Raw genomic sequence first — 144,179 nt, forward strand, 5'->3', positions numbered from 1 at the left:
AGAAGCAGGCTCCCAGCGGAGGAGCCTGATGTGGGGCTCGATTTCAGAATGCTGGGATCACGCCCTGAGCCAAAGGCAGACGCTTAACAGCTGAGCCACCCAGGCGCCCCTGAATATATAAAATTTTTTAAATGTACAAAACTGTACAGAGTAAACTAAGTTTCCCACCCCACTGCCATTAATTCTTCTTTCTAGAGAAATTTTTACCATCAATTAATCTACAGTATCTCTGTAAGTGTGTGTGTACGTTTCTTGATTAATCTCAATGGTATTCAACTCCACTTGTTTTTACACAACTTACTATCACTTAAAAATATATCTTTGAGATTGTCTCATATCAAGATCACATAGATATACTTTATTTTCTTAATGACCGTGTATTCTTTAATTGTAATAACGTATCATAATTTATCTACTTAGTTCCATATTGGTGGACATTCAGAGTTTTACAATATTTTGTGATTATAAACTATGCTGCAAAGAATATTCTTGTACATATGTATATATGTACGTATATACACATACATTAAAACATTAAATGATTTTTAAACTGAAACTCACCAAGTAAGAGATAAGCATTGATCAGTAGCACTGATTATATCCATACCTTTATATTAAAGATGTATTTGATGAGTTATACACATATCATTGATATCTTTTACAGGTACCCAATTTTAGTGGTTGTATTAGAAGATAACCCTGAAGACTGATGATATTTAAATTATACTCTGCTACTTTTTCCTTTGAAAAATTCAAAAGACAAGCCAATTGGAAGTTAAACAACAATTTCTATTTCATTAAATTTTTATAAAAAATACATGTGATTTAACATAAATTGCTGATAGAATATGTTTTAACATTATGTCTTTGCATGGGAAGTGCAATTACTACAGAAAATAATATTTTTCTTGACATATTGATTTAACACTGTATTCTCCCACGCCCCCTTTTTTTCACTTGACACTACACATAGTTTATTTTAGATTATGTGATAACAATTCCTGAATAGTTTACATATTCTGCATTCGGAAATCTTTAAAATGTTATCTTTCAGTGTTCCTAATCAAGGCTCAAAAATGTGAGCGATCCTTTCTTGATTAAGGTTATTCTTCAGTGTGAATCTGACTTAACACAGGCATGGTTAAGTGTAATTAGATTTAGTTACCAAGGAGAATGTGTAAAAACAAACAAATAAATGAACAGAAATACATTTAGCACTTCAAATATGAAATGGCTGTCCTGCAAATGTTGGTAGTTTGTCACCTGTTCTTCATGCACACAGGTTATAGTATCAAAGTGCATAAAGAATTTCCATCAGCTATCTTAGTGATATAGAGACCCTTGTCTTTTGGAAGACATTTTCCTGTACTGCCTTAAATGCAGTTAATTAGTTACTTATAATTTTGAAAAAATAGGAAATACATTACAAATATTATTGTACTATTATACAAATAATTCAACATTTGCATGGCAATTTTATGTGTCTTCTGTAAAGTGTGACTTTTCCTTTAAGTTTTATATTTATTCCTAACCCTTCAACCGCTTTATTCTTAAGTCTCTAGTTGAAAGCTACCACTAAGGGAGGTAATCGCATGGATTTAGGAATTAATCTTAATTTTATTAAAGATAATGACCATAATAATAACTCGATATTTATTACATATGATTACATATGCACTGTGCACCAGTGCTAAGTGGTTTTATGAATGACCATTGGTCAAACACAACACCACAAAAGATATGGTAAGATAATTCCCCCAATTTTTCACTGAGGGAACGTTGAGCTATCAGAATTAGGTAATTTAAAAAAGATCTTGCCATTAATAAATGGCAGAGCCAGGCTTAAGCTCCGGTCTGTCTAGAGACTTGAATGGTTATAAATAGAAGAAACGTATCAGGAGTATAATAGAGCTTTTGTTTACAACAAATTATGAGAATGTGAGCACAGAAGGACACAGAGAGGTTCAACAGCATTAGTCATGGTTTCATTCTTAAGCTACAAGGGGTTCTTGTTATTTAAGATGCAAAATATGACAGTATTTTGCATAAAAATTTCTCAGTCTAGAATAAGATTGCACACTAAATTAGATATGTAATTATATTTAATGATTTTTAACTATTTCTAATTCTTCATTAAAGAAAATTAGAATAAAATATACAGATGCTTTCCGTCTAGCATGAGTGAGGAATAAGAGTGTATGAAATGTGATCCCACCATTTTGTTCCCACTCTGTTGACCCAGAACTTTTTTTTTTTTAGATTTTATTCATTTATTTGAGAAAGAGAGCGAGAGAGCACAAGGAGGGGAAGCAGCAGAAGGAGAGGGAGAAGCAGACTCCCCACTGAGCAAGGAGCCCCATATGGGGCCCAATCCCAGGACTCTGGGATCATGACATGAGCCGAAGGCAGACGCTTAACTGACTGAACCACCCAGGTGCCCCGACCCAGGACCTTTTAAGTCTCAGTTTATTAGGGAATATTTTGACCAAATTATACCAATATTAATGGATTTTTACTGAAAGGTGTTTTCTGATATTAATGAATTAAGCAAATGTAATTCTATGATCAATATTATGAATAGGGCAGTTTAAGTACACTTGTCAAGAGGAACAGTTATTTTCTGACACTTTTGCAATAAAGATTTACTTAAGTTTGTGAATTTTTGTTTATTTTGAATCTTGCTAACTATAGTTCCTGTGGTTTTGTTTCTTTTCAGTTCTTTGTATCATATATTCCAAAAATGAAGTTGATAGGACAATAGTCTGATAAGGAAACAAACCACAAAGAAGTCATGTTGAAGACATGTGCTGTTGGTAAGAATTGATTCTTGTACCAATTTTAGGCAACAAAAATTTTACCAGATAATTTTAGAAACTGTAAGTTTTAGTCCCTGTCGATTGTTTCTACAAAGTTAATTTTTACTGTGTCAGTTAGTGTAACTTCTGAATGGTATTGAAATTTTCTCATGTATGTCAAATTTTAACTGTGTGCAGTGCTAACTACTCTTTATTTTATTCTAGGTTGATGTTCGTATGTAGTTATATGGCTTATGAACTGAATAAAAGATTCATGATTTATATTTTATTTCTTAGCTGATTTACAAAATTTTGAGCAAATTATCTCACTATTTCAGTATTGAACTGTGATTCAAGATGGATAGATATTATCACTGTGATAGTTTTTGATATGTCTCTGACCATTTTGAATTCTGTACTTGACATGTCCATGCTATTTCCTTTTCAAGTAGGCAGAGCGGCAGGCAGAGGGAGAGGGGGAAGCAGGCTCCCCACCGAGCAAGGAATCTGAGGGGGGACTTGATCCCAGGACCCGGGGATCATGACCTGAACCGAAGGCAGACACTTAACCAACTGAGCCACCCAGGTGCCCCACCCATGCTATTTTCAAAATGAAAAGCGAATGATGAGATTAAAATGCCTTCCTAGTAAACAATGTCTTTATGACCAAATTAGTGTAGGTAGAGAGGCAAAGTCAAAGCCTGGCTTTACTAGAAAAAAATGCATGTCAAAGGGTTCAAAGGGACTCACCTTAGTCTGAATGGTGCTAGTATTGGTCATTTTACTTTCTTCCTTTTCATAATCTGCTTTCTATATTTCTGTAATAAACATGTATTAACTTTTTCAAATGAGGAAGAGAAATGAAGCAAAAAGCAGACCATCAAGCAGAGACAAATGATAGATGGGCTTAGAGAAGCTTCCTGGGTGTTGTAGAAATGGCAGTCGATACATCACAGTTTCAGAGGCAGATTCACATTCTGAAGGAATCGGTAGCACACAAAATCCCCAAATTAGACCATTCTGCAGGCTGCGAGCCCAGTCAAGGAGGCCATCAGGATATTGCAGGTGAGGAATGATGACTCCTGGAACTGAACGGGCGTGGGGATGGGGAAAAGTTAGCAGACCAATGAACAGTAGAACTGTTTAAAGACTTAACCCAGCAGAAATAGGAAGTAGGAAATGTCCAAATGGCATGGGTTTCAGCCTGAAGCTCTCAGTTGTCTTTCAATGTCAAAAATAAACAAATAAAAATAAACAAAAAGTAAAAAGAAAGAAATGGTCATGCATTAAAAATTCTGTGGCAAAAATTCTTAGTGTCTCTAGATAATTGATTTTGTACTGGAACAATCAAATTTCTCTAGAGAAAAGTTTTCCAAAATGCTAGGGTGCGCGGGAGGTGTGAATTGAATTACAATTTCATATTTATCACTCTAAACTATATTCTTAGAAGGGTGTGATTTATTTAAAAAGTTACCTAAGGATCAGTAAGAGAAGTGTTGCAGAAAAAGTGCTGACTCTGGAACAAGAAACCCTGGGTTCCATCCTGGTCCTATTCACTGACTACTTGTGTGGCCGGGAAATGTTGGACCATGATTCTGCTGTAGATCGCAAAAATGAAGGAGGGCAAATGGTTTCAGATTGACTTTTAGTTTTAAATTTCTGTGTCTCCTCCCTTCTTCACATTTTGGTAAATGTGCCGAAATCAAAAACTTTAGAGCAAATTATATACTCAGCAATAAACAAAAGATGAAATAATATAAACTAACATTTATTTAGCAACTACTCATTATGTGCTAGTTTTCTACATGTCTCAGGCTGTGTGGGGTGCTGTAACAAAATGCCGTACATAGGATGGTTTAACCCCCGGGTATTTATTTCTCACAGTTCTGGAGGCTGGGAAGTCCAAGGTCAGGGTGCCAGCATGGCAGGGGTCTGGACGAAGACCCTATTCCTGGCTTGTAGACGGTAGTCTTTTCTCTGTGTCCTCATGTGGTGGGGAGAGAGTGAGAGTGAGAGAGAGAGAGAGAGAGAGAGAGGGAGACAACACCCTGCTTTCATGATGTCATCTAAACCTAATTATCTCTCAAAGGCCTCACCTCCAGATACCATCACATTGGGGGTTAGGGCTTTAACATATAAATTTGGGGAGGATGCAAACATTCGGTCCACTACACTTGTGCTGTACATGTGTTAATTGATTAATTCTCATATCAAACCAATGAGACTAAGAACTGTTAATATCTTCCTTTTAGAAGATGAGGAAATTGAGATACAGAAATGTGTAGTAATTCGCCCTTGGTCACCCAGCTAGGAAAATGTATACTCAGAAATGCAAATTCTAAAGCTCACATTCTTACCCACACTGTGCTGTACAGTGTGATTGATTACATGTTGTAGCTACTCAGAAAAAGAAGTTAGATCTGTATCTTTCACATTAGGGTGGTCTGTAATATACTGTTTTACCCACTTTCACACTTGGCTAATTTCAGGGACTGGAATGTTCCTAGGTGTTGAGTATGCCGTGACAATCAAATCTAATCCTTATCCTAAGCTTTGTGCTTTTCTGAGATTCCCAGATAAATTCTTAACAATAAAATTTTCCAAAAGTAATATATATTCTATTAGAACATTAAGCTCAAAATGATGAATATCACCTCTAATGCCACCACCTGGGGGGGGAAAAACACACCGTAATTGTGTGTTAAAAAATAAAGAAAATGAAATCCTAGTAGCTAAAAAGCATTTAATCTCTTTATATTTTAGGACATATCAACAAACATTTTTTATTTTAAATTTATTTAGCAAATATCTGTTGTTTCTTGCTGCATCCATTGTTTATTTTAGTGATGGCTCTAACTGCTCTAACTTGCAGCTGCATGAGAGTCTGTAGGAGGAAAACCTCTTGTTACAACTAACATTTTATTAGTTTCATTGCATTCTTTGTCTCTGTGTCTCTCTGTCTCTGTGTCTCTCTCTCTCCCTCTCTCTCTCTCTTTTGCAAAGAACAATTTTTAATTTTATTTTATTAATTCCAAATCATTCAGTCTGACAACTCAATTTTCCTCTAAGGAAAACGTTGAAATTACATACTTTTATCCACTAATTTCTGGAAAATGTTCAGAAATATCTTATGATATAATTATAAAATGCTCTTCCAAGAAACATTATAACCAATAATGGAATCTGGAGCACTAGGATAAGAACTGAATGACTCTCTGAGCAATGCATAAAATCAACAGTTAAACTCATAAAAAAAGCAACTTAGCTCCAGATGCTTGAGTCTAGGCTCTCCATCTTTAAACCTGACTAGAGTATACAGGCATTAAGCAAAATAAGAAAGTTTTCAAAAAATAATGAAGGTAAAACCTTAGCAAAAGAAATCATATTAAATACGATGAAAGAACTAAACATTTTATATTAATATTCAGTAATGTAAATTCAGTTTTAGTATCCATATCTGGTAAAACTACAAGGGTATGTACACACGGATGAAAGGTAAGTCTGTAAATGTGAAATATGCTTGAAACCATGCTGGTAGTAGGCTCGTTAGTTTAGAGGCGGGACTATAAACATAATTGCTGCTGGGGCTTGCAGATACGATGAGCAAATGAATTAGCTCCAGTGTAAGAAAAAATGTAAAGTTTATATGCCTATCCTTTGTTTTCTTACTTTTTATAAAGACATGAAGAATTATGATTTTAAGATAAAACTCCAGTGTCTTGAACCATTCAAATAAAGTAACATAAACATCTGTGACTCAACACATGATTTATAAAATGTGACATTATCCAATTTGCCTCAAATGTTTTTCAAAGAAAAAAGCAAAAATAAATGTTGAAAGAATGAAAATTCCCTCTGTAACCTTCCCAGATCAAACCTGGCATTGTTCTAAGACTTTACATATATTACATATATTAATTGATCTAATGCTATACATTTTTTATGAAGTAGCTTCACTCATTGTCCTCACTTTACAAATAAGGAATCAAAAGTTTATGATAATTAGATAAGAAGGATTTGAACCTAGGCTATCTGACTACAAGTGTCCTTGTGCGCATAGCTCTCTGGGGCGAGCAGCCCAAATCTACCAGAGATTGTCCACACACTCCCACATCCCAAGTATGAGATTTCATGATTTCCCACATCCTTGTTCACAGCTGGTATTTTCAGACGTTTCAATTTTTGCAAATTTGATTATAGTGTATTATTGCATTTCCCTAAATCCCGGTAAAGTTGAATATCTTTTCATATGTGTATTAGCTGTATAATGTTTCCCTAGATTTTTCATTATCACATTTTAATGGGCTATATTAAGGTATAGCTTAAAAGCAATGAAAGTGTGTAGTTTCAACAAATTATGAAATAGTTTGTCTGTTTAATCTCAGTGAAGCTCATTTTCTATCAATCTCTCACTTTCTTGGACCCAGGCAAATACTAACCTGTTTTCTGTCACTCTCAATTAGATTTTTCTTTTCTAGAATTTCATGTAAATGAAATCACACAATGCCCAGTCTCTTCATCTGTCTTCCTTCACTCAGCATATTTCCGACTTTTATTCATGGTGTTATGTATGTTAGTACTTTGTTCCATTTATTTTGTAAATAATGCTCTAGTGAATAAATATATCACAAACTATCCCTCACTTGTTGATGGACATTTGGGTTGTTTCTCTCTCTTTTTATTATTACCAATAACGTTTCTATAAATATCATGTACAAATCTTCACATGGACATGTTTTCATTTCTTTTCGGCAAATACCTGGGAGGGGAATTGCTAGATCACATGGTGAGTCCATATCCTTCAATATTTCTAATTTTAGCTGCTTTGGTGGGTGCATAGGGGTTGGTATTTGTTGTGGTTTGATTTTTTTTAAGAAGATTAAATTTTTTTTTTTTTTATTTAGAGCATGCACCAGAAGGGGAGAGGCAGAGGGAGAGAATCTCAAGCAGACTCCCTGCTGAGTGCATAGTCCGACACGGGGCTGAATCTCAACCCTGAGATCATGACCTGTGCGGAAATCAAGAGTCGCACACTTAACTGAGGAGCCGCTCAGCTGCCCCTGTTGTGGTTTTAATATGCATTTCCCTTAATGATGTTGAGCATCATCTCAACTTCGAGAGACCACCGTGCTCCACTTAGCAGCACGCTTGCTGAAACATTAGGGTACTGCACCTAGACGGAAAGCTGGGATGATCACGGACTCACCTCGTGTTTCCCTGTTCTCTGTGATCATGGTCTTTCTCGTCTTTTAATGTCTGACTATTGTGGATTTTTGTGTCATTCCAGTTTTTTAATTGTTTGCAATGAGAAAGTACATTCGATCTTAGTTATTCCATTATAGCCAGAAGCTATTGTTCTCTTACAAAATAAATTTTAAAAATATTATTTTTAAACAATTAGGAGTTAATTGAACTTAGTTTTGCTAATGAAAGGAAATTTAATTAAACTACATAGAGTTTAGTAATTTCTGTTTTTTCATTATTTATATTGTTTACTTTCCTTCTGGATTCTGGATTACATTGATTAATAACTACTTTAGTAAAGTTAATTTGGTAGTAAACGCCCACATTCTTTATAAGTCTGAACATTGTCTTTATTTTTTCTCTCACTTTAAAATGATAATTTAGGTGCACACTAAATTCTAGTTTGTCAGTATCGTTTTTTCTAGCATTTTGAAGATAATAGTAGTTCCCTTTCTTCTCATGTTTTTTTCTTCTGGTATCTTATCTGTCTTATCTTTTTCTTAGGTTTTAATCATTTTGTTAGCCTCAACGTTCAGTAGACTGAAAGCAGAGAGTGGAATGGTAGCTTTTTATAATATATATTATAACATATAGTTCAACAACAAAAAAAGATAGAGAGGAGAGACTAAGAAGGGAAGAAAAGGAGAGGTTTACTGCCAGGTTGATCAATGAGATTCTTTTAAATTTGAAGAGTTCATTTGGTTGGCAACAGTGCGCTGAAACTGCCCTTACAATCATTCCCTTAATATAAAGTAAGTTTCAGTTGTGAGAATAGATCATTTTTTCCCCCTTTGAGGTCAACCTGTTACAGACGGAACAGCATGGCACTGTGTTTATACTGAAATGGGTTTTTGAGCTGCGCGGGAGCAGAGGGGGTAATACATGGCATGATTACATTTAATTTATATTTCAATTCTGACTCTCTTGAGCCCTGGCTCTGCTTTCTCATTTTCCTCTTTTTGTGACAGTGGTGCATAGGGTGGATGACTATAGATTTTCATCAGTAATTCCCAAATCCGTACTGGAATCAGCATGCTACAGCAACTTTCTCTCATGTTTTCCTTTTGTTTTGTTTTGGAACTTTGGTGATTTTCTTTTTCCCTTGCTCATCTCTCTTTGTTCCAGAAACATAAAATTAATGGCAATTTGGGCTGCCAGTCTACTAACTTAACAAGTAAAATTATTTAATTAATTAATGTCAGATTATATCAAAACATTAACATCTGTATCTTCCAATTAATTGCGGTCAAATTCTGTGCGCAGAGTCAATTGTTTCTGTTTTCTCAGAAATGGGCAGGGGCGCCTGGGTGGCTCAGACAGTTAAGCATCCAGCTCTGGATTTCTGTTCAGGTCATGACATCAGGGTTGTGAGATCCAGCCCTGTGTTGGGCTCTGTGCCAGGAGTGGAGCCCGCCTAAGGCTCCCTCTCCCTCTGCTCCCCCCCCTCCAAGCCTCCTCACCCTCTGCGTGCCCAAGCACTCTCTCTCTGTCTCTCTCAAAGAAGAAAAAAAAAAAGGAAAGGAAAGAGAAAAAGAAACGGGTAAAGAACATTGCTGTGTTTGTTATAGTTATGGAAGAGAGAGAAGCTGAAATTTGAGCATTTTAAAAACCACCATTAACAAAGCTAAATTTTTAGAATACTTATCACAATTATTCTTTTTTTTTAGAGGAAATACATGCTTGTTTTATTTTTAATTTTTAATTTTTTTTTGTGCAAGGAGGTAACATTTTATTTTTTATTTTTAGTCAGAATTGTTAGTTTTATTGATCTTATTTTTTTTTGTTCTTTTTTTTTTTATCACAATTATTTTTACATGTCTTCTTACCAGGGTTTTCTACTGTCTTGCATTTAAAGCAATGCCTGTAGTTTTGGAACACTGTTTTTTCCTACGTGTTCCTTTTTCTTCTCAGATGAAGATTCTCATTCAAATGGAATGATTATATTCTTCCTACGAACAAGTGTGCACTTATAATTAGGCAACGAACTATAAAATTGTGGGATTAGAAATAATTATTGTAAATGATGTGAAAAATGGAGAACAAGTCGGGAAAAGTGTAGATATTGTGATGCATAGAATGTATACAAATGCCACAATTTATAAGCGTCTCCTAAGCCAGCGGATTCTGTGTTTAAGTCATATCAGTAGATATTCGCTGAGCTCCCGCTTTGTTCGGGAAATATGCTAGCTGCTATGATGCATGTAGTATCGCTTGTCCTTTTCATTCTATGGGATTAATGTCTCTTGAACCAATTTTCTTCTCTCTGTACCTCCTACTTTTCCTTTGTACAAATTTCCACCCATCCTCATATACCTCTATGCCTGCAGCCCTCAGGATGTTTCCCCCAAATCCATTCTTCCCTATGTGTTTCCTTGAATCCAGGCCTGCTTATATCATTCTCCTGTATTAACTCTTCAGCGTCACTCCATTGTCTTCAGTTTAGCGCTCACCTTTCCCATCATGGTATCGCAGGCGTCTCTTGAGTTTGTTGCCTTTTGTTCCTTTTATTCTAGCTCCTTTTGCCAGCACAGCCCCCCTCAACATGCATATTTGTTTTGGAAGTAAACCACTCTCCCATTTCACAGTGTTCTGTTAGAACTGCCAACTACGGTATCTCTTTAAGGAGTAAGTAGCTGACCCAAGCTAGACCAATCACAATCTTCCAAGAATTGAATCCACATTTTGCCCCAAAGCACGCAAGGTAGTTGGAGTAGGTTAATGCAGTGAATGTGCCTTAAAGAACATGCCATGAATTCCTGCTACTGAGTTTCCTGGGAATCTCCTAATTCCTGTATTTCTTGGGATCTGGCTACATAGCTTCTCCAATAACTATGTGATTTAACCAGGTCAGTAAGTTCCCTTATTTTCTAAAAAGTTATCCACAGTTGGTTTGGCTGCTTTCAAGAACATTTATTAACAGACCCCTCATGGACCTTCAACCCCATCTCTTGCATTGCTCCACCTTACATCTGAGACTTCACTGAATTCTCTGTCCTTCATTAATTCACCAGCCTGTTTTTCCCATTGTTCTCACAAACTGCCCTAGTTGTTTTCCATCTGCATCTAGATATTTTCTCCCCATATCCCCCCTTTTTTGTGGAAACTCTATTCCTCTTATCTGTATTTCTCTAATTCCTACATATCCTCTAGAATTCAACCTGCATTTTCTCCAGGAACACTTCTTTTATATTCCAGATGCTTCTACTATATGCTCCTATAACCCATCTACCACACTTTTCAGTTGTTGCTTATCTGCTGTGAGAGATGGAGTTCTGTAAGTGGAGAGTCTGTGTCTATCTTCTTCATATTTTATTCATGGTGCCTAGGTCAGTGCCTAGTCCATAAAAACAAAGTAGCAAATATGTGCTGAATAATGAGTGAATGAATGAGCATTAGAAAAACTTATTTAACTCTGTAAGACATTGTATAATCATGCTTCCCATTCAATATAATCAAGGTCCAGGCAATGAGTTTTCTGGCTACTAAAAAAAAGAAAAAGAGATCCAGATTGAGAGAGAGAGAGAAAGAGAGAGAGAGAGATATCTGTGCTAGGTCAGGTTACCAGGGAAGGATGCAGGAAGGACATGGGGAAAACATTTTGGCCCTAGCATTGCAACCTTTGCATTCGAGATGGTGCTTGTGAAATCAGCTTTTTGTAAGGTAGCATTTCAGCACCATGTAGATATATTGACAAGTTTTATCTCACATGTCAGTCTGGTTTTTAGTAGGATAATGAGGCCTCATCCAGCCTTACTTGGGATGAATGAGTATGGTGAGCGATTAGCAATATCTGCCTTGGAAAAGGAATGGGAAAGTTTGAACAGGACTGATAGGTATTGTCCATTCATATGCTGGCATAATCTATTATCCTCTAGTTGCCTTTTGAATTAAATTGTTCCAGGAATTTCCCAGGGAGATGTAGAAAATGTTAGTTTGAGAAATCTATTGAGGGTTCATATAAAATTATAGAAACTTAAAATTAAGATGTCTCAAACGTATCTATTCACATTACAGATTTGGAAGTCAATGGCTAGAGAGAAGAGGGCTTGCCCATTAATGCCCATGAACTGATTAGCAAGAAACTTATTTTTTCTATTTTCTGGTTTGGAGTTTTCAGGTTACATAATTGAATTTAACGGTTTGTTATCAAAGACTCTGAGTTAATAAAAGCCACTTATTAGTTGTGATGACTTCCCCCATTTACTTTAGTCCCTCTTTTTTTAAATAAGAAAGACATAGTTAACAATTGGATCATACTATACTATATGCAGTTAATAGCCAGTACTTGTCACATGGTAAGAAATTAAGTGCTATTAGATATTTCTAATATCACATTTTAGTTCAAACATAACATTCAAACGTCTCAACTTTCAAATGCCTTCATGAAACTTTGTGTCAGTTTTCAAGGCTTGATACAATTAACTGTGTAAGGGAGTAGGGTGCCATGTCTTAAAGGGCTATCCACTCCATTGTGACTTCTTTATATGACCTTTGCCTTTTCCTCTACTTCATACAGTACAGGGCTGAAGACAGTCTAGAAAATTGTGGGATGTAGCTCATGGAAGAAAGTGGAGAGAATTGGGGAACAGAGAGAAGTCTAGAGAAGGAGGAAACACAGAAGAGAAACTAAGGTATCACAAGGTTTTCTCTAATTCCATCTCTTTTGCAATCTGGTGTTCTGTTTTCAAGGTTAAGTTTTCCTTTGCTCGATATAAATTTTACAAGTTGTTACATTTTATTTACACAAGGAGAGGTGATGACAGCAGCAGGCATGGCTTTGGAACTCTGCCCAACACTCTTAACTCAAAGATATTATCATTAATAAAATAACGAGTGATAAGCGGAGCTAGCAAATACAGTCTTCATTATATGCTAGGCACTGAGCTAATGGCTTATTCACATTATCTCAGTTAATCACATAACTCTATGAGAAGAATTGTCCTATCTTATGGATAAGGAAAATGTGGTTTGCTCAAAGTCACAAAAGTAACAACCAAGTACAAAAACACAAAACATCAGTGTTTCTAAAGTCCATGCCTTTAGGTGTTCTAGCAAACTAAATGCACTCACCTCTCTCCACTTTCTCTTTGCGATTTTCACTCAGGAGGTGACAGCCTCCACCACCCCCACTCGCATCAGTGTGAACAAAAGGCAGATCCTTGGGAAACTCTCCAGCCCCATCTGTCTTGGTTGGGTGGGCTCCAGGTGGACTGTTTGGTGGGGGCCCCTCTGAACTCTGTGCGGCCTCTGCACCTGCTGTTGCCTCAGCTTGGAAGAACTTCCTGAATCTTGTTAGCTCATCACCTCTAAATCTTGGAAACCTTATCTAACCTCCGAAGCATGAATCAAGCAAGCTCTTCAACCCCCCAGCTCCAGTGGCTACTCATTCGACTGCAGCGGGTCCAAGGCTTTTTGTACTTACCCTCATCTCATTATGCACGATATGGTATTGAAACCATTGGTGAAATTTCTACTTTCCTCAAATAGATAATGAGATGAGAACAGGAAATCAATTTCACTCACCCGTCTATGCTTAGTGCCCAGCACAGCAAATGGAACCGAATAGATGCTCCAAAAAGAGTATTAGATGATTGAATAACTAATATAATATGTATTAATTATTAATATAATATATTAATATATTATAATCCCTGAAAAATCTATGTGCTAGGCATTGCACTTTGTTTTTCGTTGCATTACCTCATTCAATTTTTCTAGTCAATCTGGCAGCTAAATCATATTATTCTCACTTTAAATCAGGAAAACAAGACCTAGAGAGGATATGGGATTGATCCTTGTTCACACAGATAGCACCAGAGGAAATTTGAATTTGCTCTTTCTAAAGTAATATCTATACTCATAAGCACTGCACTTTATTAGACCCCTTCTAATATAGGAATGGAAATAAATCGACCATCAAGACACATGATTTTAGAACATGGTCTTACAATGCAAGCTTCCATTATTGCTCCCCTATTTAAAAATAAAAAAGCTTAAACAGCCTGTTTTCTCATTGTTCTCACAATACACCTCAGATGTTCCTGAACTGGCACCTTTGTCCTGTGGTCTCCCTCTTGTGATGCTGCCTACTTTTGGTCTGTTTATACAGACACTATCCATTTGGGGTGGCTGACATCACATTCCTCCCTGATTTTCTGAACTCCAGCTGATGTACTCGTCTCTGGGCTTGCAATGCATTTGTTCATTTCTTGTGGTTTTAGTGAAGTTCTGCTGAGGCCAGGAGCCAATTAGAGTCAATCAGGGCTGAGGCTGTGAGTAATTCAACAGCACAGTAGCTTTGCCTTCTGGGTAATGCTGACCCTCCACCGTGGCTCACTTGGCCAGTGAGTCTCAGGATCCAGGGACAGACAGAGTCTGAGGCTGTGAACACCGGGCAAGTGACATGGAGCCTGGGTTACTAGTGAAGAGAATAAGGAGAATAAGGAAAGGAAAACCTGCCATTCAATGGGAGGAAGTAAAACTTCGAAAACAATCTAAAACAAAAGCCCTACCATAGAGGTTGGAGAGTACTTTGGAGTGGTTGAGATATATCCTATAAGACAAATATTCCAGGGATGTTACCTTTTGGTCCAGGGAAATGACCAAACACATGCAGGAGATAATCCTCTCCAGGGCAGGGAAAGGTTAAAATCACATATCTTATCTGTCATAGCTATAGAAATCTTTGACCTTGTGGTTATCTGTGCCCTTTTCTGCTTCTGATAAACAAGCTTTATTTGCTGTTATAGTTTTGTTTTTCCTTAGGTTTACATTTATTTTTTATTCTTATGGATAAAAAAAAAGAGGATATTTGACCTCTCCTTAAAAGCAGGTCCTCTTTGCTCCTGAGGATATTTGTATCAAATGAAGAAGAGCCAAATGGAACAGGTGGGAAGGAAATATTCAGCATTTCTCCTGTGTTATACGAGGGTGTCCTGATCTCCAGGCCACCTGCATCCTCCAGCAGTCCTGATGAAAGAGCACAGGGCCTGGCAGTCTGTGGAAGTTTTGCTCCCTGGTGCTGTCTGGACTGCCGTGGGCTGCTACCAGCCTTATGGTCTCCAGACAATCTGTCATTTCTGCTTTGTCCCAATAACCTTTGGCAACAACAAAAGCAAACAGGTACCTGAAAGCCAAGGATGCCAATATAGTGAATTTGCCCTTTCCTTACTTTAAAAAATGCAGGTGTCATTGGCACCGCAAGAAACCATTAGCTGTTGAAAAATTTCATTTAGAATCAAGATCACCTGTGGGGTTGTTATAATTCTAGACCAAAAAACCTTGTGGCCACCATCGTTGTTATGAATTTTACCCTCTTTTTTAAAAATATTTTATTTATTTATTTGACAGAGACAGCCAGCGAGAGAGGGAACACAAGCAGGGGGAGTGGGAGAGGAAGAAGCAGGCTCTTAGCAGAGGAGCCTGACATGGGGCTCGATCCCAGAACGCTGGGATCATGCCCTGAGCCAAAGGTAGATGCTTAACGACTGTGCCACCCAGGCGCCCCATAATTTTACTCTCTTTTTAGCAGGTTCTGCAAATAGGAGGAAATATGTGAGGAGATAATAACTATGTATGTATACTCCTGTGTGTGTGTCTGTTTGTATCTTTTTTTTCTATTTATTTATATACCTATTGAGAGAGAGAGAGATGCAAAGAGATACACACATTACATAATATACACATACATATATACATAGTTATTATTTTCCCAAATATAAGAAAGAGAGGAGGAGTTAAATACCTAGATGTATGAAGAAGATACTGCATCATAGACCCTGATGGCTCAGTTTCCATTGAGATGTGCAATGTTATAGACTAGGGGCCTCCAAATGCCTACAAAGTTGAGAATGATCATATCAAAGAATGAGGCCAGGCAGGTGTGCTGTGTGGTGGCGAGAGCATACAAGAGGGTGGTGGAATTATGAAGAACTGGAAGTCCCATGCCTGATCTGGAAGGGGCAGCAGACACTCACCATTAGTTCATTGTTGCCTTGCAGGATGCAGCCTTATTGTTGGCAGATTTTCATATCTCAATAAAACTGGAAAAAATGTACATGCAAAATTTTTTAAATTCTTAAAAATAATTGTGGATGTCTAATTCTCCCATCCCAACGTCACCCTCATCTATTACTCATTATTCAACTGGCCCTTTCTCATTTACTATTGGCAGTCTTTTTTTTACATGTCTAAGTTTACAACACATTCCAACCTGTACCTACTATTTTTCATATTTCCATTCTTTCCATACATTACCTGATCAATAAAAAATGAATAAAACTCAAATATCAGTACATACCCAAGCAGAACACATACTGTTTAAATCTGTAAATAATTTAAAGACCTAATAATCTCTTGGCTGGGTTTTTTAGCTGCTCTTCCCTTCGGGAGAAATCTGCTTTCTTTTCTTTTCTTTTTGTCTTTTTTTTTCTTTCCCTAAAATCTATGTGGTATGTAATAATGATTTTTTTTCCTAAAGCAATTTTTATCTATTTTCAAATCAACTCTACATGTTCTCTCCCCCTCCGACGGCTCTCTTATGAAAACAGGTGCGGGGTATAATATTGGTATTGTTGAAAGGACCTGAATTTTTAAATCAGACAAAGAGGCCTGACTAGCATTTGATTAACTGCAATAGCTTCACAAAAACTTAAAATTAACTCCAGCCTCTTATTTACAGTCTGTAACACCTGCTAAGATCTGGTCCCCACATACCTGGCCACCATCTCCTACAACTCCTACCCACAACACTTCAGCACGTGTACTTTCTTGATCCTCTAGAATTTTCACCAGCTTATCCCAGCTGGCGTAGATTACCAGTCTCTGGCTTTTCCTTGTCATACATGTCTCAGAACATGCATTGACTTCCCACAGAGATCAACCATAGGCATTATCTATACTGGTTTATGTTCTTCATTGTACTTACTATCTTAATGATTTCACTTTTTAAAAAATTTTTAAAAATTTTTCATTATTTGAGAGAGAGAGCAAAGACTGAGAGAAACAGAGAGAGAGCATGAGTGTGTGTGTGTGGGGGAGGTAGAGGGAGGGGGAGAAGCAGACTCCTGCTGAGCAGGGAGCCTGACGTGTGGCTCAAACCCAGGACACAGGGATCATGACCTGAGCTGAAGGCAGACACAACTGAGCCACCCAGTTGCCCTAATGATTTAACTTTTAAAAGCTACTTTATTGAGATGTGATTGATATACAAAAAACTGTACCTATTTAATATATACAACTTGATGAGTTTGGGGATAAGTATATACCTGTTAAATCATCACCACACTCAATGCCTAAGCAATTTCATTATTTTGTGTGTAAATATCCAGGTAAGGTTTTCATTGTAAAGGAGAGAGGAAGGTTGTTGTGAGTTACATAAAACTTAACTATTTGCAAGCCTGTTTCAAATGCTTACAGAGATCATCCTCTTTTCTAAAAGAAAAAAAAAATCATTATTTTTTTTCTTTGCTATCCTGCCCTCTGCTCTGGTAAACTGACTTCTCACAAGGAAAATTTCACCGTAGTTTGTACTGAGGAGTGTAATATTTATATTCTTACAAGTACAGTTTGAGTAATTATTTTCTTGCTAAGGGCATCGCTAGCATTGTAACTCTTACTTTTGACAGAATGTATAAAGGAATCATAAACCTCTATATGACTTGACAAGGAAGTTTAGTTCCAATAAATAATCCCATAATAGCCTGGCAGGCTTTAGGAGATAAGACCTGTGTTTTGACTAGAAACCCTTCTATGTGCTTTCAATAGGTAAGAGAATTTAGTTAATATCCTAATACCATCTATTAGAAAATACTGCTTATTGAGACATCATATTCTTTTTTAAGCCATCAAAATAATTTCCAGATATCCATGATTGCTAAATATAATTTGGGCCACTATTTGCATATGAATTTTGTTGTAATTATATGAAATTTGCTGACACTTACAATAGAAAGATCTTCTCTAGCTTCTTCTCCCTAAACCAATGCCTGCAATAAACGTTTAGTCATCTTAAGTGACATTGATACTACAATTTGTTTAGATAGGAACGTGCAAATAGGGCATCTTGGAAACAGCATTGACTCGGGAGTTCCAATCACATTTCAGACACCACCTCTACCATAAGCTGTGTGGACTGGGTAGCTCATGTCTCTGTGCTTTAGTGACCTCATCTATGAAATGAGGCTATTGTCCAGAAAGTAGCTTTCAAGTTTCATGTCCTGCATTTTCATTCTTAAAGTAACTGGATCTAATTCCTGGTATTTAAAAATAACCCATTCAGGTTTATTTATAATACTTTGGGTTTTTTTTTTTTCCTTCATCTTTTTCTTACAAGTTAATGTAACTTCTGTATGTTGGCATTTTTATTCAGCACCATCCATAACAGAGGACTTCTGTAAATGAAGGCTTTTTGGATGATGACTAAAATGATAAAAATGAGGAGGAGGATGAGTATGTTAGTTTGGTCAAAAGATACTATCTTCCTCCCAGTGAGACACAGGTTTACAGAGGAAACAATGCTTTTATTTCTGTTCACCTTTGTTAGGCTTTTAAATTTATTGTAAATAACACTTGCATGCTTTGGGATTTATGAGAATTCATCATTTGGTTTCAAATGTTGGCATATGGAAGAGATACTATATACCATTAAATGGATTATTATACCATTATATATTATTGTGATAAAATCTTAGAAATAGACCATGGTTTATAGTCAACAGTTGTCAATACTTCAAGACTCAGAATCCTTGGGTAATAGATAATTGGTAAATTTCTTAAATTGGAAGCTTTAACTCTTCCTTGTTTTTTCTTTTTTTTTTAAGATTTTATTTATTTATTTGACAGAGAGAGAGAGACAGCCAGCAAGAGAGGGAAAACAAGCAGGGGGAGTGGGAGAGGAAGAAACAGGCTTTCCGCAGAGGAGCCTGATGCGGGGCTCGATCCCAGAACTCCGGGATCACGCTCTGAGCCGAAGGCAGACCCTTAACGACTGAGCCACCCAGGCGCCCCTAACTCTTCCTTCTTTTGATATAAGGAAGGTCTCTATCTGTTCGCTATCTAGATCACTGACACATGATGAGAAACTTAATGACAAATCTGTTTAAAACAGAGAAAACACCCCTTCCTCCAGGTCTAGGAAAATCCGTCTATGTTTCTACATTAGTTTCCTAGGGCAACTGTAACTAATTTCCACAAACTTAATGGCTTAAAACAACAGAAATTTGTTTTCTCAAAGTTTTGGAGGCCAAAAGTAAGAGATTAAGGTGTCAGCAGAACCACATTCCCTCTGAGGGCTTTAGGGAGAGACTTCTTTGTCTCTTCAAGCTTCGGTGGCGTGGAGAGTTCCCAGTGGCTGATCACGCTGTTGTCTGCCTCTGTCTTCATGTGGCTTTCTCTTCTGTATGTGCTCTATCTCCTATCTGTGACAAAGCCCCCTGCCCATACTTTTCTTATAATGACTTAAAAAGACTTGTCACTGAATCTAGGACCAGATAATCTAGAATGACCTCATCTTGAAATCTTTAACTTAATTATGTCTGCAAAGACCCTTTTTCCAAATAAGGTCATATTCACAGCTTCCAGAGTTTAGGATGTAGACGTATCTTTTTGGAGGTCATCATTCAACCCATTACATTTCCCCTTATATATGTTCATACAAAATCCTCTTTATTGGTCCTGGGATTGAGCCCCACATCAGGCTCCCTGCTCAGTGGGGAGTCTGCCTCTCCCTCTCCTTCTCCCCCCACCCCACCACTCATGCTTGCTCTCTCTCACTCTCTCTCAAATAAGTAAATGAAATCTTTTAAAAAAATCCTCTTTATTCTATTATTCTGCATACCATGTATGTGTTCCCCTAGGAACACTAATGTCTAACACAGTTCCTGTCACATACCGACTCATAACACATATCTGCTTAATGTATTTCCCTGAATACCCATAGACTTCAACATCTTGATTGGATTAAACATTCTTTTGGTATCATTTCAGTTAAATATTTCTCTTCTCTGTAAGGTATAATAACTAAAGAGTAAGATAGTAAAATAGAAAGTACGATACAGAAGAACAAATTTATATTTTTATTTCTTATGAGAGCTCAAGAAATGTGTATTATAATCTTAAATCTACCATTAGCAGGGAGCTTATCCATTATGGCTTCCATATTTTTTTTTAATTTATAAAATAAAGGAATTAATTTAGATTACCTTATAAGTACGTTTAAACTCATAAAAAGTGACTTACCTCTGATCCTGTTCCTAATCTTGGTTTGACATTTTATAGCTACAAAACAATTGGTGAGTTCTGTAATATTTCTAAGCCTCCATTTTCTCATCTGTAAAATGTTAATTGTCATCAGTGTATCACAGAGATATGAGAATTAAATGAAATAGTATATGAAAATAATATAGTATAATCTCTGAACTAAGAAAGCAATACATTATTGGGAACAACTAATCAGTGATTATTATTCCTGTTATATCATACAATGACTTATTTTCCTATGGGAGTTTTGTTCAGGATCGCCAGAATACACAGATGTGATTGAACATCAAGATTTAACTTTACCCTGGGGCACTGGCCAAAACTGGTTGAAAAGAAAAAGTCTCTTTTCTTTGGGCCACATGGCACTTTAGTCTTACCTTTGAATAATCCCTTACTCAAGAAAATTGTTTTTGAATGAAAAATGTTCCTGAGAGTACTTCTTCACTGGGTACTACTTAAGGCTTGAATATAAAAAACAGTTTTGGTATATTATTTCTGTTTCTTCTATTTTTGCAGTGGCCATGAAGGGAAGAAGCAGAACTTAATGTGGACAGCTGACTTCCAAATATGTGGATTCAGTTTCCACATGTCAACTCATCAACCCCCAATGCTAATCTGTGCAGAAATAGGACTGCTGAAGAACAGAGAATCACCAATATTATTGTAAAGCCAAATGTAAATGTTTAACCTTTTAGTACCTGAATAACTTTGCTAAAGAGAAGTGCTCAACAGTATTTTGAAGAGACTCTTTATTGCCCCCTCACCCTAAGCGAATTGTGCTGCTGGAAATTCTAATTCTACTCAACAGTGTCGTTTCATAACCTTCAATGTGGGGAATATCTAGGCAGTGTTTCCTTATCTGTGCACATTGGCCACCCTCTAAAACTAGAGCATTCTAAGCATAGATTGTAATTCATCTTTCAAGATCATATACATTTATAATAATTATAATATCCATAGACAGTTTCCTGCTCTTACATCAGTTGAAAACTGCAGCTCGTGGGCAAGTGGAGAGATCTGCAAACAGCAGGAGTGAGTGTTACTGAATGACCTACAGAAAGCTGTACTAGAATGTAGAGAGATAGAGTCTCATTCGTAATGTCTGAAATCGAGTTTTCCCTTTAAAGGACAAAGCAGTTTAATTTTCAAAAATATGCCCTTCAACAGACAAGTGGCTAAAGAAGATGTGGTTCATTTATACAATGGAATATTACTCAACCAGCAGAAAGGATGAATACTCACCATTTGCATCGACATGGATGGAACTGGAAGGAATTATGCTAAGTGAAATAAATCAAGCAGAGAAAGACAATTATCAGATGGTTTCACTCATATATGGAACATAAGGAATAGCATGGAGGACATTAGGAGAAGGAAGGGAAAACAGAAGGGGGGAATCAGAGGGGAGATGAATCATGAGAGACTATGGTTTCCAGGAAACAAACAGGGTTTCAGAGGGGAGGGGGGTGGGGGGATGAGTTAGACCGGTGATGGGTATTAAGGAGGGCACGTATTGCAATGAGCACTGGGTGTTATATGCAAATAATGAATCATGGAACAGTACACCAAAAACTAATGAAGTACTGTATGGTGACTAACATAACAAAAAAAATTTTTTTGAATTTTATTATGTCAGAAAAAAACCCTCTGTTTCAACAGGCTCATTGGATTTTATTTTTTCATTTTACTTGTACTCACTTTTCCATTTTTGGGTGGAATTTATTATATTACGAGTTTTACACTGAATAGGACAAAATCTCTAAGATTTATTTCAATAAAATTTTGAATTCCTTGTCATTTATGGTAAAATGTATATACTTTCCCTATTAAAGCCATGCTTTGTTGTTTAAATCCTCACTCTTCCCTCCTTCTCACTCCGAGGTATTGTTACCTTAGTTTCTGAAATAAAACCAATGAACCCATAAACATAGGCTGTGGGTAATGTGGATACCACATACAAATAATAAAATAATAGTTCAAATTTGCTTTTGAGACCCTCTAGTGACTATATCACCTCCGCTATTCTTTTTTTCTTTTTTTAAAGAATTTACTCATTTGAGAGAGAGAGAGAGAGCATGAGTAGAGGGGAGGGTCAGAGGGAAAGGGAGAAGTATATGCCCCACCAAACACAGGGAGCCCGACTCAGGGCTTGACATGGGGCTCAACCCCAGAACCCCAGGATCATGACCTAGCTAAAAGCTTAGCTGATTGAGTCACCCAGGTGCCCCTTACTTCAGCAATTCTTATTTCCAGGTCTAGATTTTCCCTTTAGATTTACTTTTTTAATGATTTCTATCTCTTTACTGATATTCTCAATTTAATGTATCATTGTCATAATACTTTTATTACTTGACATAGCTTTTTGCTTCTTCAGACACCCTGATTATACTGCTTTGAAGTCAGCCCACTCTGGATGCCTTATTTTCCTCATCTTTCTGTTAAATTTCCATTTCTGGTTCTCTTGGTCTTTTGTTTGCTCTAACTGGCATCCTAACTTCTAGTAACCTTCAGAATTAGTTTTCCTATTCATTTGCTTATAAGATTGCTACTGTTTCTAACAGTATCCATGGGTATGGAACTTCTGCATGCTTTGCCCTAAATTAAGGACCTCTTCAGGTGGGAAGGTGTTTATTAACACAGCCTGTCCTTCACTGGCAGCATTATTGCAAAAATGTAGGTAAAGAGCTCATGAGTGTAATTCCAGGTTCAAACATGGCATATAAACATTCTTACAAAAGTTTCAGTCCTGTTTTGCTTTTGTTTTGAATAAATATTCCTTTGTTGTGTGGTTTTGTTTCATTTCTAGAGTCCTGAATTATTGTTTTAGAAAACCTGTCAAATTTTATTTTGTCCTGGGAAAGTAGATTTGCTCAGGTCTTTACTTTGCCATTCTAGCAATGTTCACATTAATTATTGTTATTATTCCTGTTTCCTGCATAAATAAGGCTCAGCGGGAACTGCCCAAAGGGCCACGCCAATTAAAGTGAGATCTCTGACTTCAGTGGCTTTTTATGCTATGATGGAGATGGATACCAAAGTGCCCCTTATGAGCCACCCCTATTCATCTCTAGCTTATTTCAGATGACCTTTCCTTTTGATATGAAATGACTATTTGTGTTGTTTGTAATATTTCACAAGATATTAATTTTTCAAACAAACACAGACCATTAGTCAAGGAAATCCAGTGTAAGTTGTTTTTTTTTTTTTAAAGATGAGTTTTGAAAGTATCAGCTTTATAGTGAAGGCAATATTACTTACACAGTGTTTTAGGCAAACCAACAAACCTATATAAATTTCTTTTATAACTACATTACTTATGGTAAGAATCAAAGAAAGTAATATCCATAATTATACTTTGATGGACAATTAATGAAGAAATCACACTTTCCATAATAAAATGTGCTACATGTTACAGTTAGAGAAATACAGGTAAATTACCAATCCAAACCGAAAAGAACCTTAATATTTTACAGCCCCGTGCAGATATTGACTTCTCTTTAGACCACAAATGTTTTGTTGAAAAATAACGTGACTTTAGAAAATATAGGTAATCAGCATCCTTTCAAATACAGTTTTAAAGTTTGCTTACTACATTAATAAGGAGGAACATCTTCCCTTTCTCTCTGAAGTAATTCTTGCACCAAACATAGTAGAGCTGCTCAATTAGTGATTATTAATGTATGCATCTGTATCAATTTTCTGAAAAACAGAGATCACTAATCTATTGAATTACCCGAATTCAACTGGCTCATATATTTGACAAATACAGTAGTTTCAAAATTGGAGTTAAAAAGAATTTCGGTATTAAGTGTAAGTATTTGTAACATTGGGATATCTGTAGCACCACAGCCCCTTTCTCCACATGGCACAAAATAGCTGGGGCTGAGGCTAAGGAGACTGGGCACGTGGCCTGTTTCTCACAGGCCCGAGTGCTTGCTCTAGGGTCATATTTGGTCTACTTCACACACGTATATTAGTTCCCTGGCAATAGATGTTGTCTGAGTTAAGTGTTAATATGTTACTATCATCATTCAATGAAAGGCCTGTCCCTCATCATCATCAGCCATCCCCAACAACAGAGTGTCTGATAAATATTGAGCCATCTTTTAAAAACTCATACAACTGCCCAAGTAGTAAAAGCCCTATACCTTGCACACTTATTGGTAGATGTACATCTTGTTTAAAGTGTTGGACCTTTACGTTCCCTTGGATTCTCTATGAATTACAAAGTTTCCACGGTCATCCTGTCATCTTCACTTCTGTCATCTCAGTACCTACCACACTAGCTGAAGGATTCAAAGAGGTCTCACGTGTTAGATGGTGATTAGATGGCTCACAATGTGAAGGGCTGGCCTTAGAACCCCAGGCCACTGACAAATGGACCGCTTCGATTCTTCTTCCAGTTCGAGTTCTAGCTTGGGCATGATTAGTTCCTGCAGATACAGCTACGTAACTTATGAAGAGTGCCAAGTTAGCCCTGCTATTTGTCTCTTAGCATCCCCTACCTTTCTCACGGTATTTGTATTATTATCTGTGCTTGATTCTCTGTCTTCCTCTCCTATCATAATTGCAATTTCCTTAAGGAAAAAAGCCATGAAATATTTACGTCTACATCCCTATCATGGAGTACAATACTTAACACAGGATAGAGACTCGGCAAATGTTAGCAGAATTTAGCTTAATTAACATTTGGAGTTTATTTGACTGAAATGTGACTATAGCGTCGAGTCAGATGCTTCTTCTTGTTGGTCACCAGAGTTGAAGAGATTTTAGAAAACTCCAACAGAAGGTCTTAACAAACAGGTATAATGAAATTCAAACAGATGGTCAGCAATTATGCCAAGTCCGTTCTGATTCTGATTCCTTAGCTAATTATTATGGTGAGCCCCAACATGGATCTGTTTTGATAGCCAAAATCACCATTGTTCACTACATTCATTTTTGTGAGAGCCAAGAAATCAGTGAATGTGGTGGATTCAGCTAGTTTACACGAGCAGTTTTATTTGGATTGAATAAGCAATTTGGTTGGAGGATTTTGAAATTATTAATTTTGCTAAATCCTGAATCATTTTTCTTTTTGATAGATTATTTGTAGAGACAGAATTTATTTTGTTTTTGCTTGGCTGCCATCTAACACAGAAAGATTTTGCCTCACATAGTCTTGTCTGTAGAAACCCGGTACAGTTTTGTGCCTGTCACTGAAATCATTTTTCTATTGTCTTTCAAGTAATTATAAGTATTTTGTACTTTAATCTGACTTCATGGTCACAGAAACATTGAGGAATGGAATAGCCCCAGGGGAGCTTTTCAATATGACAATGCTTCAACTCCTCCCTCAAAACAATTAAACCAGAGTCTGTGCCCAGATCAGAAAACAGATTTGCTGTATCGACAAGAGATACTCTACTATCATTTCAGCATTTGATTCTGTTCTATTTATGTCCTACAAATTTTGAGTTGAAGTGCTACTGGTTGCACCAGATACCGGGTGATTGATAATTCCTCTTTTTAAAGTGATTCATTTAAAATCATAGTTTAGGGTCATACTATTGACACATCTTCAACAATCTTCTCTGTACCCTAGGTTCTTGCCAGCAGTTGGCACTTTAAGGTGCTCCCACGTGAAAATGTTTAAAACAGGTCGGTGGTAGGTCCCACTGATAATATGAAAAGAGAGTCAAGCATTCCATTTGGTTATTGAATAATGTTAGCTTTATTATTATAATAGAATACAGTATGACATAAAATTAAGAGCTTTTGCTAAACTCTGTGAAGCAATACATGCATCTGCCATAAACAACCTCAATTCATGTTAGGTTTTATTGCCACTTCACTGCACTAAGGTGCAATAAACATTCAGTGTCATCTTTTAAAAAATGTTCCTGGGAGTAAACAGGAACTGTCCTCTATAAGAGTGTATCTTTATTTTCAAGGAAGACTTAACTAGTATTACATGGTTTAGCAAAGCACTGTAGAAAAGCTACATAGAATAATTTGTCTTTGATAAATTGTGCAATCAATTTATACAATAGAATACCATCCACACATACTAACAAACTAAGAAATGATAGAAATGCAATCATTGCATAGCAGAAAGCAGACTAGTAAGAAATATTCACATCTAATGAGCAAAATACAGACCAAATGTTAGCCATGAGGAGTCTGGAAGATAAAATGCTCTTAATAAACACATTGGGTTAACGCCGAAAAATAACAGATATAAACAGCAACACAGAGGTTAGAGCCATAATTCATTTTATTTTCTATACATGATATCTACACATGACACCAGAGGATGAAACGTCCTTGGTTCAGTCTTCATTGGCCTAGCTCACTGAATTTAGGCAGGACCAAATCAAACAATAAAGCACATTGAAACAGCAAACCAGAGTTTGTTTAGGAAAACACAAACTGTGTTTTTTCCTACATCATTGGATAGCAGCTTTTTGAAAGAAACATTGCTCAAAACTTGGGTACGGATCCCAAAGGACTTATTTGGCAATTATGCTGATAGGTTTATGTCGTAGTACTCTAAATGTGGTTAGACTATGACCTGTGGATTCTGGATGCTAATTTTAAACATCTCTGAAATTCTATCAGACAAAAGGAGACTTCAAAAATACCTTCTGCATAAATATTCATCTCTAAAACATCTGGGAAGTAATGAAACAGACCAGAATTTTTTATAGGGAGTATTAATGGACCTCTTGTAGTTAAAGCCCTTACATAGTATACTTACAAATATATTGCTACAGTATAAATGAAATGTAATAATGTTACTCAATAAAAGCTATTTCCTGTACATTCTTTCATGTGTTTTTATATTTAATGCTACATATGGTACAACACTTATTGAGATAGTTGGTTCAGCAATTATAGCAATAATATACAGTTGATTTTCTAGCTCCAACTAATGCTTTTCCATTTTCTTTCTATTTTACAAGAGCCTCCAATAGGGAAATGCGGCATGACTTGAGCAGAGAGCAACTGATTTACTACTGTACACCAGACGATAGTTTGAAATTATAAGCTTTCTCTACAGAAGCGGACTTCATACCCATCTATTTTAAATTCCATCTGATTCCCATGGGCTGTTCTGCTTTTAATGCGGGCTCTAAAGGTATCTCCATAGCACTTTACAACATTCTAACAGCTAAGAGCGGTGAGTCCTACACAATATTATAAGAACACAACTTTAAAAAAGTAAAAAATGTACAATCTCATGCTGTATATTTACATACATAATTTATATATTCTATATTTGTTTACTAGTCATAAATTTCAATCTAAAGCTTTTAATGTACTGTTATATAAAATAATACATTCAACAATTCTAGAGCTTGCAAAATATGTTTGCCCCTCTAAAAACATCTTTTCGTAATGAGAATCAAGTGATTATTGGAACCATGTGCTATCTGGATACAGACAGGGTGGCAAGGGGAGTATTTTTAAATTGTTTTATTTAAGTCTTATTATTTTTTTTAATTTTTAGTTTTTATTGAGTGTATGTCTCTGTTAAAATGATTCCTTATTGAGTCTAGTGATAAAAGCTCATATGATGGTGAAGTAACCTATTTAAAGCATTTCTCTCTTTTGGATTAAATGTGCTTAACGGTAAGGAGCTCCACATTTGCCTGTGCAATTTCCATGAATTTTAAAATAGCCTTTAACAACAGAATAATGCAATAGTTATTTTTAAATGGAGAAAAAAATGGGGATCTTTAGCTTTGGAAACAAAGTGTTAAGCTACACATCAGTTTAAAAAACAAAACAAAATGTAAAGCACACTGCAGTCTGTGCAATAAAGACATAGATTTTTAAAATTCCTTTCATTAAACATTTATAATTTATTCCTTGAAACACCTCCACATAAAAATATTTTTGACATATACAGTATCTTTTTTTTTAAGAATATTTGGAAATATATATCTACAAATGACCTGGAGTTATAGAGTGAAGTTTTATTTTCCTTCTACTTTTCCTCATAGCCTGTACCTACTCGCCCACCTTTCCTCTCTCTTTCATTCTGTCTCCTTCTGTCGTGATTTTCCTTTCTTTCTTCCTCTCTCAGAATCCTGTCTCTCAGCTGTATGCTCTGCTTTGCTCTGGACTGCTGGACAGGGGTCTGTTGTTCTTGTATGAATTATGGAAATAAGGAAACCTTCAAATTCTTTAAGACAGAGGCAATGAAGCAGGTGGGAATCACTGCGTTGAGAACAGAAAGCAATTCCCAGGGCAGAGGACTGAACAACAGAATGTGAATGAAAGGACCTATTGATGTGGGGTGGGGGCTTTTAGCTGAGGCTCTCTGTTTAAATATGTAGCCCAATAGACCAAGTTAAAGATTCCAAATAGCAGTGGGAAAGCTATTCTTGACAGTCGGTCAATTTTGCTGACACTGTTAAAGGTTTTCTTGGGTTCTGGTGGTTTTGTTTCCGGCTTGACTTCTTTTGGTTCTATGGTTGCGCTTTTAGCAATCGTGGCTAAGCCGGGGTCACCCCTGGCCAAATTAGGGGTGTAGCTGGTTGCTGTTGGAGCGTAAGTGTTGTTTTTCTTAATGAGAGGATCCTTCACTTTCTTTGGCTGTAGAAGGGAAGAGTAAAAGCATTTTGTTCAGTAGACTGTGGGAAGGAAGTCTGTAAGTTGCTGAGCAAAGTGACCTTTACTTTGGAACCCAAACTTATGCTTTGTTTAAAATGTGAGAAATGTAACATATGACTGTATTATTAAGACAAATGAAAAATGCAGACACAAATGCCCAGTTATAAAATCGACAAGTTTGGGCATCTACTGTACAGCACAGGGTTTACAGCAAATAATACATATCCTAGACTTGAATGTTGCTGAGACTAGGTTTTAAATGTTCTCACCACAAAGGAAGAAATGGTAACTAAGTGACAGGATGGAGATGGTAACTGATGCTACGGTAGTAATGGCTTCGCAACATATAAATGTATCATATGAACCACACTGTATACCTCAAACTTACACAAGGTCATGTGTCACACATCTCAATAAAGCTGAAAAAAAAAAATACCCAGTATTTTCCAGGCTTTCCCGTCAGGAGGTCGAGTGATGTGATGCCAGTTTAGGAGTTTATCCTCAAGAAGCTTTGTAGCCTCAGCCTTTACCCTCTGGAGACATATTACCGCCTCATGAAGAAGCCTGGACTAGAAAACTGGGCGACCAGAGATCATGGGCTGTGAGAGGCCCAGACAGTATCAGGCCCCAGCCGAGTGAGAGGCCATTGTGGATGCTCTCCCTCTGGTGGAGCCTCTAGTGTACTGCAACCATGTTACGGAGCCCACAGCCTCCTCCTACCAAAGGAAGTACCACCAGGTTGTTCCCAACCCCAAACGCTTGGTGATTACTTTAGGGCACTAAGTTTTGGAGTGGTTTATTTTGCAGAAGTTAAGTTAAGTGCCGAGCCAGCTATTATTTGTTCCTTCTCCCCATGTTACAAGTGGGAAAATGATAAACCAGAGTTATTCAGGGTATTCTGAAGTCACAATGTCAGCTGCTTGTCCGTGTTATCTGTGCAATGAGTCACAACTGCAGCATTTATTGGGGTTTCTGTCATATAGGAATTTCTAAAAACTGCAGTGGATCATTGTTTACAGCTATGTGGTCTGACAGAGTTGCCATGAGCCACTTGAGACTATCGAGCTCCTGAAATGTGGCTAGTGTGTAAGTATAAAATAGGTATAGGATTCTGAAGACCTGCTATAAAGGAAAGAAAAAGAATGCAATATATCTCCTTAATAGTGTTTTTTATTGTTTACACATTGTGAATACAATATTTTTGATATACTGGTTAAAGCATATTATTAAGTCACTAATTCTACACCTGAAACTAATATCATACTGTACGTTAACTAACTAGAAATTAAATAAAAACTCGAGAAAGAAAAAAAATTTAGTTTTTCTGGTTTGTATTTTTTAAATAAGGCTATTAGAAAATTTTAAATTACATATATGGCTCACATTTGTGGCTTACATGTTTCTGTTGGACAGCACTAGCCTAGAAGAGTTCTCATTCTTTTGTGCACACTAAATCGCTAGTTAAAAATTTTTTAAGGGCAAATATCTAGGGCACAATCTCATGTTTTGAATCAGAATTCCTCAGGAGCAGAGTCTGGTTACTGATACTGCAGAAGGGTATACAGAGAATACTGATGAGCAGCTAAACTTGACCAACCAGACTCAATGCTTTCTGAATAATTTGTATTCTTATTTATTGAATCAGAATAAAACATTACTAACAGAAGACCTGCTGTTTTTTTACAAGGCACATTAGTCAGGAATTTTAACAGGTTAATTTTTTTATTACCCAGCCCTGTGACCTATCTGCTACTTTTCCCCCCCTCTCTGCATCCTTAAGAATTACATTAGGACAACAACAAAAAGCCCAGAATTTTTTCTTTCTAGTATTACATAGTTAAAAGTAAGGCCGCTTACTCCAAGTGTGCTCCTATTTTATAATGAAGACAGATTTGGTTAAGCTTTATGAAGAGTGACAGAAATTTCCATAATTATGTGTACAAAAATAAAGCAAGTAAAAGTGATTCTCTCTTTCAATGTCAAAATGACTATAGGGTCAAAATAGATATGGTTTAGTAGGTTACACAGGGAAACACTAATACCATATGATTTCACTTATATGTGGAATCTAAAAAACAGAACAAATGAATAAACAAACACAAAGCAGAAACAGACCCATAATTATGGAGAACAAACTGTTGGTTGTCAGAGGGGAGGGCATGGGGGTGGCTAGGCAAAATGGATGAAGGGGAGTGGGAAATACAGGCTTCTAGTTATGGAACGAGTACATCATGGAAAGAAAAGGCACAGCATCAGAAATATAGGCAATGGTATTGTAACAGCGTTGTATGGTGACCATTGGTAGCTACACTTGTGGTGAGCATAGCATTAATGTATAGAGCTGCGGAATCACTAGGTTGTACACCTGAAACTAGGTAACATTTTGTATCATCTATACTGGAATAAAAAAAATAGACGTGGTCTATTTCAACCCAGTTAAACAGTCAAACTGAACTTGTATTAGTCCATTTCTTAAAAAATAAGAGTTCTAACATTGCAGAATACATTAAAAAGCATGCATGTCCTTTAGATAAAATGTGTATGTACTCTATTGTGGAAGAGAGGCAATGGGTTCCAATCTAATCAAAACTTGTTGAGTGACAGATACCCTGTTGGAAAAACTGAAACAAATAATCTGCAGCAGGAAAAATTCTTGGAGAAGAGTTTATATTATTGACAGGTTTGATTTCTCCCAGGGCCAAATTATTATAATACTCTACTACTAAAGTTTCTCAAGTTAAGTGCTTTTATTTGTAACATCATGTTGAATAAAATATTGAGAAATATCTGGTTTATCAGGAAAGAATGCTTAATAATCTTTTCTAATTTTTGAGAAAGTTGAGCTCCTCTGTATTCTTTAAGAAATTGGTATTTCTTTAAGCAATTCACCCTATGAAAATGGATCTTAAGTAGGCTCCTGAATGCTCACTTGATAATGTGATGACTTACAGAAACTTTCTTTTTATTTTCAAGTTACACCATGTTAGAGATTGAAAATTTAACTCTCCTGAAAACACTCACCTGGTCATAGAAAACATATTTTATTCATCCTCTCTGAATGTCAAAATGAGACCTGGATCACACTGTGCTCACACTCCCTGTAATAAGCAAATCAAACCGGCAAAGCCCTGGGGCAGACTTTTACAGAGGTAAAGATAATTTACAGAAAATATTATCTTTCTCATTAGGATGACAGATACAGACAGATTATTGATAAATATATATGTATATTTATAGATAAGACACAACTCTACCTACATCCGTATTTGTGTACTGAATAACACGGACTGTAGATTGATAGAGATCAGAGTATTTTTTTTGAGACACAGCACTTGAAAAACGAATACAGGGTCAGACAGATAAACATAAACTGAACTGTGAGCTCAACCAATGCCTCAACCCAAATTCTATGTTTTCCAGACAAATTCATCTCACAGGTCACTAACGACTGACACTTAGGAGACAGAATCAGAAAGACACTGGTCTCTTGCAACAAAGAAAGCATTCAGAGAGAAAAGCCATTTTTCCCAATGTTGGCATATCACTTTTCAGTTGTGTATCACCCACGTTTGCATATCATTAATTCTAAAGCACTTGAGCAGACTCTTTCAGTGATTCTAAGATGTGCCTTTAAAAATGTTCACATCTATGAATCTGGGCTACGTCTTATATGTGGTAGTGTCTTACGATGAACTATTTTCCATGTTTGGCTCTCTCTCCTTTGGGCTGCCCTTCTGTTCTAGGACAAATGGAGACCATCCATGGCTAAAGGAAGTATCTGACAATCACTCTGTCCTCACACTTTTACTCCTCTCTCCAACTGGTAAATGCAATCCCTTTGTTTTGTTCCTTCTCTCTACTGAACCTGAGCCAAGGTCCTTGGTTTGCAGATTCAGAGAATTCTTTTTCTTTTTATACTTGGCAAGCATGTTTCAAGGCAAGTGAATTTTGAGGGCCTGGTTCAGGTTCCGTTGGCTGCCAAAGTGGATTCTACACAGACCTTCTTTTGCTTGTGCTTGTGTAGGAGATCATCAGGGTATTCAGCTGATTCGTCTGTGCCTGAGGGGTAAATCTAAAAGAGCTTTTACTTGGCAGCATCTTTGCTTTCCCATTTATGCATATATTAATGGTTCATCTTATAATCAGTAACAGTTTAAATTAGTTTAAATATGGGAGATGTTTCCAGCACAGAGGATTCTCTTTTCTAGTATATCTGTACAGCTATGAGGAAAACACCATTAAGTTAATTTCTTTACTACAGACCCTTCCAGATTCTTGAATATCCTGTGACTCTGTGATATAGTACACGTATTGTGTATTCAAGCGTATTCAACCACAGAACTTTATTCTTAGGGACTATCTCATGATACTAGTACTCTGAGGGATAGAATTTTGGGGAAAAGCTGCTACAGAGTGATTCCTCCCAGATTATTTCTAGACGTCTTAGAATCTCTGTGTCTCTGACTTTGACCTTTTTTCCACCATTCCAAGGTTTGCTTGCATTTTGACATATTTTTCCTTCAAGCCAAAGAAGTAGAAATATCCTCGCCACATGTGCTTTAAAATACACTTGAAAACAGGTTCTAATTTAGAAAAACAGTAATGAGCTTGACTTGATAATTTTCTACAATGAAGAATTTTTCTGTGATTTGTGTATGATCCTTAAAGTTAACCTCTAATTTGGAAAGGAAATATATTTCCTGTCCTTTACTTCACTGAAAATTGGAGATAATACATTTTGTAAACTAAATTTAGTTGAGGCATTAGAATTAATAATATTTATGACCAAAGTGATTAGGCTCAGAAAACAACCAAAAGACTATGATTTTCAAGTTCAAATTATAATGGCATAAATTTATTTGCTCCTAATGTCAAGTCAAAACTGTTCTCAAATCAATAGAGACCACGGAAGGTATATTTGAGTAGAAATGTCTGCCTTTGTCCGTCCTTTATCTCCTTCACTCTACTCTGCACATCGGCCCACTTAACCAACCTCTCTCTTTAGCACTACCAAAATTACCACAGCAGACAGTTACTTACGATATAAGAAACAGAGAATCCTCATTACCCTGTCTCTGCATTCTTCATCCATTCCCCAAAGTCCAAACATGCCATCTCACAGGTTTAATAAGACATACAGTGACAGATCACAGGGCATATTAAAGTACTCACCTTTTCTGGAACCACACTTTTGCCATCCCATGCATAACCTCTCTTGGTGAAATAATTGACTGTGGCAAACTCGATCAGAGCTGAGAACACAAAGGCATAGCACACTGCAATGAACCAATCCATAGCAGTGGCGTAAGCCACCTTAGGGAGGGAATTTCTGGCACTGATACTCAAAGTTGTCATGGTGAGCACAGTTGTTACTCCTGTAAAGAAAGAAATGAAATGAACCTGTAGGTTCATACTACAAAATTTGATCACTGGAGGTCAGCCTACTTGTGCAAAGGGAAACCAGCGGGACCATAGATACAGTGTGTTTTTCAGTTCATCCCATTTGAGTTTGGGATGGATGAGTTTTAATTTAACCCCAGTGTAGTTGGTAGTTCACGGTATGGCAGTATTGAGGGGGATCTCCTGGAAGGATAAACTGCTCTGCTATTGAGAAGTTGTTAATAAGATAGTGAATTCCTTTAAATGGGTGCTTGAACAAGGTGTCCTGGGCAGGAAAGGAAGTAATACTGTCTCATTGTCCCCAACTCTTTGAAACAGAAAGCACTGATCTTCATTGTCTCTTATCCACAAGAAATTGCTGGACCCTCCATTTCATATTCTATCTGCATATCCTAAATGTAGAAACCAAGAAGCCAACAGCTTCTTGTTATTCAATCATTGCTAGATAATTGAATTATTTTAGGATAATATTTTTTTACATTACTTTTAATTAATTATTTTAGGATAATATTTTATTACAAATTCTTCTGCTTTTTTACTATCTTTCCCCTCAATTCTGATCCAGCTCCTCTTTTGAAGAAAGTCCTGGAATGTGTTGCATGTCACTTGCTTGAGGGCAAACAGCACAGAAATGGCAAAACAAAAATTTGAGCACAAGGTCACCTGATTCAGATGTCTACAATCTTTCCTTTTTTCTGTTAATGCTGCCCCATCTGCCCTATTCTGCACATCCATCCCTAATGATTAAAGTTACCAATATTCAAAGCGGTTTTCAAGTCAGTTGTTCTCAGCTTATTTAGATAATTAGTATATGTAATGCAGTATGATAGAATACTGTAAGAGACCTTTTAAGCCATTTGAAAATGCATTAAAAATTCACAATAACCCAGCAGGCTGCATGGTATGGAAAAACTTTTCACCTCTTCCCGTGACTAGTCCCAAACTCACCACTTATTAGCTCAATGGTCTCATAGGCAAATTCACTTCTAGGGACCTCAGTCTCCATATCTGTAAGAGGGGTGATTTAGATTTCATTCTCTCCACTATCTATCATTGCTGATATTCTAAGAGAAATTTCTGCACAGTTATTCACCAGATTATTTGAGGATTAAACATAACAATATGTAAAACATTTTAAAGATGATAAATTATTGCTGTGGAAGATATTTTCATCTGATGTGTCTAAAACTCATATCTATGGTTACCCCTTTTGATTAATTTTTAGAGAATCAGCAGTATCACACAGCTGGTAGGTGGTTAATTCTTCACAGCTGCTTTAAACTATCCAATATTTCCTAGTTTTCCATGAATTTTAAGGTAAATGATCTTTACAACTATGTTAGGAAGTGATAAGATTAAGAAGAAACACAGAAACTTTTATTAAATCGTATTTTTGATACACGGCCACAGGTATAGGGAATAGACTTACTTTAAACTTTGGAGGTGTTACAGAAAGTTCTGGGGCATTATCTGTATTATATAACCAATAAATGGTTTAAGAAATAATGGCTAGTAAACAGCTCTTAAATTTACATATCAGTATTGAGCAAAGAGCAAGGTAATTAAATGTCGGTATTTGAGGAACAGAACACCCCAGTTTCAAATCCCGGCTCTTTCATTGCTGAATGACCTTGGGAAAATTGCCTCACAATTCTGAACTTTTTTTTTTTTATTTTTTTTTGCAAATTAATTTTAATAAGTCTAACTCAGAGAACTATTATGAATACTAAATAAACTACTGTAATAAAGTGTTTAGCATTGAGCCTGATACCCAAGAACAGTGAATGGCTATTATTATTGACAACTTCAGTCTCTGTTAATAAATCTCTGCTGCAGTGAATTCCATTTTTTTTTTTTTTCAAATTTTGGTTCACGTAGGCAACTGTCAGAAGTAATTTGGGAATGTGTGTTCTTAAACTAAATGTATCCATAAATTAAGTTAAGAAGGGCATAAAAAGAGGTGCGTGCGTGCGTGCGTGGTCTTATAATTCCCGCTCCAGGGACAGGGTAAAGAACAAAAAATGTGTTGAGCATCTATTGAGTTCCAAGAACTCAACCTGATAATTTACATATTTTACTTTATTCTTCTCAATCTTTTAAAGAGCACTATTTTATTTTAATTGTTCTCTCATTTAAAAGGTAACTGAATCTTAGAAAAATGAAGATTGAACCTAAAACTTGGATCTTTCTGGCAGCAAAATCACACAACCACATTGCCTCTAAATGACAGAAAGCATGGACCAGCAAGAAGATGATGTTTGAAGACATAAAACAGGCTTCAACTTTGTTGCATTCTGGATGCCCCATAATAAACTGTTACAAAGTATAACTTCCTCTTTTTTTCTTTTTTCATTTGTGTATTTTTTTCTTTAAATATCTGTGACCCTCCCAGGCAACTCACCCAGCACAGAGGAATGTGCTGAGTTGAGACTAAAAACAATAGAAACATGTGTTCTAAGTAAATGTTAAAAGGCTAAAGGTCTTGGGAAATTGTATTTGTGATTGTACTGAACTTAAAACATCAGAAATATATAACTTGATACACGGAAATACTTGCCACAGTTGAGTTTACAGATATGTAGTTATGTTTACCAAAAGGGCATGAGTTGGCTGAGATATCAGATTGTTGAAAATGTTAAGAGCGAGGTTTTTGACTTACAAACATTCCAAAATGTTTTAGAGAATTTCCAAAAAGGAAAGGTATGATTTATTAGGGTAATAAGGGGGAAGAATGAGCATTTAAAAAAATATTTTTCACTATAGTGCTATTGTTCATGCTACAAATATAAACATAAAACATAAAATATGTTCTCTATTCTATTTTTCTCAATTTCCAGTGAATAAAGGGCTCAAACTGAATATACACATAGAAATAAGCATATTGATAAGAGTTCAATCTTCAATTCTAGTAAGTGGCTTCAACAGTAGTTAATATTAACAAACGATAATAAAAAAAAGTTTGAAATGAACTACTCTTGTGGTCTGCAGCTGGAATCATTCTGGATCTTAATACACCTGTGTTTCTAGGCTACTGTTAGTGCAAAGATTTGGTGGTTTCCAACCTGGAAGCACTTTGCTAAGTTCAGAAGAAAAGACTCTTTTCTGGGCATTTGTCCTGCTTTTTTCCTGAAATAACTGATTTTCCATACCTTCCTTGCCTATTCTTAAAGAATGATACCACAGGGATCTCTGAACATGAATAAACCTTAGTTTAGATTATAAACTTCTTAAGGCTTTTTATTCTGTGGTAAAGAGTCTTAGACATAGCATGTGCCTAGTTGATATTTACATGCATCTATTTACATACATTAAAACAACTTGCTATTTAAAGAAAGAGTTTTTTAAAATCACACCATAATGAGAATGGTAATTCTTTGAATCTTTCTATTGTGCTAACTTCAGATTTTAATGTATAAGTATTTTTTCATTCCATTTGTGGCATCACCAGTATGATATAACTTGCCCTCCAGAGCCCTGTCCGCATATTTTGATTGGCACTTACCAAAGACAGTCCTCGCTGGTACAGACTCTCTGTTGAGCCAGAAGGAGACTTGGGAGAGAATGACTGTCATTATGCATGGCAGGTATGTCTGAATAACAAAATAGCCAATCTTTCTCTTCAGGTGGAAATGAGTGGTCATAACAACATATTCTCCTAGAAGGTGAAACAGACAGTGAGGTGAGCAATTTGACCTTGAAAAGAAGTTATCTCTGGATTTTTCCATCAGCAGCAAGAAACTAGTCTTAAAACATATCCTGTCTCCAAGTGATATCAGGTTCCTGAAGAGAAAATGTTTATCCAGGAAAGAACAGAGACAATGTAAAAACACCAAAATGGGTTTGAGGATGAGCCTGAGGTGCCAGAGATCTCATGGATATTGCTATGTCCTTATCCTGGGATATCACACATTTGAGAGACATAGCTGAACATCTATTTACAGACTGGCTTTAATGACCATGAAGGCAATGTGTGAGATCCTGATGACACATACTAATGGATTAGAACAGACCAAATCCCCAGTTTACCACTTCGGAAGACACTCAGGCTGTCTAATGAAGGAGCTTTGGTGTCCAAGTTAGGGGAATTCCAGTTCTAATGCCAACACATCCTCTCAGCAGCTCTGCGACCCTGGGTAAGTCATTTAGCTTAGCCTGATCTTTGGAATGAGGAGAGTGGGATAGAATTCAGGGTTTCTCAAATTTTATTTGGAGGAATACCTTCACCAGAATCACCAGGGAAGGTTTTAGAAACATTCAGTTCTTCAGGTACCACCGAGATACACAGACCATTCTTTAAGGGAGGCCAAGGAAAATCCACTTCAATACAGCTTTTGAACTGTTGTAATTTCTAGCCTGGGCTAGGAAACAGTGGACTAGCTGGGCACACTTCATGGTCTTTGTATACATCAAAGTCTGATTTCATTTAAAGATCCAAAGCGATTGACACGCAACCCAAATTACAGGAGTTTTTTTTTAATTGATGTTATATTTTCTCAATTATAAATCCTAGAAAATTTTAGCTTTATCCATTCTGAATATATACTTAGATATCTGTGGGTGGGTAGGAGAGAAATAGGTGTGTTCTTACTAAGAAAACATCACTTTCTTTGGTATTCACATTGCTCCAAATTTCTCCTTCCCTTCAACTCCAAATTTTGCCCGACACAACCTGTGATTTATGTCTCAGCCCATGGCCATCTAGCTCCAGCCCCTATAATGTGGCTAAAACTGTTCATGATCTCTTAATATTCCAATCTTCATCTTTCTGCAAAGTAATTGTAGAGGTTCCTGGTGTAGGTCTGCTTTCAGCCTTCTTCCCCCAACCCGGCTTTTTTTTTTTTTTTTTTTTTTTGTCTCTAACCAGGAATTTCCTTTCTCACCCCTGCTCCTAGCATCATTGGTATCTAGAGGGCAGCCAAATCTACAGCTCCAAGTGACACTGCTTTCAAAATCAACCTGTATTCCCAAATACCTACTGGACATCTCAGAGATATGATTTTTCATTATCACCACCTATGTTCAAAAACTGACATTAGTGAACCTTTCCCATAAAAAAATATAATGACCAGAGTATAGCTGTGCTGCTTTTCCACTTAAAGTCCATCTCTAAATTCATGGTACTCTCTCTCATCTGTCTGCTCGCTCAGGCTACAGTCCTGGAATCAAATCTTGGATGTTAAATAGGGCTTCTGAGGGAGAGAGAAAGGAATGAGTTGATTACCACAATTTTAATTTCTCCTGTGCAGTATCTCTCAGTCTATCTCTTATATCATGGTCACTGCTCTTATCTACTTTGTAGATCTATTAACTGCCTTGTTTATCTCCAGTCACTTCCTCACTCATTTTCCCTAAATTTTGATCTCAGAGTAATCTTTTTAAAGCATACATAAAATCTTAAAATACCTTAATGGATTCCCATTATCTACAGTAAGGTGTCTCAGCCTCAGCACTACTGACATTTCAGACCAGATACTTGTTTGTTGTGGGGGCGGTCCCATATGTTTTTGGATATTTCACTTGACCTCTACCCACTAGATGCCAATAGCAAACACTCTGCCCTTCCCCAGTGTACTAATCAACAGCGTCTCCAGTGTTACCTACTGACAAGCAAACTCTGTTACCTGGATTTAAGATTCTCCATGTCGTAGCTCTAATATGCATTTCAGTATCATTTCTCATGTCTTACCACACATTTTCACATCTCAGTATCTTGACCTACAAAACTCTCTACTTGACATCTATTATTGTTGAATATTTTGTTCATCTATAGGTTGGGCTCAGTCCATAGCAGACTAGGAAGAAATGTACTATAGAGCAAAGTTTATTAGCTTGGGTTCAAAACTTAGATATGCTATTTTCTTTCTGGATAGCCTTGGGTAACTCGCTTATAGTCTCTGATCCTCAGTTTCCTAATCTATAAAAAAGCGAGAAGTATATTGTGGGGAGAATAAAGAATAAGGGCTCTAATTAAGATCATGCTATGTAAGAGTTTTAAAATAAATTTTAGTTCCTTTCTCCATTTTCTTCTCTTTCCCCACCAATCAGAATTGGTAAAAACACTGGTAAAATAAATGCATTTACTCTTTATAGGAGAAAATCCATCCACACACGCAAGTATGCTTTCACTGCTAATTGTTAATAATGATAAAAATTGCCATTGACTGATATAATAATAAAATCTCATACTTTTTATTTTAGCTAACTTATATGCTTATATCCCTCTCACCAAACTGAAGGTTAACTGGGAAGAGGGACAGTTCTTTGAATACAGCACGGTTTTACATATTTTAAGTATTCAACATCCGTGTATGGTAAAAAGGAAGGCACTGAGGTTTAAGGGCACTCACTGAAATTAACATCTACGAGACTCTCCCTTTGGGAGGGTAAATACAATATTTATTAATTTCTTTTCAGTTTCTGTAGATACCTTGGGTGATGACTTCAAGGTCATATGAAAGAAATGAGTGATTCAAATTTGAAAAAAATGCAGAAAACCAATTTTCCCAGGACTACTGAGATGTAGTCTTATGTGGACATGGCCATGTTACATTTCACCCTCTCAGGAGTATGCATTATTATTCCTAACCATTCATTCAACTGTGGTTTATAAAATGTCATTAGCTCAAAGAAAAAATTCCATCTTTCATATAATGTCAGAAAGATGAGTGTCTATACATCTTCCATTATTATCTTTTGTTGTTCACAATGTGACATTTTAGGAATTCTGCAAAGAATGTTATTTTGGTGGAGCTATTATTCCACAGTATATTTGTTATATAAACCACTTCCTCACTAACAAATTAGAGGAAAAACAGAATTTCAAATTTATTGAAATAATTTTCCTAAATTAAAAAAAAATCTAAGAAGTTTTGGCACAAAACATATAAATAAGGAGAAAAAAAGGCAGCAAAGTCAGAATCATGTTGTAATAGTTTAAAAATGAAAGAAAAACACAATAACAAAAAAATCAATCCCCTAAATTGGATTGAAAGAGTATCTCTAGACATCAAGTGCTTATGCACTAAGCATGTCAAATTCTTTTCCTCTAATTCAACAGTCTAGAAGAATTGTAATTCAAATATCCTTGCATATCATGTAACCCTCAGGGAAGCTTGTAAATTAGATGTGACAATATTTCTGATACATTACCATACAAAATTAAGGAGAAAGAAAGAAAAGAAGCTGGGATATAATTCTATAAAGCAGCTTCGAGGGTTTGGTTAGCAAATGGCTTCCATTTGCCTGAAGAGTAAATACTTTGCTTAACTTCAGTTTCCTCATTTGTTCGATTAAAATGATAATGCTTTACTTAACTACTTCCTAGCATACTGGGAGGATAAAATGAAATGATAGATATGAAAGTCATTTAAAAAAATTGAGTCACATGCAGATTGACAGTGTGAAGACAGAAACGATAGAAATGTATTCTCTCCAGCTCTAGAAAGCAACCATTCACATCAACAAAGTTGTAGTAAACATTAGGTCCTTATAAACCTGTCACTTTCCTTACAAGTATTCTAAACTTTGTGCTTTCTAAGCTATGTGTTCCCTAAGTTTCTATGTTACTTTTTTAATAGGAATGAGGAATCAAAAATATCACTGAGGGAAGAATTGGTATTTTAATATCTGAATCAAAGAGTTCTAGAATAGAAATAAGAAAAAAAAAATGGTTAGAGTTCTAAGCCACTTAGCCCTTCTGGACCAGTCTCTTCATCTTAAATATGAATAGGTTGACCAGATGACTATAGAAGTCTTTTTGTCCTGCCCCCAGCCCCTAGTTTTTACAGTTTATGGCTACAGTTATTTCTCTGGAGATCATGTTCTAGGCTTCATAAATGGGGGCCCTGAGGCTCCTTGGATGAATGTTGATCACTGCTGTTGCCCCCTGGTCAGGGAAAATGGTTGCTTTCCTCATTCATTTTGACCCTGCAGGGTCATACTTAAATCAACTCATCTAGAGAAGACTATCTTTAAGAAAGAGGATCTCACGATTTCTCTTGGTCATTTGTTCTAAAGATAAAAGATAGTCATTCATAAAGAAGAAACATTCTTATTCAGCAAAGCTAACCTAAATTTCCTTTGATCAAATCTGTCTATTGACTTAGGTAAATATTAAGGTTTTACAGCCATCACCATGTACTTTAAAAAGGCATTGCATATTATTATATTCTTACTGTTTTCTGGCCATGAAATTATCATTATGCCTGGTCACTAATTTCATTATTATATTTCTCTGTATAAGTCATATTTTCATGCACTTTAATCACTGTTGTAATTTTTGCATGGGCTCTCCTTAAAGAATTACTTAGGAAACATAATGTGGTGTAGTAGAATGAGGGGGCCGTATCTGGGGTCCAGTTCCAAACTGCCTTCTCTGAAACTTCAAGCAGAAATGACTTCTTTATGCTATGTAACTCCCTTGCACTAACTCTATCATCATTATTAATAGTAATAACTAATATTTATTACATAATTTTTACATGTCAGATGCTCTAAGTAGGTTACATGCATTTTTCTTATTTCAATCTCACAGTAACTCATGAAGTAGATCCATTTATCATCTTCAAATTGTACAAGAGAAAGATGAATAGAGAAATGTCTTGCCAAAGGTCAGACAGTTAATAAGTAGTAAAACCAGCATTTAAACCTTCACAGTATAATTCCACAGTCCACACTCTTAAATCCATGCTGCACCACATTATTGCATTTCACACATGTCTATGTTGCCTGTTACTAGTCATGTGGTTGAGAGCACTCTGCAGCTAGACTACCCCCAGGTTCAAATCTCAGCTCTGCCACTGCCTAGCTGTGTGACCTAGGAAAAAGAGTTAAATCTCTCTGGCTTCAATTCTGTCCCATCTGTAAAATGGATATAATAACATTAATACCTATATCCTGGGATTGCTGTATTAGAACAATGCCAAGTGCATGTTAGCTACTTATATCAATCAACTATGCGCTTCTTGAAGACAGGATTTACGTGTCCTTCATCTATCTTTCCCAGGCCCAATTACATTGTCAAACACAGGAAGTGATCAAATGGTTGAAGGAATTAGCGAACAAATGAGTGAATAACATAGAATTATATTGGATTTGAGAGCTGACTGGAGTCATCCTTCTATGTGCCTGTAAAGGTTTTTCTCTGCCAGGTGAGTAGGTGTACTTCAAATGAAATCTCCAACTTAATGTCTTCCCCCAAATCTTACGGCAGACCCCGTGAAAGATATCAGGCCTCTAATGGGTTTGCACTGAATTAAAAAATGCAAGCATTGGACTGAGTCTCATATTCCCCCTCCTATGTCACTGAAGGGATCTAGAGGTATCTGACTTGGAAGAGATCACGGGTAGTACGTATGAATGTGTTTTCACATGTGAGTTGGCTCAGGCAAGTAGGAAAACCCCTTCTAAGAGGTGATCTGAATTGCTTCTCTCACCACAGAGAATTCTAAGGTAGAGGAAGATGGTCTTTACCTCATCATGCTCCACGTGGTGCTCTTTCTTGCTATGATTCCCAGTCTTCTGGCAGGAACAGGGAGCTAAAGCACTCAATGTCATTTATCTTAATGTTTTTAGGCCTTCACAAGGATATGTGAAATAGGGGACTGAAGACCTTAAAGATCTTTGTTTTTTCCCACAGAAATCTATCAGGATGGATTTTGGATCAGCTAAAGTAGACCCAGAGGAAGTATTGCTCAGTCTTTTATTGTGAGGTTGAAAATGTACACCAAACTGAGCTCCTACATCTGAGAATTTGCTCACTATTTTCCTCACCTCCCTTGCCCCTCCACCAATATCCATTATGGGAATGACAAGAAAAAGCTCTTATTTGTACAGGTAAATTGCTGCTTTAGTGCAGAATGAGTACTTTTAACAGACCCAATGTATGAGGTCCAGCCAGTTTGGTGATGGTGGGTTGGGCCACTGCTTCTCATCCCCTAGGTCCATTTATGCCTGTGTATCATTTCTGAATAACTTGAATGTATGTAGCCTAAATCCTGATGAAGCCAGAGATGACTCCAAGTTCATCAGAATGAGCCATTCACTTTGCAAACATGGAAATTAGTCACAAAGAGGGATGCAGTGACATGTCAAGGTCACTAGCACTAGAATTAGAGCAGAGGTACTCCTTTCTCTGAGTAATCCTCCTGGCTTGTATATACTTCTACTATTGAATGCATGCCACTGGGTTTGAGTTCATTGATTTCACATCCCTCAGCCTTCATTCTAATGATAATGGAGAATTTCTTGAAGGAAAGTTCTGTTTATTATTTTCAGTGTTCTGGGCCTAAAACGGTGATTATTTGGTTGCCAACAAATACAGCTTAACAACATGAAAGTCAACTGCAGCAATTCCTCCTTGATTATCCTAGGCTGGATACATTTATTGTTTTACTCATTAATTCACAATATTTATTTAGTGCCTCTTCTGTTTCAGCTACTATAGTAAATAATAGGGATACAGAAGACAGATATGGTCCCTGCCCTCACAAAAATGTTAATCACAGCATTTACCACCCATTTTGATAATTATAGTTTTATGTGTTTGTCTTCCCTTAGGCTTCCGATTCCATGACAGCAAGCTCTCCCCCTTGTCTGTCACTGACTCTCCAGTGCCTACCACAATATCCAACTTATAACAGCATTTGATTTTTAAAAAAGTGAACACTGCTCATTTTCTTATGTTTTCCCACATAACTTATGAGGGAGAGAAATTTTCAGTATCTTCCATGTTCTGGGATCTTCAGGACTATAGCAACAAAGACTACATACCATTTTGAGCACTTACCATATGTAATGTTCTGCTTAGTGTTCTATATTATCTCATCTTTAATGAAAAAGTATAAAATCCCCACTTTTTAGAAGAGACTAGAGTTTCTAGTTGGATAAATGACTTTCCCAAAGTCACAAGATTTCTATGTGGCAAGACCAGGACTTGAGTGCGTATCTTTCTCACTACAAAGCCTAAAACCTTTCCACTATGCCACACTCGTTTTTAATGTGGGCAAAACTGAGGAACAATCTTCTCCATTTTTCAAAACAAGAAACATAAATATTTGGGCTTCCAGAGTAGCCATGGTTGGGACAAAATAAGAAAAAGGCAGATCCCATTAAGCAGGGATTTTCCAATAACCAGAATAAGATATACAGACCTATTACTTGAACTTCTTAGAATTATCAGGGTCCTAAGATAAAGTCTGAAATCTAAGGAATGAATTTTTCTGACAAAAATACCACTTCTGCCCTTATTTACTACCAAATTGTATTTTTCTTAGAAATTACCAAAGTGAATGAACTAATTTAAAATTTTAAAGACAGCTATAAAAACTGCTGGTTCTTGTTAAAAAAATAATCTAAAACTATTGGGATTGAGGGAAGGTTAAAATCCATATTTTTATAATTTTCCAGACCAACGATCACATTACATATAGTCACAAAATGGATATTTGCATAATTAAACTCTTATTTCTTGAAACAACTTCAAAAGTTTAAAGTTTTGGGTCCAGCTGCTTAATAGTATCTGATCTAGTTCTTTTGGTATCTTATGTATAATGATCACTGCTACAAAGTCACCAAGATTCATTGAATCATTATAATAAATCAGGCCTAGATGATATTAATAGCTAACATTTATTGAGAGTTTTTTTTTATGTGCCAGAAACTATCATAAGTACTCTTCATGGATTTCATTCATGCCTTCCAACAACCCTGTGAGGTGGCCACAATCAACAGGCAAGGTGGAAGAGTAAGAATTTAATACATACATTCTTCCCCAAAAGTTCACATTTCTAAATACTCTGCTACCCTGATCACATAGAACTAGTGCCTTATTTTGCAAACAAAGAAACAGAGGTCAAAAGACATTAAATGAGGAATCCAAAGACACAAATCTATAGAGTTTACACTAGTTCCTAGCTTAATTGGTCTCAGGTTACTGAAATTTTCTCTCTCTCTACTTGTGTTATTGAAGAACTTACCGAATTCTCACATTCTCACAAAAACTGCTTATATTTCTTCTGACATATCTGGAATAATCAACTGGCACTTACCTGTACTAGACTGAACAATTCCAGAGTCTACTGTTTGCCCAAGAAGATCATACTGGTTTAGGCGTGACCCATCTTCTGCTACAACCACTGAGCGTGCTGGCTCTCTGGTCCACTCATAAACAACTTCTGCTCTGGTATAGGCATCTGAAGGGGAAGGAAGGAAAATGGTCTATATGTCATGCTACTTCAATTCTCCTCACTAGCTGGTGAGTCCTATCAATTTCATATTTTCAATTGCATGGTACTAGAGGGCAGGCCAGGAAAGGAGAGCCCATATCCCTTAGTTTAGGAAAACTAAAACACATTTCCCTGATTTGTTCAGTCATCTGTTCACTCTTACAACAAATGGTTATTAAGCATCTACAAAAGAAAAAGTAACTTGCTGAAAAAATCCATACCAACCAAGTTTCCCTGATGATGTGGAACACGCACTGCAGTAATGGGGACAAAACCAGACAAGCTAATAAACCTATTTCGAGCAGCGTTAAATGCAAAAAAGCCATACACAATAGGTTAAGGGCGTAGAGAATGAAGGACATGGGCCTATTCTAGGTAAAGGATGCACAGAGGGTCCTTGAGGAAATGACAGTTATATGCATGACAGAAATGAGAGTAGAGTATGTCTTGGGGCAGAGTTTGCGGGGTAGGTGAACAAAGGTTTATTTCATCCAGGCCAGGTAAAAGCTTGATATGTTTGAGGAAGAACAGGAATACCAATGTGACTAAAGCTGAGTGCATGAGAGATGAAATAATGTTAGAAGCAGGAGCCTGGGTCCAGATTATGTCGGGCCAGGGGAAGGTCATGATAAATATGAAATGTAACACTGGAAATTCTACCAAGCATCCCTTTTTAAAAGAAGTCTGGCTTTACTTCCTTTTAAATTAATTCTCCTTTTAATGGGTGTTTACTCTCATGACGATGGTGTTGATGAGTTACACCATTTGGCTCATTACACTTCTCCATCGTTTTCATTTGCCGTGTCACTTTTAACCTAGCCTATCCTTTCACATGAGAGGCGAGGTCATAATCCTGATCCCTAATTCAGGAAGGCTGGGGGAAGAGGTGTATAGAATGAGTGAGAAGGAGAAGAAGAAGGGATTCCATCGCTTTTCTGGTTTCCAGTCACAGAACACCCACTACACATGGGGTGGAATGATAGTATATACTTTCCTCTGTGTAGATGTAGAGTGATATTAAAAATCAAAGGAATAGCACATTAGCAAAAGCAGAGAGTTTCCAGGGTGTTTAAGAGGCAGATATAATAGGGGGCGCCTGGGTGGCACAGCGGTTAGGCGTCTGCCTTTGGCTCAGGGCGTGATCCCGGCGTTGTGGGATCGAGCCCTACATCAGGCTCTTCCGCTGTGAGCTTGCTTCTTCCTCTCCCACTCCCCCTGCTTGTGTTCCCTCTCTCGCTGGCTGTCTCTATCTCTGTCGAATGAATAAATAAAATCTTTTTTTTTTTTTTTTTAAAAAGAGGCAGATATGATAGCAAAAGCTAGTTTTACTGTGAAAGCTTTACGTCTTGGCCAACTTCGACATTAGCACAGCAGGCAAAAGGTCCAGGGTCCACAATACTTCTAGGTGGCCAAACCATGTTTTCTTTTAAAATCAGAAAAAAGTGAATATAACCCCACTTGGATTATATTAATCTTTATACCAACGTAGTCATAAAATACAAAAGTTACAAATATAAAATTATAAATTAAACTATAGTTTTAATATATTTTTTGAGGAATTGTTCCCAAATGCAAGTGCCTAGAGCCCGTAAAAGTCGTAACACCCTGCTTCGCCCAATGCCCACCCTAAGGTAACCAAATTTGAGTGTTTTGTTCAAATCCGTATTTCTCCAAGCTACCATATTATGAGATGTGAAGTGATGGTGGCATTTTTACACACATGTGAAGTAAGAAAGATGAGAGCCATGCCCCTCATTCTCTGAACCAAAGCTGCTTCTTGTCTCTGGGATGAGTTTTGCAGAAAAGTGTAGTCAGTATTCTCCTGATTTTACGTGGGTGTCTGGTTTGCTCCAGCATCATTTCTGGACCAATTTACAATCAGGTATTTTTTTAATCAAATTTTTTCAGAAATTTGAGAGAATATACTAGGAGTTAATTAGTGGTCATTGCTTCTTTCATAAACGTGTAAGATTGATAAACGAGTGGTTTTGGAATTTATTCTCACTGATTTTTCTTTTTTAATTGTGGCTGTCCTCATTGACTTCTGTATATATGTACTTACTTACAGCTGTATTAAGGTAAAACTGACAAATAAAATTATAAGATATTTAAAGTGTACAACATGAATATTTGCTATACATATACATTCTGAAATAATTCCTACCGTTGATTTAACCCATCTCATTAACTTAAAATTTTGAATCGTTTCAGCATTGCATTTGTTAAGGAGGAGGACTGCATATGTTAGCATCTAAAACATAATTTATTTTTAAAAATCCCTCAAAGAACTGTAGAGCACTAGCTGAGAAGAACCAGAGTGCTTACAATTTGTAGGTATGTATATTCAGCAAAATATTTTTCGGATCATGATAAATTTTTCTTTTTTTAATGGAAGAGTCTTACCTAAGAAAACATCTCACGTTTATGGTAACACAGAATCATTGACTGTTAACATGGAAGGACTTTAGAGGTCATATAGTCTGTCTCATTTTACAGATGATAAACTCAAGCACAGAAACACAGAATGGCTTATTTGAGGGCTTAAATATTTAAATAGCTATTTAGTGGGAAAACTGAGGTAAGAGCATAGAATGACATTCATTCTACCCTACTGCTATTAATAAGGATTTCCTAGGCAAAAACTGCATATTATATGCTCAAAATCCAAGCAAGGATACTTGGTGGTCAAGTAATTAGGGATGAAACCAATTCTAGACCCTGTGTCATTTCATAACAAATAAAAAGAAAAACAAAACTCTTTCTACCGTATTGCACTATCATTAGCAACAGTGCCTGGACTCTACCTTTTTGCACCTCATGACATGTTGCCAATGGGTTGCTAATATAGTTTTAGAGGAAAAAATTCGTTACCATCCACTTTTCACTTCATATAATCCAATGTCTCACACTTGCAATCTCTTAGAAACGCCAATGCGTATAAATCTACAATAAACGCAGCATTACTGTGCAAGTGGAGATGACATATTGTTTATGTCTCTCAATGGAAATCTCCCCAAATGCAGAGGGGATCCACATGGTGATACAGGTGATGGGGATTAAGGAGTATACTTGTCGTGACGAGCACCAGGTGTTTTATGGAAGTGTGGATCAACTACATTGTACACCTGAAAATAATAAATGTTACATTGTATGCTAACTGGAATTTATTTTTTTAAAGATTTTATTTATTCATCTGAGAGACAGCAAGAGCTCGAGCATGAGCAGGGGGAGGGGCAGAAGGAAAGGGAAAAGCAGACTCCCCATTGAGCAGGGAACATGATGTGGGGCTTGATCCCAGGCCCCCGGGATCATGACTTGAGCTGAAGGCAGACGCTCTTAACCAGCTGAGCCACCCGGGTGCCTCAACTAACTAAATGGAATTTAAATAAAAACTTAAAAAAAAAAATAAAGTTGGTGTTTTAAGATGTAGAAGACAGGTATACCTTAGGCATCACAACAGGTGATATACCTTACTTCTTCATTTCGGTATCTAGAAAGTAGGGCCTATGACTACTTCTTTCATTTGAAACTATTCAGCATAAAGAAGATAAGGTTAAAAAGAGTCTTCAGCTACTTAAGTCAAAATGTTAAGCTCAGATTTCAAATACATCAGCAGAATACCTCAGAAAAAATTTAAAAAGAAGACAATAAGCTTTGGTTGGGCTTATGAAAGAACTCTGTGGTACCACAACACTGGGAGCATAGACTTGGTATCGCTAATACACATTATCACTTCACTTTTACGGGCTTTTGTCTTTCCACTTGTATGAAGCATGTGCACTAAATAATTTCCAAAGTTATTTATTATTCAGAATTCATTTAAATTTCTATTTATCCCTCTCTCCTTATTTACAAGGCATTGTGCTTGATTATCAGTCAGGAAACCATCATTTATCAAGCCCATACTAGATCTAGCACTTGCCTAGATCTTATCAGAATATCATCTGAATCTCTTTTTTTGAAATCAAAGCCTTATTTGTATTTTCCTCAATAAGCAGTTAAAAGATGTCAGCTAAATCATGCACATTATCTGCTGGTTATCTGGCCTTATGAAGAGGGCTCTATCCCCAATAAGCAAAAAGTGTGATGGAACACTGACAATCAAGGTCTAATGGAAAGTGGTAAGGAGAACATCTGCTTTTCTGAGGTTAGTTCTTATCAACATATGGATGACTTTGCTTCATAAACATTTATTACATAGTGTTCTACTAAATTATCACAAAGTCCTCTAGCTTATCTCTTGCTTATTTTCTTCTGTGAGATTTTGGCAAGATGTTTGCTTCAAAAACTGGGTCAATCAATTTTTAGCCCACTTTTGCCTCAGTTTCTTCCTTTCAGAAGTGTGCTAATTAGGCCAGGTCAGAGAACAAACTATGCAATAAATCAATCACCACTGCTTCTTCTCAAGCCAATGGCAGGCGATGGTAATTAGTCATGGCGCTCTCCCACTGAGCTCAGATGCTTACTTTTCAATGTCAAGTCTTCTCTGTTTAATTTCCCACAGGTCTTAAATCCTTTTCTGAAGCTATCTTATCTGAGACTTAAATGTTAAAGGGGAATTAAAAATCTGATTATTGTAATTTTTATCTATTCAATAAATATTTACTGAGTGTCTACATTATATTAGGTCCTGTGCTAGGAAATGCTGAACAAAATAAGTTGTGCTCTCATGGGAGTTTACAGTCTCCAGACAATAAAAATGTCAACCAATAAATAAAACAAATAATCATTGCTGTAATATGTCTAAATTAAACATGTATTATAATCAAGAAGATGGGTGGGGGTGTATGTCAATTTAGATAAGGTCATTAGGGAAGGCCCCAGAAGATGACATTTTTGCTGAGAAGTGAAAAATAAGCCAGTTACATGAATAACCAAGGGAAGAGTAACCCAAGTAGAGAAAAGAGCAAGTATAAAGGCTCTGAGGTAGAAAGCAGATTTTTATTTAACTTTAGTTTTGTTACATGACACACTATTTGTTTTCTACTCTCTATCCATTTCCTCCTTCCTAAAATACTTCCTGTTTTCTTCGGGCCGACAATGTGCTTAGTTAAGAATATTTCTCCCCAACCTCATTTGCAGTCAGCATTGGCAATGAGACACATCTTTGATTAATGAGATGTGACTAAATGCCTGCTAGGATTTTAGGGAAAGCTTTTATCTCTTTGATACAGGCACTGGTTCTTTCTTCTTTGTCCACTATTCTTTATTTTGAAAGCAGATGCAATGACTGGAGTTGCAGCAGCCATTTTGTGATCAGGAAGGATATCTAAGGGCATCTTAAAACATCATCCTTGTTAAGATGCTGACTAACCAACAATCAACCAACAATCACTTATCATCATTCATCTCACAAAAATACAAACCCCTCTTCTTTTCAGCTAGCAATACTCACTGCTTGAAAGCATTCCTGACTAGTATACTAAATAAGTAATTTGTTGTCCAAAACAAGGTATTTCTGAAGGTAAAAGGGGGCACTATTAGTAGTTATATCAGGATATCAGACATAAATAAGTATTGCCCCAGGCAAACTATAATGCATGATCTTCCTAAGTATAAGATTATTTTGTGGATTGGAAGAACTGACACATACACAAATATTTAATATACTGCCTGGCATACAAGTAACACATAATACATAATATTGTTAAAACTGGAGGTAGTAATCAGGAGAAAACATAGTAGTCCCTAACATAGAATATACAATAAACTGGGAAAAGAGCGGGGAGGAGGGAGTTATCATCAAAGGCCTGTTTGGCTGACAATTTTTGAAGTAGTTTGTCCTTGGGTTTCAGTATAGAATTAGAGTTATAAATAAACTTGTCTCTCCATGACTAGTGCTGCTAGGAGCCTGAAGGCCCTTTGCTATTTTCTTTGCTTGCTGTCTTCCTACACCACCACTATTTTTTTTTTCTATGAATCATATCTTCACCAAAATAGTTGCTTAGACTGTCTGTCTAGTGGGAACAGAAAGCTGGTTAGGTAGTCCAGGAGTTGACTCAGTCCTTGTAAGTAACTCTCCTGCAGGAAACCAGGAATACATTGTTCTCACTCCCTTTATATATGCATACTAGTCAAAAGCAGAAGGGTAGAGGAAGACCAGGGAACCTGACTCTGCTGGTCACTCTTCTCTTGGCTCCTCTGATGTGTGCCTGCATATTTTCAAATAGCAGAAACCCCGACAGTTATCATAAAGGTATCTAGGATACCTCCAAAAGCATTAATATACACAGGAATTTCATTGGATATCCAAACAGATCTAGAACTTTTCAAAAGACTATGATTAGTATAAATTCTCATCAGGCAATATTTTCTTAGGTGTAGACTTCATTATTAAGAAACAATTATCATGCACTGCTTCCACCTACCAATGTTTCCAACCGATAAACAACTTGCAATATTCTTAAGGTCAAACAAATGTCAGCAATGATACAAAATAAGCACAATGATCTCCATTTATTGGCAGGGAGGTATTATCTATGGGGTAAAAACATTTGTACTCCACTTGTTTTTCTATGAATACAGCTTTAACAAAAGTAGAATTTTTCCACTAATTAACTCCATTCTTTCTTACAATAATCTCTTCCTGAAATAACATTAAAACGTGAAATAAAAGATTATTACTTATAGAAAGTATTTTTCAAAAAATTTATTTATTTATTTGACAGAGAGAAGGAGAGAGCACAAGGAGGGGAAAGTGGGGGAGGGGAAGGGGGCAAGGGGGAGAGGGAGAAATAGACTGAGCAGAAATCCTGATGCAGGCTTGATCCTAGGACTTGGAAGTCATGACCTGAGCTGAAGGCAGACGCTTAATGTTAACCGACGGAGCCATCCAGGCACCCCTAGAAAGTATTTGCAGCAAATCGCTAAACTTCATGCTTTTTATCTCTCCCCTAACAGACTTTACTAATTGGAGGTTTCTTGCTTAAAGACTTTGGTCTCTCAGGGGCCCCTGGGTGGCTCAGTCACTTAAGCATCCGACTCTTGATTTTGGCTCAGGTCATGATCTCAGAGTCGGGAGATCAAGCCCTGTATCAGGTTCTGCACTCAGCATGGAATCTGCTTGTCCCTCTCCCTCTGTTCCTCCCCTTGTGCATTCTCTCCTTCTCTCTCAAATAAATAAATGAATACATAAAATCTTTTAAAAAATTACAGACTTATGTCCCTCATAAGAATAAAGAAAAATTAAAATTAAAAATTTACTCACAGCTTCCAAATTTTAGTGGGCAGGCATGTGCATCCATAGGGAAATCCTCCAAATGCATTGGACACTCAGCTCTCACCGTCAGCCTTATCAATTAAGGAAAACAGAGGGTATAAACAAGAGCCCTATAGATTAGACACTTACCGATAAATATGACTAGGATGTTATTAACTATAGCAAATATATTAAGAAAAGCAAGAGAGGCAGGCACACACAGCAGCATGATACCAAGCTGTTAACCAAAGGATCGAAAAGGAATATTTACAACAATGACTGGATTCAATCCGTTTGTTTCTTTTGAGAAAACAGGTGATACCAGAATTTGTATGATGGGCAAGCATTTGTAATGTTTCCCAAGACAAGCATCATTACCTAATCCACCTAGACCCAGAAAATCTTTTGAGACTAAAACTAGATGTAAGCAAATAAATACTTGGATAAAGACTTGGCGGAGAAGAAGACATGGATAGCTAGGAAGAGAAGAGGATGTCTCCTCTCTTCAGGGCAGCTCTCCCCATCTCCTTCCTTAAAACAGCATCAAATGGCATAAAACAGCAAAGGAATAGGTGAAGGAAAGTTTGTGGGTGATCTCACTATATTCCAACCATTTTGTTTTATACAAATTTACTTCCTAATGGAAGCCAGGACTCTGCTGGGCTTCTCTTTAGTTCTTATCTTCAGTTCTATTTACATTTGAAAAAGGGTAAAGAAAATAATTCACTGAAATATATTTGATTTTGCTTGGTGGAATTATGAGGGAATTTATACCAAATTCCTCACATGGTTTTTATAAAATATATTTACCCATATTATTAAGTAGCTCAAGAAATGTGGTAGGGATGGCTTTATAGCCAATAGACTCATTAAGTGATTACAATACTGATTAAAGCAAATATGGAGTCTGTAAATTAATGATCAAACTTGCACTTTAAAATCAAAATATTAAGGAAAGTGACGACATATTAGCAAAGGTGGTGCTAAGTTTAGGAGATGGCCAATAACAGGCTAGTTATTGACGAACACTGCACGCATCAGAAAGTATGAATCGGTCAACTTTTCAGTTGATGCAAATCCTGCCCCAGAAAATTGCCAGCTGGGAGGAATAAATACTGAACTTAGGCTCAAAAACAAGTGTAGGGTGTTTTATAAGGGGAGGATATTTCAAGGTTTCAATTATAAATAGATCCTACTGGGATGATCTGGAAAGGTCTCAACATGTCTGTCCACTGATCCTTTATTTTCTCTCTCTCTCTCTCTCTCTCTTTTTTTTTTAGAGATTTGTCATTCTTTAATTCAATTACATGTTTATTAGTTGAGTCCCACATCTAAAGTGGCTCTTGAAGCATTTTTTTTTCTTTCTTTCTCATTTGGATATTTTTGTATAGAAAGGTAGAAATTCTGACAGCTTTCTTCAAAAGCAAAGTATCACTCTATTCCCACACTAAACAAAATCCACTAAGTCTAGGATTTTGCCTCCATCACCTTTTTGTGCCAAATGAAAACTTAGTCTGAATTACCAAGTACTGTCTTCTAACAAGTCACCTGGGTAGGAAATAACTGCTTCTCTTAAGAATGAGCTCTGGACAATTTTTAATTTCTTACAAATTAGGAATATTTTAACATTTTTTTCTTTGAAGGTATTCACAATGTTTTTTGATTCATGTTTCCTTCATTGAACCATAAGTGAAGATATCTAGCTGTCAGGTTTTCCAATAATCTCAAAATGGTAGAAATGTTTATAAAGCAGAAATAAATAAATAAATAAATAAATAAATAAATAAATAAATAAATATTTTCCTCATATATATATTCTACAATTTAAGCACAATTAAGCATATTTATATTCTGTCTAATTATATCATTATAAATTCATATACTTCTTGAAAATGTATCCTTCCATATGAATCTATGTTTTTTAAGATACTTGATCTGTTCTAATTTTTTTTGGATTTTTTCTCCACTTCTTTTAAGTAGAAACATTTTTGGATACATACCTTCAGACAGCTTCTAGAAATCTGATCTAGACCTTATTGGGATGCAGGAATATATGAAGTTAGTAGTAGGGGGAAGAAGTTCCTCATATTGAATTACAGCAGGTTGGAGAGATACTTGAGATACGTTACTTAATATACATTATAAACTCTCTCCCCCACTTTATCTAATCATTTTACTTAATGCTTTAATACTTGCATAAGACTTCAGTTGGTTTATTTTTCATAGAGGAATAATTATTAAGGTTGAAAAAGAGGGCAAACAGGAAACCAGATGCGCCACCATGACCCATCAGCTTCATGATCACATATAATGGAAGAGAAAGACATACAGAAAGAATCACAGATAGAAACCCAGTCATCCTTACCTCATGGTGTACAACAAGGTACCATCCTCTGTGATCCTCAGGAGTTTGTTTGGCATGGTCATGTTGTGTGCCACTGACTTCTTTCCATTGTGAAAAAAGGTATCCGGAGTCCAGATCTTACTGGCCATTAGGTTATTTAACCGGAGAACTGTCATGGGTCCTTTAAATTTTAATCTTTCATCCTTCCAGCTTTGACGGAAAAATACATCTATTGTATATTCCTAGGTAATTTTGGAAAATGGCAAAGAGTTCACTGAGCTGTTTTGCCATGCAAATAGCTTACACAGACAATGCATAATTTTTGCAACTTTAAAAGCAAAGTATGAGCTAGGTGACGTTTTCAGAAGTAAACTTGTGGTTGCCTGTACATATTGGTTTCAGGTGAATCATTTTTTAAAATATTTAATATCCCTGAACTATTTCTTGGTCAGAAAAATTCCATGATTATCTCCTCAGCTCTGTGAAAAGAAAATCATGCCCTATACCTTTACCACACCAGTGCTTGAAAAAACAGAATACAGTACACACATAAACAAACAAACAAACAAACAAACTCATGCTGGAGCTTACTATATACAGGAAAATGTTTAAATCAGATAATGACAGCTACAAAGATAGAGCATAGTATTTTTTTGGGGGGGGGGGCCCTTCCATAGTCTGAAAACCTCACAGTCAATTTCAAATCATCCATGGTTCTAATACTAGCATGACAATCCCATCTCTGTTATGGCTAAGTAAATTTTTTTTTAAACAGATTCTGTATATAGACTTACAATTTTCCACAACAAAGAAGATTATGCAAATAATCTGTTTCACTGTTAATTGGGATATTCGCCAAAAAAAAAAAATGCAGAATATGCGGGTGTGTGTGTGTGTGTGTGTGTGTATCTGAGTATATGTGTGTATAAGACACATGAGAAATGTGTGAAGCTCATCATCATTCACAGCCAGGGAATCTATTTATTTGAATAAACACAGCATTCCTTATGGCAATACCCAGAGACAAACATCTGCTAATCTGAAAACAAGCAACGTGACTTACCAGCTCCTAAAACTGAAAAGGGTAATATCCATCTTCCTTGCAGTACTTGCTACACTGACACTAAATTTGGAACTTAATGGTTTGAAATAAAGATTACCACATTCTCCATTAATCTTAGCATGCTCCAAACTGGAAGGAAGACTAACTTGAGAACATCATGCTACATTTTCTTAATCCCCTAAACTCTGATGCATTAGAAGGCTTTTTTTTTTTTTTAATCTTATCATCTTTAGAACATGCAGAAAAAATAATGTCTGTGTCTAGGCATTTTGTGCATGAGTTTAACTACCTGTCTTTTTCTTAGGCTTTAAGTAAGACTGGGTAAAGATCGAATAAAGGTTTATCTTTCTGCCACAAGTTTGGTATAGCTGAGCCCTTGTGATCCAGTAACAATAATTATTATTGGATAGTTTACAGTATACCAGACATAGTGCTAAATGTCGATTGAGACAGAAGCAACTAGGAAGTGTAACACGATGCCAGTTTATGTTTATGAAAGGCAAGAGAAACTACCTTGTTTGTTGCTTAGGTTTTTCTGTGTCTGGAAGTGTGAGATGAAAAGGCACTGAGATACAAGACATACGAATTTACTCACCAGGAAACATTTGTTAAGCATCTTTAAATTTAGCAGAGGGAGAAACTGTTTAAACTTAGATGCTGTGCGGAAGACTCATGGAGTAGGATGGCATACAGTGGTATTTTCCATGAGGAGCGAGATGGGGAGGGAGACTATGGACTACATTGGGAAGTGATACAGAGTAGCAGTGCTTGCCAGGGAAGCAAATGGATGGATTTACCCTGAGCTGTGTATGTTCTCTTCTCCGGACAACAGTCTTATGAGATAGGGATATGATAATCAGAATATCCTATTACTCAGGAATCAGCCACATAAGCTCTATTTTCTGTCCAACTGAACTACTTCAGCCTGTCAAACAGTAGAGGGAACAGTCACTTGTAAATCAAGATGCCCAACTGACCATATTCCTATGAATCGAAAATTTTTATTTTGTTCATTTGTTTGCTTGCTCCAAGATTTTGAAAATGAAATAAATGTTAAATATTTTAAAAACCTTAAAATATATGATCAAATCTTTCATAAGATACATCCCAAAGTCAATGATTCCAAAAATTATGTCAAAACTTGCCAAATTCCTCATGTTCACGTATTTGTCATGTTTACAACCAGGTTTACTTACCTGTGCTAATGGCAGACATTGAAATCCCCAAATTCATTTACGATATTCTCCCTTCAAATATGATACTGGCCACACAAGCATGCACACACCCCCTGCACAAGTAACTGGATAAGCTTTCGTTTCCATGTTCCCTTCAGCTAGAAGTGGAAATGAAAACTGAAATAAAAACACTTGATAATGATCAGATCCTGTCTAACATTCCCCCTTCTGATCAGAAGGGGGAATGCAACATGAGAGACTATGGACTATGAGAAACAAACTGAGGACTTCAGAGGGGAGGGGGGTGGGGGAATGGGTAGGCTGGTGATGGGTAGTAAGGAGGGCACGTATTGCATGGTGCACTGGGTGTTATACACAACTAATGAATCATCGAGCCTTACATCGGAAACCGGGGATGTACTGTATGGTGACTAACATAATATAATAAAAAATCATTAAAAAAAAAAAAAAAAAAGATCCTGTCTAACAAAGAGTGTAAATATTTTGTCTCCCATTTTCTGAGAACTGCCCCTGTAACACTGGTAGCAGCAGGAGGCTCTCAGCATGACCTCACCCTTGGGGTCATAGTTCACTAGACCAGGATGGGCCAGAACTCCTTCTTCAGGAAGCTGGAATAAGAGGGAGGAGAGCAGAGCCACAGTGTAATGGTTATGGATATAAGTTCTAATCCCGTTAACTGGAGTTGAATCGTCTGTCTGCCAAACGTATGACTTTAGGTCATTTTCTTACCTTTCTAAAAAACTCCAGTTTCCAATCTATAAAGTGGGGATCATGTAGTACTGATTTCACTTGCCTATTGTGAGAAGTGAGTTAATGATGCAAGTGAGCAGCTTGTGAGAATGTCTGAAACACAGGAGGTTCTCAGAAACATTCGAAGTTATTTGTCTCCCCATTTCTTTTCTTTCTTTCTTTCTTTTTTTTATCAACACAAATTTATATTACATTTCGATGTAGCTGGGAATGAGAAAAGTGCTCTTTGTTTGGACCGGTAGCAGGACAGGAAACCTCAGGAAGGTGAGGTGGTCATAACCAAGCAAAGTAACATCAGAAGGCAAAGGAAAAGACTCTACAGAAGACTGTATGAACAAGTAGGAAGCTCGGGCAAAGACACTGTTCAAGGTTCAGTATTCCAGCCCCCATCATTCATGTGAAAAGTCTCTCCATGTTACCCTGTTCAATAGAGGAGGTCGCTGGAGAATGTGGGTCTTACTCTGAAGACTGGGACAAAACATCCGTTATGTCCCTAAATAAATATTGTATTGAAGTGTTCCCACTTGCACCATCTATTACCATCTGTGTGTGCTTTGACTTCATACATTTTAAGCACCATGGAAAACAGGGCTCTGTGATTGTGCTGCCTGGATATTTCTGTCAGAACCTAGTGCCCTGGGAATGTGCTGTTTGATTGCCAATTAATGGTTTTTAAAATAAAGTTAAGGAGTTGTCCTAATTTTGTTTTCTATTCCAGATGAAGTCAGATGCCTTGGGAGCTGTGGAACCTCTAGGGGCCCATAGCCTGAGTTCAAGTTGCTACCTAGCTAGGTCACTTTCCTCCTCTGGAAAATGCAGATAATAATAATGCCTAGGTAAAATCATGGTATGAGTACTAGAAGAAATATGATCTATAAACCCATTAGCATGGTGCCTGACATATTATAAGCATTCAATACTGTTGAATTCTGTTACTATAGTTAGCCTTATTAGGTATTTTATTAGTTCTCACTTTAAAAACTAGAAAACCTTTCTTGTCTTGAAAAATACCTTTGTCATTGACCTTCTAATTTTGATAGACTCTAAATCATACTGCTCTTTATGTGTAATTCACACATAATGTGGTTTAAATGAGTAATCTGAAACGAATTGGCCAGGTATAATTTCCACTAGCCACTTAGCATATCAGTTGTAGACCTGGCTAATTTCAATATTCAAACATTATCTCATTCAAACATTATCTCATTCAATTCAATTCAAACATTATCTCATTCAGGAATTTTAGGCAACAGGGAGTATAACTGGCTTAGACACTCTCTTTCTTCTTCCTATCTGATATTTGACCAAAGGTCATTTATGAGAAGTAATTCACGATAATCATAGGGTTAATGGTGTATCAAAAATCCTAACATATACCTTTAGTCCAAGACAAAAAAAAAAAAATCAATGTTTCCTTAAATGACAATCTAAACCAATAACTCAAAGGTATGCCAAATATTTTCAAAAGAAAACATGCCTTTATTTGAGCACTGTCCCATAACAACTCCTACTGAGCATTTAGCTTTTGTAAGGCATTATGAAAGACGCCAGTGATAGAGAATATTCATTTTTAAATATGATGATGATAATGATAATAATGATAATGAGGAAGAGGAATAATATCATTATCAGTGCGTGATGTTTGTAATGTTTCATCCCCTCTCGATGTTTCCGTTTATGAGAAGAGAGCTTCACCAGTGCAAAATTTCTAAGTGCTCTCCATTCCCTCAGACTCCTCTATTTAGGGAGGGGAAGAAGGAAGGATAATTTCATTTGATGGGTAAATTTGGAAGGAGAAATCAATCTTGCCTATCTCAGCCTCTTCCTGCTGCACTATCCACATGGCTCACAAATTCTGATGTTTCTCCATGCTAGAAGTTTTATACGGACAGTCTCTGTCCTAACAGAGGGAGACCCCAGTCTTGCCAGGTGACTGGGTGGGTTAATCTGACTGATTCTTGTGTTTACTCTCTGGAAACTCACTTGCCTACAGATATAAACCACCTTCTGCAGGACCATAATTATTAGTAATAAAGATGATATTCTCACTTTCCAAATCCCATATGCTATTATCTTATTTCTCAAAAGGTTCAGAACTCAGGAAAGAGGGTATTATTTATTGAGTCCCGTAAGATTTTATGTTTTTAAAGACAATATAGACTCCTAAACCTATCACTAAATAAGGAGTAATTGAACACTTACTGTAAGCCAGCAATGTGCTGGTACTGTGAGAGATGTGAAACAAATGTGTCTTTACATTTTTTGGCATTACTTTAGGAAAATAAGACATTTATATAAGAGAAATAACTTTACAAAGCAGTGTTATAAATGAGGCCAAAGTTAAGTTGTTATTTTACAGTCAATAAATGTGACTAGAATATAGAAAGGGAAACTTAGTCTGTTATCAGATTAATTAAAAAAAAGGTTCTCATTACGCTTTTGGGTCTTGATTTGGGCCTTTGTGGAAATGTAGGATTTAGATGGGTAGGAAATAGAGGGAATTTTCCACAAAGGGTACACACCATGGTAAGCAGTTCAGAGGCAAAAATAGGAATAACCATTATTTATTGAGCATTATCTATAAACACTTTATTTATATAGCTCATTTAAAATTCCTAACTATCTTACAAGGAGAGGTAAGTATAATAATATACCTATTTTAGAAACTTTGAGGCTTACCCACTTGGTGTGATTTGCCCAAGGTCATACTATTGGTAGTGGTGAGATATGAATTCAGCCAGCCTGGATCCTAGACAAGTTCGGCTTACCCCCAAGTGGTATGGCCTCACAGAAAGTAGTACTTAAGCAAACTACATAGTCAATATTAGGAGCAAGTGAGGACGAATGGTAACGACATCCATGGACTCCATGGAATACAGGCAGAGGAGTTTAAATTTGACCTCTAACCTGACTGGGATCTCTTAAATGTTCTTAATTAGGAAAGTAGCATGAGAGAATAGTGCTGTAAGATGGAGTTCCAACATGGGAGAATCACAAGAGGTCCCGAGAGTGATCAGTTTAGCAAAAAATAGTGTATAACACAATATTTCAAGAAAGTGGTCTACAGACCAACCACTGTAATACGTTGCAAAGGAATAAATCCATAATTATGGCTAATTCTTATATCTCTATTTCTTGCAGAGTGATAATGGCTGACATTCATAGCGTGCTTCCTATATGCTAAGAACTTTTAAATGCTTTTCGTGTATGAATTCTTTTAATACTTGTGATAACCCCATGAGCTATTATCATCACTCCCATCCTACACATGAAGAAACTGAGGCAAAGAGTTATTAAGGAACTTCCCCAACAATACACCCTTATAAATGCAGAAACAGGGATTATAAACACAGGCAGCATTCTGGTTCAGAATCTGTATTCTTAACTACTCTCTTATGCTCTGCTGACTCTAATTTGCATAGTCGGTACATAACCTATGCTAAGATCTAAAATATCTAATTATCCTGAGCCAGCATTTCCCAGTGTTTGACTCACAGAGTACTAGCTCTACAGAATGTCAACAGGTATTGCATAGAAGGGTTTGGACAAATATGAGTGGAAAACACTAGATTAAATGTAGTTATCAGGTTTCCTTATAGAGCTTTTACTCTGCCAAAGTGGGTACACTTGCGAATTTCCATACTTTGAGAAATGCTCGTCTAAAGTGACATTTTCTGTAACTTTTATTCTCAATCACTTGAACTATTATGAAGTCAGAGGACTTTTATGTAAAGATGGTGTCAACAAAAAGGCATTTCACAAATAATACTCAATAAATATATTTTTGAAATATTTCATAATGGTATATCTTCATGGCCTGTTTATATTTTTTTGATTATATAGGAGCTTGGCTATTATGAGTTCACAAATATTATATAATATCTTCAGCACTCTACTCTTTTACCAATTCCCATCAGATAGAAGAGAAATCCATGTTAACTTATTGGGTTGGGAAAAGAAAGAACAGGTATGTATTAATTTTATTTTCATTCTTGGTAATAATTTAATGAATTTCTTTTGCAGTGAACATTTCCCACCAGTGTGTTTTATTTTAACTATTTCTCTAATTCTGGTCAAGTATTCACTCAGCTTTTATACTCATGTCCCCTTTTAGCCAAGAATAATTCAGAAATCATGATGTTCATGGCTATTCTATAAGAGTGCTGTCTATCTAGAGACCTAGCATCCGTGAATCAACGTGCCCTCCTAAATAAAATGTAAGGCAGATCATACTATTTGGCTTACAAAACATAAACCAAGGCACAGCAATCATTTCAGGGATGGAAAAAAAGAAGACTGCAGTCATTGATACCATAAATAGGTTTGGTCTGGAAAGTAAGTGGGTATTTTCTATTATATAAATATTATATATTAGGATATATTACATATTATGCACACAGAAAGACACAAAGATATAGCCAACCTGTTTCAAGTTGCTCTCTAAATACTTGGTCTGTATTTTCCTTTCAAAAGTTAAATTTAGAAAATACACCAAGAAAACCAAAAATGCAGTGTCACTTACCATATCATGGTCTGAAACAGGTCCGAAACTGGTGACGAAGATGTCAGTCTTCACTTCAGTTACACGCTCTGATGAAGCAGGAAATTGGGACAGTGAATGTCTATCAACAGCCCTTATTAGATCTCACTACCACATACTCACACCCAAATGGGAAATTTATTGGCTTTGATTAGCTATTTCTAAAATTGGTCCACTGTGTAGTCCTGATAATTTACTGCTTACACATGAAATTTCACAGTTAATATTTTTCAATGGAGAATGGAGCCTAAATATGCCACTTTGGGAGGCAGACTTTATGGAGAAGTCAGCTGCTGCTTAGTGAATTCCTCAAGAATGGACACACTTTCCTAAGTGATACCAAGCCATTTCACATTGTAATAAAAAAAAAAATCTGTTAGCATATGGGTGTCATTTAAGCTTAAATATTATTACAGAGCTCACCAGATCCTCCAGGTATTTAGGATACTCTTGGGAAGTATATAGTATACCGTAGCAAGCTTTATTAACTCCTTAAGGACTCAAGGGCATGTTTTGCAAATGATGCTTTCTGGCACTAAATCATAACTGAATTATCCAAATTACTCCCTGGGAAAAATCTGACAACCTATATAAATATTTTCAATTTTGAGGACAAGAAGAATATATTATGGCACAGAAAAAGTTTAATAGATTCCATTTCAAGTTCAATGTAATTTTATTTTATTAGTCTCTGAGGCATATATATCAACGAATAAAACATATTCATTGTAGTTTGGTGACAACTCAATACAGGCATTTTAAGGAAATTCAGTCACCCCCCCCCCAAAAAAAAGAAAGATAGAAAAATGTTGCTTTCATAAAAGGACACAATTTGTTGAGAGGTGAGAATGAAAAAGATGGCTTTGTAATTTTAAACTGTAGCTCTGAAAAATAATGGTCCAGTATCTTAAGCAATTCATTTATTTATCAGGACATTTGTATCTCTGAGGTAGGATATTAAAAAGGTGATCCATTATATGCAATAATGAATTGTTATGAAAATAAAGAATTTTATCTCTCAGCAATTCACTTGTAAACAGTTCATACTTTCAGTATAAATTTCTTTCAAGAAGGTCATGTTATATATTGTACATAATGTGTACCACAAATGAGATTATAATTTGGAGGTAGAGCTAATCCTTTCAATAACCAATACAATATTTTGGTTCATTTCCCTTCCTCCCCCTTTCTTTCTTTCCTTCTTTTTTTCCTTTGTTTTTTTCTTTTTTTGTTTTCTGTTTTTGTTTTTGCTTTTGCTAGCAATTTCATTGGCCCTTAATGCTTAAATGAGCCCCTTGACATAAGAATTATCTGAAATTTACCCTTTAAAAACTTGAAAATGGAGGACATAGTTTGAAACAAAGAAAACAGAGCTGTGTTTTTAGAACTCACTTCCTTCCAAAGTCAGCATTAACATTCTACAGCAACTGTATAGCTTGAAAGGAACAGCCGTCAGCAATGTCTTGGCTGGAGTAACCACTGGCCTCTTCTGGCTATCTCCATCCTTGCCCCTTCTGCAGTCATTTTCCCACTGCTTACATCTCTCTTTCTCTCCTGCACCCTCTTTCCATAGGTATTTTTTACTTGCCCAACTCTTTTTCTTAGTTTAAATGTTATTTCTTAAGACTCCATCTAGAGCTTACACTTTATTAGAATGCCAGGGCTGACTTTCAATTAAAACAATAATAAAAAGAAAATGCATGCTATCTATTCCCAAAAGCTAGAATTTATTTTATTAATTGAGCTCATTTTTGTCCTTTCTCTTTCAGGATTTTCCTTTCTAGTTCAAGCAAAGGAGCCTTTGATATGATAAAATATGCACTTATTGCCATGAAAAAAGTACAAAAAGAAAGACAGCAGATAATAGAGAACTGGGCATATTTTCATCCTAATTCCTGGTGTCCCAGGTATGCTCCTTATTGGAAATAATTTTATTTCTTATTATTTACATAGATTTATTTCTTGCAATTAAAAACACCCTATATTACGTGATCAAAGAGAATTAATGTCTATATTTTCCTTCTACATAAATCTTGAAATAGTTGGATCCTCCTGTTATTTTTCTAACAATTAAAAACACCCTATATTACGTGATCAAAGAGAATTAATGTCTATATTTTCCTTCTACATAAATCTTGAAATAGTTGGATCCTCCTGTTATTTTTGGATCCTCTATTTATTTTTCTAAGTGGTTGACTCAACCTAATTTTGTTTCTAAGGTTGAGTTTTGATTCTCTGCAGATTATAAACTGTAAGACTTACGGTGAATATCTTACAGATCTGGGTAACATCTACAGAATTAAAATTATGGCCATTCTTTCATTTTTACTTCTGTGGCAAGGATCTACTATTAAATGCATGTTCATTTGGGAACTATGTATGAATCCCTGTCTGCATATTTGCAAGTGCTTGGCAGTATGGGACAGCTTTCCTGAACTCCTTTATCACCATTATCTATTTCTTGAGTGTGGGGAGGGCATAATTTCTGCAATTCAAGGTAACTCCCCAAGGTAGCTAGCTTAACAAAAATTGGCTTGGCAGATGTTTTAAGAGCAACCAATCTGCTTTATCTAGCATGATAAAGCGCTCTAAAGAAGTGAGATATCCACTTGCCAAATATATGGGCTATTTCCCCCTGCTGTTTTTAAATTGTTAGTAAATGATGATGCTATATAACTAACAAATTATAAAGACTAAAAAGCCTATTTATAAAGATTACTGTACCAATAAAATAGAATGTAAAACACGGTTAAGTTTATACACATTTACTGCCACACATAATTGTTAGTGTGCCATATAGAAAGATTAGGCATAAATGCAAAGCAGTTCACACAAATGGCTATAATCACACTTTAAAATTCTATTTCTTTAATCCTTTATCTATCCTTGCCCCTAAGTATATTTACCATACCAGTTCATCATCTTCAAGTGCTTCACCTTATTTTCTATGAGTTACCTCCCTCTGATATTTCCCAAAAGTCACCACTGTGATATTCCAAGGCACGTACCCTGACCGGGAGCCCTCACCTGAGTCCTTCAGATGGCCTTTGCACCATGCACTCTAATCATACAGCTATCCTTAAAGAGTTTCTGATTTTTGCTCTCTGCTCATCCTGTTTCTCCTCCAAACATATTCACAAACCCTAAGGTTACAGTAGCAAAATTTCCAAGTCCCCAAACTGAAGGTTGCCTGGTGGGGGTGGGGAGGGGTGCAGGAGACACAGCAGTGATCACTCAACTACCAAATGGAAGAGGTGGGTGATGGCACCAGAAGAGAAAGGAGGACTGTGCAATGAGATCCAGGAAACCATCTGGAACTTGGGATAAGATAATTAGAGGAAGGGAACAACACTTTCTGTATTTTTCCCTCCAATATATTTTCCTTGCCACATACCCAAACAGTTTTCTTTGATTTGTCATCAGCTGTTTGTGAGTGGCCATTTCCATTGCTGAAAAACTCTGCTTATTATGTATGCTTCTGGAAGACTCATCATGAAAATTAGCATGCCAATGTCTCTAAGAAATCATGTTTTAAATAAATGTGATCCACCTTGTTTACCCCCGTATTTCCCAAACTTATCTGAGAATGCTACCCTAAAATGTTACAAAAGCTTTACAGTAAACATAAGGCTTATGTAATTTATCATGTTGTTTACTTAAATTTTTTAAAAAATTTGATAGTATCTTTGAAAATTTAAAAAAAAAATTGAAAAAAAATTAACCTCCCCTAGAATACCATCATTCACATAAATCTACTGCTAATATCTTGATGTATTCCTTTCCTTCTTTTTTTTTTTAATTCCAATGATTATCCTCAAACCACATTCTCATTTAGTTGAGTACAATTTTAGTGACAAGAAATAGGTTCCTTGGACCAAAAGTCTGTCTTTCACTACAGCTCACTAGCAATTTCCTTAGTTATATGTGAAATCATTCTTCTTTAGACAGAATATTTATAATTCAGAGTGCAAAGGTTCAAGATAGAGGACTGTTATGAATATACTCTAGTCAAATTGTAAAAAGTGACATGGTTAACTTGCCTTTTCAGCAAAGAAATGATGATTTGAAATCAAGACCTCTTTAGATCCAGGACCAGGCTTAGATGGAAGATATGCTCATACGTATGTGCTTTGGCTGATACCTAATTGTTGAGGAACCTTCTTTTTCCCAGTTCTGGGAAAATTTAGGCATCTTTTCCCCCTCCTTTCCAACTTGAAATCCCAATAAATCCCCATGAAGGGGATATATATAATTTTAGAAAGTTATTTATTATTTCAGGAATTATTTATTACTTAAGGAGCATTAGAACATTAAAATCCAAATCGTGTGCTCTAATACTAGACTTTATTGACTCAGCACTGGACTCGAAAGTGTTACTAGAAATACCTAGAGAGTACTCAAGACCTTTCTATGGATCACATGAGGAAAAGTGAAGATACCTTCATGTTTCAAAATATTCTATTTAAGACCACACAACATGAGTCAGGAACTTCTAATGAAGTTCAGCTAGAGTGATTTTACAGTTATCCAAAGTTAAACACGAATGAACCCCTTATGTAACTAGGAAATTGTCTGAAAATGGAAATCAATTAAAATAACTCAGTTGGAGGAAATGTTCAAGAGCAGATTAATTAGCAAATAATTTTTAAAGTATTTTCTTCACAATAATCCTTCCCTGTCCATTATTAAAAAAAAAAAACAGTCTTTAAAATTTGTATAAATTTAATACATGTTCAAGTGTCAGAGGGATAATCCTGGAATAGTGTAAAATGAGATTATAATGATGGTGATGATTATTATAGTGACTTGGGATATCTTAAAATAGTACATCAATGTTAAATTTTTTGACGATAAGTAAACCAATTAAAATCAGTCTTTAAAGAAGCATATCCTTCAAAGATATACTTTATATACATATATCTAAGTGCTTTATGTGCTTTATATATATGATTTATATATATTTGTTTTATATATACACACATATATGTACCTATATATACACGTATTATATTATACACTCTACAGCTGTTAGACTATAGTAAATCTGTTTTTACCAGAGATTTCTTACAATGTTGATATCCTGCTGATAAGTATTGAAATAACAGATGTTTTGAAGTGATAATTCAAAAAGATGATTAGTGCTTGAGGCAGAAATGAGAAAAGCAGTATAGTAAGTAGTAAGCACATTGGATTAAAAGTCAAAACACTCAGATTTTAACTCTGATTCTCCTGGAGAACAAGCTGTGTGGTTTTAGGTACAATCCTTTCATCTCTCTGAGTCTGTTTTCTCGCCTTTTCAGTGAAGAAATAACACCTGCACAGTCGACTACATCACACTAGAGTAAGGGTGGAATAAGATTAGATGCCAAAAACACTTTGAGATGTATTCGTTAGGTATATTAATTTAACCAACAAATGTTTATCGAGCATTTTCTATGTGCCAGACGGGCACTGCTCTAAGTAATAGTAACGCATTGGTGAACAAAAGTGCAAATGTCCCTATTCTGTAGCACATGTTACAGTCTTGGGGAAAACTTATTTTAGATGGATTAGAAACATAGATAGGATAAATAAATAGATGACAGATTAGAAACACAGATTTGTAGATGATAGGAAGGTGATGGATATAATTACATATATAGTTATATACAAACACACAAATTATACTAATTCATTTCAGATCACTATAAATGCTCTGAATGAATGTCTTTTGAAGAGATAGCTTTGAACTGAGACCTCAATGATGAGAAAAATTCAGGGATGAGCAGAAAGGGAAAGGCAATTAAAGGAGGAGAGGAGAGAACAAGATCTGAGGTGAGAATAAATGTGCGATGTTTAAGAAACAGAAAGTGTAGGAGTGCTTGGGTGTCTCAGTTGGTTAAGTGTCTGCCTTCGGCTCAGGTCATGATCCCAGGTTCCTGGGATTGAGCCCTGCATCAGACTCCCTGCTCAGTGGAGAGTCTGTTTCTCCCTGTCCCCTGTTCCTTCATTCACTTGTGTGCTCTCTCTCTATCTCTCTCAAATAAATAAAATATTAAAAAAAAAAAGAAACAAAAAGTTCAATAATATAATATGTCTGAAGCCTGGTGATGCCGACGATCATGGTATAAGATGACACTCTGGATGCAAGTGGGGCCACACCTAAAAAGCTTTGTGCATTTCACTAAGGAGTTGACCTTTATTCTAATGCAATAAGAAGCCTTTGGATAATGAAGTGAAGTGATGTTACTTGCAGTTTAAGAAGATAGCTGATGCTGTGTGAATAATGCATTCTAAGAGTGTAATAAAAAAAATGGAATAGGGAATCAACAATGAAGAATTATAGGTGGTGAATTATTAGGAATGCCTATCACAACAATTTATTTAATATGGTATTGGCCATATTTTCACTGGAAATGCTGTCTACTGAGAAACTCAGAGTAATATTCACCAGGCCCTGTTCTGTGGACTTAAAACTTATGAAGGAGGTTTATTGCCTCCTTTAAGTTACTTTGTATCTATTAATTCACAGAAGCAGTCACTGTATGGAGACTAAATGGACTAACATTAATCATCATAATAAAGTATACCTTAAAACCCCACTTGGAAATGGCCCTGTTTGGAAATTGAAAATATTCTGGGCTCCCTACATAACCATCAGTGTGTACTCCTGCATCGGACAATGTTTCAGCTCCCTGCCAATCTGCCTGGGGCAACATTTTTGCTCTCTGTCCTTCATTTCCATTGCCTAAATTCTTTAATTGGCAAATTTCCCTAGCTGATATGTAGAGCTACTTAATTGTGGCTGTGTTCAGTTACTAAATTTGGATATGGAGTAGAAACCCACATTTCGAGGTGTCTAATCAATCCCTGATACTTTTGTGTTTTCAGATTCCAAGTACTCAAATGATACAAGCATCTTCCAGGGGAGAAAAAAAAAAAAGTAAATTTTACTGTGGCAGAGATTAAACTCATTTCCATTGAGAATTTCCCTCCTTCCCTCCTTATGTTATAGGCAATTTCTATTCAGAGGAGGTAACCTATAGAGAAGAATATGATGGCTGTGTTGGAGGAATGGGTTTCTTTTGGTCTATGTAAGTCTTGATCAAAATTGTATAACCTATAATAGCTTTGAGGTATCATACTTCCTGTTCCCATCACAGCATTTTAGTTACATAAGACTAACACTATAGCAATCTTTGGAGGAATATGGCATCCACTTAGGACTTTGTTTTCTCTTAAGTTTTTCAAAATGGCAGAGTTTCTCATCTCAGGAACACTACAACATTATTTTTCAAGTAAGGAATTCAGACTCTACCTGAAAAAAAAATCATCTACACAAAACATTTAAAAAAATATTCTACATTGGTTCTAGAATCAAGATGGGAAATGAAGACTATAAAAAGTTCAAAAGTAACTGCACAGAAAATAAACTGCAGCTGTTTACTAATAATTTAGTCTTTATAAGTTGAGCATAGTCTCAGTGGCTACCTTTTACCTCAGGAAATTCTTGGCACTGATCAGTCGATGATTTATATACAACAGGAAAAGATGAGCGTAGAAAGTTTCTAAACATGCTACAACATTCCTTTGGGTATCTAAGTTGGATTCATTAGACAAGCTGGCTTCAGGAGCTGACTGGAGATCTCAGCCAGTAAAGGTTAAAAGGTGCTCTCTCTTCATTTTAACAATTCCTCTTGGGTTTTTGGTAACTGCTTTTTCTCAAAAATTCAACTGAATTATAGAATGTCTAGATATAGTATTTCTGTGGAAACGGATTGCATTATGCCAGAGTCTGAGTATCTGCTCCACACCTGGCATTAAAAGCACCAGATAAGGCTACAGCAAATTCAGAATGAAGGATTCCAGAGTCAAATTTCAAAAGATAATACTAAAGCCATGGTCTGGTAAAGTAAATATAACACCACTTCCACCAACAAAAAATACTAGAGGAATCGAACCTTATAAATTTTTTTGGATATTGTTAGCAATTTAGAATTTTTTTTATTCTGCCAAAAGCCATCACATTGTCCTCTTAATAGTTCATCCTCTTGATTTTTGAAATTCTGGTTGTTTAATAGAAATAAAAAATGTGTGTGTTAACTTCAGTTGAACATGAATAAGATGGTTGCCTCTGATCTCAGCATCACACCGGACACAAATAAAAATAATAATAATAGAATTTAAATACATAAATTATAAATTAATAATAATTTTTAAAATTACATGAATATTGGATACTTTATAATCCTAAAATAGAACAAAGTTGAATTTTGAAAAAGAATTAAATGGTGCTGCTTTATCTATCCCCTAGTCACTTAAACCTTACAAAGTTACACAAAATTTCCCAGAAGTTAATCTGCTTCTTTTCCAGGGCACTTAGGTTTCCACCTTTACTTATTTTGATGCAAAAACAAACAAACAAACAAATCCATAAGTGAAGATCCCAAGCTAACTCTGCAAGGAGTCAACACCACTTTGCCAGCTGCATGGATATCCAACCCAGTCACCTTGCTTAGCTGGAGATGTTTACTTCTGAGGTCTCGGGGGCGCCTGGGTGGCGCAGTCCTTAAGCGTCTGCCTTCGGCTCAGGGCGTGATCCCAGCCTTCTGGGATCGAGCCCCACATCAGGCTCCTCCGCTGGGAGCCTGCTTCTTCCTCTCCCACTCCCCCTGCTTGTGTTCCCTCTCTCACTGGCTATCTCTCTGTTAAATAAATAAATAAAATCTTCAAAAAAAAAAAAAAAAGCTGAGGTCTCTTGCAGTAATTGGGCTAAAGGAAGTATAAAAGGTCTTATATAGTATTACAAACCCAAAATTGGGAAAATTAGGAAGACAAGGAGAAAGTCTGCTTTGAAGTATGATTGTTAAACATGTTAGTGCTAAAATACCTTGAGAGAAAAACCCAATTATACTCCAGTTACAAATATCCATCTAACTTACATTCAAGTAAAATATGGCACAAACCAATAAATAAAAACCTAACTCCATATAACTAACAGGAAAAAGAAGAAAATCTTAACTAAATATCTGTTAAGGGTACGGTAGGGATAAATAAAGTCCATCATCTACCTACATCCCACCCATTTACTTATTTACTTCTCCTCCCATCCACCTGGGTTTGTCGCATGATGGTATGCATTCACTCACTTTCCTTTACCATCTTCATCTTTATGATCTTATGTTAAAATCTTTGAGAGGCATCCATCATCCTATATATTTTTTCTTGAGATTAAACCTAAGGCAATATTTAGAAATTTAGAATATTTCCAGAAACTACCATTAGCAGGGAGGGAGAGAGTGAAAAGTTCTATAGTCCTTTGAAAATGTGGCCCAGCCAAGATCTCATTCCCTTGGCGTTATCCTGTTTGAGTTCTATTTAGAAATGGTTTTATCCTAATCAGTTTTCCAAGGAGTGAAATAAAATTGTTTATAGAAGAAAAGGTCTTTTGTAAACAAGACGCTTAAGAAGAAGCCTGTGAACAGGGGGAATGGTTACCCCTCAGCCTGGTGGTATGTTCCAGACAATAAACTGTACACATCAACCCGACTCACCCTGGGATTTTGTCGTATCATCGATAAAGTGTAGCCTGTATATAAGGCTGGGCAAAAGGAAAGGGTAAGATGTCACTGGAAGGGCATTACTTATCCTTAAAAACCTGAAACATAGAACAAAATTAAGTTTGGGATCTGTGTTGATAGGTTGTTTTTGCCCCCACCTAGAGTGCAGGGGGAACCAGTGTGATGGTGACCGAAATTTGACTTAGATGGTTGCAGTTCAGGGGCTGGATCATTTAACTTTTTAGAAAGATGGAGAAAATTCAGGCTTCTTTAGTATATTTTAATCACAGTCAATAAGGAGAAACCTTCGGAAAATGAATTGTCTCAGAACGTGCTTGGTTTGGTCCTGATTTAAAATGACAAGAAGAATCTTGATTAATCAAGGAACACCTGAGCCTACCCATCTTTAGAACACAGGTCCCTCCCCTTTAGTATTTTCTCTGTGTTGCTCTCCTTCATCTTTTCTATCCCTCTCACTTCCCTCTCCTTATTTTCAATGCCCCCTTTTGCTCATCTTTCTTCTCTAACCTTTTCTTTTCTATCCTGACATTCTTTCTGGCTTTTACCTTTTCCCCTCCCCCAACCACTTTATTCTTCTGTACTGACCAGACTTTAGGCAACAGCCTTTCAAAAACATTCTTTAGTCCCTGGCTGTAAGGAAGAAGTAGCCCTCAACACCTTGCCCTCAAAAAAAAAAAAAAAAAAAAGAAAAAAAAAAGATTTTTAAATGAGAATGAATTCCACAATTTCTGACAATTTTGACTTGTATTTTCCGGCTACTGATTATTTCAATTCAAGTCTATTTAAAGGTTCTTCATTAACTTAGTATTTAAAATATGAACATGGCCAAATTATCATTCTCTTTCGTTCCTGAATAGAGTACATTACAATACTAGAATTCCACGCATTGTATTCCTTTTCAACTCTTCTATTTAAAAAAAAAAAAAAGAAAAGAAAAAAGAAAAGTCCCTTCCCGGAGATTTCTATGTTATCCTTTCATTTTCATCTTCTCAGGATTACTCTCTGGACTATGAAAAGGTAGACTTTTAAAATAGTGTAACAATATCTCCAAACTGGTTTCTATCATCTTGATGAACCAAATTATATATTTTGTTTCTTAGTTATTGGACCCAGGGTGTGTATCTCCAAAGAGTATTGCTATGCCTTCCGGTGGCAGTGTGTTTTTCTGAAAAACAGGTCATGATGAATTTGCACATAAAGAGTTTCTCCCATTAGTCTCGAGTCTCAGCTTATCATATTTCTATACCTTCTGAGAATATTCAGAACAAAATATCCCTGCCTTCTGTATAACGTTATTCTTTTTATAAAACCAGACTTTTGTCATAATAGAGAAGACAGTGGACCCATTTCTCTTGCAAGAGAAGATTATCTCAATGGTGATCATGAAGCTGTTAGAGGAAACTTTTACCCTCTTATAAACTAATGATATCTTTCAAGTATTTGCTACATGGGCTTTTCATCTATGAAAATGGGTGGATAAAAAAGTAAACGGATCATGTAACAACAACAACAACAACAACAACAACAAGAAAGGTCCATTTCTGCAATGGAGATCTACTGGAATGTATGTCATACTTAGCAGAAATCTATGGTAAAGAAATGAAATTAAATAACTACAGAGAAATATGTATTCAATAATTTCAGTTTATAGCATCCAGAAAGCATGATGGTAATGTTTTTCTAATGCTGTAGCTGATTATGCTTTTGAAAATATCTAAAAACTGTATTTAATATTTTAAGGTATAGTTTTCTAAAGACGGAGAGACATTCTCAAAATGCACATAAAAATACTGACGACTCTGGAGATACATGTAATAAACACCTTAAGGTTAAAAGATGCACTCCAAAAAAAGTTAACAAAATTAAGTTAGTATTAAAGCTTCCTCAGAACTGTCAAATTTATCAGATTTAATTGTAGTACATTTGAGAATGATACATAAAATAGAAACACAGGCAAATATCTGAGCTACTTTTTAATTTGTTTTGTCTACCATATCCTCAAAATCACTGTTTCCAGGAATCATAGATATTAGAAAAGTCATCTTTAGCAAAGATTAAAGCACATCCATTCTTTTAAATTTTCTTGAGTCCCTGAATTCTCTATCATCATGGCACATTATATCCATTTCAATTAAAAAGAATATACTTTGACTACATTTGGCCAACTACTATTTCTGTTCTTTAAATACATGTCTATTTTTCTTATTTGGGGGGATTAAATAGATATTAAAAGTAGATTCTACCAAAATAGTAATGTTGCACATTGAATCAATGCAGTTGTTTCTGTTAACAGATCTAGCATTATTTCAGTTCTTGAAAACTAGCTTTTCAACTCATTCTTTGTCTACATTATATATCCTCAAGGTCCAGGTATGCAGATGAGAAGTAGGTAAAATGTTTCCTGCTTACACTACATTTAATTAAAGAGTTAACATACACATGTATCTAAGAATTATTATATATAATTAAATGTAAAGGAGCAGTCCTGGGTTCGTTACTTATACTCCAAAACAATAATACAACTGATCATTAAAGGTGTGTGCCTGTGTGTTTAAAATTCTTTACAAACTGAAAATTACACATAGAGCTTATAGAGGATACTCGTTTTCACATGTTAAAGTATTAAGAGGGATTTCCTAAAACAATGTTTCCTAGATGCATTATAAAATTCTGTCGATTTAGTGAAGATTGATATCATAGAGTGGGAGGTAAAGGAATCAGACACATGCACATTAGTACTCTAGAAAGCCTTACTTTTTAAAACTTATATCACTATCTTGGATCTTCTTTTTGTACATTCCTTCCCTACCTGCAGTCTTTGCAATTTATTTCAAATTTTATGAATTAAGAACAATTTTCTTAAAGCCAATTTAGAAGTTTAGATATGCACGAATATTATTACAATACATCACATACTCAATTATGCATTCCATTTTATGACCAATACGTTTTGTTCCTTAAGATTTTTTTTTCTCAGAATGTAGTAAAGGAACACTGGGTGGAATTGAAACCTGAAGGAATTTGTATAGCATGTGGAAGAATGGATGTTTGAAATTGACAAGAAAGGACACCTGGTGAGGCCTCTGACGTATATTTGAGTTGTGTCTTTGACAAAGCAATTCCTCCTAAACCCCTGAGACACTAATGGTGTTTGGCAGCCTCAAAACAGACCCATGACCCACATCCAGGTGATTACGCTACCCACAATATTAAAAAATAAAAAAGACTCTAAATCCGGGCTACTATTGAGTTTTAAAATCAAAACTTGGATTCTTAAGCTTCTTATTTTTTGTATGTATTTGCTATCTAAGTGAAGAAGAGATGGCTTTCTTAATACTGCCATTTAATTGCAATTTTAATATTGCTATTTAATAGTTTTTTAACAAATGCTTCAGAGAAGATGCAGCATTAGCTATAACTGGGAATCATAGATTCTCACCTTAGTTTCCTGTGTGATTTTAAACAATAATTTATTGCCTTGCTTCCCTTGTTTTAGCTGAGATCAATAATTTGTTTTGGCTTCATGAGTCTCTGTTTAACTAAATAAGATCGGTTGATTATCTTATTCAAAGGTTATTCAAATAAGTGAGTAATGTCTAGCACTATTTACTCTTATTGTTATAAATATTGTATTATTAAGTGCTTTTTTCTTCCTAAGTAGAAACCCATTAGTGTAACCAATTAATTGGTATACAAAGAAAAACATATTTCTAGTATAGAAAATTAGGGTTTAAGTTCAAATGGATGGTTAAAAAAATTACCATCTATCTCATTCACCTTTATCCCAGAGTTGGTGCTAATCTAATGCAAAACAGTGGATCAATATGTAATATTCCAAAATAAATGTTAAGAGCATTAGGCTCAGAGATAATCTACTTGAATTCAATGTAAACGTAGCAATGCCAAATGAAGTAGATGTAGTCTTTGGGCTGGAAGGGAGAATATTATCTTCACTTTTTCCCTGGATAATCAAACATCACTGCATAGAAAACACTATGATTGCCAAGTAAATGTAACATTTTTTAATGTAATTATGAGATATTTGTATCTGCCTTTTACTACAGATAGGTATGTGCACAGAATTACTACCATAGTAAATTGAATTAACATTGAGCAATCTATTAAAAATAGGATTCGTCCTTAAACTACATGCTGCCATTCTTATTACTTTATCATTTAGAATGAAAGCAAGGCTTCATTAGTAAAGATTTGATACTGTTCTCTAAAATAAAAACACAATAATGCAACCCACCTCCCAATCCTGGTCTCAGACGATTGTCATAACCATCTAGGAGTCGGTCCAAAATCCTGGTGAAGACAGTGGTGTTGTCTTTAAGTTCATCTTGTAATGAGGGTTGTCCATAGCTGAAAAAAACATAAAGGCAGGTAATAATCCAAATTATACAATTCTATTAAAACATTTTTCCAAATAAAGCCTTCCTTGGATTTTCCTACTTTCTTTTCTATTGAATTTAATTTGAAAATTCCTTTGGGCAAAGTAAAAAAAAAAAAAAAAAAGGTCATATTTTGATTTTTACCATTTTCTCATATTTGTTATCACACATGATAAGCTCTTTATTCTAATATTTCTAACTAGGAAGGAAAATTACAGGAAAGGAGTTCTGTTTCTTTGCATGTATAAATCTCAGCATGTACACAATGCTATAATGCATGTTTTCTCTGGGCAAGAACGTTAATGCATGCTAGAGAGGAACAAAAGTCTGGCAACCTTCTTCCCAAATTAAAAAAAATATATGTATATTTGAGCTATCAAATTAGTTTTGCTTTTATTTAATGTGTAGCATTGGCTTAAGATTTTACCTACCAACATACACTTCCTTTATCTACTTTATATATCTATCTACATATATCTATATTTGTTCTTTTGATGTTCTTTCAGGATATTTAGGTGAGAAAAATAGTTAAAACTTGTTTCTTAGGATAATTATAGTTTCAAATCAGTGTGTAATTTCCATTCCCCTTAAATTTTATGAACTGATTTTTACAACGTGTCTATTCAAACCTCTAATTAATTGAATTTTTGTCATTTCTGTCTTAGAGGTAAAAGATACCTTGAAAAGATATGGTCCAATATTCTTAATTTGTGGTTTACTGAACTGTAGTGTGGGATTAGTGTTTTAAGAAAACACAGTAATCTGTGAGCAGAGCTTGACCTAGAACCCTGTTTTCTTCAACTTTTAGTGTAAAACTTTAATTCTATTCTTCTGTAATGGAGTAATTGTTCCTATTTAAATCTTTCTAGTTGCAGGTGTAGTTTACCCCTTACCATTACTAGTCTTTGAGTTTCAACCACATAGTGACCACAGTTCAAATATTGTGTATTTCTTATATCAATCACACTATCATTTATGGTCATTAAATCATATTTTATGTAATGATTAGGATGACACCTCCAAAATCCTTTGAGAGAAGAGTTTTGTTTTTTTTTTTTATCTCAGAGTGGATCACACTCGCTGATATATTTCAGTGATAGCTCTGACCTTGAGTTAAAAAAAATTGAATACAGAGTGTAAACTGAGAAGTGCCACAAATATATCACTTTCATATTCTCTGTTTAATATGCTTTTGGCTTCACTCTTGTGTGTTTATATTACTGATCAATGTAAAAAAAACAGTAACGTCTAAAACCAGGATTCACTTATTTGACAGGAACAAGAAATATAATGAAAGTATCATTTCAAAAACAAGCACTATTTTTAAAAAGGTAATTACTTTTATATAGGCAAAATTCAATGGTCATTTTTCTGATAAAATTTTAATTCAATAATTAAAGCTATTATAACTAAAAGCTCTTCATGATGTTAAATATATGAAATGCAACTCTATGGAACAATTTTCCATTCTCCTAAATTCAACATTAATACCATACAGATTGACAGTTTACTCTCCTTTGGCAAACTTAAACATCTTACTAGCTTTTTGAAATCAAATTTTCACTGAGTTCTGTGTCTTCCAGGATGTCTCAATAGCAGATGATACCAGTAAAGCAAAAATAGTTGTCTAAATGCAATTATTTATAAAAACTCGTCACAAAATGAACTGCCATGCATGCATGCATGTTTCAAGGATATTGGAAGGTCATGGTGATAAAGTGGAAAAGAAATGCTAGTACACTTTAAGTTGTGAGGAGGGCCTCATCAAGCAGCCTACTGAAGAAAGCAGCAAAGTAAGAAGGGGTAAAGATGAGATGGGGTGAGTGACAGAGCACAATCCGATTCTGGATACAATTCCTAGAATATGCAGTTGTCTATTACCTTTTCCGGCATTTTCTCTGTGTTGAAGCTTATACCAAATTCAGGAAAAGCTTTCGTCCCTGGTTTTATCTTATAAATGTCGTTTCTACAAATTGTATGCATCAGAATGCAAATGCCAATAGAGACTTTTCCCTCCCTCCCAGAAAACTATTTCTGCTATCCCAACTGGAATAGTAATCTTTATTTCCTGTGATTTTCTAATCAGGTTATTCTTCATCTCCACTTCTAATTCACAATGTCCAGTTATAACTGTCAGAGAATAACCCCAGGATAAAGATCAAGATTGTTTATTGCTCTTAAACACTTACGCCAACGTAAGGTTTCCTAAACTGAATATATAATTTGAAGAGAAATGTCAGTTGCAGTACCTGATTTTGATTCCATATGAACCACTATATAATAAAATACTGTGCACTAACTCCATCTACAGGTCATTACAATAGTAACACTTCATATAATTTTTTCAAAAGCAATGGAGAACATTTAACTCCTCAGATTAAGAGTATCTGGCAATAGTGAATCTCCTCTTCATCTGGTAGTCATTACTTATCATACACAACAGCAAAAAATAAAAGCAGACAACTTCTCAATTAAAAAAAAAATCTATTCTTATCTTTCCAGACTATTTCTTCTCTCCACCTTAACTTATTAAGAGTTCACTTTCCATTACATCTTGAAGAACCTTAGGCTTTTATAATATGTCTAAGACTTTCTTAAGGGCCATAGGAGCAGACCAGTCAAGAAGTATTAAAGCAGATAGAGAAGAATCTGAAATATTCGGTCACTTTAATCACTGCTACTATAATATGTTTATATGCTTGATTTGATCATTAGCAAATTTCTGAGTACGGTTAAGCATATTATTAAATTTTTCTCATAACTTGTCCCCACAGTAGTTACGCTTAAATAGAGAAGTTTGATTTTATGTAATGTTCTTAAATATTTGTTCGGTATATTCTGCCTCTATTGATTATACAAAGAATGGTTTCAAAACATAATATGCACACGCATTTATAGAGACTTAGGACTTTCAAATTACAAATATTATTTTAAACTTTCCACTTTCATACAGTCGCAAGTTACTCTATGATCTTTACAGTTGGCTAGAAATTTTCTTGTTGGAAAATCAACTCATAGAGTATGCAGACATTAATTGGGGTAACTTTCTCTATGAATTAGGAACCCACGTATTTCATTCAGTTACAACTGAACAGTGAAAAGTTCAATTTAAGACTTAAATGTTGAATTAATACATTCCTTTAACAAAAGCGTGTTAAGTGTATTCTAACCATCATGCAAATAGATGGCTATTTTTTCATACTGCTCTTCTTTATTCTTAGTTGGGATTTTATTGCCGTTAAGTTTTTTGAATTCCCTTAGTCATGAATTCATCCAAGGACAATTTTCTTCCCCCTGAAAGAATAAATGAAAAGTTACAGAAATACTCATGCAGATTTAAAATAAAGTGCCCCCACCTTCTTCCAGTCAATGTGCTCAGAAGGAGGGTCCAGGCCCAAAGATAGTCAGAGAGACCCGGACTTTTCCTCATCGCGGGCTTGTGTAGCTGAAAAGTAGAACAAGTAGAGATCAATGTCTCTTGCAAGAAACATCAGGTTATAACCACTAGGGCTGACTGAGGCAGTTCAGATGAATGCTTTGAAGTCAGGAAATGACCTCACTGGGATATGACACCTCATTGGAAGCAATGGAAACCTGGACCATCCATTCTCCACTTTCCCTTCCATTTCTCCATTCAGAAATATATCAGTGTCTTAATTTCTCCTGTAAAAGAATACAAGTTGAAATCCTTTCAGGTGACAATATTGCTCAACATAAAAACTGTGAGTTTTTTTTCCCTCTAGGTTTTATATTTCCAATATAGTGTGAATTACTCTCTTCTTGTTGTTTATCATCTAAAAATTTTGACCTTTCTGACTGGAGTTTCCACGCCTGAACTGTGCATTGAAATTTTTAAGCTGGTGTCTATAATGGGGAGAACATATTTTGAAGCTGAGATGGGGTAGGCTAATATGCTTCGATGACTGAATTCATCTTTGAATTCTGGATATACCTTGATTTCAAAAGCAACTGTATTTATCTTTAAAAAAAAAAAAACATAGGAAACACACTGTTGAATGCTGAAGTCGTGCTTATATTCTCTGCCTGTGATTGCTTTGTTAAATATGCTCACTAATGCTTCTGTGAGGCTAAAGGACACACTTTACAGTCAAGCCATGTGCTGATCTCTCTCATACACACAAACCACATTCACGTAAATGCATACAAACATGCCCACACATATCTTTTAAGCCCTCTTGAATTCTGCCAGGTTGCTGCTAGAAAATGTTTCATCTCAAACAGATGGAAACTGGAGTGCCTTGCTTTGCATGAATACGGGAATCTTTTTTCCCTCTTAGGTAAAGTGCAATCAATCACCATCTGATTGTTGAATTTTAGACTTGATAGTGGGATGCTGGAGGAAAGGAGGAGTATAGAAAGCTTAGAGAATTTCAAAAATTATGATCTATTTGTGGAGTCAATTTTTAAAAATCAGTGCACTACCTGGTTAAGGAGCAGATAAGCTAACACTTTCTTTAATGTGTTATAATTAATGGCAGTTATACCATGAGAAATGTTAAAGACATTTATTAGCACTTCCCTGAACCTATACTCCTTAGTACAGTGAGTGATTAATGGATTGTCTTTTAAAGCATGTTTTTCATTAACCACTCTATGGTTTAATGTGGTATGCCTTTAAGTACATCTACACAAATGCTTTCCACACTCTTGGGGATGATTTATATCAGTAAAAACCATTACAAACAGGCATGTAAGCAATGAAACATAATTAATGTGTTTAGAGTGAAATGGTCCAGATCTGCAGATAAGAGCTGTGAGCTTCATAGTTTTTACTTAATTTAGTCACTGGTTTTGGCACGGATGACAAGAAATATTGGATAAATATCATTATGTTAAAATATTGCATCTAAATTGCACAGTTATAATTCATCCTTGCATTAATCTTCAACATCTGTTATGAAGGAAAAGCAACTTCGCTTACCCTATTAATAATTATTGGTCTTTATAAAAAAAAAAAAAGGGGTGATTTCCGAAGGGGTAAATGAAACAAAACAAAATCCCAAGACAAGGTACCATAGCTTTTTGTCCTCCTCTGGCATTTGAAAGAGAAAAACAAACTATCATGGCACTTGAGTTGTTGAGTAAGAAAGTTTCTTGCAAATACAAACATAATAGTTTAAAAGATATGCTAAGCTGCTTCCTTACCCTTTTCCACCTTCCACTTTCCCCCACCAGACACACACCCTCCAACAACCCATATCCCATGCCACCCATATCAAATGATAAGTTGAGTTTTTCATGTTCAGAACCAGAGAGACCCCTACACCAGAGGGCATTTTAGCAGCGTCCACTGGAAAGGAGGAAAGAGGCATTTTTGCAGCCAGAATGTGAGAGTGCCTTCCCTAGAATGGAACATTAAGACAGGTTTTCTGTCCCAGCATCTTAACTTTAGACGATGCCCCCCAAAGCCCCTCCCCAGCTCATTCCAGCTCCCTCTTGAAAAAAAAAAAAAATCAAAACAACATGTCACCACCCACACCGCGGAATAAATTCATATCTGCCTAAGAAAGGGGGAAAGAAAAGAAGAGATACAGAGGGGGAAAAATAATGCTTCTATATCGCTGCGGTTTTCACCCTGAAAGAAAAACATTCGTTGTTTCTACCTGCTATGGGATCAGGCTCTTGTCCTGTTCCCTCTTTCTCTTTTTTTCTCTAGCATTCCTGTCTCTCCAGCTAGGAAAAGCCACGTTCAAAGCTCAGTGTGTAGCGGTCCGAAGCCGCACTTACCTCGGGCCCCCTCTGGGCACAGGATCGCTCAAGACCCGGGAAAAGTGTGCGAGAGAAAATCGCGGAGAGCCTGGAGCCAGCGCGAGTCCGCGAGTCCGGGCGCGCCGGGAGCGGAGGGGCGTCCTCACTCTGCCTCTCACTCACTCGGTCTGAGCCATCATGGACTCTGCGTGCTCCTTTGCTGAAGATTTCACACCCAAATTTGCTTCCCAGTATCCGATCTGCAGCTATACAACAAAAGATTTCTCTTTACCAAGACAGTAGTAATACGTCCCAGGGCAAACCGGATGTGAAATAGGCGGTGACTTCATGCCAGAGAGATTTTATTTTAGAAAGGAAGGTGGTACCAGCCTCTGGATCTGGAGACCAATCCGCCCATTTTTTATATGCAGCACAATTTAACTTGCACCGCTCTGGCCCTAATCCCCTTCTCTCTGGCTGCAGACTCAAATCCTTCTACAATCTGCTGCAAGCTTTCCTTTTTTGTGTATGGGGAGTAGAAATGGGGGAGGAAAGGGTAGTAGGGTTAGAGACCTAGGGACTCCACTCAGAACCTTTTCACACTTTAAATTCATGAACACTATTTTAAGGTGTGCCCATTAAAAAAAAAAACAACAACAAAACTGATCCGTGTAACTAGTCCAGCTTTGATCAAAGATTCAACCACTGCATGCATATGAATGAACGCAGGGAGCTGCAGGGTTGCACATGTGGAGAGCCACTGTCCTCTCGCCTGCCTCCCTCGCATGCACTCCCACACACATGTCTGAGTCCCTGTGTCTTGCGGAGTCATGAATGATGAGGGATGGCGGGGAAGAGTTCTGGCCAGTAGGGAATTGGCCACCGGGTTTCGAGGCTTTCGCACTTTCACAGGTTGCGAGCGCTTTCCACCCCACCTTCGTCTATAGCTTAGAGGACAGCAAGAAACGCGCTCCGGAACAGGGTTTTTAATCTCTGGAGGCAACTGTTTATGTTATGAAGGAGAAAACACGGGCTCCTTTAAATAAGAATTGTGCTAGGTTCCCAGGACGAGGAGTATTTAACTTTAAATAAATCACCCAGATCATTTCTAGGTTTGAGAGTCATATCTCCATTTCCGGAATCATTCCCTTGCCTCGAACTCCATCATTCTCCGGATTAGGAAAATGGGAGAGGGGGAGGAGAGATGATTAACAAAAAGATTTTTAGAAGTCAGGACAAAACCATCTTCTACTTTTTTTTTTCTCCTGCCCTCCTCTATTACCCTCCCTGGTGGCTCTCCACCCACGAATAATTATACACTTAGGGAAGGAAGGTGTGTTTCAACATCAATCTAACTAAATTTCCAAGGAGCCAGGGGCGACTGTAGTTCTCTCTTCGGATTTTGTGAATGGGTGTTCGTAGCAGAGAGGAGACGGGTCCTTTCTGAAATGACCCGAAGCTCTGGAAACTGTCCCTTCAGTACTTGCGCCAGACTAGGTAGGAAGCGCTGAAAAGATAAGATGCCTACCAAGTAATTCTTCTGGTGAGTAAGGTCCGAACTTTGAGCTCCCTAGTCATTTTGCCCAAGACTTCTAGCAGAGGAGACTTCTAGCAGAGGAGGGTTGTTTTGGGGGTTGTGTGTGTGGGGGGAGAGGGGGGTGGTTAGGGGCGGAGCTTGGCAAAGTGAAGAAAAAACCTAAATGGCCAGTCCATACCACTCACTGGGTTTTGATGCTAGAAGACTTCCTTGACCTTATGCTGCAGTGCGGTCAGCTTACGTGGTTGAAACTCAGGACAGGTGATTGAGATAGATGATCAGGAAAATAAAATTGACGACCACAATTAGAATTGGGCTTGGTTATCATTAGTTTTTAAAGGGAAATGTTACTGGGAAATGATTTTAGAACTAAGTCTTCAAGGAAGAGAGATGTGAAGATCATTTTATGTTGCCTACTCTGTTCAGATAGGACAAAGGTCAATGCATTCTTAAAGATATCCACTGAGGATCATCATAGTTTCCCTATATGACATTACTCAATTTTTATTTACTTATGTACTTATCCATTAATTCACTTACTTACTGAGCAGTTCTGAGAATAAAACTCACTTCAGTAAGGTTCTGAAACCCTGGGTTAACAATTAGAAAATATTGTTTTCTCACCTGACAATATAAAATGCAATTTCATAGTTTTGTTTTGATTCAACAAAGACTGATAGTCCTAGAAATGTAATCTTTTCATCTTTTTTTTTTTTCTTCCTGGTAAAACTGTCCCAGCTCCTTCTACTCTCCTCTGCAAATGGGAATAACTTTATATCCTATATCTAATGTCATACAACCGAATCACTCTACTGATTGTTTTTTTTCAATCACAGTTACTGAAACGTTATAATTTGCACAATAATATCTGAGAACAATGCCAATCACATCTTTCTTCAGATTAAATGTCATGTGACTATCCAACAGGATAAAACTGCACAGCATTTCCATACATTTTAAAACAATAAATATTTATAAATAATCATTGGGTTTATCTTAAAACTATAGTGAACATACGGAAATGGAAATGTCCATACTATGATTCTCTATTTAAGTAAAACAAGGCAGTTTTTACCAGATGATATATGTATGATTTGTTTTGAGAAAGTTTTTAATAAATGAATTTAATAAATAAATTGTGGCCATTTAAAACATTGATAATTTGACTACTCCAAAAACAGCAATTGCAACTCTAAATTATCAGTGTGTTATTATTTCCCATTAAGGTATCATTAACATATGCACATAATACCAAGGAATAAATATAAGAAATAATATAAGAAATTAATGGCAAGGAAATAATTACTTTATATTGTCTTGTTACATTGAATCTTTTAGATAATTGATGACACTCTTGTTTTTTCTTCTACCTAGGGGAATAAACCCCTTCAAAGTGTGTCTCCATCTGACTGAAGTAAGTTTTTGAAATAGTAATAACCATGATATTTAATATTCTTAAAGTGTTTACTTGGTGCCAAGTAATGTGCTAACAAATTTGCATAAACCATTCAATTTAATTCACAAACGTGTCTGTGAGAGATAGTCTTAATATACCTGCCTTACAAATCATTCAATAAATTATGAATTAGAGTGAGAGATTTGCCAAAGGTCACATAGGTAGTGAATGTTCATGCTAGAATGCAAATCCAGATCTTCTGACTTCAAAGCTTATTTTCTTAACCACCCTTCTACATTACTTTATTTCCTTAATTATGACATGTTGTATGTTCACATTAAAATCTATTTTATTCATCTTATATCTATGTTTATCATCTTCATATCAGTTACATAAAACCTACCTCTAAACATTTTTTAAAAATATTTGTTCAGGACAAGATTCTTTCTTTTACTGGTCTAGTGCATCAAACTGCAACACAGTGTCAGGCTTACTTTAGTGTTTCGGAGGTTTCTGCTATTTTCCTTCTTAAGAGGCCACTCCCTCAAAGGACCTCCAAACCGTCACTGGTTGTAGGCAGAAGGGATTTGAGGTCAAACCTAGGACCACAGATCCTGGGAAGGCCTAATAGCTCTATTTCCAGTGTTGCAGTCTGGTACATTTTGCTTTTTCTGTCAATTTTAAATGGCAGGAAGCCCTGACCTAATTGAAGAAGTGGTACTGATTCTTTTCAACAGAAATGTTTTTACTTTCTCCAACTAAATGTGAACCAAATGAGAAAAAAAATAGCAAGAGTGTTCTCATTAATTCACTGTGGTTTTTTATCATTTACAAAATAATTTGGGGTGAGGGACAGGAAGAAGCAAGTAAAAATAATAAAATATCAAATAAGTGTCAACTGAAATCTAGAATAAAGTGGTCTTTCTAAATGTCTTTGCATGGCTTAGATACGTACACTGAAAGCGCATTTTAACATGTAGGAAACATAGCTATCAATCTGCAACAAAACTGTACAGGTTGCAGTTAAACATAATGTCACCCACATTTATTTATATATACTTGGATATTACAACGGAATTTTTACACTCGCTAAGCTAGTCCCCCTTTTCTAATTTCCCTATTTATCATACAGAGTATCTTGCTAATGAACTATATGAGCACATCCAGAGGGCTATACCTTCTATTCTAATTGGTACTGAAATAATAGCTCAGTGGGAAAAAGAACTGTGATTTAAGTAATAGAGTACTTTTTTACCTAGACACTTTTGTCATCTGGGTTACTTAGCCAAATTCTTTTTTCCCATGCTAGAAGGCTAGTTTAACATCTCAGCATAGTGAGAAACAGAATATGTAAAATAGAAACAAAATCAAAATTATCTCATATTTGAGTCATAAATGTTTGGCACTCTAAAGAGATTTAGAGATTGTCTGCCCCAACCAATTTAACAGATCAAAGATTATGTAATTTTTCCTGTGATCTTTGTAGAACTCGGATTAGCATGGCACAGTGATTGTCATACACGGATATATATGTGAAGTCATCTGTATCTAATAGCTTCATGATCACTGGATCGCTGAACTTTTCTGAACCTCATTTTCTGACGTTTTAAAATGAGTTAATGTTAGGGGCACCTGGATGGCACAGTAGGTTAAGTGACCGACTCCTGGTTTTGGCTCAGGTCATGATCTCAGGGTCGTGAAATCAAGCCCCGCATGGGGCTCCATGCTCAGCGCAGAGTCTGCTTCAGATTCTCTCCTTCTGCTCCTCCCACTCATGTTCTCTCTCTCTAAAATAAGTAAATAAATCCTTAAAAAAATAAATAAAATGAGGTAATGTTACCTCATTTGCTGATTGTGGCATTATATGGGAAAACAAATGTGAATCACATAGTCCTCCTGCATACACCTAGTCGGTATCCAACGAATGCCACTTTCCTTCTGTTTTTCTCTCTTTTATTCATATAACTCACAATAATGATTATATTATCCACATGACACATTAGATTTAACTGAAACATAGAACTCCCAGTTATTAGACAAGATACCACGACAAGCTAGCTTACATGCCAGGCGTAATCCTCGGCCCATATTCTTATCTCTAAGGTGTTCTGAGAAGAATGCTTCTCATTACACCTGCCTTAGGCGTTGAGTATTTTACATATACTCTAAACCAGGAAGATTTGAAGAGTCTACTCCAAGATAGAACTAACCACAGCACATGCTCCAACCACAGTTTCTACAGTCAGTCACACACACCCTCTCCAAGATACCTTGTACAACGTTTTCCTATAAGATTTAAGAAAAACGCAACCAATACCCTTTAGGAATAAAACATACACGTGAGAGCCAGACTCTTTAATAACGCAAGTAGGACAGTATCCAGTTTTCTTTTGTGGCAGTTTTCAGTTTATCAGCAACTCACATGTAACCCAGATTCACCCATCTTCTTTCAAAGTCTTGTCTTTTCACAGATGTCAAACACATCATCCCAGGCAGGAAAACACAGATTTATTCAGAGTTCAGAGGAATGATAATAAGCTGATGGTTTAAGAATTATTTATTTTCAAATATCAAGTATCAATATTTTTCAAAACTTTGAGAAGATTTTAGACTGTAGATTCCATTAACAATGTGAAGACTTCAATGCAAGTCAGAAGGGAGGCAAGAAAATGAGCACAGTCTATTAAAATATTGTCACAACTCTAGATTGGGTAGTTATCTATATAACTTGAATTAAGGAAACATGCATCTTTATTTTTATGGTAACATTAAGACATTCAGGATGTATTTTCTTTAGTAAACTTCAAGTGTGTATATGTACATAGTCTCTGGGTAAACTCCTCTAACCCATTAGAATGCATATTTGCCCTTATTTTTCTCTGTTAAGGTGAACATAATGAATATTCAATCAATATTAGTTATTGAGTGTCTAGCATGCAGAAAGCAAAAAATAAAGATCTGACTTGGGGAATCAATTTAGAAAGATTACTTATCAGAAATAGTAAAAAAAAAAAAAGAAGAAAGAAAACAACAAAAACAACAACAATAGGCATGTTGCTACCAAGGAATTGTATTTACTTTAGGCAGAATCTTCTGACATGATGAGGATACACCTAGTTTAGAATATTTGAGGATTTTAATGTGGCCTCATTATCCTGTTGGGCAGCTTCATTTACACATTTTTTTGAAATCATAAAACACAAAAAGTGACACAAATGTTAAAGCATTATTTAAAAAACCATTCATCATGCCCTGGATGGCCATAGGATTTTTAGAAAGGATATGAAATGGAAGGATTTACTAGAACAAAGATCAAGAATTAAGACACTAATGCCCCATCTGTTCAGTAGCTCCCAATTCTTGATGTTTACAATAATTGTGTTCTGTGGAGTGAAATGAGTGTATAGATATGGATGCATTTTTTATTATGGTTGGTCATAAATATATCCCAAATTATCTAATGTCCTTGTGTTAAATGTAGAATATAGAACCAATTAGATTTTTTTAAAACTACCATTGCCAACTAAACAGTCTCAACCTAACCCATTTCCAATTTTGCTCATAATAACATTCACAACACTTTCTCTTGGAGAAAATTCCACAACTTCCATTTTAATTATATATATGATCTTGGGGTAGGGGGGAACAAAAGAGTTTTAAAGAAGAGTGATAATTACTCTTGAGGAATTTCATATATGAAACAATTAGCCCACGCAAATTTCAGGAATGTGGACTGTCCCCCATAAGAACTGGAGATTTAGCCCAGAAAGCATTGTTCTGGATGGGTAAAGAGATACAACATCAGAAACCATAAAGACCAATATCAACTTAACATAAAGGGTGAAGATAGATTTACTTGTTCCACACTTCATCTGCTTATAAAGATGACAGCACATAACTGCCTTTGAAAGATGTAAAGTGTGGCACCTGGGTGGCTCAGTCAGTTAAGTGTCCGCCTTGGGCTCAGGTCGTGATCGCAGGGTCCTGGGATCCAGCCCCACGTCAGGCTCCCTGCACAGTGAGCGGTCTGCTTCTCCCTCTCCTCCCTGCTTGTGTTCTCTCTCGCTATCTCTATCACTATCTCTCTCAAATAAATAAATAAAAAATAAAATCTAAAAAAAAATAAAGATTTAAAGTGTGATTCTGCAAGTAATGGAGTGGGCTTTCTGTTCACCACTACTCCCATTTAGTGCTAGAATTTCAACATAAAGTAGACCACTCTTAAATTTCATTTAAGGAGGGGAGAGAATGAACTCTAAAATGCCTCTCCCTCCCCCCATAAAAGAGATTATCTCCTAGTTAGGAGCTAAAGTATACCAGAAACTGTGTTGTTGTGTTTTTTCCCCACACAATCTTTGCCATTGCATTCTTGCAATAATGCTATTTACAGTAAGAGAACATAGGTTCAAAAGAACAGTGGACTTTCCTAGACACACCTGGCTCATAATTCAGAGCCCAGATTTGAACGTGATGAAGACATTGATTTGTGATGTCCAAAAACTCATGATTATAAGGTAAGTGAAGGGAAGTCCCTTCCTCATAGGCTGGGAGTAGAACTGTCATGAGAGACTCATGAAAATACTTCTGATCACAGATTTGCGATTTGTGAAGAAATGTAATTATAGCAATTAAAATTTTAAAAATGTTTAGTACGGGGAAACAGAATAACATATTTAAGAAAGTGGTATTTGGAGTCAGATGTTTTCTTTCTCTGTCAATTACTTACTGTTCAGCCACTTGATTTCTCTGAATTTCTGTTTCTTTATTTGTAATAGAGGATTAATAATTTCATTTTATGTGGAATATTCTTGAGATAATAGCTATAAAGTAGGTAATACATTAAAATATTTCCAACAATTGGTAGCTATGGTTATTATTAACACAATCTTTACACCTTAACAATATGTGATAACATGTAACTTTCCCTAGAACATTTCTTAGCTTTTCAAATATTGAAATTAAGTTTTTATACATGGCAACCAATTAAGTTACAGCTTTGCAGTTGGACCAACTCATTCAGCCAAAATTTTTTAAATATCAGATTGACCATTTTATTTTTTTTCAACATATAGTTATTGCCTGAAGCAAGAAAGCACTGGCTTTTACAAGGAAAGCGAATTCATTATTTCAGAGAAATTCGACTCAGCAGGTGGTAGAACATAAGACATAAAATGCTTAAGGCGGAAGCAACTGCAAGACTCAACCATAACCCCACAACAGGAGGTGAAAAATTCTCTCTATCCAACTTCTGCTCAACAATTTTGCCAATAAGACGATGTAGGTTTAGTCAAAATATAGGATGGCTTTGTATTAAAATCAGAAGAATGGAATACAAAATAAATAGGATGAAAATAAATGAACAAATTAGAAGTTAAGAAAAATGATCTACTCTTACTATGTCTTACTCTTTTTCTGACAATTGGAGTAGACAGATACTCCTGAAGGAGAACAGTTCAGAAATTCTAGAAGGGAATATTGAAAGACAAGTCATTTCTTATGGATTCAGCAAATTCTGAAATTGAAGAGTAACTTTTACTAGACAAAGAAAGGATCAGGGAAAAGTCTTGCAGCAATTCATTTTTTTATACCATGCTTTTGATTTTATTTATTTGTGTGGGAATATTTTATCAGGGAGTTTCATTCCATAACAGACCATTTGAATCATATCAATGTTTTAGAATTCAAATGAAACACAAATATCAACTATGCCTGAATTGAAAATCATGCAGGGCATTTTGTTTGTTTTACAATTCTTTCATAAGCTAATTTCAGTTAAAGGTATGTTTTTCTAAACTGCCAAAGTGGAATAAAGGCAACTTAGAAAAAGTGTTTGAAAAGCAGCCTCAGTAGACTGCTGTTCTGTTCTTTTCCTTCGTTACTAGTTCTGTGAACCATGTTAAAATATTATAGTTACTCTTTGGGTGACCTTGAGAGACTTGATACCTCTAGGAAAACCAGCTATTTCAGGGATTGAACTGTCCTAAGTCAGTCTGACAGCCATATGTTTAAATCATGATTTCAGTGCCTGGAGAAATTTTTGTCAGGCTCCCAAGCAAGTCAGCGAATTCAGGAGAATTGCCTTGTGGCTTTGGAAGAACATGGTTGGGGAAGGTCAGTCAAGGTTCAGAAGCCTTTGTCAAAGGCTTAAGGAGGACACAAATACAAGCCCTGTTCCCAGACAAAACAGCATCTATCTCCCATTTATACTCTCATAGAAGCCCCATAAATTAAAAAAAAAAAATCCGTTACAAAATTTGCCTACCTCTCCTCACACTTTTTAAAATAAGTGTGTGATTTTGTGAGCAATATATAAAAACAAAAGAAAAAAAAAACAAATAGAAGAAGGGCTAATATTTTCCTTGAGAAGAGCTTGTGAGTCGCCAGAAAAATGTAAGAGAAAACCCAAATATTTTAGGACTAAATTTGTTTAAACTGTATAATAGTTCCTCTAATATACAGGGAAAGGGAGAGAAAGTGTTTGCAATACTTGAAATCGTAATCCCCAATTTTATCATTCTTTCCCTTTAAGAAATCATGCTAACTCTGAAGTTGCTAAACTCCCTTCTCCTTTGAAGCACATTAAGTAAGACATAAAGAGAAGTGTAGTCTTCAGAGCTCGGCACATCAAAAACCATGCAAAACTAAAATTTTATACAAAAATCTTAACAAAAAGACTCCTGGACAATACTAGGTAGTTATTTGTTCATGCCATTTTTGTTGAAAGAAGCCTCAGTAACCATCCTTTGTACAGACCCTTATTTTTATCTAGTTTCCAAAACCAAACACAAATCTGGGATTTCCTCATTTAACAGCACACTATATTAAAGGACTCACCTGCTCAGGTCTACTACTTTCACTTTCTTATACACATTTGCCAAATTCATGTCTATAATTATCACTGCCTTTGAGTTTCCAGAATTTATTTCATACAAAATCTTTACAAATATACTGAATAATCTAATCAGATTATTTTTAGAACTGTTTAAGTCAATCCAAAAGTTCTTCTGAGGAGTAAATAGGAAAAAAATCATCAAAAAAATTTTTGGGAGAAAATTCTAGGCATAGGGATTGTTCTACCAGATATAAAAATGTACATGAAGAAACTATAGTAAATAAACTAAATAGTTCTGGCCCAGATGCAGATGGAAGCTTAATGTAGGATTATCTGTAAATGCCCCTAAAATTAGAGGCATCTTAAATGTCCAAAAATAGGGGAGAAATTGAATAAATTTTAGTATATTCATATCATGAAATTATATGCAGTACTTCAAAAAATGAAGTAAATTTTGACCCATTCACATAAAATGATACTTGCAGTGTATCACTATATCAAAAAAGCAAACATAAAAATAGTATGATTACTCTTTTGTAAAAGACATATATAAAACAAGACAAATTTAGGTCTGAAATGGTACATGTTTCAGATACATAGAGCTGTCAACAAAAATCACACCTTTTAATTTTATCCTTTCCATACAGTATGAGTTTTTGGTATGTATACCTATTGTAAATTTTTTAAATAAAACAATTACAAAAAAAAAAAAAAGAAAAGTGATGTGATTTAGCTTCCTGGATACAGAAGAAATGAAGCAGTGAATACTAAACCCCAGAAGTCTGACTCTAGGTTTGTTATTGTAATTGTTATTGTAATTATCACCCAGGAAGAGTTGGATTCTCAAAGTTGCTGAGATTTCATTCACTTGTCTCAGAAGCTGAAGAGGAAATGGCAGCACAGTAGTAGAAATTCATACTCACTTTCTTCAAATTCATACTCACTTTCTTCATCTTCCTAATTATATAGTGATCCAGGAGTAAAACTTCCCTTCAGATATAAGATACTCAGTTCACAATCTTAGGCACTACTCCAAATGAAATGTTTATAGGTTTACTGTAAACTCAACAATAAATGATGGAAAAATAAAGGCTGTCAATCAACTTGAGTTGTCAATGGTCGAATATAAAAGACTCTCTGGTGCATGTTATAGATCCCAGATCATTTTACACAATATTACCAGTCTGGAGACTTACAGCCACTCTTTTTGTTTGTTTGTTTGTTTGTTTCAGGCAGAATTTATTTTGTGCCTGCTGGATATCCTAGAGAGCATATGTTTAAATATGTTAGCATCACATTGATGGGAACCAAAGCTCTTGGCCTAGCTCTCTGCCTTGGAACTTTTCACTAGTCACATAATTCTCACAGTCCTATTGTTAAATGAATCACCTCCTATTCCTTGAAGCATGTGTAAATTTGGCTGTGTGGTTTTGCACAACAGTTATGTAAGTAAACATCTCCAAATTCCTATGCTCTTTTCTCTTATTTGAAAGGTTCTCTTCCCATCCCCTGCCCCTTCCCCCTGCCACACACATAGCCTTAGCAAGAAGAGCAAGTTTTAAATAGAGAGTAAATTTAAATGACTCAAATTTCTTTGTTTCACTCCTAAAAAATATACTATCCTAAATTATTGTTTATGGAAACATTAAAGAAACAGCCTCATGGCAAGAGAGAAGTATAATTCTGCTTTGCATCTTTGCACGTAGAAGGAAAAACAATTCTTCCATATATGAATAGCACTGGACTTTGGGCATCTGTTTTCTATAGGTCGAGAACCTATCTCTCTTTCTCTCTCTTTTTAAAGATTTATTTACGAGAGAGAGAGAGAGACAGAGAGGGAGAGGCAGAAGGAGAGGGAGAAAATCCTCAAGCAGACTCCATGCTGAGCACAGAGACCAATGTAGGACCCAATCCCAGGACCCTGACATTATGACCTGAGCTGAAACCAAGAGTTGGATGCTTAATCAAATGAGCCACCTAGGTGCCCCGAAAACATAGCTTTCTATCTAAAGGTTGAAAAGATCAGTTATTAAAACACTTCTAAGTTTAAACCTCTATCCTTACATTTGCTATTAAGCTGTGGTAGATGAGATTTCTCACTTAGCTAAAATAGGTTTGCATTTCAGAAGAGTAGGTAAGCAAAGATAAACTTGACAGTTGTGTAGCGTGGGCATGCATCAGTCTCTAGATTGGTTGGAGAGAAGAGATTTCCTTTTTTCCCTTGAAAGCAAATGAGAGTAGATGTTGGCAGTAGGGGCTAAGTGTCCAGTCTTGGATGGGCATAAAGATGGCAGAGATGTTCTGTTCAAAACTCAATGAAATAAAGGTCCAAGAGGAGAACAGCAGACAGTTTCAGGGAAACACAGGTCATGCCTGAGCTCAGCTAATTACTGAGCTGAGACAAGTTGCTTCACTTTTTTGTATTTCCAATTTTTCACCTGAAAATTAGGAATAAGAACCAATTTTTTCTTAAGAAGCTTAAATTAGATAACTTAAATACAGTGTTTCTGACACTCAGTTTCTAAATTTTTGTGGATTGAGATTAATATTTCTTCCTCACAGTGAGGTTAGAAATCAATAATTCAAAGGAAACTATACTATAGATACTATTACTGGAGACGCTGACATTATAATGTTTTTACTTAGGTAATACCACTATGTCACCATCACTTGAGAATTTACAAAATAGCCATGTAAATGGCACGCACCAGGGAACACATGTCTCTCTGAATGCACTGTACAATTTAGGATTTAATGGATGAATTCAAGATTCCTAGAAGAAGTGAAGCCAATGTATATTAGCATGAGCAGTCATTATAGTCTTTAGATAATCGTATCTTAAATACTGTATTCTACAGTCACGGGGTTTAAAACCATTCAGGTTATAACGAGAGACTGTGGACTCTGGGAAACAAATGGAGGGCTTCAGAGGGGAGGGGGGTGGGGGACTGGGATAGGCCAGTGATGGGTATTAAGGAGGGCACATATTGCATGGAGCACTGGGTGTTATACGCAAATAATGAATCATGGAACACTACATCAAAAACTAAGGATGTACTGTATGGTGACTAACATAACGTAATAAAAATTATGTAAAAAAAAGATTCAGGTTATGGGAATACTGATGTTAAATCAGTCAGAATGTACAACTACTTCTCCTTGGCTCCATGACTCTCTGCATAGGTAAAAATATGCTGATGTTGCAGTTTTCACATTATGTTCCCATCCTCTTTCCTGTTTCTTTTTGAACATGAAATTCTATGTGTCTTATTGTAATAATTAAGCAAGAACATTGTTTCCCAGTATATCAGCCCATATATCTCTTATGCATAAAGCAAAGACCTTACGAACATTTGCAACAACTTGACAGTTCAGGTATTGATGCCTAGGATTTTACTGGACTAAAAACTTCCCTCCCCTAATCCTGACCCTACAAATACAGACTGACTGTATTCCAAGTTATGACAGGCACATTTCCAACTCCAAAGTATTGGAACCATGCTGATTAGGGATATTCTGGTTATTACAAATTCCAATATTAGTGATTCACATGAAGGAGTTCTTCTCAGTGCAATCATGCTTGAACTTCTGCTGGGTTTAATATTTTTAAGTGCTTCAGAAGACACCCAACCCTCCATTCTCATTGGAAAATAAGAGTTGACTACCCCCTGTCTACTATACTTAGGGAGATAGCTTCAAGAAGCAGTGGCAACCACTTCAACTATTTAGGAGGCTGTGTTCACAGGAGTGAGATGGGGTAGGGAATGCTGGTTTTGGAGCTGGAAAATCTGGATTTCCTTATTCACTAACATTAGATTGTAGGTTCCCTGAAAGCCAGAAATGTTCAGAGTAAACAAGTAAATTGGGTTAAGTCATATAAAAGGTAGACTCTAGAAGAGCAAAACAGACATTGGGGTGAATTGTGAGTAAGAGTTAGAGGGACTTATTGGGAGGCAATTCTCTATTGTTTTCCAGCATTTTTGCACATGTTATAAGCAGAGAAAATGATTGCTTTGTTCCAGATTATTTTTTCAAGGATGTTTCTATAGTAAACAGTCTGGAAGGTAAAGATAGCATTGCCCTGGAACAAAGGGCAGAGCATGCTTCTCACAATAAGAGATGTGGGCTCCTGGGGTGCCTGACTTGCTCTGTCAGTAGAGCATGCAACTCTTGATCTCATGGTCATGAGTTCAAGCTCCATGTAGGGCATGGACTCAAATGAGAATAAGTAAAAATAAGATAAGAGAAGTTAAGACAAGATCTTTAAAAAAAAGAGATACGGGTTCCCTAAGTTCCAGGTTCCTCTCCTGTGATGCACGGCGCTCTGTACGCAGGTGCCATCTGGCCCTCTTCGTGTTGCCCTGTGGAAACTGGGGTATGGAGCACTGATGCAACGTTATGCTGCTGGTTGTGCTTTGAATAATAAAGCCCTTTGTCTTTGACCAGGTGTCTTATGTCTTCTGTGTGCATCTAAAGAATAAAAGCGTTAGCTTGCAAGTAGGGTAAAGTATTAGACACCTCATGGTTCTTGAATACAGAGAAATAAAGGGATGCAGCATATAAAAGAACTCCAGAAGGGTAAAAGAGCAAACACTAGTCTGCGATTCCCTTCCTTCATGTTTAATAAAAGTTCACTTAGCATTAATTCATTTATACATATATTGAGCAGCTTCCAATGGGCAGGTATTATTCTAGGACCAGGAATATGGTGTTGACTATGACTGATAATGTCTCTTCTCTCTTGCTACATGCCCACTAATAACCAGAGACAAATATAAATAGGTGAACAAATATATTTTAAAATTTCAGATGGTCATAAATTTTATAAAAAAAATAAAAAGGATAATGTAATTAGGGACAGCTTCTTTAATTACAGTGGTCATGTAAAGCTTTTCTTTTTTAAAAAATGTTTTTATTTAAACTCAATTTAATTAACATTTAGTGTATTATTAGTTTCACAGGTAGAATTCAGTGATTCATCAATTGCATTAACACCCAATGCTCATTACATCAAGTGCCCTACTTAATGGCCATCACCCAACTATCCCATCCTCCTGACCCAAAGGAAGGACTTTCTGCAGTGATAACATTTGGTATAAGGTCTGTCATGTCGAATTTGGGGGGAAGAACATTCTAGGAGGACAGGGGAAAGGAAGGGAGAGAAAGAAAGTGAGGGGAGAAAAAGGATAAAGAGAAACAGAGATAGCATGAGTAGAGACAAGGAACTTGAATAAGAGAAATAAAAGCAGTGTTGGTGGAACATGAGTGATGAATGAGAGGAAAAGTGATACTGGATGATTTTAGCAATTTGGCAGGAGCCAGATTATAGTGTAAATTATAGACTACAGTAGGCAATCAGATGAGATAGATGCTGTCTCTTTTCCTTTATGAAGTTAAATTGGCTCACTTTCTTTCTTCATTATTTTTAAAAAGATACAAAGTTTACTGATGCTATGAGTATTCGAAAAATAAGGTATACATTTGTGCTGTGTAAGGCAGGTGTTTGGATTTACAGAAAAAAATGATTAAAAAAAGGGGGGCTAGGACTTCTGGAGAACAGAGCTAAGTATACTTGCAACAAAGTACTATTAATATTAAAACACTAATACTCCTATTACTACTAAAAATAACAATATAAAGATAAGAAAAAGGATGAGGAAGGAGATAAGAAAAGTAGCAAATTATAGAGAGTCATTGCCAAGAATTATGCTCAATGCTTTACATACTTTTTTTAAACTTCAAAATTATGCTCCAAAATGCTTTGATGCTCCTTTCAGAGATGGGAATTCAGGCTAGAGAGAAGAGGTCTTTGCCTGAAATTTTCCACCTAGCCTATGCCTGAGCCAGGATTTGAACCTTGGAACTATCTGGCTCCAGAGCCAGAAACTTTGCAGAATATGCAGCCTGTATTCTAATGCAGCATCTCTATGCTGAAGATGGTTTTTCCTTATAAAGCAGGCAGCTTTGTTATCAGTTGATAGAGAATTGTAGTATGCCAGAGATTGTTAGGTTTAGTCATGGAACAAAATGATTGGTTGTTTTCATCTGCATTGTTTGAAAAGTCTGGCTCTATACAGAGGCTGAAATACAGCACATAACATTTTTTTCCCCAGTGGATACCATAACAGACAACAGATGTACAATGTCTATACAATAAGATGGGCAAAAATGCCTAAATCAATAATCTAGCATGAGAATGTAGCTGAGCCATGCTTTATTCCAGGTGCTTCTAGACTTTGGTCCTTTGGAAGAAAAATGATGAGTTTCTGGAAAATACCTCTAAAGAGGAAGGATTATTATCATCCGAAAGAAAACACTTCATAAATGCATAAAGTCAAAGGTAAGGGAACAAATATTTGAAAACTAAAAGGGCAGGTTTTAATCTAATAGAATAATAGAATATCAAATCCAAGGGCATCTGGAATTGACTTCTTACGTAATTAGTGACTAATAACGTTATACTGGGGAGAAATGTCTGAAACAGATTGTCTGGATGAGTGTTTTCAAAACTGTTGCAATGAACGCATGTTTCTAGAAATGCCAACATTTTATGAAATTAAGATTCCATTGTTTGGAAAACCTCTAGCAACATTTATCCAAATTTCTTCTTTCTTATAACAGAAGGAACTCTTACTTATTTTGGGGGGGGTTGAAGGTGGAGACCCATGGTTTGGTGGGCTCACTATTGGTGAATTTAAAACATAAGAGTGGGAATTTAAAGCAAAGAAAGAGAAAAACAAGCAGCCAGATGGTCAGTTATTGAAATCAACCAAGCTCTCTAAAACAAAGGAATGTGGGGAGAGGTGTCCTGGCTCTTCTCTAGTCATGTGGCTGGCAATGTGTTTATTGGAGATAGCTGTCTTTGAAGTGGATGCCCCTTTGAAATGGATATCTCAGCAATCAAAGCTTAAGTCAGCCACTTGCATCACAAAAAGAAAAGCCAACTGTCAAGGCTTAACACTGCAAAAACCTACAGATGAAACTTACTTTGTGGCACTGCCTTACCGGCCTTGGTGTACCTACATCTTAACTCTTTTTTATTTTTTGGGGTGAAAATATAAACCCTAGTGTGTTTAAACAATTGTGACTAGATCTCTGTTACTTACCAGCAATTGGGTGCAATTCTTGATACACCCTGTGTATTGTACATTTCACTTACAGGTTTACAGGCGCATTTACTCACTAAAGACTGAAAATTAATGCCATAAATAAGACATTCATAAATAAAACAACTATTAAGAAATTACCATGTGACAGACATTGTGCAAAATGCTGAGGATGTGGGAAACTAAAAGATAGAGTGATTGACTCTGAGTATGCCATGGAAGTCTTTTCAAAAGAAGTTAAGTTTTGAAGGGTGAAAAGGAGTTTTCTAAATAGAGAAGAAATGGAAATACAAGACAGGTAGGAAATGTGATAAATGAAAAGAGATAGCAGTATGTCCAGAGAACTTCAGAATCTTTGATAACAACTGAGGAACAGAAGTTAGTTGGTGTTTTGGGTGTATATGTGTTCCTGTGACAGAATTACACATTTGGAGAGGTAGACAAAGGCTGAACTATGCAAGGCTTTTTATGACAATCTACTGCACTTAGGCATTATACTCCAGGCAATGTGGCACTATTAAGCAATTTTAGACAAGGAGAAACAAGATCAGTTTTGTGTTCTTGAGTGACCTCTTTGGCATTAATGTGGAGAATGGATAAGGGAGGTTGACTGTGAAAAGTGGGCAAGGTGGGACATGAAACCAGATATGAGAACGTCAAATTGGAGTCTACTCAAGAGGCCATCAACCATTGCAGTAGTAACTTCTGTGACTGACTAGCAAAAGGCTACTAGTAGTTATTCGCGGGAAAACACCACTTCCACAAAACTACCAATAGTCATAGGAGATAAAGAAACCTTGACTCCTATGCCAATAGAAAGCCCACATTTGAGGAAACAGATTCCATGAATTAAAATTTTAAGAAACTTCCCATTTTCCAATTTGTTAAAGAACTTTTTTTTTTTGAGAGACAGAGAGAGAGAGAGAGAGTGAGAGCATGCCTGGTGCATGGTGGGGAGGGGCACAGGGAGGGGGAGGGAGAGAATCTTAAGAAGGCTCCACACCCAGAGCAGAGCCCAACACAGGGCTCATTTCTGAGACTGACGACCTGAGCCAAAATCAAGAGTTGGACACTTAACCAACTGAGCCACCCAGGTGCCCCAAGAACTTTTTTTTAAAGAGCACAAAAGTGCAGATACATCTTTGATCTATTCTGATTCTCCCACTAACACTCAGCTCCGTGCTGAAGATGGTTTTGATTTCTTCGCCACTTTGCAGATATCTCACTATCCCAGGATAAGAGAACGGAGCCTGCTCATCTCTTCATATCTGTAGTAAAGGATTTTTCCATTTTCCCATGGCCCAACATTCCTGGCACTGAGAAGATGCTGAGAAATCCAGTATCATTTTCACTGAGGTAGTACCATTGATACTAAGAGCCAATGACTGCAGCATCAATAAAAATCTGCATAGTCCTGATTTCAGAGTGATTTCTGTGGGAGACAATAACACCTTTAGGATTCCTTAGCATCCCTAAAATTAAAGCAGCTACAACAGTGCATACCCAACTTCATGAGTTCTTGTAACAACCTTCTACCACACCAAATTCTGAGGACATTTTAAGCTTTTGAACAATCCCACCTCTGAAGTACAGAGTGTTTACTTTGCAATCTTTGTGGAAGAGCTCTAAAATATTTCTGAATGAGATTCCTAGATTCCATTTTTATCAGTATCTTCCTCTTGAGGTGGTTGGTGGTTGGTTATGTTTTTTATTGTGGTTTTGTTGTCATTTCTATCCCATCCACAACTCTCATCACCTCCACCCTGCCAACTAGATTTCAGGGAGGAATCAGTCAGTGTGTGAAGAATTAGAACTCGAGTTCCTCCATGCTGCTTTGCCCACCATCTATATTCCTTTACAAAGACTCCTGCCTCTGATTTTAGGAAACTTCTTCCTTTCAAACACATGAAATGCATCACCTCTTGAAGAAAATGTATCCAAGAAACTCTGCACAAAAGGATTTTTGGCAGAAAGCATAAATACCCCATCAGATAATGGCAGAGGCTGAGTATACAGATTGGGGGGAGGGGATTGTATGACTGTGCTGTATACCCAGTAAGCTTAATAAATATTTTACTTAGAAAGTAATTATTAGAGCAGCCTACTTATAGAAAAGTACAAAAGTATATTTTTATTTTTATTTGGACTTCACCTGGTTCCCAAAGAGAACTAGGCTAGTGGTAGACACTCCCTCTGCTTTATTAATTGTTCTACTGAAAGTTCTGCTGATGTCCTAGAGTACAAATTCAAAGGAAAGGACATTATTACACAGAGTACTTTCTCCTTTACTGAAATTAAATTCAACATTTTTTATTTCTGTAAGAACAATATTATTCAATGAGATGAAAAGGCAGTAATAATTTGAGAATTAGGAAGAGAAAGAGCCATGTGGTTCAGTCTGTTTTTCACAAATGGAGAAGAAAAACATTGAGACAAATATCATGGTAGTGAACCTTTAAAGTGTTTACAAAGCAAATCTTTTCAAGAATTATAATCATGTCCTCATGTCTAGAAAACATCCTGACTACAACCCTATAAAACTAGTAAGAATCATGAAATCTCACAGATCCTGAGATCAGTTTATAGAATGATCATTCTCAGAGAGCATTTAATCCAATGCTTGAACATCGCATTAAGGAAACAAACATTCCAGAGCACTAAAGCAACTCTTCCAGTGTCACATAGTAATAGGAGCTATCTGGAGGGGTCTATATTTCAAAATTATTACTATGTGGTGTGCTCCCAGGCAATTTATTCTAGGGGAAAAGCCCTGGGCTAGGACGCAGGTTTTCTCCCTTCCACAAAGCAGATAGGTGTACGTGTGTAATTTAGGACACACTGATTTCCTGAGTTTTTGTTAGAAGGTACAATCTTGATTTTTGAAAATCTAACAAAAAACACCTAAAGCAACAGCATCTGAACCAGTGTCAGAGATGAAAGACTGAACGGTCCCCTGTCTAGAAACTAAATGTGATGTAATTCAAATGAGATTTTCAAAACTAGGTAGAACACTTTGCGTAATTACTTCCCTTAAGGAAGGGAGACATGAGAACACCTTATTTCAAATAAAAAGGCTTTTGTTATAGTCAGTTGAGGCTCCCCCAGTTAAAGGATTAAAGAAACTTCCTTAGGTTTCTGGAAATACTTAGTAACCTAGTTTCATAAGATCCCATCACATCACAGCAGGATGCATGTTTGAGAGCTCTTCGATATAAAAGTTCAGACCAGGGAAAAAGAAGAGCCAATCTAGTAGAGGAAAAGTATTCCCTTTTTTGGAGTTTTACCTTTAGTAATTAAATTAATCAAATAGATATTTTTCACTTTCCTTCCGTAAAATACACATTTAAAGACCATTCAAATATAAAATGCTCTCAAAATCATGCTAATTGGCTCTCCGGTAACTCAAGAGATGACTTCTTGATGAAGAAAATAATGATGAGCTCTCAAGGGAATGTAAGGAAATTTGATTTTTAAGAGTAGTCCCACTTACATTTTTTCAAGTTTTATAAATAAGAAGAAACACTTTAGAATGGAAGCTTGAGAAGGGGTCTGAAAGGGATAGTAATGGTGATAATTCATCATCTCTAAACCTCAGGGTAAAAAGGAGGGAAACCTCTGAATTACAACCTTATGAGTTGTAAGACAAACTTATAAGTAAGAAGACAAACTCTCAGATAATAGGATGAAGTTACGTGTCCCACTTAGCTTCACAGTTATGGTTTCCCCAAATGTAAAGACTTTGTAATTGCTCATATTCCATTATTGTATGTGAAAGAGAAAGACCATTTTCTACCTCTGTGCTGCAAAAGAAATGTTTAAAATTTATAGAGCAGAGAAGTAGAAATGTTCCTGGAATCTAGAAGCCTGGCAGTCTCAGTTGGTTGCCCCATCTCCTACTTCTTTGTTGCAGAACCTCCATTTGTTTGGATATTAACTCTCACATGATTCAGGGGGAAAAAAAATTGAGGAGGATAATTATGATAAGTCTCAAACCCCTTGGTTATGATTGATTAGGTATGAATGTGTGACCCAATCCTGACCAAAGGGATAGACAGGTAAATCTATCAATGTGGCTTCACAAACAAACAAAATAATGCAAGAGTAGAAATATCTCTCTTTTTCAGTAGATAAGGCCATATGTCAAGATGATAACACAAAACTGCTATAAACATCTCACAACTGTAAGTAAAAACATTTCCAAGTCGCTAAAGATAACAGGACTAATATCCTGAGCATCTGGGTCCATGATGATATTGTTGCCTTGCAAAACCAGTTCTGGAATCAACCATCAGCTGAGCACTGTGACAATTTTCCATGGGTCTCTCCATTTCTGTGCATCTTGCAAACAATGGTACTGACTGCCTTTGTTGCTAACTACATTTTCAAGGATGTTTGTGTAATGAAGAGGCTTGGAGGATACAGATAGTGTCTCCTGCTGTAACAGAGCCAGTTTGTTTACTTTTCAGTATGATAAAATTAATGTTCACCTCCAAGACAAAGTATAGGCATGCCTATTAAAAAAGATTCAGGTTTCCTAAGTTTAGAGTTCCTCTCCTACAATGCAGACAACTTAATGGGCACGTATCACCTGGACCTTTTAATATTCATGTGGAAATGGGATTTGTGGAACCAGCAAAAATGGATACTCTGGCTGTTGTTAATGCTGTGAGTAATAAAGCCTTTGTTTCTGACCCAGAGTCTTGTGTTCACATGCACTCGTGAAACTGTTACAGGCTATTTTACCTCACATGTAAAGTAAAATCTCAGACCACTCACATTATTCACATTAAACTTCCTATTGTGTGGGGTAATATATATCCCCAATAATTAATCTCTTTTTAATGGTATATTCTACTGTATATGGCTAAAATCATCCACTGAGATGTTGTCACAAAACTGTGTATTTTTGGAAGAGGAGAATAAAATATTTTCTAGGTGTATGTTTCATGTTATCATAAAGTCAGAGGCATGATACAGTGAAACTGGAAGAATTGGATACTTCTGAGATCTTAGGAAACTATTAGATCCTTTGGCCTAAGTGTCCTTTTTCATTAAATGGTGACGGTAAATATGCTCTACCTACATATGCTCTTATATAAGGGCCGTGCTTTGCAGAAAATATAGTTGTTTTTATTGAATTAAAAAACATACAATTTTACATGATTATTCTCTAGAAATAGACCCAGAACTGTTTGTATAATTAGTATCTCAATACAACATTTTTTTATTATAACACCAGGGTTTACAAATGGAAGATGTCTTAAATTCTACAATAAACACCTTTAATTTAACATAATTTGGGGGGGGGCGGATAGAATTGAAAAGAAATATCTTAGGCACAAGTATAGAATCATTTCTTTCTTTAAAAAGATTTATTTATTTATTTATTTATTTGAGAGAGAGAGAAGAACACATGCGCACATGAGCTGGAGGAGAGGCAGAGGGACAGGATCTCAACCAGGCTTTGTGGTGAGTGTGGAGCACAATGTGGGGCTCGATCCAACGACCCCAACATGACCTAAGCTGAAATCAAGAGTCAGACGCTCAACTGACTGAGCCACCCAGGTGCCCCTAGAATCATTTCTTTAGACAACTCAAATTTAAATATGTAACCCAAAAAGCAACCAGAAAGAGCTGTTTTTTTCTCCTCTTCTTTTCCTTTTCCATGTTGGTATAGCATAGACTTTCTTTAATGAATCTTTTGTGAAGTACCCATCAGTGGACAGAAATGGTATTAAAAATTCTTTACCAGTTTTTCTTTCCTTTCTCTTTCCTTTGTAGAGGAGAACATATGGCACATGGAATGTGAGGTGGAGAGGGAGGAGGGAGTTGAAGAACTGTATGGATGTATGGAATGGCAGGATTGATGGTCAGGGATGTTGGGCAGACTAGAAGATGTGATGACCAACAATGGGAGTAATGAGAAGAAGGTTAGAGATGATAGAAAAGATGGCTGGCATGCCTAGAGTTCAGTTACATTGACCAAATAAGTAAATACATTGAGAATAATATGAAGCCTCTGGAAGCAAGAGAAGATATTAACAAAGAAAGGTAAAATGATGGAAAGAAACATGAGGTGTTGGACTAAAAGATTTTAATATACACCCATGATTTTGTAATATATATACACAGCTATATGTATAATAGTTGTAGTTATATATGCATTCATATACATATACTTCCAAGCTCCGTCCACTGATAGAGCAATGATACTCCCATAACAATGAGTACAGTGAGTGCCAAAACACTGGTTTTCTAAGTGCTGACCTGACTAAAGGAACCAGGGCTTCTTGAAGTACTAACTTTTCCTAGGACTAGAACAGGGAAAGTAGGAGATGAGCTTTGAATATTGTATTGTGCCTGAAATTAAGGTAATGCTCAATGAGTGTTAAGGACATCTCTAAAGCATGTAGGAGCCAGTTTGAATGGGATGATTTTGGTATCAAAATAAATAACAATAGGGGCGCCTGGGTGGCACAGCGGTTAAGCGTCTGCCTTCGGCTCAGGGCGTGATCCCGGCGTTATGGGATCGAGCCCCACATCAGGCTCCTCTGCTATGAGCCTGCTTCTTCCTCTTCCACTCCCCCTGCTTGTGTTCCCTCTCTCGCTGGCTGTCTCTATCTCTGTCAAATAAATAAATAAAATCTTAAAAAAAAAATAAAAAAAATAAAAAATAAATAACAATGGACTGCAACCCACCGAATAAGTTAAGAATCCATGACATTATACTGATAATAAATGGATGAATAAATGAATAGAATTATGGGTTCTATTATATATTCTATTATAGATTTATAATCTATATATATATTCTATTATAGTATATACAAAAATATATGTAGAGATAAAATTTTTCCTTACATTAGAATGCCAAGAAATTTTGAAGGAATGGGGCGCCTGGGTGGCACAGCGGTTAAGCATCTGCCTTCGGCTCAGGGCGTGATCCCGGCGTTATGGGATCGAGCCCCACATCAGGCTCCTCTGCTATGAGCCTGCTTCTTCCTCTCCCACTCCCCCTGCTTGTGTTCCCTCTCTCGCTGGCTGTCTCTATCTCTGTCAAATAAATAAAATCTTAAAAAAAAAAAAAGAAATTTTGAAGGAATAAGGGAAATAGAGAATTGCCATTTTTTTTCATTTTATTATGTTATGTTAGTCACCAAATAGTACATCATAAGTTTTTGTTGTAGTGTTCCATGATTCATTGTTTGCACCCAGTGCTCCATGCAATACGTGCCCTCCTTAATACCCATCACTAGGCTAATCCATCCCCCCACCTCCCTCGCCTCTGAAACCCTCAGTTTGTTTCCCATAAGTCCATAGTCTCTCATGGTTCATCTCCCACTCTGATTCTCCTCCCCCCGTCATTTTTCCCTTCCTTCTCCTAATGTCCTCCTTATGTTCATATAAGTGGAACTATATGATAATTGTCCTTCTCTGCTTGATTTATTTCATTTAGAATAATCCCCTCTAGTTCCATCCATGTCAATGCAAATGGTGGGTATTCATCCTTTCTGATGGCTGAGTAATATTCCATTGCATATATGGACCACAACTTCTTTATCCATTCGTCTGTTGAAGGGCATCTTGGCTCCTTCCACAATATGGTTATTGTGGACATTGCTGCTATGAACGTTGGGGTGCATGTGGCCCTTCTTTCCACTACATCTGTATTTTTGGGGTAAATACCCAGTAGTGCAATTGCTGGGTCATAGGGTAGCTCTATTTTTAAGTTTTTGAGGAACCTCCACACTGTTTTCCAAAGTGGCTGTACCAACTTGCATTCCCACCAACAGTGTAAGAGGGTTCCCCTTTCTCCACATCCTCTCCAACATTTGTTGTTTCTTGCCTTGTCAATTGTTACCATTCTTACTGGTGTCACGTGGTATCTCAATGTGGTTTTGATTTGCATTTCCCTGATGGTTAATGACGAACATTTTTTCATGTGTCTGTTAGCCATTCATATGTCTTCTTTGGAGAAGTGTCTGTTCACGTCTTCTGCGCATTTTTTGACTTGATTATTTGGCAACTATCAGAGATCATGATTAATTAAGCAGATGCTGTCAATAGACACTAAAGTAATTTGGTGGTGGTTTGGTGAAGAATGGGTTTATAGAATTATTATGAAATACTTCCCTACATTACTCTCGTCAATTAAACTGGTAAGATGGTGGCTGTAAGTGGAAAAACTTGGCAAAGGCCAGTGTTACCTGGTGTTCCAGTTAAAGTCACCAGAGAAAGGATTGTTTCACAAGTGTCTCGTGAGGTGATGCACCAAGAAGTGTGCAACATTTCTGCGGAATTCCTGCCAAAAATGCATGAACTGGTCAGGACAGGAAGAATTACCACATGGACTCAAGTTGAGGGTCATGCTATACAGAATGGAAAGGCCTGCTCCCTTTAAACTTGTCAAAGACACAAAAGACAGAATAACACTGAGAGACTAAATCAGGATGGAAGAATCAGAAAAGGCCTAACAATTAAATGCCACATGGTGTCTTGGATAGGATCCAGAAGCAGAATGGGAAAGCTGTCACTGTTGGGGTAACTGACAAGATTTGAATGGGAACTTGGGCTTGAATGGTAATATTGTACCAATTTTAAATTCCTGATTTGGAGGGTTATATGACTGTTATTCAAGAAAGTATGCTTGTTTGGGGAACAGAAATATTGTATTGTTTGGAGTGAGGGGACACTATGTCCACATCTTACTCCTGAAACTTCAGAAAAAGATAAAAGATAATGGCTATATATTTATATACAGAGATAGACTGGGAGACAGAACAAATGTGGCAAAATTTAACCACTGAAGATCTATACCAAGATATATACCAATATTGAAGCGCACATGACTATTAGAAAAATGGAATTATTTCCATTTAAATTTAAGGTGGGTATTCATATCATTTATTAGTCCAACAAATACTGGGATTCTGCATTGTTTGTCCCACTATTTTGGGTGCAAGATTTACAGAGAGAACAAGAAAAACAATCTAGACTCTAGTAGAATTCATATAACTATGGAGGTCTGTGATTCCTTTTCTGAAGTAATTAATTCATTACAACATTATTTTCATTTATGCTATTTTTTGACATTCCAATGACCTTGTGGAAGTCGGTGAGGAAATATGAGCAGAAAATTATAATATTCAACAAATATAATAAACATATGCACTGAAGTCTGTACTTTAAAACAAACATACTCTATTTCCTAATTTCTGGGATCTTGAGTCTAGAAGGTATGTCATTTCCATTATCATTACCAGAAATATGAATAGAGGTTGCCTTTTTTTTTTTTAACTTTTTCAAGGACCTTCGCAAGTATGATCTCGTTTGTCAGGGCTGAAAGCAGACTAGTAGTGCGCTGCCTCCTCAAATAATAAATACTGTATTTCTTTCCTTCCATCTCCCAGTTCCTTAAATTTCAAAGGTCAGCAGCATTCTGAATAAAAGAGTAAAGACCAAAAAGTCTTATAAATTGTGGTGGAGGCCCTCAGTGGAAACATTTTTTTAAAGTGCTTAAAACAATAAAGAAGGTGGTTTCTACAAAATATTGACACATTTCTTCCAACTTCAATTTTTTTAAGCAATAAAACTTTTATTGACTTTAATTTATTCTTTATTCTGTTCTGTATCTATCGTAAGTATAGACTTCCAAAACCACAAAATATATTAAAATTCTTAAGAATGTTTGCAATCTCACGAAGGGTCTATGTTTTATTTCCCTTTGTTTCGTTAAGTTGCAATACTTTTTGCCACTGGAGTTTGACAAATGACTAATAAGAATTATCCTGGATTCCCCTTACTTCATATTGTGAATTTGCTTTATTTCTATGTGAATAGTAGTTATTCAGAATATCTGTATATACGAAAAATAGATTTCAACCTAGAACATATTTCTCTAATGGCTGAACTACCTCAAGCCTAATGCTACTATACACATGAAACATAAAACAAATGAAAAGTAATCCCTCAACAGGAAATTCATTTTGGTAATGAATGAATAAGAATCCACTAAAGGAATCCATTAATAAAGTCATAAATAAGGGGTAGAGAAACTTTAGAGAAAAGTGTGACTCTCTAATTACGGAAGTACCAGGAATGGCTTTCTGTGGAAGAGGACAATAACCAAGGTTTCAGAAATAAATAGAAGTTTATCAGATCAAAAACTAAAAGTACCCAAAGATACAGAAGCATAGGAAAAATAGAATGTGACGAATATATTCATTACTGGCTCAACACAGAATATGGGTGTGTGTGCGATGGATGAGCAGGACTGCTTGTAAATGTGAGAATGGAAAGGGATATAGGGGCTGGATCATGAAGAACTTTAAATGCCCACATTTTATCCTGCAAAGTAAAAGAAAATGGGGAGCTAATAAAAAACGTTATATGGAAGAATCACATGATCTTAGAAAAAAAATTAAAGAAAACCATCCTTAACAACTGGATAGTATGCAGGATTAAAATGCATCAGTGGAAAATCTATAAGTCATCATTACACACTGAATATTCTGCATATGAAATTATATCTAGTTCAGTGTTCCATTCTTACTAGAGTTGCCCTCTGTACGGCAGGGTCTCATTCCATCTGAGGCTGCTCATGCTGCTGCAGAGGGCAGGCAGCTGGACAGAGAAAGAGGGAGACATATCATTTGGTGTTCAGAGACTTGGGATGTAATCATTAATTTCAGTGTCACCAAGTGCCTAGTGCTATGCAAAATCCTCTTTTTCCCCATCCTATATATCCAAAGGCAGCATAAGGGGTGTGAAGGTGTATGTGCATGCATGTACATTTTGCCCACTCCTAGTTCATTCTCCACACAACAGCTAGAGTGACTATTCAAAAACTCAAATTAGATCATCTCACTCTTCCAGCATAAAACTTGCAGTGGCTTCCTACTGCACTTGGAATAAAATGTGAATTCCTTTACATAACCTATAGCACCAGGCAGTGTCTAGACCGTGCCTAATCCTCAAACACTCTCCTTCTGACTCACGAATTTCTGACCATGGTGGCCTTTTGTCAGCCTGTAGAATAAACCATGCTCTTCCCTAAAATATGGGCCTTTGAACTTACTGATTCTTTTCCACAAGATTTCCTTCCTACTAGCAGAGTGGCTGCTTTACTGACTTCATATTAGAGATTAAATGCCACTCTACTCTAAAAGGCAAATCCATATGGTTTAAACTAATGTTTATAATATTGCTCTCCATGGTCATGGTGACATTAAATGTTGGAAACAAGATGGAAAGAGTCGGCACAATGGCATGTCCACAGGGTTTGGACCCAAATCTGTAGTTAAGATTCCAGTTGTACAACTTATGAGCTGTGACTATTTGGATAAATTCCTTAACAAGCTCTTAGCTTCATTAATTCAATTTTGCATTCACGGATTAATTCATTTGTTCATGCAAGCACTGTTCTAGACAGTGGGGATTAAGCAGTGACTGAGACAGATAATACTTCTGCATTTTTGAAGCTTCTGCTGATGATGGGGGAGACAGATAGATATTACAGTTTCAGAGAGTGATGAGTGATTATGACTCGTGTAGAGCCTCTTTTCCACAGTTTGACCAAGAAAGTCTTTCTTAGGAAGCATTTTGGCTGTGAAATTAGTAACAAAATGTCAGCAAGCACCAATCCAGAAACAATACTAGAGTGCCTCAGGATTAAAATTTATAGATACTGAGACCATTTTACAAGGTTCCCACTCTAGGAATTAAGTTAAGTGTAAGATATGAAGCACAGTGCATGAAACCTGATCAGTATGCAATAAATGTTAGTTTCCTTCCTTGTTGTATGGGACTAATGAGGACTGAGAAAAAGATAAAATCACACTGATGTTGGCCAGCACTGTTATTTATTGCAAACTCATATACTGTCTCTCATACTCTGTCCGTGTGCACCTAAATGTAGCAAGTTATATGTAACACTGATATTAGGGAAAAATTTTTGATCATATTTCTAATAGCATATTGATAGGTATTTCTAACAATAAGAATTTCCCAGTAATATTATGTAAAAAAGGAGGGACTGAATTCAAACCAATTTTAGTGTGAGTCTGTGATCCATCATTTGCTAGTTATGTGACCTTTGTGTAAAACACCTCATCTTTTTGAGGCTTAATTTTCTTATCTATAAGATAACAGAATTTCAATCATAAAGTTAACATTTAATGTACCTATAATGTCTCATTCTGCATAAGTGTGTTATATGTGCTAACATATATTCTTCATAACCACCTCCTGATATATTCATATGATTATTATTCCCACAGTACAGATGAGGAATCTGATGTACAGATAAGTCACTTGCCCAATGTCACATCACATAAGTGTAAGAACAATTGGAAAAAAAGAACAAATATTTGAAGCTAGTCTACATATGAGTGAAAAATTAATATTTGTCATTATAAACTATTGAGATTTTGTGGTTCTTCATTATCACAACACAGGTGTTGTGTTGTTAGAGTTTTAATACACTCATGCATGATGACTCTAAAGAGAGAGCTACTGTATAAGCATTTCTCAGATGTATTTTATTTAACATATTCAATGTAACAATTACTATGTATAGGCAATGTTCTAAGAACTTTATAATTATTAACTTACTTAATTCTCATGTCAACACAAGGAGAAAACTACCACTTACTATATAGTCCTTACGGACAATGGTACTATGCAGTATATTTCCACTTAATAGCTAAGGGAACTGAGTCACACAACAATCAACTTGCCCAAGTTCACATAGTTATGATGTGGCAGAGCCAGGCTTTTAAACTAGGGAACTTGAGTATGTGCTCCTCATCACCATGCTATGAGGACTTCCATGTATTTGATAACACACTCCACAAGCTTGTGCTACTTCCCTGCAGAATTCATGTGGCTAATTTCTGAATGTTGGAAATGTGGTTCTCTTCAGTAGAGAAGAATCTCAGACAAAGTAACAGTCTCTGAAGGACTACCATGAGCTATGGAGTTCCTGTTAGACTATTAATGCTTCCCTTGAATAAGAAGGATGTTATATATCTTTCTTATTCTTCAACAAAAATCTTTAGTATATCTTCCTGTCTATTAGGTGTTGTGTGTTCAAAACATTTGGATGACTAAAAATTTTAAATGATGCTACTTTATGTTTTGTCATAATTTAAATACGGGCTCTCAACTCTTGTTCCTGAAATGATTTCACTAACATTTGTAAATTTATGTGCCATTATGGTACATAATGAATGTATTTTCTTTAGCTTTCTTATTTTGAAAGTTCAGAGTTATTGGATTGCTTTAAAAATATAATCTATTGGCAAATGATGTGTATTAGCATGGTACAACATGAGTGGGAAAACTTCAAATTGTGCATGATGCTGCCCAAATAATGTAAAATTTTATGCAATTTAAGAAAGCTAAAGCAAAGATACACACACACACACACACACACATCACTGTGCCATAACAAGACAAAATATGTATTTTAGAAATAGTCTGAATTCTGATTTTCTCCCTTATGGTCTTCCTATAGCTTCCATCTACTTGGTGAGACATTGAGTTAGTATCATAGGATTGATGGCTTGATAAGAAGTATTATTGGTATTCCATCCCACGTCATTATCTACATAAAAACATTTAAAAAGAAAAAAATGTTTGCCCTCCATGTTGCACCTTCCAGTATATCTTCACATGACCCTTCTTTAATGGGTGTTTGCAGAGTATCTCAGGAGAAAGAAGACTGTCACTCTGAATATGTCAACATCTTTTTAAAAGTTTTAAACCACAGTGGACTGTAAGTTTCTCTAATAATGATAATTGCTGTGTTTGCAGAAAGGTCAGTGGAGGGCTACTCTTGAAAGTGGTAAGGAACATTCATACACTCAAGGTTATTTATAGTTCAACCATACTATTTACTTATTAAGGATCACATGAGCTTGTTCACCCAATTCCATCCTACTCTCCCTAAATACACTTGGTGTCCATGCTAGTATTATGATAAACAGTTTTTTTTAAAAAGAACTTTAGTTTTCGAGGTTCACAGCAAATTTGGGAGGAAGGTACAGAGACTTCCCATATACCCCCTACTTCCACATATGCACAATCTCCCCCTATTTTCAACATCCCCCACCAAAGTGGTACATTTGTTACAACTACTGAACCTACATTGACACATTGTTATCAATCAAAGTTCATACGTAGCATTTTCAGATTGTTTTCTTTCACTTAGTAGTATGCCTTTAAATTTCCTTCAAGTCTTTTCATGGCTGGATAGCTCATTTCTCTTTAGTACTGAATAATGTTCCACTGTTTGGAAGCACCAAGTTTATTCATCCATTCACTTGCTATAAGATGTCTTGGTTGCTTCCAAGTTTTGGTAATTATGAATGAAGCTGCTATAAACATTCGTGTGCAGAATTTTACGTGGATGTAAGTTTTCACCTCTTTTGGGTGAGTACCAAGGAGCATTACTGATGGATGATATGATAAGAGACTGTTTAGTTTTGTAACGTACCATCAAACTATCTTCCAAAGTGGCTGTGCCATTTTATATTCCCACTCTTGACAGTGTGTTTTGCAGAACTGAAAATTTTAATTTTAATAAAGTCCAACTTGCTATTTTTTTCATAGATCATGCCTTTGGTGTGATATCTAAAAAGTCACAGCCATATGCAAGGCCATCTAGGTTTTCTCCTACGTTATCTTCTAGGAGTTTTATAGTCTTGTGCTTTAAATTTAGGTCTGTGATCCATTTTGAGGAAATTTTCATGAAGAGTTTAAGGTTCATGTCTACATTCATTTTTTTGCATGTAGATTCCAAGTTCTCTCAGCACCAGTTTTTGAAAAGACTAACTTTTCTCCACTGTATTGTTTGCTCCTTTGTTAAAGGTCAGTTAACTATATTATGTGGATTTGTTTCTGGGTTCTCTATTCTGTTTTATTGCTCTGGGTATTCTTTTGCCAATACCATGCTGCCTTGATTACCGTAGATTTACAGTTAAGTCTTAAGGTCAGGGAGTGTCACTTCTCTAACTTTGTTCTACAATACTGTGTTGGCTGTTCTAGGTCTTTGGCCTCTTCCCATAAATTTTAGAATTAGTTTGTCTATATCTACAAAATAACTTACTGAGATTTTCATTGGGATTGCATTGACCCCTGCTAGTATTATGATAAATAGATTTTATAGGTTTCTAAGTGTGTCTATTTCTACACTGAAGCATGAAACAAACATCTTTAGATTTTGTTTTAGTCTAGACCTAAGGACAGGAGTGTCATCAGCTGAATTATTGCTGACCTTTCCTGTCTTGTCCAGATTAAGATGTGAAGACATCAAACCTGGAATAAGATTATGTGATACTTAAGGGTCCCATAAGCCTCAAACACATGATGGATTGCTGGCACTTTTTAGTGTAAAATTAAGCCACTAAATTTGTCATCTTTAATAAATATTTCATTAAAGTAAACATTTTTAATTATTTTGTGGTATTTTTCTTTTACAAGGCATCCTCAGACACTTTCTATCTAGCTCTAACCTACATACAGGGAAAAAACATCTACCAAGTCATCCAGAAATCATTTGTTTAAGTTGCACTGTTGTTTTGCCTATTTTTAAGTTATGGCTCTTTTTCCACATAGATGCAATACATACTAAACCTAACATCCTGAAAAGTTTAGTAATTGAAACATAGAAAAATATAATGATAACCTCACTGTTCAAGTATGTCAACCATTAATATTTTATTTCTCATTCTGTTTAGCTGGTTATTAATAGAAAAATACCTACACACAGAAATTAATCTTTTTTCCTCTTCATAAATGTCATAAAACAATGAACACTTTTGGAAATGCATATTCAAGGTAGTAAACAGTATGTCAATCTGGCACTACAGTTAATTCAATATCCCAAAAACTGGATGAATTTACATTTGAGGCTGGCAGCAATTCAACAAAAATTTTATTTAATTAATCTTTTCATAATGCTTCTGGATTTTAAGCATACTTTACCAGGACCAGAGTCTTTCAAAAATTCAGTTACTATCATTTATATTCCAGATTCATAACTTTTTTCAAGTATATAAATTGATTTGATTAGTAAACCCTCCCATTTAATATTTTCAAATGTCATTTTCAATTCAGCTTAATAGATAAGTTCTAACGACTTGCTAAGGAAAATGCACATTATTAAGTATAGAACATTGTCCTTTTTTGCATCTTATTATATTGTTAGGCAAGATACACAGACACACAAACACACACAAAGCAATAAAATAATATGTGATTACTTAGATTTGGTGAAAATAAATAAGTGAAACAGAAACCTCATCGTTCCCTTCATCTATAGCAGTAATACACTACGTGTGTCTAAGATCAGAAATGGGAATTTTCTTGTCTGGAGTTAGTGATAATCTCTAAAGAAGAGCCATTATTCACACGGTTTCCAGTCCTATGGCACTGTACTTCATACTGTATCCCTGTGTGGAATAATGAGGGACAGAAAAAGTAATTTTGCAATATGGAGACTGGTTACTTAAGGAGCAAACCAAAGCTGGATTTAGAGACAAATGGATGAAAATGAAGGAAGGGTGCTAGGTGCATATGGTAAAGAACCCCATATAAGGACTATATCACACACTCTGTGCCCACTCTTCAGTGTAGTTGGTCAACAATATCTGTTGAATGAGTTAATGAGTCAGGTTTAAAATTTTCTTGATGACTAGGAAGAAAAGCTGGCATTATCAATGGGTATTATTTACATTAAGCTGATGAAGTTTTACTCTCAAATACATGTGCCTATAGAATACGAGCATTCTTAACTCCTAGAAATATAGGTAAGTGTAAATTCAAGATTCAAAGGCCATTTATCTGCAGGCTGTAGAATATGGACTTTTCAATTGAAAAGGTGATTCATTCATTTATTTATTTTTAAAAATTTTATTTATTATTTGAGGAAAGAGAGAGAGCTTGAGAGAAAGATCACAAGCGGGGGGGGGGGGGGGGGGTGGGGGGGGGGGGGGGGATCATGACTTGAGCTGAAGGCAGATGCTTAACAGACTGAGCCACCCAGGTGCCCTGAAAAGGTGATTTAAATGATGTTTAATTTTATGTAAATTTATGTAAAAATTATATTTAATTTTAAGTAAACAGTACTTAAATGACATGGCTTTTTCCTAATGAAGCCACTGTGCAGGGAGAAAGATGGGAATAAAATCAGAAATGGAACCCAAATCAAGGAGGTATACTTTCTAACTTATGCTCTCCTGAGTAAATCTTCCCAGCTCTAATTCTTTTTATCACAGTGGACTTAAAGGATTTAAAGAAATTCCTAGTTTTGTTGGAAATAGTTTTTCACAATCTCTAAATAAATTAATCCCCTTCAGTATTGCTATTTCTGACATGCTATTTCTGCTATGGTTACATTTTTTTTAAAGCATAAGAAAAAACTAAGAAATATAGAATCATAAGTTTAAATTCATTCAGTTAAGGAAAACCGTATGAAGATTTTTTTTTAAGTCTTCTTCCTTGAAGCAGATTTTAACATACAATCTTATCTAAAAGTTTTCCATATTATATCACATGGCAGTTCTAAGACCATCTTAATAATCAAGAGATTGATAGAAAGATGTGTCATTAAAAAAGTAAAGAAAAATTCTAGATTGAAAATAATATTTGCCAGTAAGTAACAGTTAATAAATGAGGTTAGAATTCTGCACTACATTTAACTAGCTCTATAAGTTTGGGCACATCACTTCCTTTCTCTGAACCTGTTTCCTGATCAATAAAACAAAGATACAGAAATAGAAATGATCTATAAAATCTCCTCTATCTTTCATGTTTAATTACTCTAACAGTCTACTTAAACCAAATAATCTACCTGACTTTGGGAAAAAAATCCCATAACACCACTTGCAGTTTCTGCCACCCCTTTCCTACTTTGCAGTCTTTGGGTCAGCATTAACTAGTCGCACAGCACATTGATTATACCTCTGTAATAGCACGTATGGCCTCCTATCTTACTTGACAAATTGTTCCCATGATGGCCAATACTTATGGATACTTACAAGCACTTGGGCACTTCACAAGTACAGGGATCATCATACAGAGAGAGCAATACTGTGAAGCACCATCTGGGTCCCAAGGGTCAGGGTATCACCACACACGCCTGGATTGTCAAGTTGTTATTTCTCATAGACTGTGATGTTTTATTCTTCTCATGATAACACAAAGCCTAGTTCAATGTTTTGTACATACTGAATAAATAAATCAAGGATGAATTAAATGTGTTATCCTTTATTGAGCAATTAATTCCTAGTTAAGCTTAACGTGGAAAACAAAGTCATATATCAGGTTTGATTGCTAATGGCTCTTTGAAAACAGATCTTATGAACTTATGAAGCTAGATCTTCTGTCAGTGCACACAGGCAGATAAACACAGGTAGGAGAGAAGCTCCCCCCCCCCCTGAAAAAAAGGCCATGAAATCTGAAACTATAATGCTGTTATTTTTTTCAGTATGAAATTTTTTTGTTTGTCTTTCTCTTTTCTGTTTCAGGTGTTTTGAGATAATGACGGAAACTAGGTAAAACTCTTATAATTTCTTTTGGGGTTTTTTAAAATGTAAGGGGAAAAAAATCCTTGTTTGTCCCCTTTTGTTATTGGGAAAATATTTTGAAAGCAGTAATATTCTCTAAGCTCAAATATATCCTGAAAAACTGAAATTTTAAAAGACTTCAGGAACTGATGTCCAAATCAATGATAAATTATTCAGTTTAAAATGAGGCAGACTGCTTAATTTTTAAATAATTGTCTAAATATGGAATTATAATATTGTAAGTATTTAGACAAATACCCTTGGTTGTTGCTTTTATTAGAGTCTGTTTATGTGTAGTTTACTAAAATAAATCTAAGTATGTAGTTATATTTATCCACTAAAAATTTCTTGTATTAATAGCACTCACTCAACATATTTGTATATATTCCTATTACGTGTAAGACAGTGTTCTAGGTGCTAGTTAATATCAGTAAACAGCAGCCCAAATTTTCTCCCCACAGAGCACTTTCATCCTACTAGGAAGAGATCACATAAACAATATAAAAATTCTATATTTGGTTAAAAGGTATTAAGTGTTAAAGAGAAAAAGAAAGCAAAAAGGGGGTTAAGAAGGTGACATTTTAAGTAGAGTGACCATAGAAGACCTTACTGAGCAGATGATATTTGAGCAACATCTTGAAGTAAGTGAGGGACAAAGTCCTGTGGTGGTTTGAGGAAGCGTTCCAGACAGAAGGAACAGCAGGGGCAAAGTTGTAACACAACACCCCATGCATTAAAGATGCTAAAGTGGCTTATGAAAAGTGAGTGACTTTAAAAATAATTTTAAGGATTATTTACAAATAAAGAAAAAAAAAACTTTCTCTTAAAATTCTCACACATGGCACAAATACAAAATCAATAAGTCATGTATCTATTCCCTAATTTTATATCAGAATATTTGCAGGAACAGAGAACAGGTACTGTCGAATCATAACCACTGATGAAGAACCAAGGCTGGGATTATGCCTGTAGAACACATGTTCAAGACAAAGGCTTATAAATGAGATCAAGGATCGGGAAGTTTTGTGCTTCAACTTTCCTCTCCCTCTACCTTTATGGCACAAAATAATGTGTTTCTGTATTAGCTTACTTAGAACCCAGCCACAGAAAATGTGTGATTCTGTATTTTTTTTTCCTGACATTGCTCCAAAGATAGTGTCCCTGCTTGAAAAATAAAGCAGACCATTATGATGCTATCCATATAATACAAGCAAGCAAATATCCCATTAGTCTGAGCTGCCGAGATTATTTAGCCAAGTCACTGTATCCACAGTTTCCCCGCCCATTGTACAACTAAGCAAAGCTAGGTCTTTGTTTCTTCTCTCTGCCTCTTCCTGTTATAACAACCCTATACACAATAAATCATTTATGTGGAATCCAGATAGCCAAACACACCCAAAGAGTTTACCAGATCACCCTGCTCTGGTAAGACCAAAGTTGCAGCCCTCTCACAGGCTCTCAGTGGACCCTGCTTTCGTGTTACTTGCAGACTGCACCCCCCTCACTTTTGCTTTAGTCCCTTCCAGCTTGGCTCTTTCAGGCAGACATCTGAACCTATTCCCTGAAAATTCATTCTGAATGAAGTGATGAAGAAGAGCTTCAGAGTATGGCTCCTAAGGGAAGAAGTCTGCAGGGTTGAGTCTGCTTCCTGTCAGCCAGGCTTACTTTCTCACCTGGCCCGTTATTTCCTGTCACGTGGGCATTCTCTAAAACAAGCCAGGTTGCTGGATAAAAGGAACCAAAAGTATTAACCCAACCCACTGTTCTTTCTTATGCTTTATATCAGAGACACTTAAACAAAGGAGGAGAGGATGTCAGTTTTCTGCTAGGAAAGACAAAGATATTTATCTATAGATAGATATTTGGGCTCACAATATGCTGCAATGGCATAAAAAACATTAAAAATTGAACTTTGGAAAAACTTAGATTGACAAGAGAAAATTTCCAAGGTATAAGAATAAGGGAAGAAAGCATGCTATAATGTGGTGTCTTTATAAATGCGTGTACTCACACATCTGCATACAAATACATATATAGGAATGTACAAATATAGAGGCAAATATAGGTGCATAAAAGAAAACATTATTATTAGTAGTAAAATTATAGGTAACTTTTGGGGATTTTTAAAAATTCTGTATTTCCCAAATGTATATATTTCATCTGCAGAACTAGTTCTACTTCTTCCTTCCTTAGAGATTCGCACAAAAAAACAAACATTTAAACAAGTAAGAAAAACCTGTTAGAACTGGTAAGTGAATCAGTAACACTGTAGGATACAAAATTAACACACAAAAATCAGTTGTATTTCTGTATAGTAACAACAACCAACGTGAAAAGAAAACTAAGGAAACAATTCATTTACATTAATTAGCATCAAAAAGAGTAAAATACTTAGGAATAAATTAACCAAGGAGGGGAAAGACTTGAGCACTGAAAACTACAAAACACTGATGAAAGAAATTAAAAAAAAAATCAATCAATAAATAGACATCCTTTGTTCATAGACTGGGAGAATTAATATTTTTTTTAAATCTCCATATTCCCCAAAGTGACTTGTAGATTCAGTGCACTCTATATCAAAATCCCACAGGCATTTTTTTACACAAATAGAAAAAATCCTAAATTTCATATAGAACCACAAAAGACCTTGAATTGCTAAAGCAATTCTGAACAAGAAGAACAGAGTCGGAGGCATCATACGCCCTGGTTTCAAAACATATTACAAAGCTACAGTAATTAAAACAGTATGGTTATAGCATAAAAACAAATATATAGACTAATGGAAGAGAATCAAAAGCCCAGAAATAAACCTATTCATACACAGTCAGCTGATCTTTGATGGATGCCAAGAACACACAGTGGAGAAAAGATAGTCTTTTCAATATGGGTTGAAAAAACAAGATACCCGTATGCAAAAGATTGAAATTGGATCCTTACTTCATAGCATATACAAATATGAACTCAAAATGTGTTAAAGACTTAAGCATAAAATCTGAAAAAATAAAACTCTTAGAAGAAAACTTAGGGAAAAACTACCTGACATTGGACCGGGTAATGATTTCTTGCATATGATATCAAAAGCACAGGCAACAAAAGCAAAAATAGACAAGTGGGATTATATCAAACTAAAAAGCTTCTGAGAAGCAAAGAAAACAACAAAATGAAAAGGCAACCTACAGAATGGGAGAAAATATTTGCAGACTATATGTCTCAAAAGGAATTAATAAGCAAAATATATAGGGGACTCTTCAATACCATAGCAAAAAAACAAATAACCCAATTAAAAAATGAGAAAAGGACCTAAACAGACATTTGCTTAAAGGTGACATACAAATGGCCAGTAGATACAACATCACTAATCATCATGAAAATATAAATCAAAACCACAATGAGATATCACTTCACACCTATTAGGATATTTTCAGAAAAACAAAACAAAACAAAAACAAAGCATAGCAAGTGCTGGTAAGGATATGGAGAGAAAAGAATGTTCATACACTCTTGGTAGGAATGTAAATTGGTAGATCCATTATGGAAAATAATATGGAACTTCCTCAAAAAATTAAAAATTGAGTTACCTTTTGATCCCAGCAATCCCAATTCTGGGTACATATCCAAAGGAATTAGGATCTTGAAAAGATATCTGCATCCCCTGTTCACTGCAGCATAACTCATAATAGCAAGATACATAAACAACCTAAATGTCCATCAGTGGATGAACAGTTAAGAAAAATATGGTATATACATACAATGGAATATTATTAAGCCTTGAAAGAAAAGGATATCACACCATGTGTGACAACATGGATGATCTGGGGGCTATGATGCTAAGTGAAATAAGCCAGAGAAAGACAGACAAATGCTGCCTGATCTCACTTATATCTGGAATTTAAATAGTCAAACACAAAGAAGCAAAGAAGAGAATTAATAGATCTAAAAGGACGGATGGATCTTACGTTAAGTATTGTAAACACAAAAGGAAAAATGTGGGGTGGCAAGAGGAAACTTTTTGAAGTGATGGATAAGTTTATGGCATTGAAAGTGATAATGCTTTCACAGGTGTGTATTTATCTTAATACATATCAAGCTGTATAAATTAAACATTCACAGTTTTTTCTAAGTTAATCATATCTCAATAGAGCAGTTAAGATTGTAGTGTTTACAATTTAAGTTTTACAATCAGGGAAAATGATCTTTTCAAATGATATACTGTATTATCTACATTATTGTTTTGCTTCTGTCCTCAACAGAGAACAAAATGTGTGCATTAAATAGGAACATCTCTTAAAGGCATAAATTTCTTATGGAGGAGAAGAAAATCTTACCATCAAATAGCTTCTCCCCAGCCTCTATGACACCAACTACAGAGATGCACAAGTTCCTAAGGTCAAGGAGCATGTGACTGCTACTGTGTGTGGACTTGTCCCCAAAGGGTAATTCAGGGAACACTCAGCCTGGTGAATATGGCACACCAATGTCCTATTTTCTTAGACTGTTGTAACATTTAAACGTATTTGGCAGCCTAAGCACATAGTTTCTTTCTGAAGGAGGTTTTCTGCTGAAGGTTATGCTGTACATTCCATTAAAACATAAATCTGTTGGCTGTTTGTTAAGCCTCTTGTACAATGAAATCAAAGCAATCGTCAATGGATATGGTTCACTGGAACAATGTAAACTGGCTTCTCCACCCCAAGAGAAATGGATTAAGTTATGCAGGAGGTTTTGCACACATTCTCTACACACATCATCTCTCTTCGAAGAGAAAGCTTTACTGCAACACTTCTCATTGCACCTGCCAACTCCCGCTTTTCTCCTGAAAGCACAAATCCTCATTCTACATCGAAGAATGACTAATGCCTCTCAGTGCCCAGAATGTGTTTGTAATAATTGATACTTCATCCTCTGGTGCCAGGCTACATGAATAGAGTGCTTTATGTTGAAGGCTCGGGAATGTGGTTTTATCTCTGGTATTGTAGGGGAGGAAAACTTCCCTTTTTCCCTTCTAGGTTCTTTGGCTGGCCTAATGATTAAATTGACATAAGACAGATAACAGGAGAAAAGCAAATTTAATTTTGTGGGTACACAAGTCCCGTAAGACACGAGAGGCTCACTGACAGGTAATTGAGGTTTATATGCCATCCTGAGCTAAAGAGAAGGGGACAGGGGTCTAAGACTTCGAAGGGGAGAAAGGCAATTCATAAATAAATGTTTACCATGCCATGCAGAGAGGCCTTTCTTATGTAAAAAAAAAAAAAAAAGTTATCTTTGGTAATAGCTCTCTTCAGGGTATAAGCTCTTTACCTAGAATTCTTTCGGGAAGTTAAGGGACAGATAAAAAGCTCTTCAGTCTGTTAGGCCCTGATCATTTTCAGTTTGAAATAATCTACATGCAAATGTGGTACATTCTGGGGTGGCCTGCCCTGAACCCCATCAGCATCCTGCCCAGATTAAGTAAGCCCACAATCTACGCAGGGCCAATGCAAACCAAACACATATGACAGGCATCTCACAAAGCACAGGAGCACCAGAGGCTTACATAATGTATCAGAGATTTAAAATTTTTCTTTGGGGAAATAATATATGATATAGAAAATACCTCGGGAACAAAAAGCACCTCAGTTTTTCTAAGTCTGATCTTTATTAATAGGAATATCATGGCACGGATTTTAAACTCCAAAGCTTATCATACCTCTAAACTTCCTTATTTAAATCAAGTATTGTAATTTATTGTTATAAACTGCCTCTGCTCTTCACCTAAGCTATCTCCATTGCTGTATTTTACATCAATGTTTAATTATAAAAACAGATACTTTTAAGTAATTTAACCATGATTAATATTACCTACCACAGTGACAAAAGAGAATGGGAAAGGAAAAATGACCTTAAAAAATGACCTTGGTATATGAAAAATCACATATCCTTCCAATATTGGGAGTTTAGGAGAGAAAAAAACTTTTATCATCATATGAATCACATCTATCATTTTATGAAGGTAGCTTTGTTATTTAAATAATTCTTATCCATTTATTTAAACTTCTCTTGGATATTCTTGACTGCAAATATGAATTATAAGCATTGAGAACAAAAACTGATTATCTGTCTCTGAATAATTGTAAAAAATGCATAGTTAGTGATCAGTTGGTTATGGTGCATTACTAATTAATTGGTTGATAAATTATTAGCATTTTCCTATTCCCTGCACTGTTCCACCTCCTCTATCTATCCCATCCTCACACCTTCACAATGTAGAATTTTTGCCAAATCAAGGAAAGGATAACCTAAGCCTGACCCTAAAATGCCATCAATTGAAAGTCAAAGTGCCCATTTTGCATCCTTTGAACATATCTCCAATTGTCATGCCTGGAGAGTCTGAAAAGTACTGTTGGCAAAAGAAATGCAAAAGAAATGTAAAAAGAAAAAAAAGCAACAACAAACATGACTTACTAGGTATTTGTTATGTTCATTTCTCCCTTAACGGAACATGCACATATGTTTATCTGACCACCACTGATAAGGCTTCCCAATCTTAAGGGCTGAACTCTGTACCAGGGCCAAGGTTTTCAGTGGAGCTTCTCACAAGTAAAACCATTTGGGCAGGGGTGCCTGGGTGGTTCAGTTGGGTAAGTGTTTGCCTTGGGCTCAGGTCATGATCCCAGAGTCCCAGAATCGAGTCCTGCATGAGGCTCTCCGCTCAGCAGGGAGCCTGTTTCTCCCTCTCCCTCTGCTGCTCCCCTTGCTTGTGTTCTCTCTCTCTCTCCGTCAGATAAATAAATAAAATCTTAAAAAAAAAAAAAAAAGAAGTAAAACCATTTGGGCATATGGATTATTTGACTTAAACACAGCTGAACACCAACAATGAAATACCTGAAAAAGAAATGCTTACATATGCAGTCAACTAATATTTGACAGGGGAGCCAAGGATACTAAGTGGAAAGGATATTCTCTCCAATACATAGTAATGGAAAATTGGATAAGCATATGCAAAAGAATGAAACTGAACTCCTATTTTACACCACTTACAAAAATTAATTCCAAAAGAATTAAAGACTTAAAAATAATACCTGAAAATGTAAAACCTCTAGCATAAAACTAGGGAAAAAGCTTCCAGACATTGGTTTTGGTGGTGATCGCCTGGATATGTCACAAAAAAACACAAGCAACAAAAGCAAAAATCCATGTGGGACTACATGAAACTAAAAAGCTTCTGAACAGCAAAAGAAACAACACCATGAAAAGGCAATCTACAAAATGGAGAAAATATTTGCAAGTGGTCTACCTGATAATGGGTTAATACCCAAAATATATAAGCAACTCATACAATTCAACAACAACAACAACAATCCCAAACCGTTCAATTAAAAATGGGCAGAGAACCTGAATAGACATTTTTCCAAAGAAGACATACAAATGGCCAACAGGCATATGAAAAAGTTCTCAACATAACTAAACATCAGGGAAATGAGATCAAAACCATAATGAGGTTATCACCTCACACCTTTCAGAAGGACAATTACCAAACAGTTAAAAAATGACAAGTGTTGGCTAGGGTGTGGAGAAAAGGGCACTACTGATGGGATTGTAAATTGGTACAACCACCATGGAAAACATTATAAAGTTTCCCAAAAAATTAAAAATAGAACTGCCATATGATTCAGCAATCCTACTTCATGATGTATATCCAAAAAAAAAAAAAAAAAAAAAGTGAAATCAGGATTTCAAAGAGATATCTTTCCTCCTGGATTTCAAAGAGACAGCTGTCCTCCCATGTTCATTGCAACATTATTCACAATGGCCCACAAATGGGAACAACGTAAATGACCATCTACAGATAATGGATAAAGATGTGATATGTATATTCCACTACATCCAGGCATGAGAAGGAAGGAAATTCTGCCATTTGTGACAACATGGATGGAACTTGAGGGTATTATATTAACATAAGTCAGACAGAAAAAGACAAATACTGTATAATCTCACTTATATGTGGAATTTAAAAAAGCTAAACTCACAGAAACAGAGAGTAGAATGGTAGTTGCCAAGGTTTGGGTGGTGGGTAGGGGAAGTGGGGACATGTTGGTCTAAGGGAGCAAACTTTCAGTTTCAAGTTGGGTAAGTTCTGGAAATCCATTGTACAGCATTGTATTATATACTTGAAAGTTGCTAAGAGAGCAGATCTTAAACATTTTCACCACACACACACACACACACACACACACACACAGGTAATTATGTGAGATGAAGGAGTTGTTAACTGATGCTATGTTAAACATTTCACAGTATGATACATGTATTAAGTCATCACCTGTACACCGGAAAGGTATACAATGTTATGTATCAATTACATCTCAATAAATCTGGAAAATACATAGTTGAAACCACTTTTCTTGAGTTCTGCATTTGATATTTGTCCCTATCCAGGTTCTAGTATTAATACATCTCCTCTGGCTCACACATGTCCCTGCTGGGAGCTCAGGTCTTATGTGGTATTATCCCACCTTCAGTAAGTCTAACTTCCTTAAGACTTAAATTTGTACTCCAGTCTTTTCTCCCAGCTTACTCATCTAGGCCTGAGCCCAATTTACTTTACTAATCTCGTCACATATCTTACGCCATGAAATTGAATTTTTGAGTTTCAGGCCTCTATGAAAGGACACTGCTTAGGACACAATGTTGAAATGGGAAAGAAAATAGCTAGATAAATAGAGACTGGCTGTCAGAAAAGAGATGGGCAGTAAGTTGCAGTTATAGCAGATGATTTGAAAAATGATGGCCAACATTGTGTATAAGGAAACATCCTCTAAGAGTGGCAGATAATGGCCATGGGAGAGTTTGAGAACAGGTATTACATAGATATTCAGACTGGTTTTATTCATCATAAAATTCAAGAATTAGATGTATAATTATTGAAGTGTTTTTTCAGAATAAAACATCTTAATAAACAATCACCTTTCTCTATTTCACACTTGTGATTTATAGAAAGAAGACCGATGGTGCTGACACAGACCTACAGTCCAACCCACTGCAAGAACTTGGCTCCTGCGGATTTCAGCCTCAAGCCTGATTGTTTCCATCAATCTAGATTTTATATAATTTCAGTGGATAAAGCTAGTCTTACTTGAAATATTAGTCTTCTTATAAGTAATTTTAAATATTAATAGTATTTATTTTTTATTCCTCTCAGTATAATCACTGACATTAGCTTTGGGCTTTAAAATTCATTCATTCTTTTATTTAAAAAAAATTCACTTTAGAAGAGAAGTTTTTGTTGGTTGCTTATTATTTGGCAGATTCATGCTACTCACTGGTGATATAAAAGTGAATCAAATCGGTGAGGTTTCTTCTCTCAGTATCCTAACAGTCAAATAGGGGAAATAGACCTTCATCAAATAATCATAGAAAAACTATAGTTGAAAAATTTTCTAAGTCCTATGAATACTAATAATTAACATTGGTCGAGGGCTTGTTCTGTGCCAGACATTGGTGTAAATACTTTAACAGCATTAGCTCACTTAATTTTCACCACCACCCTAAGTAGTATATCCTAGTATTATTTCCATTTTACAAGTGAAGTCACTGAGGCCAGAGACAGTAAATCATGTACTATCTTAGAACACAAAATACCAAGTAGCAGAATGGACACTGACTATAGGAGCTTGATCTTAGAGCCAGTCTTTTATTATCATACTCTTACATCCTCTCATATTAAAAAAAAAAAAGTATGTTATGACAATGTATGAGTCAGTTTTCACTATATTATGCTGAAATAACAAATATACCCCCAAGTCTCTGTGGCTTATAACAATAAAGGTTGATTTATTTATTGCTCATGTCAATGTCCCTTGCAGATCAGCTGCAACTCTCTTCCATGTCCTTTTCTTCCTGGAATCCAGGAGAAAACAAAATTTCCTGTCTTAGCTATAAGACCCAAAACCTCTTTATAGATATGACATCACCTCCACTCGCATGTTACTGTATAAAGCAAGCCTCATTAAAAAATTGGACATCAATGGGGAAAGACACGTCTTCCTCCTACAAGAAGAGATACCAGGGAAGAGTCCTACCAGGGTGAGTCAACACACCAGGGATATTTTTAACAACTAATATAGCCCACAAAAGATATGTAAAAGAAATCCTTAATCTAGTCAGGGAGTCAAAGAAAGCTTGAGGTACTGTTTTAGTAGTGTTTAATGGATAAAATGTGATTACCTAAAAGGTGTGGTCCACAGAGAACATTCCACGCAGTAGAAATGGCAGGTAAAAATATCATGAGATGCAAGTAAGCATGGCCTTTTAAAGAACTGAAAGAAATAAGGCTGAAGTAAAGACCGTAAAGATGGGAGATTGTCCTGAGATGAGGATGTAGAAGTAAGCAATGGCAAGATTATACAGGCCCTTCTGGGCCTCATTAAGATTTTCACATTTATCTTGATAGGAACACACTAAAGTATTTTAAGTAAGGGGATGATTTCCCTGATGATTTTGGCTGCTTTATAAAAGAATCATTCTAGGTGAGCTTCACTAACCTAAAGATGTCCCCATCTCCCAGATCTTTCTAATACTATTGTTTTCACTGGTTAAGAAGAGAAAGCAGAGCTAGCTTTTCTATTAAGTTCCCGCTAGCAGAGTTCACTATCAGATCCATCCAAATACAGTGATTCAGAACAGAATCAGTAACTTCCTCCCTTTCTCTCAGAGAACAGTTTATACCCTGTCACCTTTATGGTTCAAGTTCTCCTGAGTCACAGGAATTCTTCTGTGTTCCCCCTTGTCCCTGAGGAGCCGAAAAGGGAGCCAACGTTGACATGGCAAGTCTGCACATGAGGCCCTTTGCCCTTTATAGTAAGGAGTAGGACTCAGCCGGGAATTGTAATAGTTTAGGATAGGAAATATGTGCAAATTACTTCTAAGGACAGCATGCATTTTGGAAAAGGTGCAGCATGTGCTTCAGATGTTTTTATTAGAAATAAATGCCTCCACCCCATTGTCATGGCATCCATCATTACGTTCTGATGTGAACTCAGGTCTGCCTCAGGCATTCCATGGAGAATTGTGCCATTCCCCCAAACGGTGTACAGCCCATCCTAGCTTATCTTCCTGCTACTGGTAATATAGGTCCATTTTATCTGTCTCTTCAACTGCTAACATTAACTTCCAGATGCTGGTCAGTTAAGAGGAAAACAAACAAGAGAAAAAGCACCCATTGTATGTTTCACTACTGCAATACCTGGGAAAAGCTGTCAGTCAATATTTGTATCAGCTACAGAGAACACATTGTATTTGTTAGAATAGTGCCAGGTTCTACCACTGTGAACATCAAAATTCCAAATTCTACTCCACATTATCTGATCATAGATCCAAGTGAGCACTTCTCAGTGATCATTCAGAAAACCAGTATCCTTCCATCTTGTGAGTCTACTATCCTTGAAGTCCTCTCATTAGTCCTCTCATTAATCACTAGATAAGGAGAAAACATGGAGGAACTATTGATGCACGTATTTTATGAAGCAAATATGGAAGGGGAGCATGTTAGCTTCTGCTCACACTCCACATGCCATGAGCTGCAACCCAGCCATATGGCCACACTGAACTAATGGAACAGCTGGGAAATAAAGTATAGCTGTAAGTACAGGAAATAGAAGAAACAGATTTGGAGAACAGCTAAGTACTCTACCACACACATTACGTCTTTATTTAATCTTAAAATTTGGAAATGAAATGGTAAATTTTATGTTACATATATTTTACCACCACCACAACAGAAAATATTGGGGGAATAGGATCTTCAGAAACAGTCAATTTCTGGTTCATTAAATTTTACTAAAAAATATCCTTTGGGTGGTCCTGCTCTTACTGTTGAAAGTGATATTCAATGAACTCATTTTCCTGTCTTATTTAACATAACACAGTTTGCAATTTTTGGCATCCAGACTGAAGTTCCAGAGTGATTTTAAAAATCACTTGAAGTCCTACTAATTATGTGACTTTATCATGTTTTTTCCCCTCAATATCTATTATTTTGTTTATTTTTCCAACAAATATCTATTGACTGCCCATTATATTCAGAAACTGTATGAGACAATGGGTACACAGAAATAAACAAAAAGATAAACCCCTAACCTGACCTTGCAGAGTTTCTATTTTATAGAGGCAGAAGAATACTACACAAGGAAAAATAGCCAGTTTATGAACAACTATAGGATATTTGTTACAAAGCACATAGCCTGTCAGGACAATGTACAGCTAATAAACAGCTGTGGTCTGTGTAACCAGCAGAAGTTAGTTGCAAGAGAGGGAAAGTGGGTGGAAGGCATTTCAGGCACTGCTGGTACAAAGACTCTAATTGGGAAAGGGTGTAGCATCAATAGAACAACAGTGTGAGGGAAAGGGGGAAATAATAACGGGGAGTTAGGTAAGGCCAGATTAAGCATGGACTTAAAAATTCTAACAATTTTGGACTTGCTTCTGAGTGCACTGTAGAGCCATTAAAATTTTGGGAAAAGATATCAGTTACAATTTGGAAAGATGACGTTGGTTGTTCTATTTGTTTTGTTTTGTTTCTGTTTTTTGGGTTTTTAAAAATTTTTAAATTTAAATTCAATTTAATTAACATATAGTGTATTATTAGTTTCATATCCTTTAATCACTTCAAACTTAATAAAGCCCAAACTGACCCCACCTGGCTCTGCGTCATATCCACAGATCCACCACCTACCAATAAATCCACCAGAAAAATTCAGCTCCCATTTCTCCAAAATCCACATCTAGTTGGTGGATAAACATCACTGACTTTACCTCCTAAATATCTCCAAGTCTCTTCACTGCTCTCCAAGACCTCAACATTATCAGCCTCTTTTCATCTTTCCCCAGATTGTCCCAACAACCTCTAATTTGCCTTACCCTTCAGTGGCTTGTTCTTGCTTTCAAGATAAATTCCAAACTATTCGAAATAGCAGAGACACTTCTCCAGCTGGCCAAATCTCTCTCTTCTTTCACTTCTCCAGCTACAAGCTTAACAAGTTTGTGTTTGTTTGATAATAAGAATTTCAGTATTAATAACACAGTAATGTTATTTTCCATAAGAAGACTCCTGGCTTGTTTCTTGTGGCAGACTTAGCCATTTCTTCCTCTTGGAATCCACAGCTCTGTGTGTATTCTTCTTCTTTTTTTTTTTTTAAATATCACTTGTACCATTGCATTGTAATAGCTTGTTTCCATGTCTGGTTACCGGCTTGGGATTTGGCCCTGTGGTAAAACATTTTACTCATATTTGTGTGCCTAGTACCTCACATCGCATAGGCTTACAGTATATGTCTAATATTCACTGATAATACAAAATATAGGTGAACATATAATTAATTTAAGAATGTGGAGAGTTGTATTGATGGTGGGTGGTCTACTTGATGCTATTAAAATTTTTAAAGAATGTTGCTATGTGGTTTGCATAGACTGTTACAAATCCGAAAGCAACTCCAAAATAAGGAATATTATCAATTGATTCTAGATTTCATACTTGAACATTAACAACTCACTCTTCCATTATTAAGAAATCTTGTCTTTGAATTTCATAGAGTCTATTAGATAAAGTTATTAGCTTCATACTAAGGATAATTGATAAGAATTAATTGATAGCTTCTTATATAATTACTAAGAGTAGAAGTTAAGTACAAACTTTTACAAATGTGATTTGGCAATATATTTTGATAGCCTTTAAAGAGTTCATGCAACTTATCCAGTAATTTTATCTCTGGGAATCTATCTCAAGGACCTAATCAGAGTGCATAGAGATATTTAAGTAAAAGGATAATACTACAATGTTATTGTGTGTACAAGCCTGATTGCAGTGAACTGGGGGTAAGTAAATAAAATGATGAATTTCTAAGAGAGATTATATAGTCACTTAAATTAGTGTTTTTAGGGGAATAAGGAATATATATATAAGCAACCAGAAATGTGAGATTTATAAAAATACAGAGTGAGATCTTTTAACATCTTTTAAAAAAACGTACATACCTGGTATTGGAAACATTTGCATGAAAACAGACTGGAGGAAAATGAATCAGAATAATACAATAATTCAGTGTCATGAAGATAATCACAAATTTTCTTTAACCATTGATGGATTTTATAATCTAAAAAAACCCCAATAAGTATATGTTCTCACTAGTTGTATTTTGTACCTGCCCACTTTCCCATGATTTCTTCTCAGAAATTTGCAACTGTTAATAGCCTTATTGAAAGGTCAGCATGCTACATAACCCTGAGCCACAAATTGCCCTAATTTGGTCCATATGTTGGGTGGCTAGTTACTTACTGTCTGAACAGAAGACAGGAGCTTGACAAACAAGATATTTCACCTGGCATTTTTGTTTTAAAGATTTATTTATTTTAGAGAGAGAGAGAGAGCACAGGCACAAGCAGGGGGAGGGGCAGGAGGAGAGAAGCAGACTTCCAACTGAATGCACAGCCCATGCAGGGCTTGATCCCAGGACTCTGCGATCATGACGTGAGCTAAAATCAAGAGGTGGTCCCTTATATGACTGAGCCACCCAGGTGCCCCTTCACTTGGCATTTTAAAAATAGGATATTGAAGGTGTTAGCATTTAGAACCAAAGTACAAGTGTTATAATAATAAAAGAGCAATGGAAACCAAAGGAAGTAAAAGGAAACTGCAGTGATGATGTATGAAGAGCACAAAGAAGCAGAGGCAGTGATTTGGCATTGAGAGAGAGCTTGACTGGGCAAGACTAGCAAGGTTGCCAGCCAGCCATTCAGCTCCTGAGAGGGACAGAGAGAGCTGGATCTGTTTATGAAAGTTTTCCTGTTTCTGTGATTCCTGGGTGTATAGTGATCTCTGTATCTCAATCCCCATGAAATATATGTCTCGCTATGATAAATTCCCTTTCCTTCCTTCCTTCAAGATTACTTGTGTCATTGTTCCTTGCACCCAGAAAAATTCTAAATAAAATAAGCCTTTTCCAGTTCATATAGGCAGGATATAGAACTATTGCTCATTAAAAGATGTAATGATTCCCCATTTCTGTTGACTTCACCTATTGTTATTAATTTCACTCCTCACATAGAAATTGAGCCCTTCCTTATAGCAATTAGGATATTTGACTTTGCAATAAAACCGTTTCTATACCATAATCTCCAATAGAGGGCAAGGTCCATGCTTTTGTTTCCTGTATTTTATTTTATTCATTTTATTTATTCCATTCCCAAAGACGTATTGACTGCCTACTTTTTTCAAGGACCTAGCACTGTGCGAGGCTCTGGATATACTAGTAAACAAGGCAAACATTTCTGATATTGTGGAACTTACAGTGTAGTGCTGGGGACTAAATTCCAGGGGTTACATTGAATAAAAACTAAGTTAAACATTACTCTTTTATTTTTTAAATTTAAATTCAATTAATTAACATATAGTATATTATTGGTTTCAGAGGTAGAGTTCAGTGATTCATCAGTTGTATATAACACCCAGTGCTCATTACATCACCTGCCCTCCTTAATGCCTATCACCGAATTAATTATTCCATTTCCCCACCCACCTCCCCTACAGCAAACCTCAGTCTGTTTCCTATGATTCGGATTCTCTTATGGTTTGTCTCCCTCTCTGATTACATCTTGTTTTATTTTTTTCCTCCCTTCCCCTATGTTCCTCTGTTTTGTTTCTTAAATCCCACATATGAGTGAAATCATATAATTGTCTTTCTCTGATTGACTTATTTTCCTTAGCATAATACCCTCTAATTCTATGCACATCATTGCAAATGACAAGAGTTCATTCTTTTTTATGACTGAATAATATTCCATTGTATATATATACCACATTTTCTTTATCCATTCATCTGTTGATGGACATCTGGGCTCTTTCCATAGTTTGACTATTGTGGACATTGCTGCTATAAACACTGCGGTGCAGATGCCCCTTCGGATTACTACATTTGTATCTTCAGGGTAATTACCTAGTAGTGCAATTGCTGGGTCATAATGTAGCTCTACTTTCAACTTTTTGAGGAACCTCCATACTGTTTTCCAGAGTGGCTGCGCCAGATTGCATTCCACCAACAGTACCCCTTTTTCCCCATCCTCACCAACATCTGTTGTTTCCTGACTTGTTAATTTTAGCCATTCTGACTGGTGTGAGGTGGTATCTCATTGTGGTTTTGATTTGTATTTCCCTGATGCCAAGTGATGTTGAGCATTTTTTCATATGTCTCTTGGCCATTTGTATGTCTTCTTTGGAGAATTGTCTTCTGTCCATTTCTTGATTGGATTATTTGTTTTATGGGTGTGGAGTTTGATAAGTTCTTTATAAATTTTGGATACTAGCCCTTTATCTTATAAGACATTTGCAAATATCTTCTTCCATTCTGTAGGTTGCCTTTTGGTTTTGTCAACTATTTCCTTTGCCGTGCAAAAGCTTTTTATCTTGATAAAGTCCCAATAGTTCATTTTTGCCTCTGTTTCCCTTGCCTTTGGTGATGTGTCTCAGAAGAAGCTGCTGCGGCCGAGGTCGAAGAGGTTGCTCCCTGTGTTTTCCTCAAGGACTTTGGATACCTATTCTTCTGAAACTGTTCCAAAAAATAGAAATGGAAGGAAAACTTCCAAACTCATTTTATGAGGCCAGCATTACCTTGATGCCACCAAAAAAGGAGAATTACAGACCAATATCCTTGATGAACATGGATACAAAAATTCTCACCAAAATACTAGCCAATAGGATCCAACAGTACATTAAAAGGATTATTCACCACAACCAAGTGGGATTTATTCCCGGGCTGCAAGGTTGGTTCAACATCCACAAATCAATCAATGTGATACACTACATTAATAAAAGAAAGGACGAGAACCATATGATCCTCTCAATAGGTGCAGAAAAAGCATTTGACAAGGTACAGCATCCTTTCTTGATCAAAACTCTTCACAGTGTAGGGACAGAGGGTACATACCTCAATATCATAAAAGCCATCTATGAAAAACCCACAGCAAATCTCATTCTCAATGGGGAAAAACTGAGATGTCAGGAACATGGCAGGTATGTCCACTATCACCACTGCTGTTCAACATAGTGCTAGAAGTCCTAGCCTCAGCAATCAGACAACAAAAAGAAATAAAAGGTATTCGAATTGGCAAAGAAGAAGTCAAACCCTCACTCTTCGTAGAGGACATGATACTTTATGTGGAAAACCCAAAAGACTCCACCCCAAAACTACAAGAACTCATACAGGAATTCAGTAAAGTGTCAGGATTTAAAATCAATGCACAGAAATCAGTTGCATTTCTATACACTAACAATGAGACAGAAGAAAGATAAATTAAGGAGTCGATCCCATTTACAATTGCACCCAAAACCATGACACCTAGGAATAAATCTAACCAAAGAGGCAAAGGATCTGTCCTCAGAAAACTATAGAATATTCATGAAAGAAATTGAGGAAGACACAAAGAAATGGAAAAATGTTCCATCTCATGAATATTGTTAAAATGTCTATGCTACCTAGAGCAATCTACACATTCAATGCAATTGATCCATATCAAAATATCAACTTTTTTCATAGAAACAGAACAAATACCATCACCAGTTTTTTGATACGGATTGCATTGAATGTGTAGATTGCTCTAAGTAGCATAGACATGGAACACTACATCAAAAACTAATGATGTGCTGTATTGTGACTAACATAAAAAAAAAAAAGAAAGAAATGGAACAAATAATCCTAAAATTTGTATGGAACCAGAAAAGACCTCAAATAGCCAGAGGAACATTGAAAAAAAAAAAAAAAAGCTGGTGGCATCACAATTCCGGACTTCAAACTCTATTACAAAGCTGCAGTAATAAAGACAGTATGGCACTGATAGAAAAACAGACACATAGATTAATGGAACAGAACAGCGAACTCAGAAATGGACCCTCAACTCTATGGTCAATTAATTTTCAAAAAGCAGGAAAGAATATTCAGTGGAAAAAAGACAGTCTCTTCAACAAATGATGTTGGGAAAATTGGGCAGCCACATGCAGAAGAATGAAACTGGACCATTTCCTTTAACCATACACAAAGATAAACTCAAAAGGGATGAAAGACCTAAATGTGAGACTGAAATAGAAATATTAAGAATAAATTTATTTTCAATAGTACACATTCTGTCACTGTTCCCTTAGAAAACCACACTACCATCTTCTGATTTCCAATAAAATCACTCATGAATCCACTAGACTTCATTGATAAATACTTCAAGTTTTAAAGTTGGGAGCATGATATTTTGGAAAGGAGACAAAAGTCAGAGTCAGGAGATTTGAGTTTCTCTCCTGTTTCTGCCACTAATTTAGGTTCTTGACCTCATATAAGCACAGAACCATCATGAACCTGGTTTCCATCATCTGCAGAGTGAGAAGAATGAACTCAAACATCTATTCAAAAGATTTCCCACTCTTCTCTGATTTTTTTTTTGGGGGGGGGTCCTAACTTATATTGACAAGTGAAATGGTTTAGATTGGACACTAGCTAAAGGCGAGGCAAGGGACCAGATGAATTGGCAGGTTTATTTCCAGAGATACCAGAATTGCTATATCTCGTGGTAGTTGAGGGATGATGAGAGAAAGCACATAGAAACACCATTTGTTTCATTAACTTATTTATTTTTAGGTTAATGCTTTGCAGCGGTCATTAAAATAAAGACTGCAAAATGAACTGGGATGCTTTATCTATTAATTTCTTTATTGTCTTGTAGTTTTGTAATTTCATCTCTATAATGATACTTTCTTTCAACAGTCAAAAATGTATTCACTTTACTCAATACCAAAAAACCCAAACAATCTAATTAAAAAATGAGCAGAGGACTCAAGTATTTTTCCAAAGAAGACTCACAGATGGCTAAAAGACATATTGAAAGATGCTCGACATCATTCATCATCAGGGAAATGCAAATCAAAACCACAATGAGATATCACCTCACACCTGTCAGAATGGCTAACATCAAAGATAAGAAACACTAAGGATTGGTGAGGATGTGGAGAAAAAGGAACCCTTGTGCACTGTTGGTAGGAATGTAAATTGGTGCAGCCACTGTGGAAAACAGTATGTAAGTTCCTCAAAAAATTAAAAATAGACATATGACCAATGATCCAATAATTCCTCTATTGGGTATTTACCCAGTAAAAATGAAACACTAAGTCAGAAAGATATATGCACCCCTTTGTTTACTGCAGCATTATTTACAATAGCCAGAACGTGGATGCAACTTAACTGTCCATCAACAGAGGAATGGATAAGGAAAATGTGATATAAATGTATATGTAGGTATGTATGTATACATACATACATTTATATATATGTGTGTATACATATAAACATATATATATATGTGTGTGTGTGTGTGTGTGTGTGTGTGTGTGTGTACATATGCAATGGAATATCACACAGCCATAAAAAGGATGAGATCGTGCCATTTGAGGCAACATGGATGGACCTAGAGGGTATTAAGCTAAGTGAAATAAGTCTGACTGTGAAAGACAAATACCATATGATTTCACTCATAAATGAAAAAAGTGAGAAAACAAACAAAAAGCATAATCAGGACTATAAACAGAACAAACTAATTGTTGCCAGAGGGGAGAGGGGCTGGAGGTTTGGCAAAATGAGTGAAGGGACAGGGAGATACATGTCTCCAGTTATGGAATAAGTCATGGGAATAAAAAGCAAAGCATAAGGAAAATAGTCAATGGTATTGTAATAGCAACGTAATGGGGCAGATGGTAGCTGTACTTGTGGTGAGCATAGCATAATGTATAAACTTGTCAAATCACACAGTTGTGCACCTGAAACTAACGTAACATTGTGTGTCAAATATACTCAAATTTAAAAAAAATCAACACAATAAAGGCTATATTATCTGACTGTAAAAAAAGTATTCACTTTATTCTTAAGCATTAACCCCCTTTTTTTCTTTTATATGTCTTTTTCCCCCTCCTTTATTACATGTCCTTGAATAAAACAGAGAGTGGGTCTTAGGAATGACAAAATTAACCCTTTGGCAATCAACATAGTTGTTCAGTTACTTTTTTTATCATGCTCTTAGTCTGGACAAGTTAAACTATGTTAGCAAAAATTAATATATTCCACCTATATTTTATCCTCCCCTGTCATTTTTCCCTATACAAATAAATGTATTTATATTACATTAATTATCTGAATAAGGTTGGACTATAATATAATTCTTTGTTGGCTATTTATTCTTTTAAAACAAATAATTGGTGCTAATGATTTTAATACAGTATTTTCTAATCCTAAATGTGGTTTAATATACTTTTTCTTAGGAATCGAAAATTCTTGAGAAGTAGTTCCAGGGAAATAAGGTCTCCAATGTACAGATGATGAAGTGAACATCTTAAGATGCTAATTATTTTTCCTAATTAGTTAGCTAATTATATGGCCAGTCAGCCCAGATTTTATAACAAAATGAGACTCACTCTATATTCTGCTTCTCTTTCCCCACCTTTTTGGCCTTATGTTTTCTAAAGCACCATTCAATTTATTTTCTGGCAGAAAAATTATGCAATTAAAATATGTCCAGATATTTGCAAGTATAAGTAAAACGTGCTTCAGGTGAGAAAATATAACTATTTCAGTTTACAACATTCCTGTATTCACAATTAACACTAGTTTCTCATCATAGTGGTGCTCCCCCCCCAACCAGTAAGACGCTAGGAACACAACAGAATATCTGGACTCCAACAAAGTCCCCAGATAATGCGCAACTGTCACATTCACGGGAGACTGATGTCACAGATACTGGGAAATGATCTGAAGTTCTTTCATGTGGGTGTCTTTACAACCTGGCTCACAGAGAGCACGTGTAGGGCAGGGGAGTGCTGCACTCCATGTCCTTGAATATCTGGTATGGTGCCTAGCTGCCACTGATCCCACAAGATTAGTGTAAAGATCTTTTTAAGAATTTTGGTCTTATCATTATCAAGTTGACTGGCAAGTGGTGAAGGAGGATAGCACTCTTCTGATATCCCCCACTAATTCTGAAACACTTATATGAATGCTCATTGGGTCAAATAACAAAGAACCACCAATGTCACGGGGTCATGAATTGCTAAAGGATTTCATCCTTGGCAAGCAGATTTGAGTCTAGCTAAGGTCTTTCTGATGCAAATTAACTGGACTGATATCTCTTGGCTGTCCCTGCTACTAGAAGCAAATAAGAATACAGTCAGGACTCACAAAGTAGTTATAAAATTTAAGGACCCTTCTGTGTGCTACTTTATTTTCTGGGCCAGTAAAAATAGCCATCTGACTTTTGTGACAGTTAACTAAGTTTTCTGCTTTTAACTAAGTTTTTAAGCTTTCTGTTCAATGGAAACTTCATTTAATCAGATGCCTATTCTCAGCTTTGTCCAAGCCATTCTGTCCATGCTTACGCCAATCTGTGCTCACCTATCAAGACTCTTCAAAATACAGATACTTGATCTTTGTTTGCTTTCTTGGTTTTGATGAGTGTCAGTGGGGGTAGACTTTTAAACACCATGTTCTATGTAGAGGAAATTCTTAAATAGTAATGCTATGTGCAATGCTAATTCTTTTGAAAGGTTAAAAAAAACCTCAATGTGCCTTATATAACATGATCTATTTATACTCTGTCACTAAGGAGAGTCAGCTGCATTTATGTTTGGGGTGAACAGAACAATTTATTTGTACCTTCTCACCCAACTGATCACTACCAGTTTACCCAACTCACTGACAACACTCCGTTAGGCCATGCGAAGTTATCAGAAGCATTACCATGTTTGGAACTGAATTATGTAGCATAAAAAATATTTAACATAAGAATTCCATGAACAGAGAAATTTAAGCACCAGAGTTTCTGTATTTTCTTCCAGTATCAGTTAAAATATTAAGTTCTGTCAGAGGATATTATGCATGACAACAGTTACTAAGAGACTCCTGCCGTCTCAATCCCAAATTGGATGCTTTCAAAACTCCTTCAGTATTTCCAGCACCTGGTAGTGACTACTGACACCCCATGTGATTTTTTTTTAACCAATAAGAAGCTCTTTAAATGACTCTAAAGCAAATTACTGAATTGTGATCATAACAGAAAACTGAGGAAGGGGGAGAGACATATTCTGGATTGTGTGACTATAATTTCCTAAGAGTATTAATTGTATCTCCTTCATTTATGTGTGGAAACCACCACGATACATCAAATGTTACTATATTTACATCCCTCTCTTCTCTAGGCCTTTCAATGCTTGTGTCTGCTCTTACTACTTATTTGATGTTTAGCATATACTCTCTTCTGCTTTAATCTTCCTCGTAATGGAGAGCTTGTATGGTGCACTGTATGGAGCACATTACACGCTATGTTTCCACAAATCGTCACAACAAACCTTAGAGAGGTTTGTAGAGACTATTGTTACACCCATTCACGGAGGTGGAAACTGAGGTTTGGAAAGTTAAGTAACTTGGTTAAAGTGATGCAGCATGTAAGTGATAGAAGATTTGAGTCCTGACTACCTGCCTTCAGCTTCCAAGTTCTTACTCTCCTTCCTCCTTCCCTCATTTTTCTCCCCAACATGACAGCAAAACCAAGGTACTGGGAATCTGAGACAAGAACTAAGTGAAGCCAGCGTCTACATAATGGAAGTCATTAATAGGATTTAAAATAAATTATTTTAGAATTAGACTGTATTTCCATGCTTCCTAATTTTTTTCTCTTTTCTAAATCCTATAGAGAGGAGGATGCCACTACTGTATACATGGACCACATGGTTCTCCTCCACCTGGCTACAGAGACACTGGAAAACCTGGCATGCTGAAAGGCACCGCAAGGCTTCCCCCTTTAGCCAAACATCTATTATACAAAGGGGCACTCTTTGAAGATTCGCTATTAAATGCTTCAAGTCCTTTTTTGTGTCGTTTCATATCTCCCTAATGGGTTTCAGTTTAATTCAGTTTTATTTAGTCTTTGCTTATGTTATTACAGTAAAAAGGTGCCATTTATAACCTCACAAATGACATCCATCTTTATATTTGTGTTGTGTAAGTTTTTTGGTAAACCTTACAAAGCAAGGTGTAATGAAAAATGGCCTGCAGTTCAAGAAACTAATACAAAGAAGAAAGTGCTTTGAGAATATAAATAAAAACAAGTGAAGAATAAATTGCCAAAGTCCAGTTTCATAACCACACATCTTTAAGACATTAAATTACACATAATTTTAAATTCTTCAAATTAGTTACTTAAGGACGGTGGATAGTTTAAAACGTGCTATATTTTTCCAAGAGAATGATGCTCAGGTTGGTGTTTTTCTTACTGTTATCTTTTGTATTTTTTTCTCCAAACATGATACTATTTCCACGTTTTTTTAATAATACATACTTCCATCTCGACCAGTCAAACTAAGAAACAAAATAAAATAGATATGAACTAGATATTGCAAAATTATTTAAATCAGACAACTTATATATAATCCTGAGATTTTTATCAGACTACAATAATGGATAGGCTAAAATGAATAATCCACCTTTAAAACAATCTAAAATATAACAGATTTATAAAGTTGCAAAGATGAAAAAAACTGGCTCTAAACTTTCTCATAATTTCAAAGCTCTTGCAGTCTTAAGACTTTCTCTACAGTATAAACATTATTTGAACTGCAATGAGCCCAATAAGGAAATTGTACAAAAAGGGGTGTGAAGAGTCAGGATATAGAGTATTTGCATAAATTTGCATCACTTACACATCCAGAAAAATTTCACTCACCAGCCAAATTTAGTTTAACAGATGAGAGCATTTTGATTCAAGCTCCAATTTCTGACTGCAACATTTGCTTCGGAGAGCCATGTATCCTCTACTAAGGGCTTTTGTTGCTTCTTCTGCACACATATCACAACCTATTGCATAAATTTGGGGGAAGGTATTTGCTTAATGCCTATTTTGTTCTATTGTGATAGTAAATTCTACAAGGACAAAATCATTGCCAAGTCTCCCTCTGTATCTCCCAGTGCCCTATTGGGTGCTAAGCATATAGTAGATGTTCAAAAAATATGTTTTAAATGAACACATGAATACACTGGATATCTCATTAAACTTCTCAGAAGGAGAAAGCAGATCATCTACTGGCCTAATTTAAATCCTTTTATTCCAATGCTATCCTGGTTTTTTGATGAGTCTGGCTCATTCTGATGACTAGGAATAACATGGTTGAAAGTAATCTGAACTGAGCAAGGGAATTAGAGCTAGAGAAATACAGTGTGTAGTTCTGGCTCGGAATAACTTTTGACAACATTCAGGATTGGTAAGTTAATATTAGAATTTTTAATGGTACTATAAAAATGTTTTGAACTGTGATAAGGTTTAGATTTCAGTTTTGAGGATGGTTTATTTTTAGTTAATTTGAATTAAGTTTCCTATTAATAACCCACATTTCTGCATGCTTCTTAGAGCAAACTTGTATGTGTATGTGTATATATATATGTATATACATACTTATATGTTCAAATGTAACATTCTGGGGCTCCATGCCTATCTCTTCTGGAGTTTGATATTGACAAAATAATGTAGGTGGCAGGGGCGCCTGGGTGGCTCAGTCTGTTAAAGTCCAACTCTTGATTCTGGCTCAGGTCATGGTCAGGGTTGTGAGATGGAGACCCGCGTTAGGCCCCATGCTGGGCGTGGAGCCTATGTAAGATTCTCTCTCTCCTTCTCCCTCTGTCCCCACTTGCCTCCACCGCCCCCCCAAAAAAAGCTAGAGCACTTTGAGGCACTGGGTGGCGTAGTCAGTTATGTGGTTAAGCATCTGACCCTTAGTTTCGGCTCAGGTGGTGATCTCAGGGTTGTGAGATCGATGAAGCCCCACATGGGGCTCTGCACTCTGTGCAGAGTCTGCTTAAGACTCTCTTTCTCTTCCTCGGCCCCTCCCCCTGCTCTTTCTCTCTGCCTCAAATAAATAAACCTTTTTAAAAAGTAATAATGTAGGAGGCAGAATTGGGGGACCTCTTTGTACACATCGAATTACTGTTGCCTATGTCCTTTATATACCATATGAAGACAAAGATGTTTAATTCAATGACATGTAGGTTTCCTTTAAACTTTAAAACTCTGAAAAAAATCTGTGTAGCCTATACTCATGTTTTTAAAAAGTACACATTTACATTAAAGGATGCCAAATAATATCTATATATCCAAGATTATAAATACATACCAGTTTTCAGATATAAACAATATTACAAATACTGCACTTGTTTAAAAAATAACAGATTTATTCTTAGTTACATAGTTTTATTTCTCTCCAAGCTGTTTTATTAACTAAATTTAAATTTCTGATTTATAGAATCAAATGAACATCTCTGTATTAATTTCTAATGCCTAATTTCACTTAGCATTCCTGAGACAAAACTTAGCATTGCCTCACTGGGCAACCTCCACTCCTTACCATCATCTTCAGCCCTATC

General features: G+C 36.1%; 1 protein-coding gene across 1 annotated transcript; it reads right to left on the reverse strand.

Annotated features, from left to right (window-relative positions):
- Positions 1 to 28,568: 28,568 nt before the first annotated feature.
- GABRA1 (gamma-aminobutyric acid type A receptor subunit alpha1) lies at positions 28,569 to 80,997 on the reverse strand. Its single transcript, XM_008692409.1, has 9 exons — positions 80,924 to 80,997; positions 77,426 to 77,538; positions 63,596 to 63,663; positions 56,086 to 56,306; positions 53,730 to 53,812; positions 46,346 to 46,489; positions 37,801 to 37,953; positions 34,071 to 34,273; positions 28,569 to 28,880 (listed from the first exon to the last, which is right to left on the reverse strand). The coding sequence occupies exons 1-9, from the start codon at positions 80,995 to 80,997 to the stop codon at positions 28,569 to 28,571; spliced, it is 1,371 nt and encodes a 456-aa protein (XP_008690631.1).
- Between the last annotated feature and the right edge of the window lie 63,182 nt (positions 80,998 to 144,179).

This window comes from Ursus maritimus, unplaced genomic scaffold, assembly GCF_017311325.1.
Source record: "Ursus maritimus isolate PB19 unplaced genomic scaffold, ASM1731132v1 scaffold_15, whole genome shotgun sequence".
NCBI lineage: Eukaryota > Metazoa > Chordata > Mammalia > Carnivora > Ursidae > Ursus > Ursus maritimus.

What these genes read in the sequence shown, in the direction of transcription:
- GABRA1 (XM_008692409.1), bottom strand. Translation starts at nt 80,997, where the DNA reads ATGAGGAAAAGTCCGGGTCTCTCTGACTATCTTTGGGCCTGGACCCTC. An exon ending in TCTGAGACCAGGATTGGGAG is followed by an intron (nt 63,664 to 77,425) that starts GTGGGTTGCATT and finishes CTGCTTCATCAG; the next exon opens with AGCGTGTAACTGAAGTGAAG. An exon ending in ACCTTGTTGTACACCATGAG is followed by an intron (nt 53,813 to 56,085) that starts GTAAGGATGACT and finishes TTAATTGATAAG; the next exon opens with GCTGACGGTGAGAGCTGAGT.